Here is a 137,751-nt window from a genome sequence, read left to right as displayed (position 1 = left end):
GGGGTGTGGTGGCAGTGGAGATGGGGGCTAATCCTTCTTGGGTTTCATGACAAGTACCCCCAGATAGTGCCAGGATGAAAGAGGCATCAGGAAGTAGAATCTGGGGCACACAGGGTACATAGGATACAGTTGACCTCTCTCAGACACCTCCCCTCCCGACTTGGAGGCTCAATGGAAGCTTTCAAGGAGGTTCTCCCCCTTGGAGGATGCTTGTTGTCTGTGTGTGAACCACATCTGACCACCAGGGCGTGTAGGTTAGATTCTTTTTTTTTTTTTAACTTTTTGGGGGTTACTCCTGGCTCATGCATTCAGGTGCTCGAAGGACCATATGGGATGCTGGGAATCGAACCCGGGTCGGTTGGCCACGTGCAAGGCAAACGCCCGCGGTGCTATCGCTCCAGCCCCAATGGTGGGGTTAGACTCTTGCAGGAGGAGGGAGCCTGGCCCAGAGTTTGCTCCGTGGTGGAGCGGGGCTGCATGGGTGAGGAGATGAGGGCGTTGCTGACCTGGACCCCCACATCCCATAGCCAGCTGTCCATCTCGAGGCGTGTCCCCAGCACCCCTGTGGGCAGGATGTCCAAGAGACGAAGGCTTGTGGACCTGGCAAAACCCAAGACTAATTGGCAAGTTATAAAGAACAGGTAAGAGGCGGGGGAATGAGCACCCTGAGGACCACCTGCCAGCCTCCTCCACCAGGGTATACACTTGTGGTGGGGGGGGCAGTGCTGAGGGAGGTGGTGGCGTGGGGGTGGTTAGGGGGTGGAAGAGTTCCTGCAGGCACCCCAGGAGAAAGACCAGTGCAAAGCAGACAGCCCTTCCTCAGGGTGGTGTACAACTGTAAGGGGTACTCGTGGTACTCCCCGAAAATGAGGATGCTGCACTTCTGTGTCTATTGGTGAGTCCAGGGCACCGCTCCTTCCTGCGGGGTCGTGGAGGGGGGCTTCCCGTCCTGGAACCCCCTTCCCTGCTTTCCAAAACCAGGTGGGTGCGAGGCTCTTTCGCAGGGTCAGTCCTCCCCCCACCCCGCTTCCACAAGCTGGGGCTCGAGTTCCACCCACCCGGACCCCCAAGCGCCAGCCCTGCTGCAATGCTGCTTCCCGCCTTGCCACCTCCTACCGACCCCTCGCCCGCCCCTCCGTGCACCTCCCCCGACTTCCTCTAGCTACCCTGCCCGCCTCCTGTCTTCCTGTGTTTAGGGCTACCCTGAGTTGTGTTTCAGAGCGGGGCGTAGGGAGCCAGTGGCTGGCTGCCCTCACCTGAGCCACGCCTGGTGTGTTCCAGGCCCTCCGTGTACTGGACGGAGCAGTTTCTCAAAGACTCCACCCTGTCGGTCACTTTACCAGGTAGGCTAAGCCCGGCGCTGCACCTCTACGCGCCCCGCCTCGCCTCTTTTCCAATCTCGGCCCGCCTCCGCCCCGCCCCACTCACCTCCGTCCCGCCCCCGCCCCACTGCTCCTCCAATCCCTGCCCGCCTTTGCCCCGCCTCCGCCCATCTCCTCCAATCTCTGACCTCCTCTATACCCCGCCCCGCTTCTCCTCCGTCCCGCCTCCGTCCCAACTCTCGTCCAATCTTGGCCCGCCTCTGTCCCACCTGTAGCTCCTCCGCCCCGCCTTCATCCCGCCCCTTATCCAATCGCTGTCCGTCTTTTCTGCCCCGCCTCCCAATCGCCCCGCCCCGCCCCGCCTCTACTCGAATCTCCGCCTCCTTTGCCTCATTCCCCGCCCCCTCAGGCCCCGCCCCACCTCCGCCCCGGACTCGCCCCGCCCCACTCTGCTTTTCCACCCGTCCACCCGCGCCCCGCCGCCTCCTCCTCTACACCCCCGTCTCGCTTCTCCTCTACCTCCCCCGCATACAACTCGTCTCCACCCACCTCCACTTTATCCCACCTCCACCCTGCCCCGCCTCTACCTCTACCCTGCCTCAGTCCTATCTCTGCCCTACCGACACCCTACCCTGCCTCATTTCCCTTCTACCCATTGCTCCAATCTCAGCCGCGTTCTAACCTCCCAGCCTCTGGGAACACCTGCAGAGCCCCGGCATCCCCCCTCTCCCCCCCTTCCCCCATGTCCCAGGTATCTTTCCACCGTTTTCCCAGGGGTCTCTTGTCTGGACTCTCCCCCAGAAATGCTGGGGTGAAGTTTAGGCAAACTCCAAAAGAGGGTCTGGGGGGCCGGAGTGATAGCACAGCGGGTAGGGCGTTTGCCTTGCACGTGGCCGACCTGGGTTCGATCCCCGGCATCCCATATGGTTCCCCAAGCACCGCCAGAAGTAATTCCTGAGTGCAGAGCCAGGAATAACCCCTGAGCATCGCTGGGTGTGACCCAAAAAGCCAAAAAAAAAAAAAAGAGGATCTTGGTCCCAGTCCCAGCCTCAGTGGATGTGGGTGCAAAGCACAGTGGGTGGGGGGGCATTTGCTTTGCAACGCTGCCAACCTGGGTTCCATCTCCCTCACTTCATAATGGTCCCCTGAGCACTATCAGGAGTGATCCCTGATGAAGAGCCAGGAATAAGCCTGGGCACTACCGGATGTGGCCCCCAAACCAAACCAAAACAAACTCTTGTCCACAGACCCTCAGAATCAAGAAGGTGGGAACTGGGGGGCAGGAGAGGGGTGGTGGGGAGGTGAGTAAGAGGGGCTGTTTTCTCCTTTTGATAGCTGTGAGCCATCGAGTGGAGGAATTGTCTCGGCCGAAGAGGTTTTATTCAGACTATTACAGTAACTGCAGGTAAGGACATAGACTCAAAAGCTGGGTGAGGACCCCTTTCTCCACATAGGTACATGTGAACATACGCACACGCCTACACATGCAGGCAGCCATACACACACACTTACATGACAGGCATGCATGCACACACATGTGTTCGAGCTGAAATCACACAGACACTCGGCCACACACAGGCAAATGGCAGATACAGGTGGGAACACAGGCTCCCTCACAGATACACGTGCGTGCATACACACACACACACACACACACACACTCATATGGGCACACGTCCATATGCATACGCCGACCACATGTAACCAGACGCAGGCAAAGTGAGCATAGGCTGATGTGCACACCGGTACATGGGTACACGCGGGTATGGACGGGCTCACACGTGTGGGCTCACGCATGCGCACGTGCTGGCCTGCTCGCGCGAGTGCGTGTATCTCCAGCCCTCTGTGCGCTCCAATCTGGCCCGCAGAAAGTCCGCCATCTGGCCCGTGTCCAGGCCCGCCCTCCAATACCGCGCGTCCTGCCGCCTGCGGGAACTCGCCACCCCTCGAGTCCGGAACAACATCTGGAGCATAAACATGTGCCAGGTAGCTGTGCACCCCTTGGGAGTCGCGCAGAGTAGGCAGTCCCCCAAAAACTGGCTCCTGGGGCCAGCCAGAGCGGTAGCATAGCGGGTCAGGTGCTTCCCTTGCACGCACGAGATGGACCGAGGTTCGATCCCAGGCACCACATATGGTCCCTCGAGCCTTCCAGGAATAATCCCAGAGCTCAGAATAATCCCAGATCATCACCAGGTGTGGCCTGAAAAGTTGAAAAAAATAGGGTGGGGCTGGGGGTGGGTGGGTGGGTGGGGGAGTTGGCTTCCTACCTGCCCAGCCTGGTACCCCTCTCTCAGCCCTAAGCACTCCCATGGCAAAGATTGGGAAGTGCAGTCTGTCTGAAGGAACACCCCAACACTCATCCCACTGACACCCCAACTTCTCTCACCTGATGGGAGCAATGCTCACAGCCTGAAGGCTCACTCCCCAGCCTTTGTGGGAAGACAAAACAGCAAGGAAGACCTTTTCCCTCCTTTTTTTGTTTTTTTTTTTTTTTCAATTTTTGCGGATGGGGGAGGCACACTTGGCTATGTTCAGGGCTTACTCTAGGCTGGGCACCAGAGCGTATACACATCACAGATACACATACACAGACCCTAGGGGATGCTGGGGATCAAAGCTCGGAAAGCCGTGTGCAAAGCCAGCACCTTATCCGCTGTGCTCTCTCTCCTACACGACTCTGCTTTGTAACCAGGTGTCCAAGGTATCCAAGGCAGCCCAGATGGCCATCCCCAGTCCGAGGATCATTCGACTGTCAAAGCCCAGGACCCCAGCCACTTTGTTGGATGAGTGGAACCCCATGCCGAAACCCAAGCCCTATGTGTCGAACTACAACCGGCTCCTTCACCTGGCCAGTGAGTGGGTCCAGAGCCCAGCCCTGTAGGTCTTAGAGACCTTGACACACTGCATGGGACCTCTCGGTGGGCGGGGCCTCTCGATGTGGGCAGGGCCTCTCGGTGGGCGGGGCCGCTCGCGGTGGGCAGGGCCTCTCGGTGGGCGGGGCCGCTCGCGGTGGGCGGGGTGTAACGGGAGGGGCCTCGCTTGCCCTTCCTCTTCCGGTATGCTTCTTCCCCGAGGTGCAGCGTCGTGGCTGCCCTCAAACCAAACCCATCGTGGTGGGCTGCAGCCCCCCAAAGCAGGGAGCGTGGCGTGCGCGAACTCCTTGCTGGGAAACCGCTTGTAACGCTTGGCACGCTGGGGTGCAGGTGGCAAGCTGGGGTCCGTTCCCAACTTCACGCCTCATGCTGTCTGTACCCTCTCTTCCTCCTCCAGCACCCAAAGCTCTGCCCGACAAGTGTGTCCCTGACCGAGACCCTCGCTGGGTGATCCCTGACGTCACTAAGAAAGCTGTGGCCAGCCCCCGATTGCTCTCCCTGGCCCAACCCAAAGTGCGCAAGGATCTGAATACAAGCCGAGACCCCTACCAAGTGTCCCCAGCATCCCTATTGGCCCAAGCGACCCCGCGGCTCACGGAGCTCGCCACCCCCAAGAGTATCACCAGGAAAGTCTGAGTGGCTGGTCTGGCCACCTGTGAAGCCCATTTCCAGTAAACACCCAAGTGCACCCTAATTTCATGTGGAGCTCTGCAGGAGGGGGGGAGGGGAGGGGGGAGGGGTGACCCGGAGAGGGGCGAGGGCTGGAAGGCCAATGATAGAGGAGAAGGAGGAGGAGGAGAGGAGAAAGAGAATATTTCTGCAAAGTATCTCAGTTTTCTGTCTGGTTCTTTATTTCAGCATTGAGACCCCAACCGTGGCCATTCCTGCCACCCCTTCCCTAATCCTTTCTTTCTTTTTTTTTTTTTTGTTTTGCTTTTTGGGTCACACCCAGCGATGCACAGGGGTTACTCCTGGCTCTGCACTCAGAAATTACTCCTGGCGGTGCTCGGGGGACCCTATGGGATGCTGGGAATCGAACCCAGGTCGGCCACATGCAAGGCAAATGGCCTACCCGCTGTACTATAGCTCCAGCCCCCCTTCCCTAATCCTTTCACCCTGATTCTTTTCATAATTTTTATTTTGTTTTAGTTTGGGGGCCACGGCCCGCTGTGCTCAGGGCTAACTAGGCTCTGCTCTCAGGGATCACTCCTGGTGGGCTCAAGATTTTTTTTTTTTTTTAAGATAGGGAGTATCACTGTCACTGTCCTCCCATTGTTCATCGATTTGCTCCAACGGGCCCAGAAACGTCTCCATTGTGTTTTTTTTTTTAATTTTTATTAGTGAAACACCATGAGGTACAGTTGTAGAATTACAATTTTTTCTGCTTGGATTTCAATTATACAATGATCAATTACCCATCCCTCCACCGGTGCCCATTTTCTACCACCACAGATCCCAGTATCCCTCCCACCCCCCATTCCCCCCAACCCACCCTGCCTCTCTGGCAGGGCATTCCCTTTTGTTCTCTCTCTCCTTTTGGGTATTGTGGTTTGCAAAAGAGGCACTGAGTGGCAATCATGTTTGGTCTATAGTCTACTTTCAGCATGCTTCTCCCATCCTGGGAGGATCCTCCCAACATCCTTTATTTGGTGCTCCCTTTTCTATCTGAGCTCTCTTTACCCTTAGCATGTGTGGCTGGCCTCTGAGCCATGAAGCAAAACCTTCTGGTACTAATCTCGGCCACTCTTGGGTGTTAGTCTCCTATTTTGAGTAACGTCTCCATTGTGACACTTGTTAACTGTGTTTGGCAATATCGAGTACCTCATGCGTAGCTTGCCAGGCTTTGCCATGGGGGCAAGATACTCTCCGTAGCTTGCTGGGCTCTCCGAGAGGGGCGGAGGAATCGAACTTGGGTCGGGCAGGTCGGCTGCGTGCAAGGCAAATGTCTTACCCACGGTGCTATCACTCCAATCCTGGGACTAGCTATGGGATAAAATCAAGCCTCCTGCCTCCAAAAAAAATAAATAAAAAGCAACTGGATGGGGCTGGAGCGATAGCACAGCGGGTAGGGCGTTTGCCTTGCATGCGGCCGACCCAGGTTTGATTCCCAGCATCCCATATGGTCCCCCGGGCACCGCCAGGAGTCATTCCTGAGTGCAGAGCCAGGAGTAACCCCTGAGCATCGCCGGGTGTGACGCTATCGCTCCAACCCAGTGGTGGGCTCAAGGGATGCTCTGCGGTGTCAGAGGTCAAAACCAGGCGGGCCATGTGCAACTCTACCTGCTTTCCCTGTCACCACCACCGCCACCACACACAGAGGGACTGACACTGATGGCACCACACAATGCGGCTATGTGCGACTTTGGAGATGATTCCAAAGATTGAATTCGTGCCTGGCATCTGCCAGGGTCCCACATGTGCCCCTAAACACCATCTGCAGTAGCTCTGGGCTGTGTCAGCACCTCGACAGCAGTGACACTCCACCTGCCTCCCACAAGATGGAATCAACAGCTTTGTTGGCCTGAGGTGGTTGCCCAGTTTCTAGAGGTGCTGCCTTCTTTTTGTTGTTGTTTTTTTTGGGAGGGTCACACCCGGCAATGCTCAAGGCTTACTCCTGGCTCTGCACTCAGGAATTACTCCTGGTGGTGCTTGGAGGATCCTATGGGATGCCGGGGATCGAACCCAGGTCAGCTGTATGCAAGGCAAATGCCCTCCCCACTGTACTATCCCTTCTCTAGTTCCTAGAGGTTTTGCCTTCTGGGGAAGGTGGGGGACGCCCTTCCTCCACTTTCCCAGTCCCCAGTCCAGGATCCCCCACACCCAAATCTCTAGCCCAGATTGGGACCTGAGAGATAGAACAGCAGGGAAGGGACTTGCCTTGCACACAGCAGACCCGGGTTCCATTTCTGGCACTCCCTGGTTCCCTGAGCATTACTGGACATAGTGTTTTTTCCTTGGGGGCTGCATCCGGCAATGTTCAAGGCTTACTCCTGGCCTCTGTGCTCAGGAATTAAGGTCCCTTGTGAGATGCTGGCGATCAAACCCACATCACCCCACCCAAAAAAGAAGAAGAAGAAGAAGAAGAAGAAGAAGAAGAAGAAGAAGAAGAAGAAGAAGAAGAAGAAGAAGAAGAAGAAGAACAACAACAACAACAACAACAACAACAACAAAAAATAACAAAGAAAAGGAAAAAAATTTTTTTTCTAGGAAAGCCACTCCTCCAGGGTGTCCTGGGACTGAAGGTTCCCCCCCCCACCCCGCCCTGTCCCCCAGCAAAGGCTAAACCAGCTGTTAGAACCCCGGGAAAAGTCCACTATTTCCCAGGGCTCCTGTTTTCCCCTATTCCTAACACCCCTGAGAGGGAAAAGACACGAAATGAATCAATCACCATCAAGGGTGGGGGATGGGGGTGGGGGTGGCGCGGGGGGGGGGGGGAGGGGACGGGGGGAGGGAGCCCAGCACAGAAAAGGAAGTGGGGCAGAGGAAGTTGGCAGGCAGGAGAGGAACTAGTGAGTAGTAGCAGCAGTTAATAGCACAGTGGGGAGAGTGTGTGGGTTTGATCCCCAGCATCTCATAAGGGACCTTAATTCCTGAGCACAGAGCCAGGAGTAAGCCTTGAGCGTTGCCGGATGCAGCCCCCAAGGAAAAAACAAACAAGCAAAAAAAAAAAAACAGTCATTCTGGATTTATGAGGGGGGTTGGGGGGGAGAATGATAATACCGCGGGGAGGGAGTTTGCCTTGCAAGTGGCCGACCCAGGTTTGATTCTCCGCATCCCACATGGTCGGTCCCCCAGCACCGCCATGAGTAAATTTTGAGTACAGAACCAGGAGTAACCCCTGAGCATCGCTGGGTGTGATCCAAAACTAAACTAAACTAAACAAAGCTTTTATTTTTATTTATTTTTTTGCGTTTTGGGTCACACCTGGCAATGCACAGGGGTTACTCCTGGCTCTGCACTCAGGAGTTACTTCAGGCGGTGCTCAGGGGACCATATGGGATGCTGGGAATCGAACCCGGGTCGGCCACGTGCAAGGGAAACGCATTACCAGCTGTGCTATCGCTCCAGCCCCTAAACAAAGCTTTTAAACTAGCTTTATTGAGGCTGGAGCGATAGCATAGCGGGTAGGGTGTTTTTGCCTTGCACACGGATGACCCGGGTTCAATTCCCAGCATCTCATGGTCCCCTGAACACTTCCAGGAGCAATTCCTGAGTGCATGAGCCAGGAGCTGGGTGTGACCCAAAAAGCAAAAAATAAATAAATAAATAAAATAAAAAATAAACTAGCTTTGTTTAGTCTCTACTAGCTATGTTTAGTTTGTTTTGTTTTGTTTTGTTTTTTTGGGTCACACCCAGCGATGCTCAGGGCTGACTCCTGATTCTATGCTCAGGAATCACTCCTGGTGGTGCTTCCGGGAGTGGATGGAGTGTCAGGGATCGAACATGGGTCAGCTGCATGCAAGGCAAACAACCTCCCTACTGTACTTTCTCTCCAGCCTCAACTTGCCCTGTTTGAGGGTGGGATCTGTTTCATTATTCTTGCTTTTAAGTCTTGGGCTACACCCAGCGGATCTCTGGGCTTTCATCTGACTCTGCACTCAGGGATCACTCCTGATGCAAATCAGGCGGACCCTATGGGATTCCAGGGATTGAGTCAGGGGTCAGCGCATATAAGGCAGGTGCTATCCCTGCTCTGGCCTCCTCATGCTGACTTGAGGCTATTTCCTTTGTATTCATTGGGGTGGGGGATACTCAGGGGCTTCTCTTGGAGCAGTGCTCAGGGAGGCTCTGTGGACCAGGGCTGGAACCCCGGACTCTAGTCCCGTGTGCAGTCTCCCCTTCTCTCCTTGATTTTTTTTTTTTTTGGCTTTTGGGTCATACCTGGCGATGCTTATGGGTTACTCATGGCTCTGTACTCAGGAATTACTCCTGTGCACGGAGGGACCATATTGGATACTGGGGATCGAACTCAGGTCAGCCACTGCAAGACAAACGCCCTCCCCGCTGTACTATCATTCCAATGCCCCTTCCTTGATTCTTTTTGTTTTTCCTACACCCAGGTGATTGATGGGGTCCTGGCAGTACAGAGTGAAGAATTAAGACTCACACATGTGGGGCTGGAGAGATAGCACAGTGGGTAGGGCATTTGCCTTGCACGCGGCCGACCGGGTTCGATTCCCAGCATCCCATATGGTCCCCTGAGCACTGCCAGAAGTAACTCCTGAGTGCAGAACCAGGAGTAACCCCTGTGCATCGCCGGATGTGACCCAAAAAGAAAAAAAAAGACTCACATGTGATGCCCCCCTCACAAAAGGACTTTTATTTTTTCTTTTTGGGTCACACCCAGCAAGAATGCTTAGGGGCTACTCCTGGCTCTGCATTTAGGAATTATTCCTGGTGGTGTCTGGGGCACCCTATGGGATTCTGGGGATCAAACCTGGGTTGGCCGCATTCGTAAACGTCCTCCCCACTGTACTATCACTCCAGTCTCACACATGGACTCATCTGTTAACCATATCTACAGCCCTTACCACCATCTCCCTTTCGGTATGTGTGGGGTACACATACCCAGCTGTGCTCGGGATTACTCCTGGTCAGCTTGGGGGACCCTCTGCAATGCCAGGGATCGAACCCTAGGTTGGCTGCATGCAAGGCACGCTCTACTCATTGTACTATCTCTTGGTTCATCATCTCTCTCTCTTTCTCTCTGTCTGCTTTTTGGGGGACACACCCAGCAATACTCTGGGCTGACTCTGGGCTCTGCACTCAAGAATCATTGTTGGCAGGGCTGGAGCAATAGCATAGCAGGGCATTTGCCTTGCATGTGGCCAACCCAGGTTCGATTCCCAGCATCCCATATGGTCCCCTGAGCACTGCCAGGGGTGATTCCTGAGTGCAGAGCCAGGAGTAACTTCTGTGCATCGCTGGGTGTGACCCAAAAAGCAAAATAAATAAATTTTAAAAATTTTTTAAAAAAAGAATCATTGTTGGTGGTGCTTGGGGGGACCCTTTTGGATATGGGGGATCAGCCCAGGTCAGCCATGCACAAGACAAACGCCCGCCCTGCTGTCCTATCTCTCTGGCTGGAGGCCCGAACCATGTTATCTGAAGAGGAACAGTGAACAGAATGATAGAATTTTTGCACTGAAAATTTATTTAAAAGTATGCCTAATATAAATCAAAGAAGCTGGGGCCGCAGTGATAATCTGGGGGTGAAGGTGCTTGCCTTGCATGTGGTAGACCTCCCGTTTGATCCCCAGCACTGTACAGGATCCCCTGAGCCCTGACAGGAGTGGTCCCTGAGCATAGAGCCAGAAGTAAGTTCCTGAGTACTGTTGGGTGTGACCCCAAAAGAAACAGGGGGGAACAGAACAAAGGAAAGGAGAGGAGGGAAAAGGGGAAGGAAAAAGGGGGAACCAGAGGATAATACAGTGGATAAGACACTTGCCTTTCACACAGAAGATTCAGATTTGATCCCTGGGACCCCTCTGGTCCCCCAAGTCCCACCAGGAGTGACCCCTGAGTACAGAGAGCTAAGAGTCAGTCCTGAGCACCTCCTGGTGCTTCTCTCCTCCCAAAAGGAAGAAAGATGGGGGTGGTGGGAGGGATACTGGGATCATTGGTGGTGGAGAATGGGCACTGGTGGAGGGATGGGTGCTTGATCATTGTATGAGTGAAACATAAGCACGAAGGTTTGTAAGTCTGTAACTGTACCTCACGGTGATTCATTAAAAAATACAAAAATACGTTAAAAAAAAAAGTAGGAACTGGAGCAATAGCACAGTGAGTAGGGCGTTTGCCTTGCACACAGCCGACCTAGGTTCGATTCCCAGCATCCCATAGGGTCCCCCGAGCACCGCCAGGAGTAATTCCTGAGTGCATGAGCCAGGAGTAACTCCTGTGCATCGCCGGGTGTGACCCCCCCCCCCAAAAAAGTAAAGAAAACATGAGATACAGAGGAGTTGGCTCAAGGTTCAAGTACAAACTTTGCATGTAGGAGTCCCAGTTCGCTCCCTGATTCTGCAGCAGTGATCCCGGGCTCTGTCTTCTTCCCGGGCTTCTCTTCCATCTCAAATCAGTTTTATTTTATTGTTTTTTTTGGGGGGGGGGACCACACCCAATGATGCTCAAGGGTTACTACTGGCTCTTCACTCACAACTCCTGCTGGTGCTCAGGAGACCCTATGGGATGCCGGGGATCGAACTAGGATTGACCACGCACAGTTCAAGCACCTTCCACACTCTACTCTTGCTCCAGTCCTGAACCCTAATTCATGAGTTCATTTCTTACCGCGCGGTTGGCAGGTTCTGCTCAGCCACTGACCGCTCCTCTGAGGAGAGACACAGAGAAGGGACTGGAGAAATAAGTCAGTGGGTAGGACACTTGCTCAGTGCATGGCCAACCTGGATTTGATTCCACCAGGAGCACGGAGCCAGGAGGCAGCCCTGAGCACAGCTGGGTGTGGCCCATAAACAAAACCCAAAAAATGAAGAAGAGGAAACCCAGGGGTCTTAGCAGATCATTCTATTCTCCTCCCACCCCTCCAACCCCTTCCCCAGAGGATGACAATTTGATGATTCCTTCAAAGTTCATTTTGTTGTTTTGTGGTTTTACTCCTGGCTCTGGGCACAGGGTTCACTCCTGGCAGAGGGCTCAGGGGACCCAGTGGTGCCGGGGATTGAACCGGGTCAGCTACATGTAAGGCAGGTGCCCTCCCTACTGTGCTCTCTCTCCAGCCTGATTGCTGTCAAGTTCTGCCTGACTTGCATCTGGATGCCCCAGGCTCTATCGAGCCCTTTTCCTGTTTCTGGTCAGGTGTATTACTCACAGACACCCCTGCCCGCATCTCTTGGAGACCCCACCTATTCCAGGGCTGCCCGTGATCTCTTTGTGCAGGTGGGTCCTGGCAAGAATGCAAGAGAACAGGAGCTGGAGGGAGAATTCATCAGGGAAAGACACTTGTCTTGCCTCTTGCCCACTAAGTTCGAATCCCCAGCGCTGCACAAGGCATTCTGTAGCCCCGCCAGGAACGCTCCTGAGCACAGAGTCAGGAAGAGCACTTGAGCATTTGGTGAGAAGGGAGGAAGGAAGGAAGGAGAAAGAGAGGGAAGGAGGGAAGAAGAGAAGGAAGGGAGAGGAGGGAGGGAGGGAAGAAGAGAAGGAAGGGAGAGGAGGGAGGGAGGGAAGGAAGGCTAAAAGGGAGAGAGGAGGGGGCTGGAGCAATAGCACAGCGGGTAGGGCATTTGTCTTGCTCGAGGCCAACCTGGGTTCGATTCCCAGCATCCCATAGGGTCCCCTGAGCACCGCCAGGGGTAATTCCTGAGCGCAGAGCCAGGAGGAAGCCCTGTGCATGCTGGGTGTGACCCAAAAAGAAAAAAAAAAGAGGGAGAGAGGCAAGGGAGGGAGGGAGGGAAAGAAAGGGAGGGAAGTGAGAGGGAAGGAGGGGAAGAGGAGGAGGAGGAGGAAAGAGAGAGAGAGAGAGAGAGAGAGAGAGAGAAGAGAGAAAGTTCTAGCTCCCAAAGACCCTTACAGACCTGTCATAGGTTGTTTCTCCTCCTGTGGGCAGGTGAGGTCCCGAGAGTACGACATGCCCTTCTTTAGGTCAAGCATTCACCAAACTTGTCCATCTCAACTTCTCTGTCCCAGTGGGCACCTAGCTGAGGGGAGCACAGTGCTCTTGGAGAACAGTGCTCTTGGGGAACAGTACTTGTGCACTTCCTCAATCCCGTTCCTCCTGGTTTCAGTAAGAACCCACACCCCACACCATTTATGCGTGCAAATGAGGCATCATCCCATGAGCTCTCTCCTTCTTTTGAGGGTTTGTGGGGGGATTGAGCCACACCTGGCGATGCTCAGGGGTTTCTCCTGGCTCTGCACTCAGGAAGTATCCCTGGCAGTGCTCAGGGAACCATATGGGATGCCGGGAACCATATGGGATTGATTTTATTAGTAGTACTTTACTTTTGAAGTCACACCTGGCGATGATCAGGGTAGTTACTCTGGGCTCTGCACTCAGGTATTACTCTTGGCATTACTCAGGGGACCATGTGGGATGCCGGGGATTGAACCCAGGTCGGCCACGTGCAAGGCAAACGCCCTACCCGCTGTACTATCGCTCCAGTTCTCCATATGGGATTGAACCCGGGTTGACCAACTGCAAGGCAAGTGCCCTCCCCACTGTGCCACTGCTATGGTCCCTCTTTTCCCTCTTGAGTGCATCTTTTGGGGTTCACTTTTCTGACTTCCCTTCCATACCACCTTCCCCCTCCTTAAGTCATCCCAGCACTTGGCAGGAACTTGAGAGGTGCTCTGGCTCTTCCGGGCTCAATGTTCGGGGCTCTCACCTGGTGGTGCTGGGATTGGGGCGGGGCAGGGGATCACGCGGTGTCAGGATGGAGTCAAGGATGGACTGCAGCCCATTGAACTGCAACCTCTCCAGTCCTCAGCCAGGAATGGATTAGGGGACAAAATCCCTGTTAGCGTTATGTGGTTCACACCGCCTCCACTTTCACGCTAGCTCCAGTTCCAGCCCCCAGCATGGACTCAGAATGTGCTAAGGGTCCCAAAGTATTCAATAAGTGACTTTCAACGCATCCGTGGCTCCAATGGGACCCAGTTGGTGGAACCAAGGTTTTCAAAGCTCCAGGTCCCTTATTTATTTCTTTTTTTCCCCGCAACTTCTCCTATTGCCTTTTGGGACTCGGGATTGCTCTTTACTGGGGTAAAGGGTGAGGAAACTTCCAGACCCTGTCGCCCCGATGTCAAGCCCTGAGCACTCAAACCCTGAGCAGTCATCACTCTGGCCTCAGTTTCCACACTATCACACTCAGCCATGGGGTGGGGAGGGTATGAGAGCGGGGTCTCGGGAAGACGCCATTTGATTCTCGCGCCCCCAAGTCCTCCTCCCAGGGTCCCCGGCTCGCCCTCGCCCCCCGCCCCCCCCCCCCCCCCCGGTCCAACCCCCCGTGCGCGCGCCCGCGTCCCCGAGCGCGCGCGCCCCGCGTGGCCCCGCCCAACGGCCGCCGCCACGCCCCCTGCCACGCCCCCGCCGTCCCCGCGGACACGCCCTCTCCGGCGAGGGAGCCAATGAGCGCTCGGACCCGCATCCGGGGCTCCCGGCGCGGCGCCGCCTCCCGCGCACACACGGCCATGGCGGAGGTGAGTGAGCGCCGGGGGAGCCGTCCTCACACGCCCGCCTGCCCTGGCTCGGCTGCCCTGGGCCCTGGCACCGGCAGCCCGGCTCCGGGACTCCGGGACTGGGCCGGGTCGGACCCGACGGAGGCTCGGGGGCGAGGTGCTCGGTCCGCTGCCGCCCCCGGGCCGAACCCCCCTCCCGGCTGCCACATCGCGGGCTGCAGTGCGCATGTGCGGGCGCGCGGCGCGGGCGGGCCGGGGGCGCGCGGGAGGGGGCGGGGCGCGCGTCCCTGTCGCAAGCGGACCGGAACCCCGGGCCCCCAGCCTCCCGGGCCCCTCGACTCCGGAACCCCAGCGGTGTCCAGCCCGCAGCCCTTGACCTGTACCGCACCCCGCTTCCTCCGGCCCCTGACTGCAAACCCCGATGCCCGGGCCCCTTAACCCGCCCTCACCCCGCCCGGAGGACCCCAACCTCTCTGCCCCATGCAGTGCGGACCCCTTCCCCAGACTCCGAGCTCCGGACCCCGGTCCCTAACCGCCCAACCCCCAGATCTCCCACTGGTGATGTTCCCTCTTTCCCAGTTGACCCCCTGATCTGGGGAATAAACCCTCCGGACTGACCTTTCCAGACCGCACCCCGGCACCTTCATCCTGGCCACTTTGCAGCCTCGATCCCCAGGCCCAGACCCCCGGAACCCCGCTCTCAGCCCCCAGCCTCAGTTCGCAGTTAATTCTTGGGCCTGGTTCCGAACACCTCGACCCCCTTCCTCCTTGGGGCTAACTTTGGAGGATTGCGGGGTCTGGGGCTAACTTTGGAGGGTTGCGGGGTCTGGGGCTAACTTTGGAGGGTTGCGGGGTCTTGGGGCGGCGCCCTCTGGTCTGAAGGGAAAGAGGCCGCCTCGGGACCTTGAAGGCTGGGACCTCCTGACCCTCTGGATTTCGCCACCCCTCGAAAGAAGTCCCGGGGGTGGGGTGGGAGGGGGCGGCCTGCCTGGAGAGATGGCTCAGCGGGCAGGGGCGCGAGCACTGCGTGCAGGGAGCCCAGGTTGGATCCCCGGCTCCCTGTGCACCCAGCGTTATGAGCGACACCAACCTCCCCAAAAAGTTTTGAAATCAGGTGTATTTGGAATGAGTATTTCGTTCTTTCCTTTTGGTTTGGAGGGCCATACAGGGCATAACCACGGCCTTACTCCTGGCTTTGTGCTCAGGGATCACTTCTGGCGGGGCTTGGAGGACCCTGTAGGGTGCCCGGAATCGAACCCTAGTTGGCTGCGTGTGCGCCTTCATCTGTTCTCGCCGGCCCCTGCGTGCTTTATGGACCATTGGGATTGGGACAGAAACGGACCCGTCCCACGCAGACTCCAAATAGCTCCATGCCCGTCACAGGGGGCCGTTTTTCCCCCTTGTGTGGGCCTTGACCGGACGGGGCAGTGGTGCTGGAGGCCACTGAGGCCGTGCTCTGTAGAGCTTCCGGGGGGTCCTCCTATTGCTGGGGTCGAACCTGGGGCCTCGGGTCTTCCTGGAGCATCTTCCAGGCGCATATTGCGTCCCTGAGAGCGCGCTCGGGGATTTGGGGCCAGCCCTCTGGACTCGCCAGGCGCACAGCTTTGCACGGATGGGAGGCGAGCTGGGAATTGGGGGCCCGGGTCTTGGGTGGGGGTCGGTCCGAGTGCAGGGCGCAGGCGCTGCTCAGGGCTCCACCTCTTGGGAGCGCGGGTTGGAAGGTCTCGCGAGGTCGCACGCGCGAAGTCTCGCGCGGTCTGTGACGTCAGCGCTCTCCACTGTTGGTGGCCCAAGCGGTAGTCCAGCGCAGAGGGCACCTTCCTTGTAAGTAGCTGACCTGGGTTCGATCCCCCCGCACCCCCTAGGGTCCCCCGAGCCCACCAGGGGTGCAGCGTAACCCCAGGAAAGCGTGATGTGTGGGTGTCCCGGGGCCTGGGGCGACCCCACGCTTGGCCTCGGTGGTGGGCCCGTGCTCGGGCTCTATTTCCAGGGCCCCGGAGGCTGTATGGTCGCAGAGCTTTGCGGGGGGGCTCACCGCACACGTGACCCTACAGGGTGATCTCCGGTGACGGTGCCCCCGGCCAGCCATGGGCCCCCCTCAGAGCTCCCTACTGCTGGCCCCATCGCCTGGGCTTATTGTACCCCCTCTGCTGCTGGGAGGGGGGGGCTGGACTCCCCAACACAGCTCTCGACATTTAGAGCTTGGGTGGTCAGCAGAAGACATAGTTTGAGGGATTAAGGTGCCGGCCTTGCACGCAGCCCAATCCAGTTCCATTCCTGGCACCACCGAGTCCTGCCAGGAGTCCACCGAGTCCACCACCCCTGAGCACTTCCACGCGCTCACCCCTGAGCACTTTCCACCGAGTCCTGCCAGGAGTCCACCGAGTCCACCACCCCTGAGCACTTCCACGCGCGGGTCTGAGCACCCCTCCACCCCCCAGAAACAGAACTTGAGCCCTTGTTCTCTGGGAGGTCCCCCAGAACTCCGTCCCCAGTTCTCCCCGTCCAATGAAGACCCTGGGCTGCTGTCCCCCAGCCGTTGGTTCTAGTGTCTGGGCTCCCCAGACTGCCCAGGGCTGCGTCATTGAGTTGCCCATTTGCTGCCCGAATTTGCCTTTTCTTCTGGACTCCACATCCCTTGTGCTCACTGAGGGGCATGGGATGAGTCCTTCTGAGGCCCAGTTTATGCAGCAGTGTGGAAATCCTGAAACTTTTTTTTATTCCTGATCTTGCTTGAGAGCCCGGCAAGCTACCGAGAGTATCTTGCCCGCACGGCAAAGCCTGGCAAGTTCCCCCGTGGTGTATTCGATATGCCAAATGCAGTAACAAGTCTCACAATGTTACTGGGCCCGCTCGAGCAAATGGATGAACAACGGGAGGACAGTGATAGTGACAGATCTTTTTTGGAGGTGGGGCTGGGGTGGGGAGGCTTGTTAACTGCTGGGGCTTGGGCCAAGCGGTACCAGGGTTCGAACCCCAGGCCCTGTGCCCCTCTGCTCCAGTCCTGCCTGAATCCCTTCATTTGTTGTTATTATTTTTGGATTTGGTTTTGGGGCCGTGGACTTTGCACTCAGAAATTACTCCTGGCAGTTGCCCCGGGGGACCCTACAGGGTACCGGGAATCGAACCATGTGCAAGGCAGATGCTTTCCTTGCTGTACTAACGCTCAGCCCCCTCATTTGTTAAACTTTTTAAAATATCTTTTTAGTTTTTGTCTTGACTTCAGTAAAGGTTCATGTCTTGGGACGTCGACTGGTGGAAAGTGGAAGGGGCGGTAATTAGTCCATTGGTGGGAACTACCACCACCATCAATTCCAGGACATTCCATTTCCCCTCAAGGTGTTCCTTCCCCCTTCTCTGTGGCCCTGGCACTACAGACCTCCTTCCTGCCTGTGGATGGGGCGTGTTCTGGACCCTTGTATCCTCAGGATCCCACCCTGTGTGAGAGAGAGAATAGGAGGGGGTCAGCTTGCTCCCCCAGTGTCGTGTCGAAGGGGTCCCAGAATTGCGGGTGTCAGAGCCGCCCTCCCCTGTGGCTGCAGGGTGTACCGGGTGGGGGACAGGCATGTTTGTCTGCGCTGTGGGGCGTGCCCGTGCCGTGGCTCCCATTTGGCCCCCATGGCCCCAGCTGTACCATGTTGCTGTCGACATGGGTGTTGAGTTTTTTTTTTCCCCTTTTTGGGTTATACCCAGCGATGCTCAGGGGTTTCTCCTGGCTCTGCACTCAGGAGTTACTCCTGGCGGTGCTCGGGGGACCCTATGGGATGCTGGGAATCAAACCCGGGTCGGCCACGTGTAAGGCAAACACCTTACCCGCTCTGCTATCTCTCCAGCCCTGGGTGTCGAGTTTTTACCAGAGCGTCTGACCAGTTCTTGGTACGGGTGTCCTCGGGAAGTGGCAGCTTTTAGGGCGAATCAGTTGCACCTTTCTCCAGAGTGGCTGATTTGCCTTTGAAGGCTGAGTTCTGGGTGTGGGGGGAGGTTGCCCACTGCTGCCCTTCTTGGGGTGTTTGGGGTTGAACCCTGGGAAGGCCGAGACTCGTTAACTGTGCTGGGGCTCTTTTTTCTTTTTGAGTCATGCCCGGAGATGCAGAGGGGTTACTCCTGGCTTTTGCACTCAGAAATTACTCCTGGCAGTGCTTGGGGGACCATATGGGGATGCTGGGAATCGAACCCGTGCAAGGCAAACACCCTACCTGCTGTGCTGTTGCTCCAGCCCCAAGCCTAGATTATTTTACAGTGCGAGAGGGGGTTGTTCCTGAAATAGCTCTTCATAAAGGGGAGCTCCCACTTCCTCAAAGTCCTTCCAGAACATTCTATCACCCCCCCCCCCCCAAAAAAAAGGAAGCCCATCCCCTCTCTTTAGTTGTGGCAGTGCTTCCTATATCTTCAGGGGACTTTTTTTTTTTTTTTGCTTTTTGGATCACACCCAGCAATGCTCAGGGGTAACTCCTGACTCTGCACTCAGAAATTACTCCTGGCGGTGCTCGGGAGGCCTTATGGGATGGGAATCGAACTCGGGTCGGCCACGTGCAAGGCAAACGCCCTGCCCGCTGTGCTATCACTCCAGCCCCTCACCAGCCTCTCGTGGCCCACGGCCGCCACCTCACATCTGTCTCCTCTGTCCCTCCGCAGGCCTCCCCGCTGGAGAGGCAGAGTCCTTGCGTGGCCTCCTGCCTCTCGCACAGCCTGTGCCCGGGGCAGCCGGCACTGCAGACAGCAGCAGGTACGACCTTCCCTGTGGCCTCTCTACTGCCTCGCGAGCAGTTCCGGGGCTCTCTCAGGCCGGGGTGCAGGCCGCGGCCCTGCATTTCAGGAGCGGGGGGCCTGGCCCACGCCAGGGAGCTGCTCCAGGCCTGCTGTCCAGCCCTTCTGGTCTCTCCACCCACCCCCAACTTGATCGCTCGCAGCTCTTCCTGGCCCTCCCCTCCCCTCCCGTTGTGTACACACGTGCACCTAACATCCACACCTTTGCACGTATTCACGTGTGCGCCCACACACCCGGGGTCCCGTGTGTGGTGCTTGGTCCCCGGTGCCATTGACCAGCCCCGTGTCCCCGGCTTCTGCATGAGGGGTGAGGCTGGCACCGGGAACCCGGCAGACTGGCATCCTCCCCCCTGTCCCCCCGCCCGCAGTGGTGCCCATGGGCTCTGCCGACCACCGCTTCAGCCTCGCCGAGATCCTGTCACAGAGCTACGGCGTCCGGGAGGGGAGCAGCGAGGCGGCCCGGGGCCCTGAACAGCCCGAGGAGGAGCTGGACAAGCACTTCGGATCCCAGGTGCGGCCCCGGCCCGTCTGCCTGCGTCCCGGGTACTGGTTGCTGGGAGCTGGGCTCTGGCCGTCAGGCCTCAGTGCCTGGCCCCCTCTGCACCCCAACCAGCCTGACACACACCTGGGGCTTTAGAGGAGGCTGTGGCCCACACAGAGAAACATCTGGGCCTTTCCTTTTGTGCCTGTGAAAACCCGGCCTGCCTCCGTGGGGGTTCACGGCGCAAGGTCTGAAAGGGCAACATGGGCTGAAGCCGTGGGACTTTTTTCTCCTCCTCAGGAACAGGAGTCACCGACTTTGGTCCTATAGTGTGTGTGTTTGGGAGGGGGATGTTGGGGGGCGGGAGGGGGCGCGTCATTCCTGCTTCACAGGGCAGAGCCGACTGTACCCTCCTGGTACCCTGCAGCCTCCACCCCCCAGCAGCCCCTGACCTTGCCTTGTCCCTCCAGCAGTCCCCCCAGCCCTGCCATGTACCCCAGCAGCCCCCCGACCCCACCCTGCACCCCCAGAGGAGCGACATGCCTCTGCAGGAGCTACTCGCGCTCTACAGCTACGAGGCGTCGGATCCCACCTCTGACCGGGACAGCGAGGGCAGCGAGACCTCTTCACACCTCCCAGACATGACCCCGGACAAGGTGGGAGCGTCCGGACCACACACACACCTGTCCCTGGGGAGGGCTGGGTGGGAGTCCGGCAGCCAGAAGGTCCTTTGGTGACGGGTGGAGGAGATGCCCGCCATTTCCCTGCCAATAGCAGCCTTCCTGAGCCCCGCTGGGAACCCCGACCCCACCAGGGAGCCCCACGTCCAGTGTCCCTGTGATACCACCCTTGGTACCTGAGCCGGCGACCAATAAGCCTTTCCCGTCCCAGGAGCAGATGGCGAAGGATTTGCTGGCCGGGGAGGAGGAGCCCCAGCCTGCGGCCGCCCACCACGTTCCTGCCGTCACCTCCCGCGAGGCCCCAGACCTGTTCCCTGCCCAGAGTGGAGGTGGGGGTCTGGGGGGGACCTGGCTCCATCAAAGCCCCCCCCTGGGGTGGGGGCTGGGGATCGGGGAGGGCCAGGGAGCGGGGAGTGGGGCTGCCCAGCTGGTGTCAGAATGTGGCCCCCGTCGCCTTTTCCCCAAGGCCGCTTCCTGGCCGAGACTGGCGTGGAAAAGGAGCGCCCGTCCTCTGCCTCCTCCGACGCCGACGAGGACCCTCTGCCCGCCAACAAGTGTAAGAAGGTACACGCGCTCCCCAGGCTGGAGGCTGGAGTCCTCACGGCGGCAGGACTGGCTGGACATCACTGGCGCGTGCACACACATCCGGCACTGTCACACTCATCCTGGGGGCGGCCCCCTTCCGCCCAGGGGGACCCGGGGATTGGGCACTGTGCTTGGATCACAGGGCACTCCTGGCTGGCCCAGCCGCATGTGTGCACCTTAACACCCCATCACTCCTTCTGGCTCTGGGAACACCCTGGGCCAGCTGGCGGATTTCTGGGGGCCCGGTGTTAAGACATCCACACTCCACCTCTGTAGGAGATCATGGTGGGGCCCCAGTTCCAGGCTGACCTCAGCACCCTGCACCTGCAGCGCCAGGCCGAGAAAAGTAAGGGGGCCAGGGATGAGGGGGGCGGGGGTGTGTGGGGCTTAAGAGGGGGGAGTTGCCTGATGTCTGTGCCCCGCCCCTGGGAGTTCCTGCCTGCCCAGCCCCATCGCTTACCTTCTCTGGCCTTCGGTGCCCCCCACCCCACCCCAGTGGTCCCCATTCCTTCCCTTGAGTCCTGTCCATCTCCCATCCGGTCCGCCTCTGGCTGGAAGCAAGTGGTTGCTGGAGAGCCCCTCGTCACGTTCCTTCCTCCAGGAATGCTCTCTGGTCCTTTACACGCACGCACATACGATGCTGGCATTTTTCTCTCAACTTCTGGTGGCCCTGGCTGCACATGAGGGCTGGTGAAACTGCTACCCACCAGCCTGTTGCAGTCCCCCCGGGGGGAAGGGGTCGTCCCTGCATCAAACCCTGCATCCTGAGGACCCGGACCTTGGATCCTGCTAACTCCCCGGAGCCGCCACGACCCCCCTGCTCTCTTGTAGTCTATGAGAACGAAGACCAGCTGCTGTGGGACCCCAATGTCCTCCCCGAGAGGGAGGTGGAGGAGTTTCTATACCGCGCGGTGAAGCGGCGTTGGCATGAGATGGCAGGGTCGCAGGTCCCAGAGGGCGAGACGGTGAAGGACAGTGAGCAGGTGGGCTGGGGGTCCGGGTGCACGGAGGGAGCGGGAGGGATTGGTGTGGCGCCTTGGGAGGGGGGTTCAGGTGAAAACGATGTGCCCTCCCCTGACTCCGGACTGGGACTCGGGGTCCCGGGTGGGACGGTCACTGTGCCCGCCAGCAGGCGCTGTACGAGCTGGTCAAATGCCGCTTCAATGCCGAGGAGGCGCTGCGGAGGCTGCGCTTCAATGTCAAGGTGATCAGAGGTGAGTGGCCAGGCGCTCTGCCACGCCCCCTTTCCTGCGGACACGCCCCTTTCCAGTTGCCACGCCCTTCCCCAGTTGCCACGCCCACCCCAGCTCCTTTCCCACTCCTTCCGCCCATAATCTGCCCCGCCCCTTTCTCTACTTGCCCCGCCCCTGCCCATAATCTGCCCCGCCCCTTTCTCTACTTGCCCCGCCCCTTGCTCACTTGTTCCGCCCATAATCCTCTTTGCCCCGCCCCTTTCTCTGCTTGCCCCGCCCCTTGCCCACTCGCTCTGCCCGTATCCCCCATGCCCTCCCTCCCACTTCCGCTCCCCCCATCGCAGAGGGCATGTGTGCGTGGAGCGAGGAGGAGTGCAGGAACTTCGAACACGGCTTCCGCGTGCACGGCAAGAACTTCCACCTGATCCAGGCCAACAAGGTGAGGCCTGCGAGCTGGCCAGGAGGTGCTTTCTCTCTGGGGCCTGCCTGCTCAGGACACACCCCTCCCCCGCTCCCCAGCCGTTCTCTCCATCCTTTCCAGCCCCGGCCCCCTCAGTCAGACTTGGTTTTGGGGCAGGGGGTGCGCCCCATCTCGGAGATGCTGTTGGCTTCTTGGGTTTCTCCTGCTTTGCGGGTTCAGAGTAGATTCTGTGTCCCATATGATACGGGATAGCAGTCCCGGGGGCATTGGGGACACCTTTGCACTGGGCTGGGGTCTCTATCTGCGGGGTCTAGGACTCGGTATTGCTGGGGGGGTTTGGGTGAACTTAGGTGGATCCTGGGAAGGCCTGGTGGGTGTGTGGTGCTGTTGGCCCCAGGCCAACACACCTTGCCGTCCACCAGGTGCGCACGCGCTCGGTAGGCGAGTGTGTGGAGTACTACTACCTGTGGAAGAAGTCCGAGCGCTACGACTACTTCTCCCAGCAGACGCGGCTGGGCCGCCGGAAGTACGGCCCATCGGGGACCACGTGCGTGAACGCTCAGCACACCTGGGCGGGGATGGGAGGGGAGCTCCGTCCGGAACCAGGCAAGGGGTCCCCGCTGCTGCTCACGGAGTCTGCCCCCTCTAGGGACACAGACCAGGACCTGGACACCGCTGACCCAGAAGGCCCAGGCCGCCCCCGCTCTTCGCCGCCTCTGCCCCCGGGCACCGACAACCTTGGCGCCCAGGGAGAACCCCTGACACAGATGTGCTTGGGTGAGTGTGGTTTGCGCCCCACCCCGGAGGACGCTGAGGCGCCTTGGCAGTGGGGAGCTGTGGCGTTTGGGCACCTGGCGGGGTACCCCATGCACCCCATGCCTGGAAGTGGGATCCCCTATCGGGGCCCTGAAGCTGGGAGGGTGGGGCCTATGCCCACCATGGAGTGGAGGGGAGGTTGGGGGGGCGGGGCAGCTCAGTTCCAGCCATTCATGAGGTCAGGGCTTTGTCCCTCTGGGTCTGTGCTTTGGGACTCCTGGGAACTTAGGGTCCCAGGCCCCGTCCCTGTGGTTTAATGGCCGAGGAAGTTTCTGTGGCCAGCCCCGTGCTTCTTTGCCAGCCGTGGGTACTTGTATTTGCAGGGAAATTGGCTCCATTAGGTTGGTGGGGTTTTTTGTTTTGTTTTTTTTTTGCTTTTTGGGTCACACTCGGGATGCACAGGGGTTACTACTCCTGGCTCTGCACTCAGGAATCACCCCTGGCGATGCTTGGGGACCGTATGCGATGCTGGGAATCGCACCCGGGTCTGCCGCGTGCAAGGCAAAACGCCCTCCCCGCTATGCGATTGCTCCAGCTCCTCCATTAGGTTCTTCTGGGTTCGAAGGCACTGGACTCGGGGTTCACCAAGGTCCTGGTGTCAGGTCTGTCTCCTTCATCCCCTGCAGAGTCGCCCAGTCTCCATAGCGAGCTGCCGGCGGGCTCCAGTGGCCTGCCCGCCTTGGAGCCCGGGCCCTGCCTCTGCCCGCTGCCCGCCGCCCCTCCAGCTGAGCCTGCGCCCCAGCGCCCCCCAGAGGCCTTCTGCCCCCCGGAGGCGGCCGCGCCCGAGCCCAGCCCCAGCCCCAGCCTGGCCGTGGACCTGGCAGTGCCCGGGGCCCTCCCCGAGGACGTGTCCCTGCTCTCAGGCCGCGCTGACCTCAGCGGAGGAGCCGCCCCGGCTGTGGCGCCCGCGCAGGTGGCCTTGTCTGTCACCGACTTCGGACTCCTGGGCATCGGGGACGTGAATCCCTTCCTGGCCGCCCACTCTGCGTGCCCGGCGCCCGGCCTGCATTCGGAGCCCCTGTCACAGTGAGTGTGCGGCGGGGGTGGGGCTGGGGGGGGCGGGCTGGCCCCCAGGCAGGTGTGTCGGGGCCCTCCCTGAGTCCCGACCGTTCATCTGGCTCATTTTGTGTTTTCTTTGACTAGGTAATACATTCATATGGTTCCAAATCCAAACAGGTACAGCGGGGCGGCCAGGCTCCCCCTGCCCCCCTCCGCCCCCCAGGCACCAGGGACAGAGCTGCCGGGGGCTGGGCTGGGCCCGGCTGACCCCCTCTCTCTCTCTCTCTCTCTCTCTCTCTCTCTCTCTCTCTCTCTCTCTCTCTCCCCTTCTTGCTTTCTTGCTGTCTCTTGCTTTCTTTTTTTCCTCTTGTTTTCTCACTCTCCTTTCTCTTCTTTCTTATTCTCTTTATTCTTTGTCATGTTTTCTCTCTCTCTCTCTCGCTCTCTCTCTATCTCTCCCCCCTCCCTCCCTCTCGCTCGCTCGCTTTCTCCCCTGCAGCTGTAATGTGATGACCTGTTGAAGTCTGGCCGCAGGCGGGCATGTGGGGCCCAGACTGGACTTGGGGCCATCGCGGGGGTGGCCTGGGTCCTCCCGACCCTGCCGTCCAGGGCCTCGGGGGAGATGCCTTCTGCTTCCGAACACTTCAGAGACTCGGGGTGCCTGGCCTGCCCCCCCCCCCACACATAGATTGGCACCTTGGGTGCCCAGCACGCAGCCTCCCACGTGGGACCGCGCCGGCTCGTCCAACCCACAGAGGCGAGGAAGGGCCTCTCCGCGCCCCCACGGGGAGACGGATGGACAGACGGACAGGGCAGGACGCCCCCGGCCCTGCCCCCACCAGCAGCCTTCGCCCCGGAGGCCCTTGACACCCTGCTCGGCTCCGTCTCCCGCACCCCGGCAGGGCCCTGGGCAGCTGCTTCGCGTGCCAAACCGGGGGGCGCAGAGCCATATACCTCGACAGACGCCGGCCCAGCCCCCACCTCCGCCCTTCTCTCCACTTCAGGAATAGCCGCACTTTACTGCCCCCCTGGGGCCCCTCTTCTGCCTCGGGGGCTCAGGAGACAGGGGACCGACACCCCTCGGGTCCAGCCCGCCTCCACCCCGCGACCCCCATTCCGTTGAACAGAAGCGCCCCAGCCAGCCTCTGGGGCCTGGGTTCGCTGCCTCCTCCCGGCTGCCCTCCATTTATTTATGTTTCTGTTTACAAGTCCGAGTGGGGTCCTCCCGGGTGTGTGTGGGGGGTCGAGTAGCGCCCCCCCGCCTCCCCCCACCCCCCGCCCCGGGTGTCACCAGGAGGGGCCTGCAGAGCCGGCCGGGCCCCACCTGCGCCCCCAGCGCCCGGGCCCGCACTGTGGCCACTGCCTTCACCCCCTTTGCTGTTTTTATTTATTATTATTAAACTTGAGTTGAAGCCGCGGCGGCTGCCTCCCAAACGCTGCTGGGGCGGGTGGCCGGCCGACACCCCAGTTGTTGGCAGACCTGGAGCCGCCCCCTGCTGTGAGGGGCTCTTGGGTCCCCCCCAGGGGCCAGGAGGTGGGCGGAGTAAGGGAGTGTAGCAGCTCTGGCCTGGCTGGGGGGCGGGGGTGGGACACGGGGCAGGACTCCAGAGTGCTGACCCCAATCCTAATCCGACCCCAATCCTAGCCCTCCCCAGCTCTTAATCCGACCTGGACACTGGCAGGTCAGCAGGGAGAAGGGACCCCAGGCTCCCTGCTTCCTTTCTCCCCCCCAACCCCCAGCTGACCTCCGGGAGCACCTCTGGGAGTCTCCAGACTTAAAAGGGGCCCTCCTGAGCCCTGCCTGTTGTGGCCCCAAGACAAAAAAAAGCGGGGGGGAGCATTCTTTCCTCACTACTCCCAGCACCCCCAAACGTCAGCACACCCCTGGATCAACTGGCACTTAGGCGGAAGAGAGGGGGCAGAGGAAACAGGTTTTTGGATGCAATGGAAGGTCCTCCGGGCGCACCCCAGAGGGGAAACCTGGGTTAGTTTCCATGGAGACCTGGATGCCCCCGCCGCTCCTCCCAGTGTGCGGGATAGAGTGTCCAGGACTGCCGACCCTCCCCACGACACAGCTTCCTCAGACCCCAGCCAGCATGAGCGGGGAGGACGTGGGGACAGGCCTGGGGGTGCCCAGTCAACCCTGGAGGACAACACTGCTGCGAGTTTCCCGGGCAGGAAACTGAATCTCAAGGTTTCAACCCAGGGACTGGAGCTGTAGGACAGCGGGGAGGTCATTTGCCTTGCACGTGGCCAGCCCGGTTATAGCTCCTCAGCATCCCGGCAGTGTCCCAGGAGCCCTGCCAGGAGTGATCCCTGAGCGCAGAGCCAGGAGTCAGCCCTGCGCATCTCTGGGAGTGGCCCCAAAAGACAGAAGAAAAAAAAAGGTTCCAACCAGCCTGTAAGGTGGGGGTGCGTTGGGGCGGGGTGGGCTGGAGCCCCAGCTTGCAAGCAGGCTCTGCCCTTGACCCCTCCCAGGGAGCGTCCCCACGTTAGGGCTCCGGGCGGACGGCGTTGGGTGTGGAGGGGGCGCGCCCTTCCAGAAGCCGGGCCCGGTCCCGGGGTGCAGGCGTGGACCGCGCCAGCGATGCCTCCGGTGGTATCGGTGAATTCGGAGGCACCGGCGGAAATCAGACGCGCACGCAGGGTGCGGCCGGGGCTTGGGGATCGGCCTCCCCGAAGCGCCCCACACTCCCGGCCGGTGCGCCCCTTCCCCATCCCTCCCTGAGCCGTCCGGATCCCCGGGGCGCGCGCGCGCGGGGTCCCCCCACTCCCCCGGGACAGGCCCAAGCCTCCCCACCTGCAGGGGGGAGGGTTTGAGAGCTGACAGCCCCTCCCCGCCTCGGAGCCCGGCCCCCCCGCTGACCTCAGGCCGGGGGACCCCCCAGATCCCCGCTCGCGCGCTCCCCGGGGCGCCGGGCGGGGCGGGGGCAGAGTCCGCCCCCTCCCGGGGCGCCCCGCCCGCCGCCCGCCGCGCCCCGGCCCTCCCCACGGTCGGGCCATGTGACCCGCGGCCCAGCCGGGACGCGACGGGACGGGACGCGCGGGGGGTCGCGGGCGCGGCCCGGGGCGGGGGCGGCATGGAGCGGAGGTGGGTGTTCGTGCTGCTCGACGTGCTGTGCGTGCTGGTCGGTAAGAGTCGGGGGGCCCGGGGTGCGGGGGACCGTTCCCGAACCGGACACCCAGAGCTGGAGGGCGGCTGCGGGGCGCCGCTGCACCCCGAATCCCCGGAGCCCCCCCAGGAGGCGGAGGAGCGCCGAAGAGAGACCCTTAGGCGGGGCGCGGCGACTCGCAGCCGCCCCCTTCGCCGGCTGCCTCAGTTTCTCCCGCGCGTCCCGAGCTCTGGAACCCGGGCCCTGCCTGCCCGAGCGCGCACTGCCCCGCAACGCCCTGCGCGGCTGCTGCAGGAAGCGGCGACTTGGGGGCCACCGCGCCCCCCTTCCCGCCCCTCCCGCCCAGCGGGTGATTCACGCGCGGGCGGAGCCGGGCTGGGGCGCGTCGGGGATGGGGGGCGCGGCCGCGACCCCGCCGGGGAACCACCGGCCCCTCCACGCCGGGGTCAGCGTTCCCCGTGGGTGCTGGTGCGCGCGTGTGTGTGTGTGTGTACGTACAAGACACCCGCACCCCCGGACCGCCCCGAGCCGCTGGGACTCGAACCCTCGCGTGTCCGTCCGGGGCGCGTCTCTGACTGTCCCCCACGGGCCTGAGAGCGACGCAGGGAAACGCTGGGCCTCGGGCCGCCGTGAACTGGGGGCCTCGGGCGGCGCCCCAACCTGTCGGGCCGGTTTGCAGGCCAGGTTGGGGGAGGGGGCAGCCTCAGGGGGGCCCCCCCGCCCCTCCCTCAGGGTCCCGGGAACAAAGACCGAGTGTTTGCTCGGGGCCAAGTTGGACAATGGTCCCTGAATTCGACCCGCGGAGCCGGGGGGAAGGGGAGCGTGGGAGCGCCCCTGCCCCCCCAGCGGCTGGTTCCAGCACCTCTGCTGAGCCTGGGCTCCGACAGCCCCCCACCAGGCCTCGGGGGGTGGGGCACCCTGCTGGGGCTAGACCAGCTTAATGGGGGAGGAAGCCCCCAGGGGAGCGTCTGCCAGCCCCTCCCCCGCCCCCCCTCCCCAACTCCAGCACCCTATCCCGGTGAGCGCCAAGGTTCGTGGAAGCTTTAGTGCGACCCTGGGCCAGTCCTTGAGAATCGCCAATCATTAAACCAGCCAGGCTGCTCAGCATCCGGGGCGGGGGAGGGGTGAGGCTGGGCTCAGAGAGGTTCAGCCACTTTTCCAGGTCACACACAGCACAGTGCGGTTGTTGTTATGTATACCAGGCTGTGGATGCCAGGCGCTGATCTGGTGGTGGTCACCGAGAAGCTTTAGCTGGGGGGTTGGGGGGAGGGGGGAGGAGGAGGAGGAGGAGGAGGAGGAGGAGGGGGGCCCCATACCAGCTGGAGCCACTTCCGGAATTCCTGGGGGGCGGGGCGGTCTCCAGGGAGCCGGCTGGCCCTCTATCCTGGCTCTTTGGGGGATGTGTCCTGATCTCTGCCTGGACTTTCCCAGGTCCTGGAGGTGAGAATCCTCCAAACCCTCCTGCAGCCCTCCCCACCCTGCCCTGCCTAGTCCCGCTGCGGAGGGGCTACCCATCTCTTAAAGCTATACTCCCGCCTATCACCCATCATAGGGGACCCCCAGCCTCCGCTAGGCTGGCTAATGGGGTAGGGACAGTCACCTCCTAGTTGCCCCCTCCAGAGCCAGAATTAGGGCTGATGGGGGGGGGGGAGGAGGATGCGGTCTGCTCCTCCCCTCCCTGTTGTTGAGGTACCTGGATCGCCCCACCCTTTCACACTGTCCCTCACCCTTTTGGGGGCAAAGGGCACTGGCCCGGGTTGGTTTCTGCCCCTACCGGGGACCACACCTTTCAGCCTCTGGCGCCGGGCGTATGTGTCTTTGCACCCAGTTCCCAGGCAGGATCTGGGTGTCCTACCTGTTGATGCCCCTTTGTGTGTGTGTGGGCGGGGGGTGGGGGGGGACAGTCGGCAGAGCTGCAGAGCGCAGGCTCTTGGCAATCGGGGTGTCTCTGAATGGCCAATAAAACGACGGACAGCAGGTGCTGATCAAACGCCTTCTCCAAGGGGGCTCGGGGGGGGGGCTCTCACTGGGTGATCCGGATTCCATCCCCGAGGGGGCAGGGGTGAGGGGTGAGGGTGATAGGGGTTGGGCGGTGGGGTGTCAGCGGCAGTGCTGGGTGGGGAGGGGGGACTGGCATTCCGCAGCGAGGGAGCTGGTACCCTGGGAGTAAATTAGGAATGTTCTGCAGACAGGAAGTTGCTGCTTGGGGGGGGGGGTTCCTGGCGCGTTATCGAAGGGTGTTGAAGGTGCAGCGACCTCCCCTTGGCCAGAAGGTGGCGCTGTGGAGACCCCGGGGGTTACTTTCACCCCCCCACTCCCTCTCGCCCTCCAGCCGCGCTGCCTTTTGTCATCCTGACGGTGGTGAACACCCCATACAAGCGAGGGTTCTACTGCAGCGATGACTCCATCCGCTACCCCTACCGGCCAGACACCATCACCAACGGGGTCATGGCCGGGGTCACCATCACCGCCACCATTGTCCTTGTAAGGGGCGTGGGGGAGGTCCCGTCTTGCAGGGTGGGGACTGGTGGGAGACAGCCCTGCCCTGGGTGGTGTCTGTGGTTGACTATCCCTCCCTTCTGGGGGCCGGAGGGATAGAGTCCAGCGAGTAGGGCTTTTTGCCTTCTTGCACGTGGCTGACCCGGGTTCCGTCCTCGACGTCCCAGATGAGCCCCTGAGCCACCTCCAGGAGTAATTCCTGAGTGCAGTAACACCTGAGCATCGCCAGGTGCGACCCCCAAAAGAAAAACAAAATTCCTCCTTCAGAGTTCTCAAGGGCTGGAGTCGTATTGCAGCGGGGAGGGCATTTGCCTTGCATCTCTGGCATCCCATAAGCTCCCCTGAGCACTGCCAGGAGGGAGTCCTCCCTGAGCACCGCCAGGAGTCAGTCCTGAGTGCAGAGCCAGGAGTCCTCCCTAAGCACCGCCAGGGGTGGCCCCCAAACCAAACGCTGGGGAGTGAGAGCCTGGGGGGAGGCTTGGGTGTATCTCTGGACCCTACCCTGAGACTCGGACCCCTTGGCAGGTCTCCACCGGGGAGGCCTACCTGGTCTACACCCAACGCCTCTACTCCCACTCGGACTTCAACAACTACTTGGCTGCTGTCTACAAGGTCCTGGGGACCTTCCTGTTTGGGGCAGCGGTGAGCCAGTCCCTGACTGACCTGGCCAAGTATATGATCGGCCGCCTGCGCCCCAGCTTCCTGGCTGTGTGTGACCCCGACTGGAGCCGCATCAACTGCTCTGCATACGTGCAGGTGGAGACCGTGTGCAGGGGCAGCCCCGCCAACGTCACCGAGGCCAGGTGGGTGGGGCCAGCGGCCGGGGGCGGGGCCAGCGTCTGGAGGCGGGGCCAGGGCGCTGGGGCGGGGCCAGCGACACGTGGGGGACCCCCGGCGAGTGTTTTTGTTTGTTTTTTACACCACACCCAGCAGTACTGAGGGTTTACTCCTGGCTCTCTGCTGAGGGATCACTCCTGGTGGGGTTCGAGGGACCCTTGGGGTGCCAGGGATTCACCTGGATCGACCGCGTGCAAGGCAAGTGCCTTACCCATCTCTTTAGCCCCAGTTTTCACTGTTTTTATGGAGGGCTGAACTTTGGATAAAAATCACTTTCGGGCTTGATGCCCTGTGCGGAAACTTGACTTAACAAGAAAATGGAGGGGGAAAAAATAAGAAATTTAGTACAGCAGGGAGGATGCCTGCCTTGCACGTGGCAGATCCTAGGGTTAGATCCTAGGGTCTCCCAGCCCCCCCCCCCGGAGTGATCCCTGAGCACATAGCCAGGATGAAAAACCTGAGCACGGCCAGGTGTGAACCCCAAACCAAACATTGTAAACCACACTCACACAACACCCACTTGTCTGTGCTCGGGTCACCCACAGCTTGGCAGTCAACTGGGTGTCGGAACCCTCGATTGCTCCCCAAGATCTTGCCGTTAGAAGAACCCAAGTAAATGCACTGACACTGCCGATTTGAGGGGACCCCCCCTCTTAGACTCAGCACTTGTGTCTTCCTCCCCTACTTACCCCCCCCCCCCCAGGTTGTCATTCTACTCGGGACACTCGTCCTTCGGCATGTACTGCATGATGTTCTTGGCCGTGAGTCTGGGTGACCCGCTTACCCCACTCTTGGGACCCCTCCCGGCTTTGCATCTGGGCAGGGGGCGGTGGGTTGGCGCTGGGTTTATCTTCTGAGGGTCCCAGTCTGATCCCCTGCTCTCCCCCCCCGCCCCGTCCCAGCTCTACGTGCAGGCGCGGCTGTGCTGGAAGTGGGCGCGGCTACTGCGCCCCACTGTACAGTTCTTCCTGGTGGCCTTCGCGCTGTACGTGGGCTACACCCGCGTGTCTGACCACAAGCACCACTGGAGCGATGTTCTGGTCGGCCTCCTGCAGGGGGCGCTGGTGGCCTGCCTCACGGTGAGTTACCCTCCTCGGCTCCGGACCCACCCCCCTGAAGCCCCGCCTCCCTACCCTGCCTGGCCCAATCAGCTTTCCCACTTCCTTCTTGCCCCGCCCCCAGGTTAGGTATGTTTCAGATTTCTTCAAACCCCGGACCCCGCAACGCTGCCTGGAGGAGGAGGACCATGAGCGGAAGCCCCAGCTGTCGCTGTCGCTGACCCTGGGCGAGTCGGATGGCAACCACTTTGGGTACACGACTTCCTCCTCTTCCCCCTGAGGCCATCACCAGGCCCGCTGGGGCTGGAGCAAAGAGGCAGGTCCCCTGGCACCACGCCCTGATCCCCTTGTCCAGTTCTCCAAGCACAACCCCCTTTTGTAGGATTGGGGAGGGGACTCTGAGGGCAGGTGTCTGCTGTTTTGTAAACTATAAATGGATTTTTAGTAAAATAAGACTTTAGCGTCATACGGACATCCACACCTTTCAGTCCTGCCTCCGCTGACTGTGGTGCTCCAGGGTGAAAAGGTGCTCCCCGGGGGTCGGAGCGACAGAAGAGCCTGCATTCAGCCAAACCGGGTTCGACCCCCGGCATTCCATATGGTCCCCGAGCATTGGCCGGAGTGATTCCTGAGCTCAGAGCCTGGAGTGACCTCTGAGCTTTGCTGGGTATGGCCCAAGAGGGAAGGAAAGAAGGAAGGAAGGGAGGGAGGAAAATCCTAGCACTGGGGCTGGAGCGATAGCACAGTGGGTAGGGCGTTTGCCTTGCACGCAGCCAACATGGCCAGCATAGGTTCGATTCCCAGCATCCCATATGGTCCCCCAAGCACCGCCAGGAGTGATTCCTGAGTGCATGAGCCAGGAGGAACCCCTGAGCATTGCCAGGTGTGACCCAAAAATCAAAAAAAAAAAAAAAAAGAAAGAAAATCCTAGCACTTCCTTCTTTTTTTTTTTTTTAGCTTTTTGGGTCACACCCGGTGATGCTCAGGGGTTCCTCCTGGCTCATGCACTCAGAAATTACTCCTGGCGGTGCTCAGGGGACCATATGGGATGCTGGGAATCGAATCCGGGTGGGCCATGTTGGCTGCGTGCAAGGCAAACGCCCTACCCGCTGTGCTATCGCTCCAACCCCTGCACTTCCTTCTTAAGCCAGTAGGACCTCCTGTGCACCCGTGGAGGCCCCCAAACCCAAACATTGGCACAGCCTGGCTTTGGGGACCCTGGGTGGGGACATGGTGGTCTTGTGTCCCTCAACTGAGAGTTAGCAGCGGCTTTTCAGATGGGGGAGAAGGGGCTTAGTGGGGCAGATCCCCACCTGTACCCCGACCCCTGTGTCCTGATCATGCCCACCTGGAGTGTCAGTGCCGTCAGCGGGACATGGGACAGCAGGCATGGACCTGACCCCTGTCCCTTTCCTCGGACACGTCCCCACACCTCCTGGATGCCACCCTCAGAACTCCCCATCAGCACTTGTCTGTCTGGGGGTGCCCCCAAGTCCTGTAGGGATTGCAGAGCAGAAGCTGCCCGTCTGTGGGGTCCCAACATGAGGGTCTTCTCGGCCTGGAGTGATGATTCCTAACCACCAACAGTAGGAGTCTTCACCCTTCCCTAAGACTAGTCTTCGTCTCACCCTGCATATCTGGCCTTGCTCCTTCCCGAGTGTCAGTCCTCATCCTGCCAGAGTATCAGTCCTTACATTATTTTGCAAGTATCAGTCTTCACCCCTTCCCTGAGTATCAGTCCTGATCCCCTTCCCTGAGTACCAGTCTTACATCTTTCCCTGAGTATCAGTCCTCACTCCCCCTTCCCTGAGTATCAGTCCTCATCTCCTCCTGAGTATCATGTCCTTACATGTTTCCCTGAGTATCAATCCTCATCCCCTTCTGAGTACCAGTCCTTACATCTTTTCCTGAGTATCAGTCCTCATCCCCTCCTGAGTACCAGTCCTTATATGTTTCCCTGAGTATCAGTCCTCATCCCCTCCTGAGTACCAGTCCTTACATCTTTTCCTGAGTATCAGTCCTCATCCCCTCCTGAGTACCAGTCCTTACATGTTTCCCTGAGTATCAGTCCTCATCCCTTCCTGAGTACCAGTCCTTACATGTTTCCCTGAGTATCAGTCCTCATCCCCTCCTGAGTACCAGTCCTTACATCTTTTCCTGAGTATCAGTCCTCATCCCCTCCTGAGTACCAGTCCTTACATGTTTCCCTGAGTATCAGTCCTCATCCCTTCCTGAGTACCAGTCCTTACATGTTTCCCTGAGTATCAGTCCTCATCCCCTCCTGAGTACCAGTCCTTACATCTTTTCCTGAGTATCAGTCCTCATCCCCTCCTGAGTACCAGTCCTTACATGTTTCCCTGAGTATCAGTCCTCATCCCCTCCTGAGTACCAGTCCTTACATGTTTCCCTGAGTATCAGTCCTCATCCCCTCCTGAATACCAGTCCTTACATCTTTTCCTGAGTATCAGTCCTCATCCCCTCCTGAGTACCAGTCCTTACATGGTTCCCTGAGTATCAGTCCTCATCCCCTCCTGAGTACCAGTCCTTACATCTTTTCTTGAGTATCAGTCCTCACTCCCCCTTCCCTGAGTATCAGTCCTCATCCCCCTTCTCTGAGTATCAGTCCTCACATCTTTCCCCAAGCATCAGTCTTCACCCCCCAATACCGCGTATAAGTTTTTACCCTTCCCTGCGTATCAGCGCTGATTCCCTTTCCCAAGCTTCAGTCCTAGACCCTCTTCCCTGAATATCGGTACTCACATCCTTCCCCGAGTCCTCACCCCCTTGTGAAAGTATCAGTCCTCCTGTCTCCCTGAGTCTCAGGCCTCACTCCCCTTCCCTGAATATCAGCTCTCGTCCTTCCCTGAGTATCAGACCACTTCCCTTCCGAGTTTTATTCTCACCATTTGGAGTGTTAGTTCTCGCCTTCCCCAGTGTCAGGCACTGCATAGTCCCCTGAGGACCACCAGGTGTTACTCTTGAGCACAGAGCCAGGAGTAGTCCCTGAGCACTGTGGGGTGTGGCCCAGAAATCAGGGTGAGAACCATGTGAGAATCAGGGTTAGAGGTGAGGCTTGGGGTTAGGTGATGGTGAGGGTTTGGTTTAAGCTTCCTGGGGCCTTTGCTCTTCTCCCTCACGAGCTTTCGAGAGCGTTACAAGATTATCTGGAGAGCAAAGGAGTGATCAGGAGCGTGGCCAGGATGGGACGTGGAGGGGTCCTCTCTCAGAGCACAGAGGACCCTCTGTCCGAGCTTAGCAGCGGCCTCTGTGCGCGTTTCACATCAGCCCCGCGCTGCGAGGGTTCCTCCCTGGGCTTCCGTGAGTTAATGCTACTTTGATATTTTCCTGACTCATCGTTCGCTTCAAGAGCCTGAGTAGACAGTGGTGTTAGGAAAATTTCCTTTGAGTCACAATGGTAACTCCCGACCTGAGAAGCGGGAATAATAGGACAGCGGGAGAATAGACAGCCTGCTTTCCTTGCACGCGGCGGACCTGGGTTCGATCCTTGGCATCCCATAGGGTTTTCAGTGCACCACCAGGAGTGATTCCTGAGTACAGAGCCAGAAATAATCCCTGAACATCACTGGATATGACACACAGAAAAAAAAAAAAAAGAAAAGAAAAACCCTCTTAATACAGCAAGTAGTACAACAGGAAGGGTGCTTGCCTTGCATGTGGCTGACCTGGGTTCGATCCCTGGCATCCCATAGGGTCCTCAGTGCACCACCAGGAGTGATTCCTGAGTACAGAGCCAGAAATAATCCCTGAACACCACTGGGTATGACACAAAAAAACAAAACAAAAAAACAAAAAGAAAAAAAAACCCTCTTAATACAGCAAATAGTACAGCAGGTAGGGTGCTTGCCTTGCATGCGGCTGACCTGGGTTTGATCCGTGGCACTGCCGCGTCTTTTGAACACTGCCAGGACTAATTCCTGAGTGCAGAGCCAGGAGTAACCCCTGGGTACCACTGGGTGTGACCCAAAAATCAGAAGATAAAAAAAAAAAAAGAAAATGGACACAGAGAGCTAGGAGAGAAGGAAAGCACCTCCCTTGCATGCAACCAAGGCAGATTGGATACTCAGCACCCCACAGGGAGCACTACCAGGAATGATCCTCGAGTACAGAGCCAGAAATAAGCCCTGGACACAATCGGGTGTAATCCAACACCCCTTACCAAAACTCAAAGTTTTTCTCTAACTACCCTCGACTGGGACTTTGTGGATAAGTAAGAGTCTGTTAGAGAGTCTTGAATTCTTGTTTTTTGGTTTTGGTGCCACGCCCAGCGGTGCTCAGGGATTTCTCCTGGCTCTATACTTAAGATCACTCCTGGCAGGACTTGGGGGGACCCTATGGGGTGCTGGAGATCAAACTTGGGTCAGAATGTGACTCTGGGGGTTGGAGCAATAGCACAGTGGGTAGGGTGTTTGCCTTGCACGCGGCCGACCCGGGTTCGATTCCCAGCATCCCATATGGTCCCCTGAGCACCACAAGGAATAATTCCTGAGTGCAGAGCCAGGAATAACCCCTGTGCATTGCCGGGTGTGACCCAAAAAGCAAAAAAAAAAAAAAAAAAAAAAAAAAAAAAGAATGTGACTCTGGGATGCAGCCTGGCGTGTGAGAACTGGCTTTGGGCTTTGATCGCCGGCATTGCCCGCCTCCCCCCCCCCCCCAAAGGAAACCAGCTACAGGCCATTGATGAGGATTTTAAAATAGACATAAATGATGAAGCCGTTGAGTAATGCACAATTTGGCTTTTGATCTACTTGAAAGCAGCTTCAAGGGGGAGAAGCGTAATTTATGGATGGAGACAGGTAATGAAAGTGAACTTTTTAATGTGCAGAGACAAAGCCTGGGAAAGACGGATGAACAATGAACTTGGGTGGGAAGGTGACTCAGAGGGCTGTGCATGTGGGAGCGTGAGTTTGATCCAGAGCCCAGTGCTGCATGACCTCTCAAGTACCAGGAGATGAGGCTTGGGGACAGAGGAACAGCAAGGAGGGTGGTTGTCTGCCATGCAGCAGAGCTGGGTTCACAATATCTGGCATCCTGAGCTTGATCCCTGGTCCCCTGGGCTTGCCAGGAGTGATCCCTGAGCACTGCCTGGTGTCAGGTGTGCCACCCCCCCCAAAAAAAAAACCACCAGGAGAAATCCTTATCCCACTCCCCAATTCTGACCATCTGACCAGATTGGCGTAGACCTCAGTCGCACAACAGGAGATGATCAAAAACACAGAAGTAACAAAACCAGAAAGATGGCTCAATGGGTTACGCATGTAGAAGCCTCAAGTTCCATCCCCAGCACGACATGGTCTCTGGTCCCAGAGTGAGCACTGAGCTTGGAGTATGCCCTGAACACCAGGTGTGGCTGGAAAAAAAAAAGAAAAGCAAAACAGCAACAGCAAATGAAATAATGATCGTGGCTGAGTTCCGGGAAGTAGAAAATGAATGGCAGAGTTAAGCAATTTATATGAAGTTGAAAAAAATTTGAGCGTTTGTAGTATAGTGGGTAGGGCGTTTGCCTTGCTTGCCTGTGACCCAGGGTTGGTCCCTGGCACCCCTATGGTCCCTGATCTCAGCCAGGAGTGATTCCTGGGCACAGAGCCAGGAGTAAGCGCTGAGCACTGCTGGGTGCATTCCCCAAACAAAACAAGAAAAAAGCTTTCTGGGGACCAGAAAGAATAGTATGCTTGCCTTGCATGCGGTCAACCCAGGTTCAATCCTCGGCACCCCCTATGATCCCCTGAGCACTGCCACGAGTGTTCCCTGAGCACTGTCAGATGTAGCCCTAAAACAAAGCAAGGCAACAACAACAAAAAGTTTTTCTGGGAGCCAGAAAGTGCATGTGGCTGACCCGGATTCGATCCCTGGCACCACACAGGGTCCCCTGGGCCCCCACCAGCATCAAGCGGTAGCCAGGATCTTTCCCATTAGAGGGTCTCAGGGGGTCGAGACTCCTCTCCTACTCCCCACGCCTCTCGCCTCCCCAGTACTCGCCGGCGGGCGCATAGGTTTATGGGAAATGTAGTCTCTGAGCTGTCGTTCCTCCTGCAAGTCTCCCGGCTTCCTTCTGCGCACGTGCCGCCCCGCCCACACGACGAACCACGCCCCCGCCGTAAGCCCCGCCCACACCTCGCTGCCCCGCCCACTCCACGCGGGAGCGCCTCTGGCTTGGCTGCTCCCGCCGGCCGTGGAGCATCCCTGGGGCATTTCCATCCTGAAAATCCTTGGTGAAGGTTAGTCCCGCGCCTGGGCAGGAAGGGAACGGAGGCATGCAGACGGCGCACACTCCCTGAAGGGGAGCCCGGGACACAGGAGAGGGAGGTAGCCCAGACCCCGGTGGCCAAGTGGACCTGCCAAGGGTGAGTACCATCCTGGGCGCAGCTGCAGACGTCGGGGGTCTGCAGGAAGGCAGAAGAGGGGCTGATGTGGGCCATGCCTGCGCCATGCTGCAGGCTCAGATCGCTGAGCGCTGGGGCATAGAGGTACCCACTTTCAAAGCTGCACTGTGAGTGCCAGCGGAGGTGCTGGGAGAGGCCGGTAAACCGGACTGGCGGCTCCCCCAGCCGAAGCAGCTGGACGGTCTAAAATGGTCCCTGCAGGCAAGACCAGAGGCAGCGGGCGGCCGGGGGTGCATTAACCACGAGGGGATGATTTATTATACAGAACCGAAGCAGAAGGCAGAGAAATGGGGCAGATAGCCCCAGAGAGATTAGGGGCCATGGGGCTGGAGCAATAGTATGGCAGTAGGGTGCTTGCCTTTCACCCAGCTGGTCCAGGCTCAATTCCCGGCACCCCGTTCTGGTTCCTGGAGCACTACCAGGAACCAGAGAGCAGAGCCAGGAGTCAGTTCTGCAAAGTATGAGGCCCTGTGATGATGAACCTGGCCACTGTGTGAACTCTCTGGCCATTGTCTAATTAATCGACTGATTTTTTTTTTTGGGGGGGGAAGTTGGTTTTGGTTTAGGCTTTTAGGGCCACATCTGGCAGTGCTCTGGAACTCGTGCTCCAGGAAACTGACTTAACCTGATGCTAGGGATTTGAAGCCTTGGGCCCTGCATTGAACCACTGGTCTGGATAGGTCCTTGGAATGGTCTTTAGACTCCTGAGCATTCAGGGGTGCCCCGTCCCCCCAAGGAAAAGAAAACAGGGGCCAGAGAGATAGTCCAGCGGGGAGGATATTTACCTTCCACGTGGATAGGTTTGTTCCCTGGCATCCCATAGGGTCCCCACCAGGAGTGACCCCTGAGCACTGAGTCAGAAGCAAGCCTTGAGCACCAGTGGGTGTGGCCCCCAAACAAAACTGAGGGGGCCAGAGTGATAGAACAGTAGGCAGGACACTTGCCTTGCATGTGGCTGTGATTCCCAGTTTGAGCACAGAACTGGGCCCAAACCCAGCATATCTAATCAGCCCTAAACTAGCCAGCAGGGTCAGCTAGAGATGAGAGTTGAGGTCTTCGAATAGGACAACTATAAAGGTGGAGTATGCTTAGGGACCCCAGTGTGACCAAGACTTTTCTTTTCTTTCTTTTTGGGTCACACCCGGCGATGCACAGGGGTTATTCCTGGCTCATGCACTCAGGAATTACTCCTGGCGGTGCTTGGGGGACCATATGGGATGCTGGGAATCGAACCTGGGTCAGCCGTGTGCAAGGCAAACGCCCTACCCACTGTGTTATTGTTCCAGCCCCGACTTTTCTTTTTTCTTGTTAGTTTTTGAAGGTCACCCACTCCTGACTGTTCAGAGCTTACTCCTGGCCTGGTGCTTGGTCTACAACTTCAAAATTAATATCCAGCCACCTCAGCTCTGGGAACTTCAGAGAGAGGTTCCAGAAAAACATACCTGGTGATAACAAGCATATCCAAGAGTGGATGGTGCTGATGGGCTGGAAATTTAGTTTTCATTTTTATTTTTGGCCACATTTGGCAATGCTCAGGGTTTACTTCTGGGCTCTGCACTCAGGGATCGCTCCTGGCAGTGCTTGGGGGGGACCCTATAGCATTCCAGGGATTGAACCCCTATTGGGCACATGCAAGGCAAGCACTGTCCCTGCTATCCTGCAGGCCTATCTCAGCCCAGACACCTTTAACATGAACAGTGAGGTGGGGAAAGGAAAACTGAGGTGCATGTGTGAACTCTCACTTGGGATAAGACCTGGTACCATGAAAAACGCAAAGGAACTCCGAATCACTATTGGTGAAAACAGGCAAGGCACCAGCTACCGTATTTCACCCAGATAAGTCACCCACAGATTTTAGGACTCTTGGCATCCCTCCCTACAAAAATAAAAGAGATTTGGCTACTGCACAAAGCTTTTGCAAACAATTCATGATTTTTAATTTTATTCTGCTGGCTTCACTTTAAAAAAATCAGGCTGTTAAAAAAAAATCAGGCTGTGACAATTAATTAGGCAGCGGTAACAGCACCTTAGGGAAATACATCTTCTGTTCCATCCAGTGCAATTTCTGGGGCAGGATTAAGAAGTGGGGTTCATGGGGCTGGAGTGATAGCACAGCGGGTAGGGTGTTTGCCTTGCATGCGACCCACCCGGGTTCAATTCCCAGCATCCCATATGGTCCCCTGAGCACCGCCAGGGGTAATTCCTGAGCGCAGAACCAGGAGTAACCCTTGAGCATCGCCGGGTGTGACCCAAAAAGAAAAAAAAAAGTGGGGTTCAAGGTGAAGAAAACATCCATGACACCCCAACCTCTCCCTTCACAGCAAGAGACTCAAGAGTCCCCTCTGGCATGGGGGATGTGACATTATGAATAGCTGTCTTCCGGTTTGTAGCTGAACTCCAGGCTTCACAAGAAATTCGCTAAAAATTATTTTTTTGGGGGGAGGTGCCCCACACAGCAGTGCTTAGGGATCATTCCTAGTGTGGGCTCAGGGGACCTAATATGGTATTGGGGACTGAAAACAGGTTGGCCACCTGGAAGGCAAGTGCCTCATCCAGTTTGAAAGTTTTTTTTTTTTTTTTTTTTTTGCTTTTTGGGTCACACCCGGCAATGCTCAGGGGTTACTCCTGGGTCTGCGCTCAGGAGTTACTCCTGGCGGTGTCCAGGGGACCATATGGGATGCTGGGGATCGAACCCGGATCGGCCGTGTGCAAGGCAAACGCCCTACCCGCTGTGCTATCTCTCCAGCCCAAGCTTTTTGATTTGGGGGCAGCACCCAGGTATGCGCGGAGTAAGCCTGGTGGTGCAGGGGACCCACATTGCTGAGTGCAAAGCCAGTGTCCTCTCTGCTGTCCTCTCCTCCCAGACCCTCCAGGTTCTTTTCTGATGTCAGCAAGGCTGGTCAGAGGTTTTCATAAGGCCTTTGATTTGAGGCCACACCCAGTGCACAGGGCTTCCTCGGGGCTCTGCACTCAGGGATCACTCCTGGCGGTGCTTGGGGACCATAAGGAATGCTGGCGATCAAACTTGGGTGGGGTGTGTGCAAGACAACTGCCCTCCCAGCTGGACTATCTCTCTGGTCCTGCAAAAAAAGATTTGCATGCAAGCGCCTTCACGGCTTTATCACTGCCCAGGCCCTTCACGTGGCCTGTCATTTGTACATATTCTGTGTATAATAACATGCATCCATGCACACATCCTGACCAACCCCAGGGGATCTTCCAATAGTCAGTGTTGATCTGAGAGTACCAAATGTGGGAGGGACCTGGGACCCCTGCACCTCCAAAATTTTTTCGGAGGGTGTGTGTAAGAACCATATATATAGACTATTCCTGGCATTGTGCTCAGAAGTCAGTGACCCCGAACAGTGTTGGACTGAGGGATAAGGGGTGGATACCAGGCTAAGACTAGAACCCCTGGACTCTCCCAGACCCCAGGGAACAAAGTTCTTCAACAATGGCCTTTCTCCATGCCCTTGGTTTGAGTCACAAAAAGGGAAACTGAGGTGAATGCCACAACAGAAGTCCAGCGCCGGGGAGTTTCTGGAGATGAGTTTTTGGTCTGGCTGTGATCTAGAAGCTGCTACAAAAGCAAGAAAAGGCAGGTCCATGAGGCTGGAGAGAGCACAGCGGGAAGGGTGCTTGTCTTGCACAAGGCCGACCTGAGTTCAACCCCTGGTGCCCCATATGGGTCCCCCAAACCCTGCCAGGAGTGATCCCTGAGCACAGAGACAGGAGTACGCCCCGAGCACAGGTGTCACCCTCAAGTCAAGCCAAAGCCACCACCAATAAGAAAAGAAAGACAGGTTCACCAACACTCAGGTTTCCTTAGTACAAGTGTGGCATGTGGGAACCCCGGGCTTGATCCCCAACACCACAGGAAATTACCCACAAGCACAGCTGAGTGCCTGGTTCCCCACCACTCCCCCACTTAAAAAAAAAATTCAAAGACTCTGAAAAAACTCAGGGCTGGCCCACCAATACTTAAAATCAATTCATAGGGTCAGGGAGGTGGTCGCAGGGGCTGGAAGTACATTGCACACCAGGGGTTGAAGTCTGACCCCTGCAATGCCACCCCCTCCCTGGCACTGCTGGGAGCAACCCTGAGTTCTGGGCTGGTGACATCAGTAGGCAGGGCCTCCCCCTACCCCCAATAAAATACATTACCAGGGACCTGATGGACAGCATGGGTTGGCTTTGCACTCAGGAATCACTCCTGGCAGTGCTCAGGGGACCATATGGGATGCTGGGAATCGAACCTGGGTCGGCCACGTGCAAGGAAAAAGCCCTACCCGCTGTGCTCTCACTCCAGCCCATGTGATCTTTTTGGTCCCAGAACATTCCAGATCTTTCTCTGGGCAGAGGTCCAAGCTCAGGCAGCTAAACTTTTGTAAACATTAGTCACACACTTCAGGTCCACCCCCCCCCCCACACACACACAATCCCCTCCCAGGGATAGTACAAGGAGAAGGGTGTTTGTCTTGCACATGGCTGACCTGGGTTCGACTTCCGGCTCCACCAGGAGTAATTCCTGAAAGTGGAGCCAGGAGGAATGGTGGAGCACCACTGGGTGTGCCCACCCTCACCCCCCAGCAAAAACAGAACATGAATCATACAGGTCAAGGGCTTTTTTTTTTTTTTGGGTCACACCCAGCGATGCTCAGGGGTTCCTCCTGGCTTTGCACTCAGGAATTACTCCTGGTGGTGCTTGGGGGACCCTATGGGATGCTGGGGATCGAACCCTGGTCAGCCGTGTGCAAGGCAAACGCCCTCCCTGCTGTGCTATCGCTCCGGCCCCTCAAGGGCTTCTTTCTGGCCAAGTCTGGGTTTCCAGCAAGTCAGCGTGTGTGTGTGCGTGTGTGTGTGTGTGTGTGTTGCTTGCGGCCTGTATTGCGTCCCCGTGTGAGTCCGCGTGTGCGCGCAGCCCGCGTTGAGTCCCCGTGTGAACGACGCCCTCGGGGCCCCGCTAGCCGGTGTGCGAGCGGAGGTGCTTGATGAGGCAGGAGGAGGCCGTGAAGGCCTTGCCGCACTGGTGGCACCCGTAGGGCCGCTCGCCGGTGTGCGAGCGCTTGTGGATGGTGACGTAGGAGGAGCAGGCGAAGGTCTTGCCGCAGACGTTGCACTGGAAGGGCTTCTCGCCCGTGTGCGAGCGGAAGTGCGTGGTGAGCTGCGTGGAGGAGGCGAAGGCCTTGCCGCACTGGTCGCAGGCGTAGGGCTTCTCCCCGCTGTGGATCTTCAGGTGCGCCGTGAGGCCCGAGTAGTGCGTGAAGGCGTTCCCGCACTCGCGGCAGGCGTAGGGCTTCTCGCCCGTGTGGATGTTCAGGTGCTTGGTGAGCCCCGACGACTGGCTGAAGGCCTTGCCGCACTCGGGGCAGGCGTAGGGCTTCTCGCCCGTGTGGATCTTGCGGTGCTTGGTGAGCACCGACGGCTCGGTGAACGCTTTGCCGCACTCGGGGCAGGCGTGCGGTTTCTCGCCGGTGTGGATGCGCCGGTGGAAGCCCAGGCTGGCGGCCTTGGCGAAGCGTTTCCCGCACACGTCGCAGGCGAAGCGCTTGGCCCCGTGCGACTGCAGGTGCTTGGCCAGGCGGGTGGACGCCGTGAAGGCCTTGCCGCACGTCGGGCACGCGTAGGGCTTCTCGCCCGTGTGCGAGCGCTGGTGGATGGTGACGTAGGACGACGTGGTGAAGGTCTTGCCGCACACGTTGCACGGGAAGGGCTTCTCGCCCGTGTGCGTGCGGAAGTGCTTGGTGAGGTTGGACGACGCGTAGAAGGCGCGTCCGCACTTGTCGCACTGGTAGGGCTTGGTGCCCGTGTGGATCTTCGCGTGCAGCGCCAGCCCCGACGCCTTCGTGAACGCTTTGCCGCACTCGGGGCACACGTGGGGCTTCGCCTCGCCGGGCGGCAGGGCCTGGCGGGGGATCGGGTCGTTTCCCCGACCGGCTTGGGACTTCTGGGGGCCCGACGGGCTCAGGACGGTCAGGGAGCTGCCCTGGTTTTTGACGCTCGGGGGATCCGGGGGCTTGGGGCAGGCTTTCTCCTCGGACCCCGGTTTCTTCCTTGCAGCTGGAAGGTCGTTGTCTGGAGTATCCTCCGCGGTGAGCCCGGGGGGCTTCTGGGCGCGCTCCCGTGGGGGAAAGAAGGCGTGCTGGTCGTCAGCTTGGTCATGCTGCCGGGGGTCGTGGGTTCTGCCCATCCGGAAGGGCAGGCCTGGGGAAGAAGAACAGAGAGCCAGCTCAGAACCCACCCTCGGGGGCAGTCAACACTCGCTTGATGGCCCTTGGGGTGCGGAAGAGCGAACACAGGTGGGCTTCGTGCAAGGCAAGCGCCCTCCCTGCTATACTATGGTGGGCCAGAGAGCAGCCGACCTGGGTTCGGTCCCTGGCGTCCCCTGGGGTTCCCTGCAACCCCAGGAATAATCCCTGAGCGCAGAGCCAGGAGTAAGTCCTAAAATCTGAGTGTGGCCTCCAGACCAAACCAACCCACACAAAAGAAGTCAAGTAAAATGAAAACGGAAATGGGTCTTTTAGATTTACCCCTTATTTATTTATTTATTTATTTATTTTCTTTTTGGGTCACAACTGGCAATACTCAGAGGTTATTCCTGACTCTGCACTCAGGAATCAGTCCTGGTGGTGCTTGGGGGACCCTATGGGATGCCAGGAATTGAACCCGGCTCAACTGTGTGCAAGGGCCTCCGCAATGAATCTTTAAAATGCGTTTTTTATTTATTTATTTTTTTATTTTTGGGTCACACCCTGGCATTGCACAGGGGTTACTCTCCTGGCTCATGCACTCAGGATTACTCCTGGAAGTGCTTGGGGGACCATATGGGATGCTGGAAATAGAACCCGGGTCAGCCACGTGCAACGCAAAATGCCCTACCCTAACCGCGGTGCTATCGCTCCAGCCCCTTAAAACGCACTCTTGAAATCTGGAGGCACTTGACACGCGCTGCTCACAGGCTGTTCGTGTAAAGACAGTGGGTGGGAACAGCCACGGCTGTCTGCACCCTCAGGTCTGTAGCTGCTGGTCTGGTGCAGAATGTTGACCTGCACCCCCAGCACCCAGAACATACCCCTGGAACTTTCCAGATGACAAGAATGCCTCTTTCTGCCCTGGGCATAACCTACAGAGAGGAGTAGGCCAGAAAATGGAAACACAGCATTAAATAAAAACAAATATCAATGTGTGTGACATGCTGAAAGAATCTCGTTGAGTTTCTAGAAAGCCAGCAGGAAGGACAAAATAGTAGCAACAGAAAAAGGAACATAGAAAATTGCCATATAGGGCTACAGAAACAGGACAGCGAGGGGCCAGAGTGATAGTCTAGCGGGGAGGGTGTCTGCCTTGCATGCAGCTGATCTGGGTTCGATCCCAGCATCCCATATGGTCCCCTGAGCACCACTAGGATTAATTCCTTAATGCAGAGCCAGGAGTTACCCCAGAGCACTGCAGGGTGGCCACCCTACCCCCAATAAATCAAAAATAGGACAGCAAGTGAGGAAGGTGCTTGCCTTGAAGAGTCTACCTGGGTTCGATCCCAGGCACACTGCCAAGTATGCCCACCAGCACTCCCATATATAAAGCTAGGCTGGAGTGTGCATCCTCCCCCACAAAAAAGAAAACCAAACTTGCGGGGTGAGGGTGGGGGCGGGTGAGATAGTGCAGTGAGTAAGGTGCTTAGCACAGTGGGGAAAGTGCCTTGGACATAGCTGAACCAGACCAATCCCTGGCACTCCATATGGTCCCCGGAGCCCAGCAGGAGCACAGAGCTGGGAATGGGCCCTAACTATTGCTGGATGTGCCCCCACAAAAAAGCCCTCAAGGGGCTACAGCAATCATATAAATGGGGTGGGCTGGAGTGATAGCACAGCAGGTAGGGCATTTGCCTTGCACGCGGTTGACCCGGGTTCAATTTCCCAGCATCCCACAGTGTGCCCTGAGCACCTCCAGGAGTAACTCCTGAGTGCAGAGCCAGGAATAACCCCTGTGCATTGCCAGGGGTGACCCCAAAAGCAAAAAAAAAAAAAGAATATAGGGGGCTGGAGAGATAGCACAGCGGGGAGGGCGTTTGCCTTGAACGTGGCCAGCTCGGGTTCGATTCTCAGCATCCCATATGGTCCCCTGAGCACCGCCAGGAGTGACTCCTGAGTGCAGAGTCAGGAGTAACCCCTGTGCATCGCCAGGTGTGACCCAAAAAGCAAAAAAAAAGTTAAAAAAAATATAAATGGGTAAGGCATTTACCTTGCATGCGTCCACTGTAGGTTTCAATTCCTGGTATCCCACTGGTCCACTGAGCACTACCAAGAGTGATTCCTGAGTGCAGAACCAATAATAACCCTTGAGCATCACTAAATATGGCCCAATCCACGCCCCCCCCCAAAGATAACAAGCACAAAACCCCCAACAACAAAAAACCCAAATCCCCAAAACCCAAACTTTGTAACAATACAGAGAAGTTCATTTGCAGACAGATGAACAACAGACAATACTGCTTTGTTCTTTTTTGGGGTAGAGAAAGAAAGCATTTTATTTCAAGCTGAATAATACCTATATCTTTAGGAAACACACTGCCATTTGTTTATTACCTTATTTACTTTTGGGGTCACACCCAGCAATGCTCAGGGTTTATTCCTGGCTCTGCACTCAGTGAGTCAGACACCATATGGGATGTTGGGGATCGAATCCAGTCACCCTTGTGCAAGACAAATGCCCTCCCTGCTGAACTATCCCTCCAGCCCTTGCCATTTGTTGAAAAACCAATGAAATTGGACTTTCCATTGCCCTTCCTTTCAAACGGCTGATCAGGAAATAATTTGACTATGCACAGGAAGAAAATACGAAAAATGTGAAAAAGAACTGCACATGGTGGTTTTTTTTTTTTCTTTTTCTTTTTGGGTCACACCTGGCAATGCACAGGGGTTACTCCTGGCTCTGCACTCAGGAGTTACTCCTGGCGGTGCTCAGGGGACCTTATGGGATGCTGAGAATCGAACCCGGGTCGGCAGCGTGCAAGGCAAATGCCCTCCTCGCTGTGCTCTCTCTCTGCTCACTATTTTTTTTTTTTTGCTTTTCGGGTCACACCCAGCAAGGCACAGGGGTTACTTCTGGCTCTGCACTCAGGAATCACCCCTGGCGGTGCTCAGGGAACCATATGGGATGCTGGGAGTCGAACCCGGGTCGGCCGCGTGCAAGGCAAACGCCCTACCCGCTGTGCTATCACTCCAGCCCCTACACATGGTGTTTAGTATAATCTGCCAGGGTGGCAAGGGAAGGCCCCGACGGCTCTCCCCCTCACCACCCGGGTTCAGAGGGCCTTGGGCTGCTCGCCCAGCAGGGGCAGCCCGGGCCATGGGGCACACAGAGGAGGAAACGAGGGCCAAGCTGGTTGATTGATCAGTTGCCACTGATTCCATTCTCCCCACGCACCTGTTCCAGTCTCTCTGACCCCCCATTCCCGGCTCCTCCTGTCTCTCCCGTTCATCTCTCCGTGCTCCCTCTCGCAGCTTCGTCTCTCTCCAAGCACCTGCTCCTGGATTCTTCTATATTCTTCTCCGTCTGTCCCCCTTGCTAGGCTCAACTCGCTCCATCGTGCTGCCTGTTCTCTCTTGTCCCTCCAACTCTCTCCAGCACCGGGGGCAGACACTACACGCAGTCCAGTAGCAAAACCAACACAAGAAAGCCCTTCCTGGGGCTGGAGCTATAGCACAGCGGGTAGGGTGTTTGCCTTGCACGCAGCTGACCCAGGTTCGATTCCCGGCATCCCTTATGGTCCCCCAAGCACCGCCAGGAGTAATTCCTGAGTGCATGAGCCAGGAATAACCCCTGTGCATCGCTGGGTGTGACCCAAAAAGCAAAAGCAAAAAAAAAAGCCCTTCCTGGTGCTGGAGCAATAGCATAGTGGGTAGGGCCTTGCACGCGGTGGCTGACCCGGGTTCAATTCCCAGCATCTCATATGGTCCCCTGAGCACCGCCAGGAGTGATTCCTGAGTGCAGAGCCAGGAGTAACCCCTGTGCATCGCCTGGTGTGACCCCCCCCCAAAAAAAGAAAGCCCTTCCTGACTGCCATCAGGCTCAAGGGTGGAAACACCACCTAGGGTTGTTCCTCTTCTCCTTAGTCCAATAACTTAATTAACATCTTAATTCTACTTCTTAATATTAGTTATTTTGTATGGACACAGTCAGAGATACATTGAGGTTTGTAGGACGGCTCTGCTGGGAACCTCTTGCCACAGACTCAGATTACAGTGCTCAGGCCAGATTAATCTTTCCTAATCCGAGCAGGGTCCGAATCTCGTTATTGCTTTTTGGATCATGACAGCATTTGTCCATGTCCGAGCTCTTAACTTATAGTTAAGCATTATGGCACTTTGGTCAGGCCCATTTCAATGCTAGGGTAGCACATAGCTCACCGCTTGCCCTGGGTGCATCCAGTCCCTTGTCGGGACCCTGCTTTTGGGGTGCTACGAAGTAAGGGCAACTGAGGCTTAAGTCAAGAGAACAGATATCATTGAGAGTCAATTAAGTCCTATGTTACAAAAGCATACTTTTTTTTTTTTTGCTTTTTGGGTCACACCCAGCGATGCATAGGGGTTACTCCTGGCTCTGCACTCAGAAATCACTCTTGGGGTGCTCAGGGGACCATATGGGATGCTGGGAATCGAACCTGGGTCGGCTGCGTGCAAGGCAAACGCCCTACCTGCTGTGCTATCTCTCCAGACCCACAAAAGCATACTATTTATCGTCTTCCTGTGCCCATACAAAAAGGACATTGCAGGGCTGGAGTGATAGCACAGCGGGTAGGGCGTTTGCCTTGCACGCGGCCAACATGGCCGATACAGGTTCGATTCCCAGCATCCCATATGGTCCCCCGAGCACTGCCAGGAGTGACTCCTGACTGCATGAGCCTGGAATAACCCCTGAGCATCGCCTGGTGTGACCCAAAAAGAAAAAAACAAAAAAAACCCCAAAAAAGGGACATTGCTCTGAATTAACTATGCAAAGGACTTAAGGAGAAGAGTAAAACAATATTTACAAGTCAACTGAGCACAAAGAAAGATGTCACAAATAAACACAGAGGAATAGGAGCACTGTGATGGGAGCAACCCAATAAACCTAAGCTCCCTGCGGCAAGGCAGAAAAGACAAACCCATGTTATCCTACAATGCCCAAAGCAGGGTCAATGGTCACGGCTTGTCACTGCTGAGCACTGCTGGGTGAGAGGCACCAAAAAAAAGGGAGGAAGGAGAGAAGAAAATTGAAATGACTCTTCATGTCTCTAAAGCTCCTTCCTTTCAATATTTTCTGTTTTCCTTCCCAAATAAACTCCCCTTTTATTCCGTTCTGCAATGGACTGCAAATTTATAAAAACACAGACCAGGGGCTAGAGTGATCGTAGAGTGGGAAGGACATTCTCATACGGTCCCTGAGCACCAGCACTGTCAGGAGTAATTCCTGAGTGCAAAGCCGGGAGTAACCCGTGAGCACTGCTAGTATAACCCCCAAACCAAAAAACCCTCCACAAAAATCAACCAACCAACCCCAGGTGACCCTTCCTAAATCTCACCCCTAAATCTCAGTCCCTGGGGGCCGGAGCGATAGCACAGCAGGTAGGGTGTTTGCCTTGCACGCAGCCGACCCGGGTTCGATCCCTGGCATCCCATATGGTCCCCCAAGCACTGCCAGGAGAAATTCCTGAGTGCAAAGCCAGGAGTAACCCCTGAGCATTGCTGGGTGTGACCCAAAAAGCAAAAAACAAAAGAAAACAAAAAAACACAAAAAACCCAATAAATCTCAGTCCCTGCATCATACCTGCCCTTCACCCATTCCAACAGCCCAAGTATAATTAATTGCTCCGAAACCTTCCCAGGGGGCAAAATGATCCCAGCCTCTGAATCCTTCAAGGACAAGGGTTACACCCCTCCAGCAGGGGGACCCCACCTGCACCTAACCCTTCCTCCTCCCATTCAGCACCCAGTCTGCAGCGCTGACTTTCTGGGGGTCGGTATGAGCACCCCCACAAATCGAGAGCCAGGGATGCCTACAGGGGCCCAGGAGACCCCAATTCTGCCGGTACAGCCCCGTCAGACAGGAGTGGGGTCTGAGGACTGGGGCATAGGGACAGGGCAGTTGCCATGACACAGATGCACACGACATGCAAGGGCTGGACCCTCCAGAATCCTCCTCCAGATTCAGCCTGTCAGTCTGCGATGCTTAATCGCTGGGGGGGGGGGGGGGGGGGCGCAGGAAACCCCTCCCACTGCCCTCAGCCCGGTCCGGTCCTCCAACCGCTCCATTGGGGACAGAGTCCTGGGATTTTGGAGACAAAGAACTCCCCCGCGATCAGCATATTGCAGCGGGAACCCCGGCATGCACGGTGGCCCCAGCACCCTGGGGTGTGGCCGTGGAGGGTCCTGAGCGCCCGGGGTGCAGCCCTGACCATCCTGACGCTCGAAGCGCCGCACCACCAGGCTGCAAGGCCAGTGAGCCCCTGCGCTCCGATGCAAGGTCACCCCAGCACCCTGGAGTGTGGCCGTGGAGGGTCCTGAGCGCCCCGGCTGCAGCCCTGACGCTCGAAGCGCCGCACCGCCAACTGGCAAGGCCAGTGCGCCCCTGTGCACGGAGCAAAGCCCCGGGACACCCCAAGACCTAGGACCCGTGCCAAGACAAAGGCAATTCTAAAGCGAAGCGCTGAACCCTGTGCGAAACAGTCTGGAGCCTCCAAGCTAGCTCGGTTCCCGGGCGCCTCCGAACCCGCAGTCGCCCCCCCCCATTCGATGAGGCGCGCAAACTTAACAACAAAAAAATGCAAAAATTTCTCAGTGGAAACTTTTTCAGACGATCGGTCCCTCAAGCCTCCATCCAACCCCCCCCCCCCCCGGTACTCACCCAGACAACCGAGGATCGGAGATCAGACAGAGACGGGGTGTTGGTGTGTGGGGGGGTCTGGTCTCAGCCAGCGGGCAGGAGCAGCAGAAATTCCCGGGGCTCTGCAGAAACATCACACTCACTCGATCTTTTGCACCGAGCACGTGCACGAGGGCGCCCCCGACCCTCCTTTTTCCAGCCCCGGCCGCCCCCCACCACTCACACCGGGGACCCCGTGGGGGAATCAGGGCTCGGTAAGGAGGTCCCGAGACAACATGGACTTTTAAAACGCCCCCTTAACCTCCCGGGGACTCCCCCGCCCTCGCCCCTTACCGTTAGAGTCAGCGGCGACCGGGCAATGCAACCCACAAACCCACTGAAGACGTAGCGGACAAGAAGTCCCGGGAGCAGTGACGTCACTTCCACCGCCCACCGGCGCCTTAAAGGGCCAGAGCTACGGAGTCTAAGCCGGGAGTGGGCAGGGCGCAGGTGTGCTTGTTTCTAACCTGATTGGTCAGAAATAGGGGGCGTGGCCACAGGAGGGCGGGGCTAAAGGCAAGTTAATGGGGCTGCAATTTACATAAGGGTTTGGAGTGAAAACGTGCAGCTGGGAACTTTTTATTTGCTTTTTACCTGTTTAAACTGTTTTTTTGGGGGGCTGGAGCGATAGCACAGCGAGGAGGATGTTTCCCTTGCGCGGCCGACCCGGGTTCGATCCCTGGCATCCCATATGGTCCCCCGAGCTCTACCAGGAGTAATTTCTGAGTGCAAAGCCAGGAGGAACCCCTGTGCATAGCCGGATGTGACCCCAAAAAATAAAAGCAAACTGGGTGTTTTGTTTGTTTGCGGTGCTCAGGGGATACTCCTGCCCCTCACCCGGGAATCACTCCTGGCGATGCTCCGGGGACCACATGGGACGCTGGGGATCGAAGTGGCTCGGCTGTGCGCGAGTTAAGCGGCCTCTCCGCTGTACTAATCTGGCCCTTTTATTTTTAAAAAGGCTAGTTAGCATTAAAATATTTATATTTTTTGGCTGTTTGGTTCATACCCGGGAATGCTCAGGGGTTATTTCTGGCTCTGCACTCAGAAATTATTCTTGGCGGTGGTTAGGGGACCATATTGGGTGCTGAGGATCCAACCCAGGTTGGCAGCTGTACCCGCTGTACTATTGCTCTGGCCCCGCATTTTTAAAAAATTGATTGCTAGCACGAATATGTATTAGGCAAGAGTTACCTACTTTTGCCTGCCTCAATGCGGGGAAACTGAGAGCCCCTGAAAAAGGAAGCTCTCCAGAAGGGAATGCCCTGCCATAGAGGTGGGGCAGGGTGGGGATGGGATTGGGGGGGTGGGAGGGATTCTGGGATTGGTGGTGGTGGAGAATGGGCACTGGTGGAGGGATGGGTACTGAATCATTGTATAACTGAAACCCAAACACGAAAGTTTGTAAGTCTACAACTGTACCTCATGGTGTCTCACTAATAAAAAAAAAAAAAAGGAAGCTCTCAACTAGAATGCTTCACTGCTATTCCAGATAATTCTGGCCCACCGTCATCCTGCACTTCAGCACTTAACTTCAGAACTGGGACCAGCTCCTTTGCAAGGAGCTGACAGGGAATTCAACCCCTGCACTCTGTAGGGCCCCCTAAGCCCCAACTGGAGTGACCCCTGAGCACATCCTGCTGCAAGCCTTGCGCACTGCTGGGTGTGGCCCCAAAACAGAAGAAAGAGGGGCCAGAGCTATAGTACAGCAGGTAGAGGGCATTTGCCTTACACTCGGCTGATTGGGGTTCGATCCCCATGCACTGCCAGGAGTAATTCCTGAGCACAGAGTCAAGAGTAACCCCTGAGCATCACAGGGTGTGACCCAAAAAGCATCCCCCCCAAAAAAAAAAACAGAAGAAAGACAAAAAAGAATATGGCACAGGTCTTTAATAGTACAAAGTAGATATCTTAGTATTCTATACTGGAGAAAGATCCCACACCTGTAAGGAATGTGGGAATGCCTTCAAGTTGTTTGACCATGGTTCTAACTAAAGGAGTATTTTTTGAGGGTCTCAGAGCATACAGTAGGTATTTTTTTTTTCCAATTGAATCACCATGGGAGACACAGTTACAAAGTTGTTCATGATTGAGTTTCACTCCTGCAATGTTCCAACACTCATCCCTTCACCAACATCCCCAGTTTTCCCCCCGCCTGTCCCCCACCCCCACCCCCGTCTGCCCCAGTCTGTTCTATGTGGGCAGAGCAGGCTTTCTCTCTCTCCTTCTCTCATTTTCCTTTTAGGCACTGTGGTTTGCAATACTGTTACTGGAAGGGTATCCTGTATATCACTCTACCTCCTTTCAGAACTCAGTTCTTTTTTTTTTTTCTTTTTGGGTCATACCCGGCCATGCACAGGGGCTACTCCTGGCTCATACACTCAGGAATTACTTCTGGCGGTGCTTGGGGCACCATATGGGATGCTGGGAATCGAACCCAGGTCAGCTGCTTGCAAGGCAAACGCCCTACCCGCTGTGCTATTGCTCCAGGTCCAGCACTCAGTTCTTGTTGAGAGTGATCATTTCCAACTATCATTGGCATAGTGGTCCCTTCTCTGTCCTAACTGCAGTCCCCCTCCCACTAGGTGGCAAGCTTCCTACCATGGACCAGTCCTCCTGGCCCTTGTTTCTGCTGTCTTTGGGTATTATTCATATACTGTTTTTTCAAAATCCCACAAATGAGTACAATCAGTCTGTGTCTCTCTTCCTCTGACTCAGTTCCCTCAGTTTATTCTCCATGTCCACCCACGTATAAGCAGATTTCATGCCTTCATTTTCCCTAACAGCTGTGTAGTATTCCATTGTGTAGATGTTAATTACTTTATCCACTCACTGTTCTCGGGTACTTGGTTTGTTTTGATTCTGGGTATTGTGAACAGGGCTGCAATGAACACAGGAGTGTAGATGGGTTTTCTTTTCTATTTTCATTTTTTTTTCTTTTTGCTTTTTTGGGTCACACCCAGAGATGCTCAGGGGTTACTCCTCGCTCCACACTCAGGAATTAACTCCTGGTGGTGCTGGGGGAAGAACCATATGGGATACTGGGGATGGAACACAGATCAGCTGCGTACAAGGCAAGGTCGGCTGTGTGTAAGGCAAACGCCCTCCCTGCTGAGCTGTCACTCCAGCCCCATGCAGATGACTTTTCTGCACTGTTTTCAGGCCATTCAGGAGCAGTACTGCTGCGTCATATGAAAGCTCAATTTCTTGTCTTTTTTTGGTTGTTGTTGTTTTTGCTTTTTGGGTCGCACCCAGCGATGCACAGGGGTTACTCCTGGCTCTGCACTTAGGAATTACTCCTGGTGGTGCTCAGGGGACCAGATGGGATGCTAGGAATTAAACCCGGGTTGGCCGCGTGCAAGGCAAATGCCCTACCCATTGTGCTATCTCTCCTGTCCCAATTTCTTGATCTTTTGAGAAATGTCCATATTGTTTTCCAGAAAGGCTGGGCCAGGTCAAGTGATTTCTTAGCTTGTAGTTGATCGAGGTGAACTCTCTGGCACAATATGATTTCCCTAAGCATGGCCAAAACCCCTCAAAAATAAAATGCTTCTTAGGGTCTAGAGAAACAGTATGGGGGCTGGAGCCATAGCAGAGCGGGTAGGGCATTTGCCTTGCATGCAGCCGACCCAGGTTCGATTCCCAGCATCCCCTGAGCACTGCCAGGAGTGATTCCTGAGTGCAAAGCCAGAAGTAACCCTTGTGCATCGCCGGGTGTGACCCAAAAAGCAAATAAATAAATAAATAGAGAGATAAATAAATAAATAAATAAATAGAGAAACAGTATGGGGGTGGGATGACAGGGTTGTTGTTAAAGCACTAGGCATATTGGGGAGAGATAGTACAGTGGGGAGGGAACTTAACCTTGTATGAGACCTAATCAGGTTCATTCTTGGCACCCCATATGGTTCCCCCAGCCAAGCTAGAAGTGGTTGCTGAGCTCAGAGTGAGGAATAATTCCTGAGCACCACCGGGTGTGACCCACAAACCAAAACAAGCAAAACAAGACTAGATATTTTTTTTTTTAAATCTGGAATGCTCAATAGTGACCCTGAGGATGACAGGAACCCCAAAGCATCTACTGGACGACCCCAGTAGTGACCCTGAGGCCAACAGGGCCCCCCAAAGCATCACTGGGAGTGACCCCAGTGCAACTTGAGGATATAGGCATCCAGCACTGTGTTTTGGGGCTAAAAGTAGAGCATTTTGGTCAAGATTTTCATCATAAGGGGCCAGAGCAATACTACAGCAGGGAGAGCTTTTGCCTTGCACACGGTCAACCTGAGTTCAATCCTTCGTATCCCAAATGGTCCCCCGAGCACCAACAGGATTAATTCAGCTAGGGTGGGTGTGACACAAAAAGCCAAAACCAAACCAAAACAAACAAACAAAAAACCCAATGATTTCCATCCTAGGGAAGCAGTTGTGAATTTGCAGCTTCTCTTGCTTGAATCAACCCAGGTTTATGGAGAATGAGGAATGGGGCTGGAGTCCAGGAGGGAGGACGCTTGCCTTGCATGTGGTCAGGTGGGTTTGATCCCCAGCTTCGTATAGGGTCCCCAGAACACTCCCCGGAGTGATTCCCGAGTACAGAGCCAGGAGTAAGCACTGAGCATAGCCAGATATGATCCAATATTCACTATGTACATGAGATTTTTTTTTTAGGGGACTGGACCAACAGGACCAGTAGGAAGGGTGGACCTTGCACACAGCAGATCGAACTTTGATTCCCAGCATCCCAAAGGGTCCTGCAACTAGAATGGGTGTGACTCCAAGACAAAAGAAACGAAAGAATGATGCTTTTTATTCCAGTTTTCCCCAGTATTATAGGTAGAGTTCAATGTTGGGATATAAGGAGGATACCCCCATATCCACAGTCTTTGCAACATTTACCCTGAACTTCTATCCTTATGCTAAGAATTGGCTCGTAAAAACTTGTTTTTTTTTTTTTTTTTTGCTTTTTGGGTCACACCTGGCGATGCACAGGGGTTCCTCCTGGCTCTGCACTCAGGAGTTACTCCTGGCGGTGCTCAGGGGACCATATGGGATGCTGGGAATCGAACCCGGGTTGGCCACGTGCAAGGCAAACGCCCTACTCGCTGTGCTATCTCTCCAACCCCAGACTCCTAAAAACTTTTTGCCACTTTCATAATATTGAAAGGATGGTCCCTCTTGGATGGGGTTTTCCCAAGGGGACTTGGGGAACAGGAAAGTGAAGGTGTTTGATGCCCCATGCTTCTCCCCAGCTAACAGGTCTCTCTAAGGAAAGGTCTGAGGAGTATGGAAAATACCGTTTATTCCAAACTTTCATGGTGTGGGGCTGGCACAATAGTACAACAGGTTGGGCATTTGCCTTGCTCATAGCTGATCTGGATTCGATCCCCAGCATCCCATAGGGTCCTTCAAGCTCCCCCAGGAATAATTTCTGAGTGCAGACCCAGAAGTAAGCCCTGTGAGGTGTGACCGAAAAGGCAGAACAAAACAAAACAACCCCAAAGTTTCATGGTGGTCTTCCTGGCCAGTCAGGTCTGAAGAATTGGTGCGTGTTTTCCCATTTGTATTAAGTCTTTTCTAGCGTCGGGGGCAATAGGACAGCTGGGAGGGCGTTTTCCTTGCATGTGGCTGAACCATGTTCCATCCCTGGCACCCTACTGGATCCCCTTAGCAACATCAGGAGTGATTCTGAACTGCAGAGCCAGGAGTAACCCTTGAACATTACTGGGTGTAGCCAAAACACAAAAACCAACCAAACCAAAGCACAAAACACAACAAAGTCCCTTCTTCACTATACTATCTCCGCAATACTTTTCCACACCATAATTTATTTTTCAGTTTACAATTCTTAATTATTTGGGGGGCCATACCTGGCGATGCTCAGGATTTTACTCCTGGCTCTGCACTTAGGGATCACTCCTGGTGGTGCTCTGGGAACCTTATGGGATGCTGGGATGGAACCCAGGTCTGCCACATGCAAGGCAAGTGTGTTGCCTATTATACTACTGCTCTGGACCCTAATTTTTTATTGTAAAAGGTAAAGGTAAAGGCCCTCCCGTTGATCGTCGATTTGCTCGAGCGGGCCCAGTAACGTCTCCATTGGAGACTTTGTTGTTACTGTGTCTGGCATATCGAATACTCTCGGTAGCTTGCCGGGCTCTCCGAGAGGGGTGGAGGAATCAAACTCCGGTCGGCCATGTTGGCCGCTTGTAAGGCGAACGCCCTACCCGCTGTGCTATCGCTCCAATTTTTTATTGTATTATTATTTTTTGGCTTTCTGGGTCACACCCAGCAATGCATGGGTTACTCCTGGCACTGCATTCAGGAATTACTCCTGGAAGTACTTGGGATCCCTATGGGATGCCGGGATGAACCCAGAGCCGTGGCTGGCAAGGCCTTACCTCCTGTTTTGTCGCTCTGCCACTGGTCCCTAATTTTAATTTTTGATCTTAGACCTGGGCTGGAGCGACAGCACAGCGGTAGGGCATTTGCCTTGCGCGCAGCCAGCCTGGCCGAGCCAGGTTCGATTCCTCCGCCCCTCTCGGGGAGCCCGGCAAGCTACCAAGAGTATCTCGCCTGCATGGCAAAGCCTGGCAAGCTCCCCGTGATGTATTCGATATGCCAAACACAGTACCAGCAAGTCTCCAAAAAATGGAAACGTTACTGGACCCGCTCGAGCAAATTGATGAACAACGGGAGGACAGTGGCAGTGACAGTGATCTTAGACCACAGGTGGGCGGGGCCGAGTGACCATTGGTCCGCAGCCTGACCAAAGCTCTTCCCCCAGCTCGTGTCCCTTTGCCCTTTACACGCTGTCACCGGTGTGACAGCGCTTGTGGATGCGGACGTTGGAGGGGCTGTTGAAGGACTTCCCGCAGAGCTCACACGGGAACGCTTTCTTCCCCGTGTGCATCAGGACATGGGTGGCCAGCTGGGACAAGGTCGGGAAGGCCTTGGGGCACTGAGCGCACTGGTAGCGGTCCTGGCCCGTGTGGACGCGCAGGTGGTGACTGAGGCTGGAGGCGCGGATGAAGGCCTTGCCACAGTGCGGGCAGGGGTAGGGCCTCTCCCCGCTGTGGCTCCTCTGGTGGACGTGGAGGTAGCCCACCGACTTGAAGCTCCGCCCGCACTCCTGGCACACGTGGGCCCTCTGGCAAGTGTGAGTCCGCTGATGCTGGCAGAGGGTTGTGGACTGGGCGAAGGCGCGACCGCACTCGCCACACATGAAGGGCTTGGTGTGTGTCCCACGGTGGGCGGCAAGATTCTTGGCACACTTGAAGCCTTTCCCACACTCTGGGCATGTGTAGGGCCGCTCGGCCGTGTGGGTCCTCAGGTGGTGGGTGAGGTAGGAGGCCTGCACGAAGGTCTTCCCGCACTGCGGGCACGCATAGGGCTTCTCGCCCGTGTGGACCTTCAGGTGCTTCACCAGGCCGGAATACTCCGTGTACGCGTTCCCGCACTCCCGGCACACGAAGGGCTTCTCGGCCGTGTGCGTGTGGAAGTGCCGGATGAGCTTGTAGGCCGACTGGAAGGCCTTGTGGCACTTGTCGCAGGCGAAGGGCCGCTCCCCCGAGTGCATGCGCCGGTGGAGGACCAGCTGGGAGGACGACAGGAAGGCCTTCCCGCACTCGTGGCAGGAGTGGGGTTTCTCGCCCGTGTGGATGCGCACGTGGTTCTTCAGGCACGAGGAGCGGGGGAAGTCCTTGCCACACTCGGGACACACGAAGGGTTTCTCTCCCGAGTGGACCGTCCTGTGCCGGAGGAGGTCCGAGGACTGCATGAAGGCCTTGCCACACTCCCCGCACACGAAGCATCTCCCCCGCGGTGGGGCGGCCCCCACTTTAGGGAAGTCAGAATTATGATCCAGAACCTTCTCTTGGCCCTCATCAGCACAGACGTTTTCCCCAGCCCGAGTTCCAGGGGGTCCAGTCTGCTGTTTGGAGGAGGGAAAGATGGTGCCCCGCCACCTCTCGCCTGGTGCAGTGTCCACTTCTGAGCGAGTTCTCAGGCGAGATGCATGTCTCAAAGCCCCTGCACGCTCCTCCCCTGAGCGGAGACTCTTCCCATGCCGGGTCTGCCCCTGGACGCGGTTGGGACCCTCAGCACCAACCCCGCGTTCCTTCCAGTTGTTGGAGCTTCTGGTATTCTTGGTTTGACCAGGCCTGGGAGGAGCTGAGGGGCCTGGAAGAGACCCTCCCTGCTTGGCAGAAATCGTTTTCTCCCAGCCACCGGGTGTCTCTGCAGGTTGAGGAGGGGGTTCCAGAGACGCCGGGTAACTTTTTCTGGTGCCAGGTTTCTTTGATGTGGGGAAATTTGTGCCGGTCTGATCTTCAGCAGAGAGCCGGCCCGCTGGACTGCACCTGGCAGGAGGAAGGCAGGACCCTTCACTAGAATCTTCTCCCAGCTCATCAGCACATACGTTCCAGTACTCAGTGCCGCTTTCCTGTGGAATGAGAGAGAGCCTTGGGCTGGAGCGATAGGACAGCGGGGAGGGCCTTTACCTTGCACATGACCAACCTGGGTTCGATCCCCAGCATCCCATAGGGTCTCCCCAGCACTGTCAGGAGTAATTCCCGAGTGCAGAGCCAGGAGTAAGTCCTGAGCATTGCTGGGTGTGACCCAAGAAAAATCAAGCCTGATTTCAGACATTTCTGTGAAGAGATATATCCATCTTTGAACAGAAACAGTGATATATAGGGGTGTATGTGTGTGTGTGTGTGTGTGTGTGTGTGTGTGTGTGTGTGTGTGTGTGTGACTGCCCACCTGGTGATACTCAGGGCTTACCCCTGGCCCTGCACTCCAGCATCACTCCTGGCAGTGCCCAGGGGATTACTTGGGGATCGAACCCATATCAGCTGCATGAGAGGCAGGCAACTTACCTGCTGTACTGTCTCTCCAGTCCCAAGGAGCAGTGATTTTTCTTTTTTGCACAATGGCAAAGCCTGGCAAGCTACCCGTGATATATTCAATATGCCAAACACAGTAACAACAAGTCTCAAAATGGAGACGTTACTGGGCCCGTTCGAGCAAATCGATGAACAACGGGAGGACAGTGTCGTTGTTTTAGTTTGAGATAACTAAAATGAATCCTGACATGTAAGTTGAGGGAAAGAATTCTTTTCTTCAGGAAGCAGGGGTTGAGGAACACCACACCCAGTGATGCTCAGAGGTTCCTCCTGGCTCTGCATTTGGGAATTTACTTCTGGTGGTGCTCGTGGGATCATATGGGATGACTGAGATTGAACCAGACTCAGCTGCATGCAAGCAAATGCCTTCCCTGCCGTATTATCATTCCAGCCCCAGAAAGGATTCTTAGGCAAGAAAGACAGGCTGGGTGTGGAGCGAGAGCCCAGCAGGGAGGGTGCTTGCTCTCATGCAGTCAACCAAGGTGCGATCCCTGGCACCCCAGGGGCCCCATAGAGTCCCCTCAGCCTGCCTGTGTGATGTCTGAGCACTGAGTGAAGAGTAGTGCCAGGGTAGTGCCCTGAGGTGGTCCCCAAACAAAGCCAGGAGTCCCTAATTTGAAAGATCAGAGACCAAAATAACACTTTGGTACGTAGGCCAGCTGCCTTGCGCATGACTAATCCAGGTTCGATCTCCAGCATCCCACATGGCCCTGCCAAGTCTTGCTAGGAGTGATAGTAAAAGTTAAGTAAGTAAAGGCCCTCCCGTTGTCCATCGATTTGCTCGAGCGGGCCCAGTAACGTCTCCATGGGAGATTTTGTTGTTACTGTGTTTGGCATATCGAATACATCACGGGTGGCTTGCCAGGCTCTGCCGTGCGGGCGAGATAACCATACAATGAAAGAACAATAAAAATCTCAATTGGTTTTCTTTGCAATGCAGAAGAGAGGGAATGTCTGTTTTCAAATGGATCGAACTTACCACGACTGTTGTTTCTTTCTCAAAATCAAGTGAACAGAATGCCACGTTGTAGTTCTGTCTGGATTTCCATTCTAGAATTTTAAAACAATTATGTAAGAAACAACAGAACAAGAAGGAGTTGATCATTTGGTGAAAATGAGGGTTTTTTATGTATAGTTTTCTTTTTTTTGGCTTTTGGGTCACACCTGGTGGTGTTCCGGGGACCCTATGGTATGCCAGGGATTGAACCCGGGTGAGCTGCATGCAAGGCAAGTGCCTTCCCTGCAGGATTGTCTCTCCGGCCTTACCATCTGTAAAGCTTTTAATGGAATGATTTGTTGTCTTGTGTTAATAAAAAAATTGGTTGTTTGGAACTGGAGAGATATTGCAAGGTATTAAGGCACTTGTCCTTTTTCAAAAATTTAAAATGTTTTTTGCTTTTGGGGTCACACCCAGCGATGCTCAGGGGTTATTCCTGGTTTTGCACTCAGGAATTACTTCTGGTAGTGCTTGGGGATCACATGGGATGCTGGGAATTGAACCCAGCTCAGCCATGTGCAGGGCAAACGCCCTCCCTGCTGTACTATTGCTCTGGCCCTAAGGCACTTGTCTTACCCATAAAGGAGTTGGATATGATTTCTTTTCTTCTTTTTTTTTCTTCTGCTTTTTGGGTCACACCTGGTGATGCACAGGGGTTACTCCTGCCTCTGCACTTAAGAATTACTCCTGGCAGTGCTCACGGGACCATATGGGATGCTGGGAATCGAACCCCAGTTGGTCGCATGCAAGGCAAACGCCCTACCCGCTGTGCTATTGCTCTAGTCCCTGGATCACTGTCTAAATTTTTATTAGTGAGACACCATGAGGTACAGTTGTAGACTTACAAATTTTGTGCTTGGGTTTCAATTATACAAAGATCAAATACCCATCCCTCCACCAGTGCCCATTTCCCACCACCACGGATCCCAGCATCCCTCCCACCCCCCACCCCCCACCCCCATCCCACCCTGCCTCTGTGGCAGGGCATTCCCTTTTGTTCTCTCTCTCCTATTGGGTATTGTGGTTTGCAAAAGAGGCATTGAGTGGCAATCATGTTTGGTCTATAGTCTACTTTCAGCATGCTTCTCCCATCCTGGGAGGATCCTCCCAACACCCTTTATTTGGTGCTCCCTTCTCTATCTGAGCTGCCTTTTCCCCTAGCATGTGTAAGCCCCTGGATATGATTTCTTGATCAGTTAATGGTACTGAGCCTTGTCAGGAGTGATCCCTATGCACAAAACCAGGAGAAATCCTGAGTATCGTGGTGTGGCCCCCAAATAAACAAAACGTAGCCCTTGGGCTGGAGATAGTCAAACAGGGAGGGTGCTTGCTTTCCATGTGACCCAGCTCACCTGGGCTTGATCCCTGGCACCCTAGAGCGTCCCCAGAGCCCATCAGGAGAGATTCCTGAGTTCAGAGATAGGAATTAGTTCTGAGAACCATTAGTTTAAAAAAAAAGAAGAAGAAGAAGGAGGAGGAGGAGGAGGAGAAGGAGGAGGAGGAGGAAGAGGAGGAGGAGGAGGAAGAAGAGGAGGAAGAAGAGGAAGAAGAGGAGGAAGAAGAGGAAGAGGAAGAGGAAGAAGAAGAGGAAGAGGAAGAAGAGGAAGAAGAGGAAGAGGAAGAAAAGGGAAAAGAAGAGGAAGAAGAGGAAGAGAAGAGGAGGAAGAGGAGGAAGAGGAAGAAGAAGAAGAAGAAGAAGAAGAAGAAGAAGAAGAAGAAGAAGAACAACTACTACTACTACTACTACTACTAGTATGGCCCCAAAACAAAAGAGTTTTGACAGTTTTGTAAAGAGTTCAGTAGGTAGGGTGCTTGCCTTCCATGCCACCATCCGGGTTTGATCCTGGGCATCCACTAGGAGTGATCCTGGAGGTTGAGCCAGGAATAAGCCCTGAGCTATGCCCCTTACCCCCCTCAAAAAAAATCAGTGAAATCTGCAGTAATATATCAGTAAAGGATTTCATATAGAGCTGTCGAAATTATGAAGAAGCCCTATAAAGATTACCAGACTGTAGGAAAAAGGAAATGTGGGGTCAGGGTTCCCTCACAGAGAAAGCGAAGCAGTAACAGCCCAGGTGGGGAGCTGGTTTAGGGGCGGTGCTCAGACCTTGCCTGCGTGAAGTTCTGGGTTTGATCCTCAGCACCCTGCATAGTAGTAATAATTACCAGTACAGTCCAAAAGGTCAGGGAAACACTATGTATTTTCTGAAATCAACACAACAAACTTAAAAAAAAAAAAGACCTACAGGGGCTAGAGTGATAGTACAGTGGGTAGGGCGTTTGCCTTGCACATGGTCGACCTGGGTTCGATTCCCAGCATCCCATATGGTCTCCCGAGCACCATCAGGAGTAATTCTTGAGTGCAGAGCCAGGAGCTGGGTGTGCATTGCTGGGTGTGATAAAAAAAAAAACAACAACAACAAAAAACACAACCTACACAGAACACATACTTTTGGTCTTGGGGTCACATCTGGTGGTAGTCGTGGGATATTGCAGGGCACAATTGAGGGGGTGACTGGGGATGAGGATGGAGCCCACAAGACTTGGTCCAAACAGGATGAGTGGTAGGCAGCCCTCCCCCATAACTTCCCTTTTGATTTTGATTTTCCAGCAAAGGCCCCTCTCCCCTCCGTGGCCAGTTGTAACATCCAGTCACCTTGGTGGCTGCCAGGGGGTGACTGAACAGACAGAGCCCCAGCCAAGAAGGAATGACAAACCACAGCACCCTATTAAGCCTCTGTCCAAGTGTGTGCTGCATGGGCTGGACCAATAGTACAGCAGGTAGGATATTTACGTGGCCTCAACAGTACAATGTGGAGAGCCTGGGTTTGATCCTCAGCATCCCATATGGTCCCCCAAACACTACCAGGAGTAATTCCTGAGTACGCAGCCAGAAGTAACCTCTGTGGGGCTGGAGTGATGATAGCACAGCGGGTAGGGCGTTTGCCTTGCACGCAGCCGACCTGGGTTCGATCCCCGGCATCTCATTTGGCCCCCTGAGCACCACTAGGAGCAAGTCCTGTGTATTGCTGTGCTTGATGCCCATCCCAATTACATAGTTTTTTGTTGTTGTGGGTTTTTCAGGGGGTTGAGGGGACCACACCCAGGAATCCTCAGGGGTTACTCCTGACTCTGTGCTCAGGAATTGCTCTAGTGGTGCTCAGGGGACCCTGTGGAATGTCGGGGATGGAACTCATGTCAGCTGCATGCAAGGCAAACGCCCTCCCTGCTAGACTATCGCTCCGGCCCCTGTTCTTGTTCTGGGACATACCCTCTGTTACTCAAGGCTGACTCCTGGCTCTGCGCTGATGGGTCACACCTGGTGGGACTCGATGGACTAATGGAGTGCCAGGGATTGAATCCGGGTCAGCCACATACAAGGCAAACACCCTCCCTGCTCCACCATCGCTCCGGTCCTCAATTTAATATAATTCTAAACCAAGTGATCAGCCCATCAGTGAGGTTCTTAGAAACTCTCACTTTGATGTCCTCTTGGTTGTTTAATTTCTTTTTTTTTTTCCTTTTTGGGTCACACCTGGGGATGCACAGAGGTTACTCCTGGCTCTGCACTCAGGAGATACTCCTGGCGGTGCTCAGGGGACCATATGGGATGCTGGGAATCGAACTCAGGTCGGCCGCGTGCAAGGCAAACGCCCTACCCGCTGTGCTATCTCTCCAGCCCCGGTTGTTTAATTTTTTTGGGTCACACCTGGCTATGCTCAGGGACCACTCCTGGTGGGGCTTGAAGAATCCTATGGGGTGATGGAGTTCAGGATGGGTACTTGCTAGGCATGCACCAGCCCCGCTAGACTATCTCTCCAGACCAGAAACACACACCATGAAAGATTCCTGTCTTCAGTGTCCTCGAGGCTCCTTGTTCTAACCAGGAGATCACAGTGGGCTTCACGACAGAAGCATCTGCTCAGGAAAAAGTGGAGGAAGAAATATGTAAGTACCCCTGAAAAGCAATGACCTTCCAATGAATCAGCACTCAGAAAAATTAGTGAAAATAGGTATCAAGGAATGAGTGCTTCTTTGCGTCTCGTAGATTGTTATTTTCTTCTAAACCCTGAAAACAAGTTTAAACTTTTATCCTATTGGGCTGGAGCAATAGCACAGCGGGTAGGGCGTTTGCCTTGCATGCGGCCGACCTGGGTTCGATTCCCAGCACCCCATATGGTCCCCCAAGCACCGCCAGGAGTGATTCCTGAGTGTAGAGCCAGGAGTAACCCCTGAGCATCAGCTGGGTGTGACCCAAAAAGAAAAAAAAATAAACTTTTATCCTATTTACCAAGCATTGAAACTTGTATTCAGGGACCAGAGAGACAGCACATCGGGCCTGGCATTTGTTTTGCAAGCGGTCGACTGGGTTCGATTCCCAGTGATCCCTTTGGTTCCCCAAAGGCAACCAGAAGTGATCCCTGAGCACAGCCAGGTGTGGCCCAAAGCAATTATAATTAAGGGGAAGTCAAAGTGCATGTTACTAAGAAACTCATGGACTGATGGGATGATTATGCTATTTGGAACCTTGAGCACAGAGCCAGGAGTTAAGTCCTGAGCACCACTGGGTATGATCCCAAAACAAAACCCTTGTATTCAGCTTGGGATAGAGGAATAATCAAGGGGTTAAAGTGACTGACTTGTGGGCCGCAGTGATAGTTCAGTGGGTAGGGCATTTGCCATGCACGCAGCCGACCTGGGTTTGATCCCTGCATCCCATATGGTCCCCTGAGCACCACCAGGAGTAATTCCTGAGTGCAGAGCCAGGAGTAACCCCTGAGCATCACTAGGTGTGACTGAAAAACAAAAAAAATATAGGTGACTGACTTGTATTTGACTATACCGGGGTCCATGCTGGCACCCCACAGGGTCCACTCAGCCCTGCCATGAGTAATCCTTGAGCACAGAAACAGGAGTCAGTCCTGAGAACTGCCAGGTGTGGGACAAATACCAAAACCCCAAATAAAAAGAAATCACTGAGTAGTTGGAGAGACGCATTCATAGGCTTTGCTTTGAAGGAGGGGGAGCCCGGTGAGGGAAGATAGGATGTCTGTCCCCGTCACTGTCCCATCTTGGTCCCTGTTCCCACCTCGCCCCCCAGCAGGTGACCCTGGCCCTGCCCAGCCTTCCAGCCCTGGCTGCTCTCACCGATGGCCCGCAGGTGCTGGTAGGTCTCCAGCATCACGTCCCTGTAGAGCTTCCGCTGAGAGGCATCCAGACACGTCCACTCCTCCGGGGTGAAGCTCACGGCCACGTCGGGGAAGGTCACTGAGTCCTGAGCCAGAACATACAGGGGGTGGGAGTCAGGGCCTGACCCCACTCTGTTCCCTGGGTTGTGAGGATGGGACCCCCAGGGCCTTAGAGGGGATCAGGGCCTTTCCCCTCGGAAGGATCCAGCCTCTATGTCCTTCACCTGGGTGACAGGCCCCAGAAATCACCCGTAAGGGAACGAGGATGGCATGACATGATCTTTAAGAAGTGCCTGTCAGGGTGCCAGAGAGATGGTACATACAGCACATAGGGTGCTTGACATGTACACTACTGACCCCGGCTCAATCCCCAGCACCCCAGAAAGTCCCCTTGAGCACTGCCGGAAGTGATCCCTGAGCACAAGGCCAGGAGTCAGCCCCGAGCACTGCTGGGTGGGGCTCTAAAATAAAATAAAGCAAGTTGTGAGGACATTCAAAAGTCGCTTGTGGACTCCTGGGACAGTCTGTTTCACGGCTCAGTGTCCTTCTTACCTGTGGACGGCAGCCGACACTCCACACGGCCATCTTTGGAGTTGTGATTTCATACGACCAAGGAAAGGCCTCTGGGGAAGAAACCCTGGAGAGAAATTTTAAAAAGGCATAAAAAAGGGCTGGGGAAGATAGTATAGGGGGGAGGGTGCTTGCCTTGCACGGGGTGGTCCTGGGTTTGGATCCCCGACACCCAAAAGCCCCAAAATGGTCTTTCCCCTCAGAAGGATCCAGCTTCAATGTCCTTCACCCGGGTGACAGGCCCCAGAAATCACCCGTAAGGGAACTAGGATGGCATGACATGATCTTTAAAAAGTGCCTATCAGGAGTGTTTTTTTCTTTTTTTTTTTCTTTTTGAGTCACACCCGGCAATGCTCAGGGGTTACTTCTGGCTTTGCACTCAGGAATCACTCCTGGCGGTGCTTGGGGGACCATATGGGATGCTGGGAATCGAACCCGGGTCGGCCGCATGCAAGGCAAACGCCCTACCCGCTGTGCTATTGCTCCGGCCCCCTCGTTAACATTTTTTGACATTGAGATTCTCCTCCAACTTGAGGCTTGCTCTTCAAGCCCGAGTTCTGCCGTAATTTGGCTTGCTAGTCCCATGACTCTGTTTGCCCTTGCCCCATTCTGGAGAAGTCCATGTTCTCTCTAGAGCACACACACGAAAATACTTCCTCATGTGTCTGTTTCATTCAATAATAAAAAAAAAACTACTAAAAATAATAAAATCGGTTCAACTTGAAACTCATTAAACTTGCGGCCAGAGAGATAGTACAGTGGGTAGGGCATTTGCCTTGTATGGGACCGATCCGGGTTCGATCCCTGGCATCCTATAGGGTCCTTTGAGCACCGCCAGGAGTAAGTCCTGAGTGCAGAGACAGGAATAATTCTGGAGCATCACCAGGTGTGACCCAAAAAGCAAAAAAAAAAAAAAAAAAAAAAACCAAAAAACACCCAAAAAAAAAAAAACAAAAACAAAAAACCCTCATCATACTTAAGTTTGTTAAACTAACAACAAAAAGAAAAACCATAACTACAGAAAAAGTCGGGGCGCAGAGAGATAGTCCACTGGGCAGGGCACTTGTCTTGCACATGCACCATCAGGGTTTCACCCCTTTGCACCCATATGACCCGGGAATCTGGCTAGGAGTGATCCCTGAGCACAGAGCCAGGAGTCAACACTGAGTACCACTGGGTGCTGGGAAATAAAGCATATATACATATATCACTGTCACTGTCCTCCCGTTGTTCATCGATTTGCTCAAGCGGGCCCAGTAACGTCTCCATTGGAGACTTTGTTGTTACTGTGTTTGGCATATCGAATACGTCACGGGTAGCTTGCCAGGCTCTGCCGTGCGGACGAGATACTCTCGGTAGCTTGCCGGGCTCTCCGAGAGGGGTGGAGGAATCGAACTTGGGTACGCTATGTTGGCCGCTTGCAAGGCAAAAGCCCTACCGCTGTGCTATCGCTCCAGCCCATATATATATATATATATATATATATATATATATATATGTGGCCAGAGTGATCATAGGACAGGAGGGCTTCCCCTTGCATGCTGCTGACCCAGGCTCCATCTCCGTTATTCCATAGTGTCCCCTGAGCACAAAGCCAGGAGTAATCCCTGAGCATGGCAGGGTGTGGGCCAACACCCCCCAGCTCCCCCAGGTCCCCAACTTGGCGCTTCTCATCTAACTGATAACCCACCAAGAGAGAGGCGCAGCCTGGGTGCGGGCAAGAAGGTTCTGTGGGGGCTGGAGAGAGAGCACAGCGGGTAGGGCATTTGCCTTGCACGCGGCCGACCCAGGTTCGATTCCCAGAATCCCATATGGTCCCCTAAGCACTGCCAGGGGTAACTCCTGAGTGCAGAGCCGGGAGTAACCCCTGTGCATCGCTGGGTGTGACCCAAAAAGCAAAAAAAAAAAAAAAAGGTTCCACGGACACGGAGCAGGGGCGGAACCATCCCAACATCACCTCACAACACCTCAACATCTCCCCTCCCAGCAGAGTGGGGGCGTGGCCTTCGGGCACAGAGGTGGGCGTGCCCGGGGACACTGAGACTGTGCCTTCACTAGTGCATGAATGAGCAGCTGCAGTGCTCAACCCCCAAACTCCTCACAAGTTCCCCACCAGCTTTGGGACAATACCCTGCCACAGCCAGGGGTGCCCAACCCAGACCGGCCGCTCTGCAGCTGAGTTGTCTTGCGGGGTTGGGGGGCGTGTGGGGGGGCTGCATGAGCACCCCCACCAGCAAAGACCAGGGAAGCTCGCACACTCCACTCGGAGAGGTGTTTTCTGGGGGGGAGTGGGCCACACCCAGCGTACTCAGGGTTTACTCTTGGCTCAGTGCTCAGGGATCACTCCTAGCAGGCTGGTGGGGCGGGGAGGGGGACCCCAGGGGATGCAGGAGATTCAACCTGGGTTGGCCGCGTGCAACGCAAACACCCCCACCCCGCTGTCTTACCGCTCTGGCTCGTCTGCTGGAGAGAGTTCTGGGTCCTGGATAGTTTCTGGGGTTTTTGGAGACAAAGGATATCCCGGTGCAACAGAGCACACATGCCCAGCAGGAATCCGGGCCACCGCACGGTCCCCCCCCCCACCCCCAGCACCCCGGGCTATGGCCTGGAGGGTCCTGAGCGCCCCGCAAAGCGTGCACCGAGCGGCTGCAAGGCCGGCGAGCAAAGCCCCGGGGAGGGGGGGACCCTAAGACACGAAGAACCGTGCAAAAGACAAAGACAATCCCAGAGCGCTGAGTCTCAAGCTGCGGGTGCCGGAACCGGCTGGTCCCCGAGACTCACCCCAACACCCGTGGTTCGTGGGTTAGGGAGAGACGCAGGGTGAGCCCTGGCCCTGGACGCGCTCGTCCCCCTGCAGAAATAGCCCCCCCCCCCCCCCCGATTCCTCTAGAGACTCCGGTATCCCGACGACCACGTGGGTGAAAGGGCCCCGCAGCTCACAGTGTGGAGACCAAGGAGATTCGGGGGGCTCTCCAAGGCGGCCCCTCACCCGGCAGAGGCGAGCATCGCCCTTCGAAGTCCCCCTTTTCTTCCCACGGAGCCCCCTTCCCCGGCTGCCCAATCGCAGGCTCGAGGCGGGGCTGATCACGTGACTCCCCTCACCCCCCCCCCCCCCCCCCCCCCCCCCCCCCGGGTTAGAGTCTTGGAGAAGAAAAGTTCCGGGAATCGGTGACGTCATTTTAGCTCCTTAAAGGGCCCGAAAACAATGATCTCTCCTAGGAAGTTGCAGTTACGCCCCCCTCCCCCCCCATACCTCATACCTTGCATCCATACCTCACACCGTGCAGCTCGGTGGCCCGGGGCACAAACACGACATGTGGAAGGACGATATGACTGGAGGGGACAGAGGCTCTGGATTTACTAGGTGGTTGAAGGGAAAGGCTGCCTTAAAGGCTTTCCTGAAAGTGCTCTTAACCAAGTCTGGTCAAACCCACACAACCCTGATTTTTCTTTTGACAGGTCTTGAAAGATCCTACAGGTGATTAAGTGCTGATCCTGTGGATAACCATCGCTGGTTGGATGCCAGAAGGTCCCCGGCTTACTCTTTCTTTTTGGGGGGAGGGGGTGCTCAGGGCTTACTCCTGGCTTTGTGCTCAGGTGGCACTCCTGGCAGGGCTCAGGAGACCATATGGGGTACAGGAGAGCGAACCTGGGTCGTTGCATGCAAAGCAAACACTCTACCCACACAGGGCTCCTGAACATCTCTGGGCACGGCCCACACCTGCAGTAACTAGCTAAATTGAATTTGGACACCAAGCTGAATCTTTGCAGTTTTTTTGATTGTTTTGTTCTGGAGGGACCACACTTTGCAGTGATCAGGGGGAATTCCCTCTGGCTCTGCACCCAGGAATTATACTTGGCCTTGGTCTGGTTATAGCAGGTAAGGTGCTTGCTTTGCATGGGTCTGACCCGTGTTCGATTCCTGGCATACCATAAGATCCCCGTGAGCACCACCAGGAGTGATCACTGAGTCCAGAGGCAGAGTCAGCCTTAAGCACTACCAGGTGTCACAGGCCCCTAAACAAACTTAGGACTGCTTCCTAAGCCCAGGGCTAGCTCTTAGATTCCTACAGACTTCAGAATAGAGGGAGAAATGACTGGAATGTAAACACTGAACAAAGCAAGGCCAGAGCCACTGACAGGGGTTAAAGTGTTGTCTTTGCCTGCAGCTGGCACTGATCAGATCTAAGGTACTTCTTGTTCCCCGGAGAACCCTCCAGCACGGGGTTTGATCAGAAGCTCCCACCCCCATACAAATAAAGCAATAAAGCATTTTACTTTGTTAGAAGACGTTGGTAATTTTTTTCCTTTTTCTCATTTTTTTTTGGTGACACCCAGTTGAGCTCAAGGATCACTCTAGGGGGCTCGGGGGGCCCTCTGGGATGCTGGGGATCAAACCTGGTTGGTTGTGTGCAAGGCAAGTGTCCTCCCCTCTGTACTATTGCCCTGGTCCCCTCTTTCATGTTTTGAATGGAAATGGGAAATGGGACCTGTTCACAATTTTACTTAGGAATTTTGGCCACATCCAGCAGTATTCAGGATTTATTCCTGGCTCTCAGAAATCCATCCTGGGGGCTGGAGCGATAGCACAGAGGGTAGGGAGTTTGCCTTGCACGCGGTTGACCCAGGTTCGATTCCCAGCATCCCATATGGTCCCCTGAGCACTGCCAGGGGTAACTCCTGAGTGCAGAGCCAGGAGTAACCCCTGTGCATCGCCGGGTGTGACCCAAAAAGCAAAAAAAAAAAAAAAGAAAAGAAAAGAAATCCATCCTGGCAGGCCTCGGGGGACCCTCTGGGAAGCAGGAACCCAGGAGAGGTAGGTGAGTTACCCACTCTCCTATCTCTTTGCCCCTAAAAATATGGTTTATAAACTACAGAAATATGGGGCCCTGGATGGTAGTATAGTGGGTAGGATATTTTCCTTGTGCGTGGCCATCCCTGGTTCAATCCTCAGCACCCTATAGGGTTCCCTGAGCAGTGCCAAGAGCACAGAGCCAGGAGCATCGCTGGGTGTGTCCCCCAAACAAAAACAAAAAGTTACAGAGGTACTTTGCACATTGCTTGTGCAAAAGTAAGTGATGATTAGAATTTAGTTTCGCATGCGACTTAGAGGAAATAAATGTTTAATGGGATCAGTAATCAAATGAATGAAAATATTTCAAGGAAAGTTCATTAGTGCCTCACCTCCAACAAAAATCTAAGGGAGGGGGGCTGGAGCGATGGCACAGCGGGTAGGGCGTTTGCCTTGCACACAGCCAACATGGCCAACACAGGTTCGATTCCCAGCATCCCATATGGTCCCCTGAGCACCGCCAGGAGCAATTCCTGAGTGCATGAGCCAGGAGTAACCCCTGAGCATCGCAGGGTGTGACGCCCCCCCAAAAAAGGTAAAGGTAAAGGTAAAGGCCCTCCCGTTGATCATCGATTTGCTCGAGCGGGCCCAGTAACATCTCCATTGGAGACTTTGTTGTTACTGTGTCTGGCATATCGAATACTCTCGGTAGCTTGCCGGGCTCTCCGAGAGGGGTGGAGGAATCGAACTCGGGTTGGCCATGTTGGCCGCTTGTAAGGCGAACGCCCTACTGCTGTGCTATCGCTCCAGCCGCTCCAGCCCCCCAAAAAGAAAGCAAAAAAAAAATCTAAGGGAGGCCTTAGCGACAGTACTTAGGATGAGGTTTTTTTTTTTGCCTTACCCGCGACTGACCCGGGTTCAAACCCCAGCATCCCATAGCGTCCCAGGGACAAAGCTAGGAGTAAATCCTGAGCACTGCCAGGTGTGACCCAAAGAACAAAAAAATCTTAGGCTGAGAGCCCCTTCTCCTTCCAACATGAGCACCACCCGGTGGCAAGAGTCAGGATCCACTGGGTCTAAGCTACAGAGAGCCAAATCCACTAACTGCAAACTTCAGTTCCCCCAGAAATACTAGCAGTCGCTTAGATGCCTGGCCCTTTAACGGACTGAGAGAAAGCGGAAGTGACGTCACAGGTCCCAGGGCACGCCCCCCTCCCTTGGTCTGGTGAGGCTTCAGCGCCGCTGTAAGTTCCAATGATCGGCGGACTCTGGGCCGGTGAATGAAGAATAAGTGCTGGGGGGCGGTGGCACGCAAGCAGGGGCACTGAAGGCCACTTTTTGACTCGGGACTGCGAGGACCTGCCGGGGAGAGCCCTGACCCCCCGCGATCGCCCTTTGTGCTCGCCTGGCCGCTGCTCGCCGGGGGTCTGGGGGAGCTTTGCAGGCAGCGACTCGCGCTGCAAACGTGTGCAGGGGAAACTGGGATGTTTCTTGCGGAGAAAGAGCTTTTGCTGCCTCGCTCTCCACTTGCCACGACCCCCTTTCCTCCGTCTCTCTGTGCCCTGGTGATCCCCGGATACTGGGGTGAGTCTCGGGCGGGCGGGGGTGGGGTGGGGTGAAGGGCTAGTGGTTGCTAAGGAACCCGCTGCAGGAGTTTGCAAAAGTGCTTCGTTTGCCGGGCTTTGAGGGCACACGCGGTGGTGTACAGGGCTTTCTTCCTGGATTTTCATTCATTCAGGGGTCACTCCTGGCAGTGTTTGGGGGACCTTCTGCACTGCCTCATATGGAAATAGGGTCTCATTGTACTATATTTCCCCGGCCCCAGACAATACTTTTTTTTTTTTTTTTGCTTTTTGGGTCACACCCGGCAATGCACGGGGGTTACTCCTGGCTCTGCGCTCAGGAATCACCCCTGGCGGTGCTCAGGGGACCATATGGGATGCTGGGAATCGAACCCCGGTCAGCCGCGTGCAAGGCAAACGCCCTCCTCGCTGTGCTATTGCTCCAGCCCTCAGACAATACTTTTAACAATATTTTTATGCATACACTATTTTTAGCCGTAACCACCAGCCTCTGTGTGTGTGTGTGTGTGTGCATGTGTATGTGTGTGTGTGTGGTGGGGGGAGTATGTCATGATAGGAAGCTTTGACATTTTTTAAAAAATTTTTATTAGTGAAACACCATGAGGTATAGTTATAGACTTACAAATTTTTGTGCTTGCGTTTCAATTATACAGTGTTCGAGTACCCATCCTTCCATCAGTGCCCCATTTTCCATCACCACTGATCCCAGTATCCCTCCCAGCTCCCAGCACCCCCCATCCCACCCTGCCTCTCTGGCAGGGCATTCCCTTTTGTTCTCTGTCTTCTTTTGGGTGTTGTGGTTTGCAGAAGAAGCATTGAGTGGCAATCATGTTCGGTCTATAGTCTACTTTCAGCATGCATCTTCCATTCTGGGAGGATCCTCCCAACACCCATTTCTTGGTGCTCCCTTCTCTATCTGAGCTGCCTTTCCCCCAAGCATGTGCGGCTGGCCTCCAAGCCATGGAGTGAACCTACTTATCTCAGCTATTCTTGGGTGTTAGTCTCCTATTTTGTTACTTTATGTTCCCCAGATGAATGCAATCTTTCTATGTCTGTCCCTCTCTTTCTGACTCATTTCGCTTAGCATGATACTTTCCATGTAGTACGCTTTGACTTTTTTTCTTTTTTTTGCTTTTTGGGTCACACCCGGCAATGCACAGGGGTCACTCCTGGCTCTGTGCTCAGGAATTACCCCTGGTGGTGCTCAGGGGACTATATGGGATGCTAGGAATCGAACCCGGGTTGGCCGTGTGCAAGGCAAATGCCCTACCCGCTGTGCTATTGCTCCAGTCCCCGCTTTGACATTTTTATGGGACTGCAGAGTCGCTTGCCTTGGACGTGGCTGCTCTTGACTCCATCCACAGATCACACATACTTCCTGAACCCTTCTAGGAGTTATTCCTGAACCCAGCCTGCTCTGGCAAAAGCCCTCCCCATCCCTCCATTAATGTGTGTGTGTGTGTGTGTGTTTGTGTATGTGAAAGAGAAACCTGCTCTGATTTCAAAATCGGGTGCAAGGATTATGTGTGAAATACGAAGTATTTCTGTGCTTATTATCCTCATGCATTTCAGTGTTGCCCCGTTTCTATATTTTCTGACTTTCTTGATTGTTTCCAGAATGGAGGTTGGTTCCCCTTCTCTGGAAAGTTCAAGAAGTGGTGCGGGTACTGTCCGTCAGCGTGGACAGCTTTGCCTGTGGGTGGACAAGCAGCCCCCAGACCTGAGTGTAGGAATGTCATGGCTATTCCAAAAGGCTTTTTTTTTTTTTTTTGAAGTTTTTGGGTTATAAAAACAGCAATGCTCGTGAGTCACTCCTGGCTCTGCACTCAGGAATTACTCCTGGTGGTGCCTGGGAGACCTGTAGGATGCTAGGGATCAAACCCGGGTTGATTTGTACAAGGCAAGCACCGTTCCCTACCGTACTGTCTCTCCAACTCCCCAAAAAATTCTTTACGAGGGGCTGGAGCGATAGCACAGCGGGTAGGGAGTTTGCCTTGCACGTGGCCGACCTGAGTTCGATTCCCAGCATCCCATATGGTCCCCTGAGCACCGCCAGGAGTAATTTCTGAGTGCAGAGCCAGGAATAACCCTGTTCATTGCCGGGTGTGACCCAAAAAGAAAAAAAAAAAAGAAAAAAACTCTTTACGAAAACAGGCCAATGAGGCTGGACAGCGGACAGGTTGTATGCCTTGCATGCTACTAACTCAGGTCCAGTCCCTAGCACTCCATAGAGTGGGTCCTCTGAGTCCTGCCAGGAGTGATCCTGTGGGCAGAGCCAGGAATAAGGTCTGGTTACTGCCAGGTGTGGTCTCCCGGAGGGAAAAAAAAAAGTTGTTTTTTTTTCTCTCTTTGTAGAAAAATAATATATAGGTGTGAATTTTAGGGGTTTTTTTTCCGCTTTTTGGGTCACACCGGGCGATGCTCAGGGGTTCCTCCTGGCTCATGCACTCAGGAATCACCCCTGGCGGCACTCAGGGGACCATATGGGATGCTGGGAATCGAACCCGGGTTGGCCGCGTGTAAGGCAAACACCCTACCCGCTGTGCTATTGCTCCAGCCCCGATATAGGTGTGAATTTGAACTCAGACTATCTAACCCACCAACTGTTCTCCAGTTGCTTTAGGGACTTCGGAGTAGACAAGCTATATATAGTTCATGATTATTTGGCTTCCAGGACCTCCCCCCTCACCCCCGCATTGATCTTTGCTGGGTCCTGTACATTGCCCTCCTTTAGCCTTATGTCAGAGGGTCATTTCTGGGCCAGATTTGATTTTATCTTATTTGACTTTTTGGGTCAGACCTGGCGGTGCTCAGGGTTTACTTATAGCTCTGCACTCAGGAATTACTCCTGGTGGCATTCGGGGGACCCTATGGGATGCCAAGGATTGAACCCATGTCAGCCGCGTGCAAGGCAAACACACTCCCCACTGTACTGTCATTCTCGTCCTAGAGGGTCATTTCTGAACCCAATTTTATTATTTATTTATTTATTTATTTTGCTTTTTGGGTCACGCCGGCGATGCTCAAGTTACTCCTGGCAGTTTTGTTCCATGGCTTGGAGGCCAGCCACACATTCTAGGGGAAAAGGCAGCTCAGATAGAGAAGGGAGCACCAAATAAAGGGTGTTGGGAGGATCCTCCCAGGATGGGAGAAGCATGCTGAAAGTAGACTATAGACCGAACATGATTGCCACTCAATGCCTCTTTTGCAAACCACAACACCCAAAAGGAGAGAGAGAGAACAAAAGGGAATGCCCTGCCACAGAGGCAGGGTGGGACGGGGGGATGGGGGGTGGGAGGGATACTGGGACCAGTGGTGGTGGAAAATGGGCACTGGTGAAGGGATGGGTGTTTGATCATTGTATAATTGAAATCCAAGCACAAAAATTTGTAAGTCTACAACTGTACCTCATGGTGTTTCACTAATAAAAATTAAAAAAAAAAAAAGAGTCACTCCTGGCTCTGCACTCAGGAATTACTCCTGGAGGTATTCAGGGGACCCTATGGGATGCCGGGGATCGAACCTGGGTTGGCCACACCCTCCCCACTGTCCTATCCCTCCAGCACCTTCAAGGCCTTTTTCTCCACTAGGAACCTTGTAATGACTCAGTGGAACAGCCTCTGCCTCCCCTGCCTGAATCTCTGGACTTCATCCCCGCCCCACATAAAACAGAACAAAATCATGGCTCACGGAGATAACACAGCAGGTAAGATGCCACCCTGGAACACACGGAGTGTAACCAATTCGCCCCTACAGGAAACCTGGCCACATTCCATCATGCTGTTGAGAATTTTTTATTATATATACACATATGTGTATTTTTTTTCTTGAGGTTTTGGAGTTTTCTTTTGGTTTTGGGGCCACACGCGGAGGTGTTCAGGGATGACTCCTGGCTCTGTGCTCAGGGCATTATATGGGGTATTGGGGAATCCAACTGGGGTTGGCTGCCCTGGATTACTTATTAATAATACCGCTGGATTATTTCTCTGGCTCCTGTCTATATGTGTGTGTGTGTGTGTATTTAATATATATATTTGATGTTATAATTCTGAACAGGAAAAAAAATGTTGCTACTGAAAGACTTCTGAACAGTTCCTGGAAATGCCTTTGGCGTGAAATGTGTTGTGAAGTAGACTCCTCCCCTACAGTGCTCAGCAAGGTGCGTTTCTCAGGGGACACAGAGGGAGATATTGAGAGGCTCTGTTTGGCTTAATGTTTGGTGGTTTTTTTGGGGGGAGGGAGTTGACTTCTTTTGGGTTGTTACCTGGCAGTGCTTAAGGCTTACTCCTGGCTCTGCACTCAGGAATCACTCCTGATGGTGCTCAGAAAGCCCTATGTGATGCCGGGGTTTGAACCCAAGTTGGTCAAGTGCAAGGCAAACACCCTCTCTGCTGTATCATCACTTGGGCCCTTGGCTTAAGGTTTTGAAAAGGGTTTTTTTTTTTGAAGGAAGGTGGTATAGGGCACACCTGGCAATGCTCAGGGGTTGTTCCTGTCTCTGCACTCTGGAATTACTTATTTTTTTTTTAAATGTAAGAGTACTGCTATTTATTCAGCCACTGATTAGCTGATTGAATTGGGCATGAAATCCACCTTACTTTTTTTTTTCCCATAATTTTATTTATTTATTAATTTATTTTTCTTCTTATATTTATTTATTGAATCACTGTAGGAAAAGTTACTAAGCTTTCAGGTTTAAGTCTCAGTCATACAATGATCAAACATCTTTCCCTTCACCAGTACTCATTTTTCACCACCAAGAACCCCAGTATATCCCCCTCCCACCCCTCAAAATGCCTGTGAGGCAGATGATTTCTACTTAACTCTTTTCTACGTTGGTTACATTCATCATTTTGACAAAAGATGCACCATTGTTGTTTAGAATTTCCCTCCAACAATCAGAATTGCTGAAGAGGCATTGTGAAATACTTTGTTTTCTATAGTTGGTTATGAGAATCATATAATGTCACATGGCCACGATTTTGGATTTCTGCAAAGAGCCAGATAATTACGAGATTAGTTTCTGTGAGTCTGATGTTATTACTGTGCCGGAGAGCCTCTCGTGGGGGGCAACTTGTGACCTCGGTAGGGCATGAAGGACGAGTGGTACCGTCCCCCTTCCCACGAGACTGCAGTTGCCCCATCACCGCTGGCTCATACCTGGCTTTCCTATAAGCTCTGAGGCAGTAACCACCTTGCTGTGTGTGTGTGGGGAGGGGGGAGGCAGAAAGGAGCAACACCCTTTCCCTCCGGGGGAGGCATGGCACGGTAGTTTATTTTTATTTATTTAATTAATTAATTTTTTTTTTGCTTTTTGGGTCACACCTGGCGATGCACAGGGGTTACTCCTGGTTATGCACTCAGGAGTTATTCCTGGCGGTGCTCAGGGGACCATATGGGATACTGGGAATCGAACCCGGGTTGGCCGCATGCAAGGCAAACGCCCTACCCACTGTGCTATCTCTCCAGCCCCATGTCGCGGTAGGTTAACGCATGATCCATTCACTTTTCTGCCGCAAGCTGCCGGGCTCTGGACTAAGTCCTTTGGCCTCTGGAGCCATGGACATGCCAGAGAGCCGCTTGTGGGGACCACTCGTGACCTCGGTAGGGCGTGAAGGATGAGCCGGTACCATCCCCCTTGCACTCTGGAATTACTTTTAGCGGTGCTTGGGGGGAACCTATGGTGTGTCAGAGATCAAATAAAAGTTGTGTCTGGGGCTGGAGCGATAGCACAGCGGGTAGGGCGTTTGCCTTGCACGCGGCCGACCCGGGTTCGATTCCCAGCATCCCATATGGTCCCCTGAGCACCGCCAGGAGTAATTCCTGAGTGCATGAGCCAGGAGTAACCCCTCAGCATCGCCGGGTGTGACCCAAAAAGAAAAAAAAAATTGTGTCTGTGTGTGTGTATTAGCCACACCTGGCAGAGCTCAGGGCTTCCTCCTGGCTCTGTGCTCTCCTCCATTCCTTCTTCTTTTATGTATTCCCTCTTGAATGAAAATGGAATCGCTTCATCTCTGGTGAGCAGTGAGGTCTTCCCCTAGCACTGAGGGGCAGATAGTACTGTCAGTGCTTCAGGCCTTTGGCCTGTGTCTTTGTTTTGTTTTTTTTTGTGGAGGGGACACACCTGGCTCCTGGGCTTGGGAATCCAATGGGATACCGGGGTTTGAACCTGGGTTGGCCGCTTGCAAGGCAAGTGCCTTCCCCGCTAGACTATTTCTCCAGTGCCCCCTTGACCCGTTTCCTGTGACTGAGCTGTTAAAAATCCAGTCCCAGGGCTGGAGCGATAGCACAGTGGGTAGGGCACTTCCCTTGCATGTGGCTGACACGGGTTCGATTCCCAGCATCCCATATGGTCCCCTGAGCACAGCCGGGAGTAATTCCTGAGTGCAGAGCCAGGAGTAACCCCAGTGTATCGTCAAAAAGAAAAAAAAAATCCAGTTCCAGGAGCCTGAGAGATGATCCAATGGGGAGGGCACTGGCCTTACATGAGGCTGACCTGGGTTTGGTTCCTGCCATTCCATAGGGTCCCCTGGGCACTGTCAGGAGTGATCCCTGAGTACAGAGCCAGGAGTAACCCCTGAGCATGGCCAAATGTGACCCCAAAATAATAAAATAAAACTCAGTCCCAGGCACCGTCTTACCCTTTGGTGCCCAGTCTGGGCATTTTTCAGCTTGAAGGCAGGGACTTCTGGTCAGGCCAGTGTGTGTGTATGTGTGTGTGTGTGTGTGTGTGTGTGTGTGTGTGTGTGTGTGTGTTTTCAATTCATTTTAATGTCAAGTAACTTTATCTTTAGTTTTTGAAGGAATCTTTTTTTTTTTCTTTTTGGGTCACACCTGGTGATGCACAGGGGTTCCTCCTGGCTCTGCACTCAGGAATTACCCCTGGCGGTGCTCAGGGGACCATATGGGATGCTGGGAATCGAACCCGGGTTGACCCGGGTCGGCAGCGTGCAAGGCAAACGCCCTACCCGCTGTGCTATCACTCCAGCCCCTCCAGGTCTTCTTCTTAACAGGACTTTTTGCCCCTCATAGGAAATGAAAGCAGCTAAGAGAATGGTGAGACCCACAGTGACAGAAAATCCTGAGGTAAGAACAGGGTGTGGGATTCTGCAGTGACAAAGCCCTGTTCCTGGACATGCCCCTCATTTCAGTTAGGTCCCTCTTCAGAGTTTCTTTGTTTGGACAGGGCACACCTGTTGGTGCCCAGGTTTCACCTGACTGTGTTTGGGGATCTCACCTACCAGTTTTGGGGGACCTTATCCAATGCAGGACTTTTTTTTGGGAGGTGGCGCCTAACTGGTGATGCCAGGGCTGACTTCTGACTCTGCACTCAGGGATCACTCCTGGCAGTGCTTGGTGACCCTGTGGGGTGCCAGGGATCGAACCCAGGTCAGCCATGTACAAGGAAAGAGCCCTTCCCACTGTACTGTTTGCTCACGTTCCCTTCTAGTGATTTCTGGGGCCCATCAGCCAGGGTTCCTGTGGAGAGAAGGACATTGAGGCTGGTTCCTCCTGAGGGGAGAGGCCTTGAACCCTTCTAGGGCCTTGGGGGGTCCTTTCCTCACAGTCCCAGAAACAGGGTGGGCATGGGCCCTGAATACTGCCGTCCTGTGTGTCCTGACTCAGGACGCGCTGACCTTCCCCGACGTGGCTGTGAGCTTCACCCCAGAGGAGTGGACGTGTCTGGACACCTCCCAGAGGAAGCTCTACAGAGACGTGATGCTGGAGACCTACGAGCACTTGCGGGCTGTTGGTGAGAGCCACCGGGGCTGCCGCCGGACCTGGGATGAACCCACGTGGGCTCTAGGGGGCCCAGTCAGGGCTGCCTGTGAGCTTGGCAGACCAGGACAGGCACCTCTGTCTGTACTTGCCGACTGTCGTCCAGGATTTTGTGGGGAGGAGCACAGGCCTAACATGTAGGATTCCCAAGTTCGATTCCCAGCACTGCATGTTACCATGATTTCTGTTGGGAGTGACCCCAGATGCTCCACTGAGTCTCCTCAGAGCACCCATGGGTGTTATTTTCCCAAACACAACAAGTGTTATTTAGTCTTGTATTTACTTTCGGTTTTAGGGGTCACACCTGGCGGAGCTCAGGGCTGGCTCTTGGCTCTCTGCTCAGGGATCACTTCTGGCAGGGCTAAAGGGACCCCCTGGGATGCTGGGGTTGAACCCAAGTCATTCACGTGCAAGGCAAGCACCCGCCCCTCTAGCCCCCATCAGTGTGATTTTCTTTTCTTTTTTTTTTGTTTTTGTTTTGAGGTCACACTTGTAGTATTCTGGGCTTACTCTTTGGTTCTGTGCTCAGGGATCACTCCTGGTAGGCTCGGGACCCTGTGGGATACCAGGGATCGAACCCAGGTCAGCAAGGCTGGCACCCTCCCCGCTGTTCTATCTCCGGCCCCCCTCTATGTGATTTTAAACTTAAACAGTATTTGTCTGTCAATTGTACTGTGTTAGCAGGTTCTTCTCAATTTAAACCTTCTCTCATCTCTTGGCTGGAGCATGGAGACTTGAGGACCGGGGAGAGTGGAGGCGTTAAGGGTGAGTGTGGGACTGGGAGACACTTCAGAGGTCTGGAGCTCTGCAGGGTCCCCAGGGCTCTGCCGGGAGCAACCCAGAACAATTGAGCCTGGGTTCACTTTTGTGCATCTCTTGGCGTTGCCTGCAAACAGCGTACAGGTCAGTGGTTTTACAACAGTACTGGTTGATGCAGTGCTGAGGATCAAATCCTGGTCAGCGGGGATCGCATCCTGGGTGGCAGGGAATTCAATCTGGGTCAGCTGAGGATCAAATCTAGGTTGGCCAAGGATCAAATCCGGGTCAGCCATGTGCAAGGCAAGTGCTCTGGTTCTGATAGGTGATTTTGTTTAATTAATTTAATTTAATTTATTTAATTTAATTTATGCTGAGGTCTCTAAGCTTACTCAGATTGGGACTGGGCCTTCTCCACCCAGACCCCCATCTTCCAGTAGGTAGGCGTCACACCCACCAGCTGCTGCCGCCAGTGCCAGGTTGGTCCCATCAACAGCCAAGATGGAGAGACTATAAAACCCAGCTCCCGGAAGTGACATCTTATTATCTTATTTTTCCTTTGGAGAACCTGAGTCTGGCAAACTTCCCATGTCGTACTCAATATGCCAAATACCAGTAACAATGATGGGTCTCATTCTCCTAATCCTGAAAGAGCATTGAAATGGCTCTTTTAAAATCTCAGGGCTAGGAAGAAGGAGATGTTTCTGGCGCCTGCTTGAGGAAATCGACGAACAACAGGATGATCGTGATCTTGAATTTAATTTATTTATTAATTTTTAATTTTTAAAGCATTTAAATTTTTTTTTTATTTTAATGAATCATCATGAGATACATTTACAGACTTACAGACTTTTATGATTGCATTTCAATCAAACAATGTTCAAGTACCCACCCCACTGATGGGTGATTTTAGACCTATCACACTTATGATCATTATTATTATTATTATTTTGCTTTTGGGGTCACCCCCAGCAATGCTCAGGGTTTACTTCTGGCTCTGTACTCAGGAATTACTTCTGGTGTTGCGTGGGGGACCATATGGGATGCCAGGGATTGAATCAGAGTCGGCCGTGTGCAAGGCAAACGCCCTACCCTCTGTACTATTGCTCTGGGCTCTATGATCATTTTTTTCCCGTTTTTGGGTCACACCCGGTGATTCACAGGGGTTACTCCTGGCTTTGCACTCAGGAATTACTCCTGGTGGTGCTCGGGGGACCATATGGGATGCTGAGAATTGAACTCTGGTCAGCCTCATGCAAGGCAAATGCCCTACCTGCTATACTATCGTTCCAGCCCTCCTATGATCATTATTGATAAAGAATTGAGTACTATTATTATGGGTCTTTTTTTTTTTTGGTGGGTGCAGACAATACCTGGTGGAACTCAGGGGTTACTCCTGGATTTGCATTCAGGGATCATTTCTAGGTGGATCTTACAGACCATATGGGCTGCTGGGGATCAAACCTGGATTGGCCATGAGCAAGGCAAATGCCTCCCTGCTAAACTACCGCGCCTGCCCTCCTGTTTATATTTCTTTGAAAATAATAAAAATAGATATTGTGGGGGCTAGAGTGATAGTACAGCGGGTAGGGTGTTTGCTTGCACACAGCTGACCTGGGTTCGAGCCCCAGCATCCCATATGGTCTTCCAAGCACTGCCAGGGGTGATTTCTGAGTTCAGAGTGAGAAGTAACCCCTGAGCATTGCCGGGTGTGACCCAAAGAGCAAAAAAAAAAAAAAAAAAAAAATTGTGGATTTTTCATTTTTCCTTTCTCTTCCGGGCAATGCTTAGGAGTTACACGTGACTCTGCTCTCAGCAATCAAGGCTAAATCAAACCTGGCAAGTCCAAGGGACACTGTGGGATGCTAGAGATTGAATGTAGGTTGGCCACATGCAAGGCAAGCACCCTCCCCTCTGTAGTATCTCTGGTCTGTGGATCTTTTTTTTTTTTTTTTTTTTAGTTAATTCATCTACATTTCATCTGTTCATACTTGCAATACTTTTTTGTGTTTTCTTTTAGAATGGGAACCTCAACTTCAAGAATTGGCCTTTGGTCCATTTCAGTTTGGAAAGGCAGTATGCGGTCAGTTGGAAAAGGTAAGGTCATAGGTTTGGAAAGAGTCATTCCTGTTTCGGGGCTGGAGCAATAGCACAGTGGGTAGGGCGTTTTGCCTTGCACGTGGCCGACCCAGGTTCGATTCCCAGCATCCCACGTGGTCCCCCTGCCAGGAGCACTGCCAGGAGTGATTCCTGAGTACAAAGCCAGGAGTAACCCCTGAGCATTGCTGGGTGTGACCCAAAAAGCAAAAAAAAAAAAAAAGAGTCATTCCTGTTTCTTCACAATGACAATGTTGATATTTCCTTTAGCTAGACTATAGAGACCGAGAGAGATAATATATTCTCAAGACTGTGCCCTTACATGCGCCACCTCATTTCTGGTCCTTGGCACCACATATGATCCCCACCACGGAATCAGGAATGACCCCTCGGCACAGCTGGGTTCCCTCTGCCCCACCCCGTTCATCTCAGAATGGAATATTCCTTTAGCAAGGTTGGTTGGTTTGTGTGTTTTATCGCCACACCCGACAATACGCAGGGGCTACTCCTAGCTCTCCACTCAGGTATTACTCCTGGTGGTGCTCAGGGGACTATATGGGATGCTGGGGATCAAACCTGGGTTGGCGACATGCAAGGCAATAATCCTATATGCTTTCACGTGGCCGACCCAGGTTCGATTCCCAGCATCCCATATGGTCCCCTGAGCACCGCCATGGGTGATTCCTGAGTGCAGAGCCAGGAGTAACACCTGTGCATAACCGGCTGTGACCCAAAAAGCCAAAAAAAAAACGCCCCCCCAAAAAAGAATCCTATATGCTTTACTATCTCTCCGGCACCTGTAGCAAGGTATTTTTTTATATGGAGCTGGAAAGATCATACAGAGGGTTGAATGCTTGCCTTGCATGCAGTTGACCTAAATTTGATTCCTGGCATCCCATCACTCAGGAGTGATCCCTGAGTATAGGTACAGGAGTAACCCCTGAGTACTGCTGGATATGACCCCCCAAACAAGGTATTTTCTATATGAAAAAGACTTTTTCTCCTTGCATTTTATTCATCTGCATTTTGTTCTGTTCATGTTTGGAATGTATTTTGTGTCAGGAATCAAAACCAGGCTCTCAACCCGCTGCTACATCATTGAGCTATGTTCTGGCTCCAAAACTGGGGACACTTTATTTTTTTATTTATTTATTTGTTTAATTTTTATTAGTGAGACACCATGAGGTACAGTTGTAGACTTACAGATTTTTGTGCTTGGGTTTCAATTATACAATGATCAAATACCCATCCCTCCACCAGTGCCCATTTCCCACCACCACGGGTCCCAGTATCCCTCCCACCCCCCCATCCCTCCCATCCCACCCTGCCTCTGTGGCAGGGCATTCCCTTTTGTTCTCTGTCTCCTTTTGGGTGTTGTGGTTTGCAAAAGAGGCAATGGATGGCAGTCATGTTCGGTCTATAGTCTACTTTCAGCATGCTTCTCCCATCCTGGGAGGATCCTCCCAACACCCTTTATTTGGTGCTCCCTTCTCTATCTGAGCTCCCTTTTCCCCTAGCATATGTGGCTGGCCTCCAAGCCATGGAGTAAAATTCCTGGTACTAATCTCGGCCAAAAATTGGGGACACTTTAAATGAGCACATATATTGTGCTTCGGAATTCTCAGAGACTTATTTACAGATCCATGAAGGGGCATGGTTCTAAAGGGGGAAATTTTTTTTTTCCCTATTGGCCACACCGGGCAGTGCTCAGGAATTACTGCTGGTTGTGCTGGAGGAATTCTAGATGCCAGGGATCAAAACCAGGTTGGCCACGTGCCAGCAAGCACCCTAGTTGCTATACTATCACTCTGGCCCCTTAAAGATGACTCTTTTTTTTTTTTTATTAGTGAATCAACATGGGGTACGTTACAAACTTACAAACTTTCGTGTTTGCATTACAGTCATACGATGATCGTTTACCCATCCCCTCACCAGTGCCCATTCTCCCCCACCAATGTTCCTAGCATCCCTCCCACCCCCCACCCCATCCCCCTTTAGAGATAACTCTTAGCCTAGCTTCTGAGTCTTGACTTGCAAGGTAAATGCCCTATCCACTGTATTACATAACTTTGGCCCTGCTTCTGAGTCTTTAAAGCAGAGAGAGATGCACATCATTATGGTAGATGGAATTTATCACCCAGCATCAAAGCAGCCCACCAACTGGCCCCCTGGCGCCGTGTAATCCCATCAATGGCCAAGACTCAGAGACTCTAAAAACCAGTTCCCGGAAGAGAACAGTGCAGTCTCCTGCCCCTGCACCTGGCTCTCCTCACCGGGGCCCCTTGGAGGGGAGCGGGTTGAGCTTTCCTCCCCACCCTGACCAGGGCTCCGGCAACCGAAGACCTCCAGGACCAGCCACCATCATGCTGAGACTACTGTCTGCACACCTGAAGGTACTGGCAGAAGAACAAAGGCAAGCGGGACCCGGGGCTGAGATCTCCAAGCCTACTCGGATCGGAGCTGAGCATCCTCCATCCAGATCCTCCGAATTCCAGTAGGTGGGGGTCACACCCACCAACTGGCCCTCTGGCACCATGTAATCCCATCAATGGCCAAGACTCAGAGACTATAAAAACCAGCTCCTGGAACTGCGCGGCCGCACTTGCGGCCGCGCGACATCTTATTATAACATCTTATTATCTCATTCCTACTTTGGACAACCTGGCAGACTACCAAATGTAGCCTGCCCACACAGCAGAGTCTGGCAAACTCCCGGTGGCGGTGGCGTACCCAATATGCCAAATACCAGTAACAATGATGGGTCTCATTCTCCTATATAATATAAATGAATATAATCTCAGGGCTAGGATGAAGGAGACGTTACTGGGGCCTGCTCGAGGCAATCGACGAATAACAGGATGGTCGTGATTCGTGATTCGAGATCAAAGCAGCCCACGTCAGGAATTGGGCTGGCAATTGAAAAACTACTCTAGCCTTACCGTCCCGATAAAAATACTGAATGTCTGGAACAAACACCATGACCTCATAGCCCCTGTATGGCAAACCATAATGCACAAAAGGAAAAGGAGAGAAAGAACGAGAAGGAAAATCCCTCCCATAGAGGGGTGGGGTAGTGGGGGATGGTAGTAGGGAAACAGGGACATTGGTGGTGGGAAATATACAGTGGTGGAGGAATGGATGCTGGATCATTATATGACTGAAACGCAATTAAGAATAGCTTTGTCATGTTCTATCTCATTATCTCATTGTAACGTGGAGTTCATGCCCAGTGAAATCAGCTTAATGGTTGAATAAATAGCAGAACTCTTACATTAATTTTTTTTTTTTTTTTGCTTTTTGGGTCCCACCCGGCGATGCACAGGGGTTACTCCTGGCTCTGCAATCAGGAGTTACTCCTGGCGGTGCTCAGGGGACCCTATGGGATGCTGGGAATTGAACCCGGGTCGGCCGCGTGCAAGGCAAATGCCCTACCTGCTGTGCTATCTCTCCAGCCCCACATTAATAATTTTTAAAAAAAAATTTTAAAAATAAAAAGTTTAAAAAATTCAAAAAAAAGGGGCTGGAGAGATAGCACAGCGGGTAGGGCGTTTGCCTTGGACGCGGCCGACCCGGGTTCGATTCCCAGCATCCCATAGGGTCCCCTGAGCACCGCCAGGATTAACTCCTGAGTGCAGAGCCAGGAGTAACCCCTGTGCATCGCCAGGTGTGACCCAAAAAGAAAAAAAAATTCAAAAAAGGAATTGGGTTGGTATGATGTCAAGATTAGAATTCTCAGGGCTGGAGCAATAGTCCAGCAGGTAGGGCGCTTGCCTGGCACGTGGTGGCGCACGGTTCCATCCCATGAATCTGGTCCCCTGAGCACTGCCAGGAGTAGTCCCTGAGCACTGTTGTATGTACCCCTTCCCTCCAAAAATAAAAAAAGAGGGGCTGGAGCTATAACATGATGGGGTGGGTGTTTGCTTTGAGCGTGGCCGACCCAGGTTTTGATTCTGGGCATCCCCTAGTGTCCCCCAAATACGGCCAGGAATAATTCCTGAGTGCAGAGCCAGGAAGTAACCCCTGAGTACTGCCAGGTGTGTCCCCAAAACAAGCAAACAAAAGTTTAATTAAACAAAAACCAGAGAGGGGCTGGAGCGATAGCATAGCAGGTAGGGCATTTGCCTTACACGCAGCCAACACGGCCGACCCAGGTTCGATTCCCAGCATCCCATATTGTCCCCCGAGCACCGCCAGGAGTGATTCCTGAGTGCATGAGCCAGGAGGAACCCCTGAGCATCTCCAGGGGTGACCCAAAAAGAAAAAAAAAAGAGAAGGTAGAAGACAAACAGAAACAATAACAGGGACAGTGCCCAGGAGACAGAAGCCAGGGGGTCCTCCTGCCTCTTCCTTTTGTGCAGAGACATAACTTCTGGGTCATCTGCAGGGAGGATCCAAGTAAGAAGGTACTTGGGCTTGTCCCACCCATCTCTAATGCCCACCACTAGGGTCCCCCAGACAGAAGGGATGTGATAGGGTTTGCCAGTGTCTCTCTCTGGGACCCAGGTTGCAGCTGAGTTTTCCCCCCTAGTGATGGGGTTGAGGGTTTAGGGGTGCAAAGACTCTGAGAAAGAAGGGAGGAAAAGGAGGTGTTCTTACAGCTAGAGTGATAGTACAGCAGGGAGGGTGTTTGCCTGACATGCAGTAGATCGAGGTTCGATCCCTGGTATCCCATAATGGTCCCCTGAGCACCCCTAGGAATGATTCCTGAGTGCAGAGTCAGGAGTAACCCCTAAGCATTGCTGGGTGTGACCCTAAAAGCCAAAAAGGAAGAAAGAAAAAAATGGGAGTTCTGGTCATTTGCAATATGGCATCTGTGTCTGGGTGTTTTGGGGTTTCCTTGCCTGGTAAGATTCCCTCCCTATGCTAAGTGAAATGAGTCAGAGCAGGACTGACATAGACTGGCTGTGCTCATTTGTGGAATATAAAATAACAATATGAGGCTGACACCCAACGACAATTAGAGACAAGGGCCAGGATGATCACCCTGTGGTTTGGAAGTGCTGGGGGAGAAGGCAACTGGAGTAGGGACTACTAAGTCAGTGATGGTTGGAGGGATCGCTCAGAATGGGAGATGCGTGCTGAAAGTAGATCATGATCACGACCATCCTGTTACTCCTCGATTGCCTCGAGCCGGCCCCAGTAACGTCTCTTTCGTCCTAGCCCTGAGATTTTTAAAAAAGTGCCATATTCAAGGCTCTTTCAGAGTTAGGAGAATGAGACCCATCATTGTTAGTGGTATTTGGCATATTGGGTACACCACGGGGAGTTTGCCAGACTCTGCCGTGTGGGCAGGTTACATTCGGTAGCCTGCCAGTTTGTCCAAAGTAGGAATGAGATAATAAGATGTTGCATGGCCGCATTTGCGGCTGCGCGCTTCTGGGAGCTGGGTTTTATAGTCTCTGGGTCTTGGCCGTTGATAGGATTACATGGCACCAGGAGGCCAGTTGGTGGGTGTGACCCCTGCCTACTGGAATTTGGAGGATCTGGGTGGAGGATGCTCAGCCCCAATCCGGGTAGGCTTGGAGATCTCAGTCCCGGGACCCGCATGCCTTTGTTCCTCTGCCGGTACCTTCTTCACAGCTATACTCATTCTAATTACGGTCAATGCAGTAAACCAGTGTGATAGTCGGTGAATGGCTTGAGGTATGAGACTCCTTCCAACATGATTTTATCATGAAAGTATAACTGTGAATTATTATTCCGAGTAACACTCCTCTGTTCTTCTCTCAAACACTCTGCAGCAGAGACGGCTAACAATGCATGATCCTCTGAGCTCCAGTGGAAGCAAACATCAAGTCAGGACTAGCTGAAAGTAGACTAAGGACCAAATATGATGGCCTCTTGGCCTCTTAGTATCTGTATTGCAAACTATAATACCCATAAGTAGAGAAAGAGCAAGAAGGAAGCGCCTGCCACAGAGGCAGGGGGTGGGATGGTGTGGGGATGGCAGGAAGGATACTGGGGACATTTAGTGGTGGAAAATGCGCACTGGTGGAGGAATGGGTGTTCAATCATTGTATGACTGAAACTCAATCATGAAAGCTTTGTAACTTGTATCTCATGGCGATATTTTTATTTATTTATTTATTGGCATTTTGGGGTCACACCCGGCAATGCTCAGGGGTTACTCCTGACTTTACACTCAGGAATCACTCTTGGAAGTGCTTGGGGGACCATTTGGGACGCTGGGAATTGAACCCGGGTGGGCCGTGTGCAAGGCAAATGCCCTACCCACTGTGCTATTGCTCCAGCCCCACTCAGTGATACTTTACAAAAAAAGTAAATGGGAATTTTTTTTTTCTTTTTGGGTCACTCCTGGCGATGCACAGGGGTTACTTCTGGCTTTGCACTCAGGAATTACTCCTGGCGGTGCTCAGGGGACCATATGGGATGCTGGGAATCGAACCCAGGTCGGCTGTGTGCCAGGCAAACACCCTACCTGCTGTACTATTGCCCTAGACCAAAAAAAAATTTTTTTTAAAAAAAGATTCATTCCCTTGGGCTGGAGAGATAGCACAGTGGGTAGGGCATTTGCCTTGCACGCGGCCGACCCGGGTTCGATTCCCAGCATCCCATATGGTCCCCTGAGCACCGCCAAGAGTAACTCCTGAGTGCAGAGCCAGGAGGAACCCCTGTGCAACGCCAGGTATGACCCAAAAAGCAAAAAAATAAAAAAATAAAAATAGAAAAATAAAAAAGATTTATTTCCTAATTTTCAGGGTGTCATATGGTGTGCAGAGAACAAACAAAACCTTAAAAAGATTAGAAATCACCCCGTGTTCTTCTGCTATCTCTGTGTTGCAGGGGGTGGTACCAGTGTGTAGATAACCACAGTCATTCTCTGTTCTTCAGCAGGGAGGCAGGCAGCGTTGGTGGACCGTGCAGGACTGTGAACGGTGTGAGGAAGACGTCTTCCAGGAACATTCTGGACTTGGTGCCCCTGGGGATATTCAGACTGGAGAGATCTCGCCAGATGATAAGCCAAAAGAAAGCAGCTGTCTTTCACTGAAATTAGCTGTGGGGAAACCCGTCCAGCAATCTGGGGCCCTGCCACCCGCAAAACCGCCTCCCGGCAGGAACCCTCATGATGACAATACTCATGGCACCTTGGCCAATCACGGTCACAAGCGCGTGCAGGCAGGGGTGCGTCCCCTGCACTGTCAGGAAGGTGCCAGAGGCTTTCTGTGGACTAAGCACCCCGGGGGTCCCTCAAATGGAAAGCATCCCCATGAATGTCAGCAGTGCGGAAAAGCGTTCAGCCAGGCCTGGAGCCTGACGACGCACATGAGGATACACACGGGGGAGAGACCGTATGCGTGTAAAGAGTGCGGGAAGGCCTTCACGCAGTCCTCGGGCCTCAGCCAACACATGAAGATCCACACGGGGGAGAAGCCCTATACCTGCGACACGTGTGGCAAAGCCTACTCTTACCTCTCGGACCTGACGAAGCACTTTCGCATCCACACGGTGGAGAGGCCCTACGTGTGCGGGGCGTGCGGGAAGGCCTTCGCCCAGTTCTCGGGTCTCAGCCTCCACCGACGGATCCACACCGGGGAGAGGCCGTTCGTGTGCAAGGAGTGCGGGAAGGCGTTCACGCAGTCGTCCAACCTCACCACGCACATGCGCATCCACACGGGGGCCAAGCCCTACTCGTGTCGGGAGTGCGGGAAGGGCTTCACCCAGTCCTCGCATCTCATCATCCACATGAAGTACCACGCGGGCGAGAAACCGTTTCAGTGCGACAAGTGTCGGAAGGCCTTCATCCAGTCTTCGGGCCTGCGGAAACACATGCGCGTCCACACGGGCGAGAAGCCCTACGCGTGCAAGGAGTGCGGGAAGGCCTTCACGCAGTCTTCCGTCCTGACTCTCCATATGAAGATTCACACCGGGGAGAAACCCTACGCCTGTAAGAAATGCGGGAAGGCCTTCACGTATTCTTCGGTTCTCACGGTCCACATGAGGATCCACACGGGAGAGAAGCCCTACGCGTGTAAGGAGTGTGGGAAGGCCTTCACGCAATCTTCCGGCCTGACCGTCCATAAGAAAATTCACACTGGCAAGAAACCCTAGAAAGGGAACATTGTCCAGGGGTCCGCGAGCCATCGTACAAAGGGGTCGGCGCCTGCCTTGGTGACAGCTGGCCAACTTCCATCCCAGGCATCCCAGGTGATCTCCAAGCACCAACAAGAGTAATTCCTAAGTGCGGAGCCAGGAATGAGCCAGGTGTGTCCCCTTCCCCCCCACAAACCAAAAAAGAATAATAAATAAAATGTCCGAATGCCTGTTCTTCAATTCATTACTTTAGAATGAATTGACAGTGGCGATGACTTTGGAATGTTCCATGTGTATGAAGCCAAACGTTTTGAATACAAGGTGAGTCACATGGCGGAGGAATCCGATGGTTATTGGGGGCCGAAGACACTCTGTGGATGAATTCAGGCTTTGCATGGATGCTTGATCCCTGGAACCACATGGTACCCCAGTCAACTACCACATGCTACCCCAGGTGCTAACTACGTCCCCCACCTCCAGAAGATGGGATATGCATCACTCACTTCATGGTATGCTCCTACGTTTGTGACTCGAAGAGAAGAAAGGGGTGTCAGGTCCCTTCATTTCTGCGTCATGGAAAAAAACCATCCTCTAGAGAAGTTCTCAAAAGGAAAGTTGGAAAGATCCCAAGTGGAAGGCTTGGAAGGAGAACATTAGATCAAGGGTGTCCCCATAATCAGATCGGGAACTAGCAAGTTTGTTATGCCCCAGATGTGGATTCCAGACGTAGTGGGATATGAGGAAGCAATGAACATCCCTATTGTGTCCATGAAAAATTATCCTTCAGAGAGTCAGAAATCATGCAGGAGAGAGAACCCCCAGTTTGAGATAAGTGGGAAATGGTCATTCGGGTTGGCTGGGGACGAACCCCAGGGCACCAGCTGGGCACAATCCACACAGGGTTCAGGGTACTCTGGAGCCAGATTCAAAATTGGGATTCCTGCGTATTTAGCATGGACTTGCCTTCTGAACTCTCCTGTCCAGGGGCTGGGGCAATAGGACAGGGGGTAGGGTGTTTGTCTTGCACACAGATGACCCAGGGTTGGTCCCCGGCATCCCATAGTGTCCCCCCCTGCACCTCCAGGAGTAATTCCTGTGTGCAGAGCCAGTTGTAACCTCTGAGCATCATCAAGTGTGGTCCAAAAACAAACAAAAAAAGAATTGAGCTCTCTCCTGCCCAATGATATATATATATATTCACTGCAATTTTCTAGTGGGAGAAAACTAAGTCATATTTAGGCTGTAGAAGTAGTCCAATGGGCTAGAGAGTCTGAGTCTGATTCTAATTCAATCCTTGGTTCTGAGCATAGGACCTTGAGCACGGTCAGGAGTGATCCCTGAGCCAGGAGGAAGTGCTGAACACAAATGTTGTGGCCCCAACCCTCCCTTATCCCCAATGTATAGGCTTTTTTTTTTTCCTTTTTAGGTCACACCTGGCGATGCTCAAGGGTTACTCCTGGCTCTGCACTCAGAAATTACTCCTGGAGGTGCTCAGGGGACTACGTGGGATAACAGGGATCAAATCTGGCTTGGCCGTGTGCAAGGCAGATGACCTCCCCACTGTGCTATTGTTCCGGCCACGTTGATGTAAAGTTTCATCACAAATGTATACCCTTATTCCCACTTGGCACTTCTCTATTCATTATGTGACAATGTAAGAAACACATAACTTTTTCTTGGGAGGATAGGAAAATTAGTATTTGGGCCACATCCACAGATCCATGGGGGTTACTAATGGCTCTGTACTCAGGAATTACTCCTGGCAGTGCTCAGGGGGAACATATGGGATGCCAGGGATCGAACCCAGGTCAGCTGTGTGAAGGACAAACGTTCAACATCTTCCCCACTGTACTATTGCTGCCAAGAGTCAAATAACTTAAGTTCATGGGCGTTGGGTTCGTAAGGAAAATGTCCTGAGGAGTCAGATTTCCTAGTTAGTGTCCACTGGCAGGGAAGCTACTGGGGGTAAGAGTCTTTATTACGGTGTATGATTCGGAGATTGGGCTTTCCTTACTTTTGATGACAGCGGGATTACCAGTTGTCCATCCTATCATTTCCAGTCTTTCAGGGTTTCCTATTTACATGGTGTTATTTGGACTCAGGAAAACCTTGGGAGCCTGTATAAAGGAGGCTTCACCCCCTTTTCCTTCAATATTTTGCCACTTTTTCTGTCTCATATCTTCCGTGCCCTTTTTTTTTTAAATGTAGGAGTAAAAAGTAAAGGTAAGGTAAAGGCCCTCCCGTTGTTCGTCGATTTGCTCCAGCGGGCCCAGTAACGTCTCCATTGGAGACTTTGTTGTTACTGTGTTTGGCATATCGAATACGTCACGAGGAGCTTGCCAGGCTCTGCCGTGGGGGCGAGATACTCTCGGTAGCTTGCCGGGCTCTCCGAGAGGGACGGAGGAATCGAACTCGGGTCGGCCATGTTGGCTGCGTGCAAGGCAAATGCCCTACCGCTGTGCTATCGCTCCAACCCATTAAAATGTAGGAGTATTGCTATTTATTCAGCCACTGATTAGCTGATTGAATTGTGCATGTACTCCACCTATTTTTTTTCATTTTTTATAATTTTATTTATCGAATCACCGTGAGAGCAGTTACAAATCTTTTGGGTCTAAGTCTCGGTCATACAATGAAACACCCGTACCTTCACCAGTGCCCATTCTCCACCCCCAACAACCCAGTATACCCCATCCCACACCTTCCCCCTACCTGTGGGGCAGATGATTTCCACATTCTCTCTCTACTTTGATCACATTCAATATTTTGACACCAGACCCACCATTATTATTTGGGATTTTACCCCAACACTCAGATCTGCTGAAAAGGCAACAGTAGACAATTTGCTCTCTATTGCCAGTTATGAATAACATATGATGTTGCGTCTTCTGTGCCCTTTGAATTGTGACTCCTGAATGTGTTTGACTGTATCCTGCTTCTTGACTCCTGAAAGAGTCTCAGGATTCACTTCCCACATACAAAGGTACTTAATTTGTGGTTTGGTTTGGGCATCATTCCCAGCAATGGTCAGAAATTACTCCTGGCAGTTCACAGGGACCATATACGACGCGGGGGATCAAACTTGGTTCAGCCACGTGCAAGACAAACATTCTCCCCACTGTACTATTTTTCCAACTTCTTGATTTCTTCCCCTGCCTCCTTTTTGGGTTTTAGAACCACACCTGGTGATGGTGCTCAGGGCTCATTTTTTCTTTTTTTCTGGTTTTTTTTTTTTTTTTTTTTTTTTTTTTTTTGCTTTTTGGGTCACATCTGGCAGTGCTCAGGGCTTACTCCTGGCTCTGCACTCAGGAATCACTCCTGGCGGTGCTCGGGGGACCCTGTGGGATGCCGGGGATCGAACCCAGGTCGGCCGGGTGCAAGGCAAACACCATACTTATTCTACTATTGCTCTGACCCCTCAGGGCTTACTCTTGGCTCTACACTCAGGGATCACTCATGGTGGTGCTCAGGGGACCCTATGAGGTGCCTGGGATCAAACCCAGGTCAGCTGTGTGCAAAGCAGTTGCCCGATCTGCCGTACAATCCCTTGTCTTCACCACTCCTGAGTTTTTTTTCTAACCTGTGTTGAAAAAGACACCCGTGGATTTAGTTCCATGACCTGCTTTGTTCCCCCTTACCATGTTGGAATTCTGATTCATTTCCAACTTTTCCTTCGCTCTCTTCTGTCTCTGAGGAGCTGAACATAGTTATTTTGTTTTGGGGGCCACACCTGGTGATGCTCAGGGGTTACTCCTGGCAGTGCTTGGAGTGCTGTGAACCCAGGATGGCCACATGGAAGGCAAACACCCTCCTTGTTGTACCATAGCTTGGGGTCTGGTCCCACACCTGGAGTTTAGGGGACCACTCCTGTTGGTGCTCAGGGAAACTGTCAAAGGCTGATTCCAGGCCTCCTAGGAAAGCCCGGAGCTCAGTCCCCTGAATCATATCTCTTCCCATTTACATCCTAGGCTCTACACAGGGGTTCCTAAGCACAGAACCAGGAGTAATCCCCGAGCTCTGCCAGGTGTGACCCCCAAAGATGAAATGAAATAATCCTGGGATAGCAGGCAAGATCCTAGAATTCAAAAAAATGACAACGGGGTCAGCTGACCCAGGATCAATCTCCTGCACCTCATAGGATCATGTGAGCCCTATCAGGAGTGATCCCTGAGCACAGCCCACTGCCACCACTCATTGTGTCTGATCACAAATGAGCCAGTCCCGGGGGGAAAAAAAGGACAGTGCACCTTCCTAACCGGAGAAGGTAAAGCAGTGTGTGGGGTCTTTAAGCCAGCCCATTGGAAGCGGAAGTGACGTCATGGCTCCCAACTTGCGGGGGGCGGGACTATACTGCATCTGGGCACAGGTTTGGTTTTTTTGTTCTCAGTCTCCCATTTCTCTGCACGGGAGGAAGCAGGGAAGAAAGGGGACACTGAAGGGCTATTTGAGGGTTGCAGGTGGGGTTTCTCAGAGAGCAGGGAACCTCCAAGGTCTCCAGATGCTGAGTGTCGGGAAGGGGACAGCGAGGGACAGTTTCCTCCATGTGTTCGGGGTTCAAGTCTCCAAGGTGAGCTGGGTCATGTTCCTGCAGAGCAAAGATCTCTGCAGCGGCTGACAAGGGGCTGAGTGAGTCCCACGACTCTCCGGTCCTCTCTGACCTCCCATCCCCAGATGTTGGGATGAGGGTCCTGGAGTCATTGGACAGAGGCAAGGACGCTTGCCCTGCACAAGGCCAGCCTGGGTTCCTTCCCCGACACTGCAAGGGCCACCGAACTCAAAAAGGTGGCAGGGTACCGGTGGACAGAGCCCAAGTGTAGCATGAGTTAGACCTGAGTTAAATCCAGTTAAATCTTTCCTCTCTGCCATTGTTGCGTGTGACCCTGTAATCCTGAGCACCATCTAGTGTGGCTCCAACAAAATTCTAGTATTTCTTTCTTCTTTTTCTAATTTTTGCTTCTTTTGGGTCAGACCCAGCGATGCTCAAGGTTTACTCCTGGCTCTGCTTTCAGGAATTACTCCTGCTTGGGGGACCCTATGTAATGCTGAGGACTGAACCCAGGGTGGGCAGCTTGCAAAGCAAATGCCTTCCCCAGTATTTATTTTGTTGTGGGGTGGTACTCACAGTCCACATGTGACAGTGCTCCGGGGACCCTATGCATACTGGGTTTTGAACCAAGGTCCCTGCTACGTATTAGGGAAGCACTTTAAGCTTTGTATTTTCTCTCCAGCCTGCCAGTTTCACCTCTTGGTTTTATTAGGGAGAGCAGCCTCCAGCCGTCCCTAGGGGCCATTGGTTGTTGGGTTCTCAAAGCATTTACACCAGATCCTTTTTGGGTATTTTTTTGGGGGGCAACCACACCTGGTGGTGCTTAGGCATACTCCTAGCTTACTCCTGGCTCTGTGCTCGGGGATCACACCGGGTGGGTGTCCTATGGGGTGTTGAGTATCCAAACAGAGTCAACCCATGCAAGGCCAGTGCCCTACCTCTTATGTTGTCTCTCCGACTCCTCAACTTTATCTCTTAGGGACCAGAGTGATAGTGCAATGGGGAGGGCATTTGCCTTGCACCTGGTCGACTTATGTTCGATCTCCGGCATCCCATCTGGTCCCACAAGCACTTCTTGGAGTAATTCATGAGTGCAGAGCCAGGAGGAACCCCTGAGCATCACAGGATGTGATGCCAAAAGCCAATAAAAATAAAAAAAATACTGGGGCTGGAGCGATAGCACAGCAGGTAGGGCGTTTGCCTTGCACACAGCCAACCTGGGTTCGATCCCCGGCATCCCATATGGTCCCCCAAGCACTGCCAGCAGGAATTCCTGAGTTCAGAGCCAGGAATAATCCCTGAGCATCGCTGGGTGTGACCCAAAAAAGCAAAATAAAAAAAATACTATCCATTAAAGGTATGTGCTGATTGCTTTTCATCCTGTGACCACAGGTGTGTAAGTATTCCAGCCTTTTATTTTTATGGCCCCGCTTTATTTAAACACCGTGGTTTACAAAGTTCTTTATGATGGTTTGGGACTGGTATTCAATATTCCAACTCCACCCACCACTGTTACCTTCCATCCCCGCCCCCTCCCCCCGAAGACTGTCCCTGTAGCAGACTAGCAATAATTTATTTTCTATTGCATGTTACCACTAAATGGCTAGTGGAAGGATCAAAAAATATTTCCATACAAGAAAATTTGTGAAAATGGGCCGTAAAGAAAAATTGTCCCCATGGGGGACATGAAGTCCTTGTTCTGAGGGTTCACTTAGCCACTCTTGCGAGTTAAGCCTTCTGTGTGTGGGAATGTTTTTTTGTTCCTTGAGATTGGTTGGTTTCTATGTTGTCGTCTCACCCAGTCTGGCTGGGATGTCAGGGCTGTCGAGTTGAAGGTGTTACTTCAGAAAATCCAGAGTATTTAATTGCGTAGTCTGACCAGAGGCTTGGCTGTGGCCTTGACGAGTGGAAGTGTCTGCTCTCCACCCTTCTCCGAAATTGTCGCAGAGGTCTCGGCAGGGAATGGGCATCCAAGAAATTTTGGCGACTAGTTGATCTCTTTCAAGATTAATTTATGCAGACTGGAACGATAGTCCAATGAGTCGGGCATCTGACTTGCAAGCAGTCGTGGCTGACCCGGGTTTAATCCCTGGCATCCCATAGGTTCCCCTGAGCACCGCCATGAGTAATTCCTGAGTGCAGAGCCAGGAGGAATCCCTGGGCATTGCCAGGTGTAACCCAAAGAGAAAAAAAATTATTTATGAGTCTTTGGAACAAGGCCAGTAGATGAACTTTTGTGGCAGTGGTGGTGGGATGTGGAAGTTAACTTTTTGTTCTTTTTTTTTTTTTTTGCTTTTTGGCTCACACCCAGCAATGCTCAGGGGTTATTCCTGGCTCTGCACTCAGGAATTGTTCCTGGCGGTGCTTGGGGGACCATATGGAATGCCGGGGATTGAACCCAGGTTGGCCGCGTGCAAGGCAAATGCCCTACCCGCTGTGCTATCACTCCGGCCCCAACTTTTTGTTCTTAACTAGTATTTGGAACTTACAAATAATGGGCCAGGTGCTGGGAAGCGAGAGAAAGGGATGCTGTATTTAATTTAAAAAAAAAGCCAGGGGGCCAGAGAGATGGCACAGTAGGTAGCGCATTTACCTTGATGCCTGGCACCCCTTCTAGTCCCCTGAGCAAAGGCAGAAGTGATCCCCTGAGTGCAGACCCAGGAGTAACCCCTGAGCACCACCAGGCAAGGCCCCCCAGACCAAAATTTAAAAAATTAAAATGCTGGGCTGCCCCTTGTTCTGAGCTGTTGGTGGGTTCAGGTTGGAGATGCCAGTTAGGCAAGTTCAACCGAAATCACTGGCTGACTGAGGCTTCAGTGCGGTCTTGCTACCCTGGTGACGTTGAAAAGATTTCTCAAGGGCCAGAATGATAGCACAGCAGGAAAGGCACTTGCCTTGCATGCAGCTGATCTGGTCCCAGGCCCAGCATCACATAGGTTTCCCCAAGCCCGCCGGGAATAATCCCTGAGTACAGAGCCAGAAGAAAGTCCTGAGCACCACTGGGTGTGACCCCAAAAGGAAAAAAAAAAACGGTTTCTCTGTATGAGAATTCACATGTGTATGGTTAAGTTTGGAATTGGAGTAGAGGTCTTCCTACATCTGTTGTTTTTCATTCCTAGCATACAGGAAGGCTGAAGGTAGAGCTTCCCACACCCTTTCCAGATAGGGTCTTTCTCCAGTGTGACATTTTCCATGGACAGGAAGGCCTGGAGAATGAAGGGTTGGCTGTTTTTCCCCATTGAAAAGGATTCCATACAGGTGGGTCACTGCTGTGGAACCCATGCCCTAGAGTCAGAACAGAGGATGAGAGAGACCCAGTGCTTTGGCTGAGAGCCCCAAGGGTGGGGCTAGCTTCATGGATTTTTTTTTTTTTAGTTCTGTACCACTGTCCTCTTGGCTCCCATCACATGGGCCCTCTCTTTGCAAGTTCACATACACATGAAGCCCAAAGGCATGCTGGCATAGCTACAAGCGGCAAGTACCTCTCCCTTCTACGTGATGATGTGGGAACCTTCTCATACTCTTGCAGGATTGCTTCCGGCTTGCCTGCTTTTCAGCAATCCCTGTTGTCAAAACGAAAACTTTTTCTATGCAGGGGGACTGTCGTGACCTTGAGGATTTTTAGAAGGGGTTGATTTCACACCTAGTGTGCCATCTCTTGTGGATAATGAGGGTGTGAGGGTCCGGGAAAGCCTTCCCATTAGACAACTAGTGCTTCGTACTTTGTATGAACTCTCCTGTGCTCAGTCAGTCTTGAGGCCCTACTAAAGGTCTTCCCACATTCTGGACACATGTGGGGTTTCAGACCAGAGTGGATTTGCCGATGCCTGTTCAGGACTGAATGATGCGTGAAGGTTTTCCCACATTCCTGACATCCGTAAGGTTTCTCGCCCCTGTGAATTCGCATGTGTTCGGTAAGGTTTGAGGATCGGGTGAAGGCCTTCCCACATTCCTCACATGCGTATGGTTTCTCTCCACTGTGAACCATCATATGTCGAGTGAGGACCGTGGGGGCGATAAAGGCCTCGCCACACTCCTGACATGCATAAGGTTTCTCTCCAGTGTGAAGTCTCCTATGCTGAGTAAGGTAGGAGGACGTAGCAAAGGCCTTCCCGCACACCTCACACATGTTGGGGCTCTCTCCCGTGTGCATCCTCTGGTGTTCCAAGAAGTATAAGGGGGAAGTAAAGACCTTCCCACATTCCTGACAGACATTGAGTTTCTCTCGAGTATGAATGCTCCTATGTCTTGAGAGGTAAAAGGACCTTGTGAAGGCCTTCCCGCAGTCCTGACATGTGAAAGGTTTCTCGCCGGTGTGAACTCTCCTATGTTGGGTAAGGTTGGAGGACGCCGAGAAGACTTTCCCACACTCCTGACAGACATAAGGGTTCTCTTCGGTGTGAAGTCGTTTGTGCTGGGCAAGGTATGAGTAGGAGGCAAAGGCCTTCCCACATGCCTCACAGATATAGGGGCTCTCTCCCGTGTGGTTTCTCCTGTGTTTAGACAGGGATGACGATGAGATAAAGGCCTTCCCACAGTCTTGACATATGTAGGGTTTCTCACCGGTGTGAATCCTGATGTGGTGAGTAAGGGAAGAGGGCTTAGTGAAGGCCTTCCCGCATTCCTGACACACATAAGGTTTCTCTCCTGTGTGCATTCTCCTGTGTGCAGTCAGGGCTGATGCATGCGTGAAGGCTTTCCCACATTCCTGACAGGCATAGGGTCTCAGGCCCGTGTGAACTGTCCTATGGATAGAAAGGTGTGAGGAGCGAGTGAAGGTCTTCCCACATTCCTCACAGACATAAGGCCTCTCCCCTGTGTGAATCCGCTTATGTTTGGAAAGGGAGGATTTCTCCCGAAAGGCTTTCCCGCATTCCTGACATCCATATGGTCTTTCCCCGGTGTGAATTCGCCTGTGTCTGGAAAGGGATGAAGGAAAAACAAAGACCTTCCCACAGTCCTGACATACAAAAGGGTTCTGTCCGGGACGCAACTGCCCAAGTTTAGAAAGAGGGGATGCCAAAGCAAATTCCTGATAGGCAACAGGATACTCGCCTAAGTGAAGTCTCATGTGCTCAGTGAGGTTGGAGGAGCGAGTGAAGGCCTTCCCGCACTCCTGACACGCGTACGGTTTCTCTCCAGTATGAATTCTCCTATGCATAAGAAGTTTGGAGGAGTACACAAAGGCCTTCCCACAATCTTTACATATATAAGGTTTCTCTCCAGTATGCATTTTCCTATGTATTATAAGTTTTGAGGAATAAGTGAAGGCCTCCCCACATTCCTTGCATATAAAAGGTTTCTCTCCAGTATGAATTCTCCTATGGATAATGAGATGTGAGGAGTAAGCGAAGGCCTTCCCACATTGCTTACACACATAAGGTTTCTCTCCAGAATGGATTTTCCTATGTATGGTAAGGCTTGAAGGTCGAGTAAAGGCCTTCCCACATTCCTCACATGCATACGGTTTCTCTCCAGTATGAATTCTCCTATGGATAATAAGGTTGGAAGACCGATCAAAGGCCTTCCCACAGTCTTTACATACATAAGGCTTCTCTCCAGCGTTTATGTTCATATGGTCAAGCCTCAAAGTTTGACTTGCTGTTTGACCCAAAGTTTGTTCTCGCTGCTGACATTCCTGGGGGTTCTGTCCACTGTGGGTTTCTAAGGGAACATCATGGTGCTGAGAACACGGGAAGGCTCCCTCACATTCCTCACACTGGGACGGGGTCAGTCCATGGTGACTTTGCTTGTGGGCTTGTTGGCATGAGGGACTCACTATAAACAGTGCTCCTCTCCCACAGTCCAGGGGCCACCTGAATAGGGGAAGTTGTGTTTGTGGACTGAGGGCAGTAGACTCTGAGGAGTTTTCCTCAGGGGAGGGCTTTTGCAGAGTGAGGTCGCTCTCTTCATTCTGATCACCTTCAGAGGACATCCCGCCTGTCTCAGCATTGCCATGGGTCTGAGGGCACGATGGCTCACTCAAGATTTTGTCACACTGCGCAGGATCAGAGACATTCCACCAGGGCTGGCTGCTTCCCTATAGAACAGCAGAGAAGGAGTCCAATTATTGCTCTATGCCTTGATAGTCTTCATGGCCGAAACACAATGAGCCCTGCTTGTGTGATTTCTAACATTTGCACCTCACAAATGCAGTTCCTGATATGTCTATGGTGCTTCCATGGAATGACCTAATGTTTCTGCAAGATGGATGTGCAAATTTCATAGTGCTTTTTCCCCTTCAACTCAATGAACAGGTAAATAGATTCCTCTGCAGAATTGGAAGCACTGGTTTTGATCAAAAATGTAAAATGTGTCAAAATTTGGGGCAGAGGTACAGCTCAGGGGTACAGACTGTGTTTACAGGTGTGAAGATAAGGTTAGATTCCCAACAGCTGAAAGATCTTCAGTATAGCGATTGTTTAGAATAACTGATTGTATGTGTATCCCTTTCAAAGATCAATGAGTTTTTTATTGTTTTGTTTTTGGCGGGGGGAGCGTTGAGGGGCATATTTGGTTATACACTGGTCTTGCTCCAGGTTCTATACTCAGGGATTATTACTGGTGGGATGCAGGGAACCCTGTGGAGTTCTGTGGGTGGAAACTGAGTTCTGTGGTGGGCTGCACGCAAGGTATGTACCCTACCCATTGTACTATTGCTCCAGCTCTCAGACGGGCTATTTAAACAGCAAAAACTAGTGCTTAAATTCTGTCGAGGGAAAAATCACAGCATTTCCATGGTATGAAAATATGTCTTGGGGCTAGAGTGATAGCACAGTAGGTAGGGCGTTTGCCTTGCAAGCAGTCAACCAGGGTTCGATTCCCAGCATCCCATATGGTTCCCCTGAGCACCGCCAGGAGTGATTGCTGAGTGCAGAGCCAGGAGTAATCTCTGTGCATCGCCAGGTGTGACCCAAAACGCAAAAAAAAAAAAGTTGTCTTTAGGTTTGTTTGTTTTTGGTTTTGTGGGGTCACGTTCCAAAATGCTCAGGGATTACTCGTGGTTCTGCACTCAGGATTCCTTCTGGCGGTGCTTGGGGGACCATATAGAATGCCAGGGATCAAACTAGAGTCAGCTGTGCACAAGGCAAACATCCTCCCTGCTGTACTATCTCTCCAGCCCTAAGTTGTTTTTTTTTTAATTTTTATTAATGAAACACCATTAGTTGTAGACTTACAAAATGTTTGTGGTTGGGTTTCAGTTATACAATGATCGAGTACCCATCCCTCCACCAGTGCCCGTTCTCCACCACCACTAATCCCAGTATCCCTCCCACCCCCCACCCCCCATCCCACCCTCCCTCTGTGGCAGGGCACTTCCTTGTTCTCTCTCTCCTTTTCAACCGCAAGTTTTTTTTTTTTAAATGTACTTTAATAGGCCTGTGAAGTTAAGGGGCTACTTGTCAAGCACTGGGTTCTCAGGTTCCTGGCTCAGTGCCAAGAGACCACTTAGGTGGTAACAAGGATGGGACCTGACCCTACACATGCAAATCATATCTTGGTCCACCGAGCAATAATTCTGCCATAGTAATTTTTATTTTTCTGTTTAAAAAAATCTGGGCAGCACCCAGTGTCGTTCAGGCTTTGCACTTCGGGAACATTCCTGGCGGGGCTCAGGGGAACCTTTGTTTTTTGTTTGTTTGTTTGTTTGTTTTTTTGCTTTTTGGGTCACACCCGGCCATGCACAGGAGTTACTCCTGGTTCATGCATTCAGGAATTACTCTTGGCGGTGCTCGGGGGACCCTATGGGATGCTGGGAATCGAACCTAGGTCTTCTGCGTGCAAGGCAAATGCCCTACCCGCTGTGCTATTGCTCCAGCCCCTCAGGGGAACCTTTGGGATAGACCTGGGCCAGCTCCCTACAAGGCAAGTGCCTCATGTCTGGGCAGACAGGTATTGTAATTTTTTTTTTTTTTTGCTTTTTGGGACACTCTGGTGGTGTACAGGTGTTACTCCTGGCTCATGCACTCAGGAATTACACATGGTGGTGCTCAGAGGACCATATAGGATGCTGGGAATCGAACCTGAGGGGTTACTCCTGGCTCATGCACGCAGGAACTACTCCTGGCAGTGCTCAGAGGACCATATGGGATGCTGGGAATCGAACCCGGGTCTGCCGCGTGCAAATCAAACGCCCTACTCGCTGTGCTATCACTCCAGCCCCAGGTATTGTTGACTTTTTTGAATCTTACCTTCTCACACCTATTTGGCGAGCCAGTTCCCAAATCAAATGGCTGCAATGACAAGTTCTGAAGCTCTGATTCGTGTTCTAAAAATCAAACACAATACACAAGGTAAGAATTATGGAATGGAAGAGAGTAGAAGGTGGCAAAAACTGGTGGGATGAATTCTGTATTGCTTTCACAATTTTTTGTTTCGTTCTGTTTTGCTTGGGGGGTCACACTCAGTGATACTCAGGGTACTTACTCCTGGCACTGCACTCAGGGATCACTCCTGACGGTGCTCAGGAGACCCTATGAGATACCAGGGATCAAACTTAGATTGGCTGCATGCTGACAAGTGTCCTCCCCGCTATACGACTGCCCTGTACTGTTTTCATATTTTAAAAAGGTTTACAGAGGCTGGAGTGATAAATTTCAGGAGCCTGAGGCCCCCCACACCCCCACACTGCTCAGGGCCTGAGCCAGGGAAGGTCCTCAGACACTCACCTGCACACACACCTCTCCTTCCCAGCTTCAGGGCTCTTTCTTCCAACCAGGAGATCACTGCAGGCTTCACCCCAGAATGCCCTGCTCACAGAGACGGAAGCACGGATTAGTGACAAGGAAAACACAACAAGCCTCCCCTGTGTGTCCTGAAGAAAACTGACCAAATTTACTGAAAAGAGATGAACAAAATCTGCACTTTGTATGTGCCCCATATATGTTATCTGCTAGAGAAGACTCAAGTTGAAATTAAGAATCAAATTGCAGGCTTGAGCAATAGTACAGCAGGGATGGTTCAATCCCTGGCTTCCCATATGGTTCCCGTATTACACTAAGGAGTGATTCCTGAGCACAGAGCCAGGAGTAAATACTGGTCCCACCGGCAATGGCATCTCTCCCCACCACCAAATTTCCTCGAAAGTATCAAAACAGAGTGCAAGAGAGTCCAAAGTTTGGGGCATGTGGTGCAGGAACCTCAGGTTTGATCCTTGGTGCCGCTCCACGGTCCCACTAGCACCATGGAAGTGACGCCAATCCCCAAAGTCCAACAGTTCTGATAACGCTTGCCCCCAAGGTAAGAAATAAAAACAACTTAAGTGAACTACAAGTCAATGGACTGATTGAAGCCAAGGAAGGCAGGCTCTGGCCCACCAGCATCACGTCCATTATTGAGAATCTGTCTGGGAGAAGGATGCGGTATGACAGCCTCCTCTTTTCTGTGGGTTTTTTTTTTTTTGCTTTTTTGGGTCACACCTGGCGATGCACAGGGGTTACTCCTGGATCTGTACTCAGGAATTACTCCTGGCGGTGCTCAGGGATGCTGGGAATCGAACCTGGGTTGGCCGCGTGCAAGGCAAACGCCTTACCCGCTGTGCTATCGCTCCAGCCCCTTTTCTGTGGGTTTGGGGGTCATACCCAGCAGTGCTCAGGGCTTCTTCCTGGCTCTGTGCTCAGGGAGCACTCGTGGAGGGATACAGGACAATATGGGGTTCTGGGGATGGAACCCAGGTTGGGTTCATTCCACTGCAGTTACTTCTCTGGTCCCTAGAGCCACACTTTATTTATTTATTTATTTATTTATTTGGGCTGGAGTGATAGCACAGCGGTAGGGCGTTTGCCTTACAAGCAGCCAACATGGCCGACCCCAGTTCGATTCCTCCACCCCTCTCGGAGAGCCTGGCAAGCTACTGAGAGTATTGGATATGCCAGACACAGTAACAACAAAGTCTCCAATGGAGACGTTACTGGGCCCGCTCGAGCAAATCGACGATCAACGGGAGGGCCTTTACCTTATTTATTTATTTATTTATTTTCTTTTTGGGTCACACCCAGCGATGCACAGGAGTTACTCCTGGCTCTGCCCTCAGGAATTACTCCTGGCGGTATTAGGAGGACCACATGGGATGCTGGGAATCGAACCCAGGTTGGCTGCGTGCAAAGCAAACACCCTACTTGCTGTGCTATTGCTCCAGCCCCTCTAGAGCCACACCTTTTTTTTCTGCTTTTTGGGTCACACCCGGCGATGTTCAGGGGTTACTCCTGGCTTTGCACTCAGGAATGACTCCCGGCGGTGCTCAGGGGACCATATGGGATGCTGGGAATCGAACCTGGGTTGGCCGCGTGCAAGGCAAACACCCTACCCGCTGTGCTATCACTCTAGTCCCTAGAGCCACACTTTAAATGTAGATACCACAGGGATGCAGAGAGAGGGTGCTGGTCCCTCCTAATCCCCCAGCAGAGTGTCCCAGCCCAGCCCCACCCACCCCAACACACCCAGAGCCCATGCAGGTCTGACCCAGCATGGGCGGTGGCCCCAATGTTTCTCACCGATGGCCTGCAGGTGCTGGTAGGTCTCCAGCATCACGTCCCTGTAGAGCTTCCTCTGAGAGGCATCCAGGCACGTCCATTCTTCTGGGGTAAAGTTCACGGCCACGTCAGGGAAGGTCACCATGTCCTGAGCCGACACACACAGGGGGTGGGAGTCAGGGCCTGTCCTCACCCCTTTCCCTGGGTTTTGAGGATGGGATCCCCAGGGCCCAAGATGGTCTTAGGGCCTCTCCTCTTGGGGGGAACCAGCCTCAATGTCCCCTTTTCTCCACCTGCTTTCCTGGCTGACAGGCCCCAGCAATCACTCTAAAGAAGCCAGATCAGCTACAATGATGTGGGCACATTGTACTAGAAGTTTCTTGCTCAGAATCAATCCCAGGCCAATCCCGGTTCCCCTGAGTCCCGTCAGCCTCCTGGTGCTAACACCAAGAGCAGAGTCAGTAGGAGTCAAAAAGCAACTCCAGGGGCCGGATCGATAGCACAGCGGGTAGGGCGTTTGCCTTGCACGCAACCGACCTGGGTTCGATCCCCGGCATCCCATATGGTCCCCCAAGCACCTCCAGGAGTAATTCCTGAGTGCAGAGCCCTGAGCATTTCTGGGTGTGATCCAAAAAGCAAAAAAAAAAAAAAGCAACTCCAGGGGCCAGGAGTGGGGAGGGCTTTGCCTTACACACGGCCCACCGGGATTCAGTCCCTGGAACCCCATGGGCTTCCAACACACACTGCCAGGGGTGATTTCTGCGTGCAGAGTCAGGTGTAACCCAGGAGCATCGCTGGGTGTGGCCCAAAAAGGAAGAAGAAAGGCAACTCTAGGTGTGAACCCAAACCCTAAACATACCCCCATTGCCTGCAAGCCCTCACAGCACCTCTCTGCCCAGGGCTCTAGGGATGAGAAGGGGCCACTCAATGTCCAGTGAGCGACTCAGAACCGGACGTGATCGACTCAGCATTCATGGCCCCTGTGCACCCAAATCACTCCGGAAGCAGGACAAACGACTCGGCTCCCAACAGCTATGCTGACCCAAAAGACCCTTCACTCTCATTTTCCCAAGAGAGCCACAAGGTGATGTCACTGCAGCCACAGCAGCTTTGGAAGTGAAGCTATTTTACTGAGGCAGGTTGTAGGGAGGCAGAAAGAAGGGAAAAGGAGAAAGGCATGTCCTTGGGGCCCAAAGCAATATAGCAAAGTAGGGCAAAGGCCCCATATAGGGTCCTCTGAACCCCCAGGAGTTCACGGCCTCCTGTGCTCAGGGAGCACTCCTGGAGGGATACAGGACAATATGGGGTTCTGGGGATGGAACCCAGGTTGGGTTCATTCCACTGCAGTTATCTCTCTGGTCCCTAGAGCCACACTTTATTTATTTATTTATGTATTTATTTATTTTCTTTTTGGGTCACACCTGGCAATGCACAGGGGTTACTCCCGGCTCTGCCCTCAGGAATTACTCCTGGCCGTGCTCGGGGGACCACATGGGATGCTGGGAATGCAGAGAAAGAAATAGGTCCTGAAGATCACTGGGCATGGCATCAAATAAAACACAAAATAAACAGAAGGCCAAAAGGTAATACAGCGGGTCAGGAGCTAGCCTTGCACTTAGTCAACCCGGGTTCCTTCCTGTGCACCCCAGCTTGAACCCCACCAGCAGCGATTCTTGCTTGAGGTAAGAACCAGGAATAAACCTTCAGCATCACCTGGCGCCCATAAATCAAACCAAACCGAACACGTACACATAAGAGCGACCTAACACAGCAGAGAGACGGGCCGGAGTGACAGCACAGCGGGTAGGGCATTTGCCTTGCATGCGGCCAACCTGGGTTCAATCCCCGGCATCCCATATGGTCCCCTGAGCACCGCTAGGAGTAATTCCCGAGAGCAGAGCCAGGAGTAACCCCTGAGCATTGTTGGGTGTGACCCAAAAAGCAAAAAATAAATAAATAAAACAGCAGAGAGAGTCCCGAAGTGATAGCACAGCGGGCAGAGTGTTTGCCATGCACATGGCTAGCCCTGGTTAGGTCCCTGATTGCCTCATTTCATATGGCCCCCCCAAGCACCATCAGGAGTAATTCCTGAGTGCAGAGCCAAGAGTAACCCCTGTACACTGCCATGTGTGGCCTAAAAACGGTCACGGTCATGGTCATGGTCCTCCCGTTGTTCATCGATTTGCTCGAGTGGGCCCAGTAACGTCTCCATCGTGAGACATGTTACTGTGTTTGGCATATCGAATACGTCACGGGGAGCTTGCCAGGCTTTGCCATGCGGGCGAGATACTCTCGGTAGCTTGCCGGGCTCTCCGAGAGGGGTGGAGGAATCGAACTCAGGTCGGCCATGTGGGCCTTGTGCAAGGCAAACGCCCTACCCCTGTGCTATCGCTCCAGCCCTAAAACCAAAACAAACTAATAAGAAACTGCAGAGAGTCAGGCTCTCTGACCACGAGCCACATGTCAGGGCTCCTTCCTGAAATAACAGTCAGCCCTGGAAGCCTGTGTGCTCCTGTCACTGCATCATGTCATCTTGTCACTCTCTTACCTGGGGACAGTGTGCCAGACGATGTGTCACCATCTTCTTCAGCCTGTTACTCCCAAGCTTCAGCAGGAGGTTCCTTGCAAAGACCTGGAGGAGAAGTGAGAGCTGTGAGCACCAGAGAGGAGCACAACCCATCTGGCCCTGACCGGAAGTTCCTGCATTGGAGCCAGAAATGCCCTGACTGGCTGTATCCCTGGGCACAGGCTCACAGACCCACCCAGGAGAGACACTGTCGGATGCTCTTTCCTCTCCAGGGGATGCAGAAGCAGGTTGGGATCTGGGCTGCCTGTCAGGACAAGAGCACTGGCCTCTGTCTATTAGGGGGTTGTGTGTGTGTGTGGGTGGGCTGCAACCCAGAGCCCCAGGACTCCTCCCTGGGCCCCTCAGGAAGGTTCCCTCACGGTCCCAGGGGCTAACTCTGAGGTCAGGAACTCCCAAGCATCAGCGCCCCCTGAAAGTTGGTAGCAGGGCTGCTCCCAATGACTACAGCCCCAAAAGCAGCTCTGTCACTGGGGTGGACACAGGGACACAACGAGGATAAACCCTCGGTCTCAGCTCTTGGTGGGTGGATGGGAGCATAGCTCACCCCCCTCCGCAAAAAAAAAAAAAAATTGGGCAAAGCAGAACTGAATGCCAACAATATAGGTGGAAAATCCTGCCTTGAAATGAAACCACAGCTTACAGTAGAGGGATTTTTTTTTTTTGTTCGGTTGTTTGGTTTTATGGGCCACAGTTGGCAATGTCAGGGATTACTTCTGGCTCTGGAGTCAGGAATCTTTTTTTTTTTTTTTTGCTTTTTTGGTCACACCCGGTGATGCACAGGGGTTACTCCTGGTTCTGCACTCAGGAGTTACTCCTGGCGGTGCTCAGGGGACCATATGAGATGCTGGGAATCGAACCCGAGTTGGCTGCGTGCAAGGCAAATGCCCTCCCCGCTGTGCTATCTATCGTCATATGGGATGCCAAATATCAAAATCAGGTTGGCTGCATGCAAGGTATGTGCCTCTCTGCTATAATACTCTCTGGCCCAAGCAAAAGAGGATTTTTCTATGAATGGCACCGGGTTATACCAGTATATGCTCATGGCTTAGTTTCTGGTTTCTGATTGGATGGAGGCCACACCCAGCACCGATCAGGATCTCCACATCAATTTTTCATGGACTCTATAATTTTGCTCCTTTGGGCACTTAATTTTGTTTGCAAAAAAGGAGGGAAAAACTATGTTCTGCCCAAACGATCCTTTCTTGAGGCCTCACACAGAGATGCTCAGGGCTTACTCCTGGCTCTGCACTCAGGAATTACTCATGAAGGTGCTCAGGGGAACTTCTGAAATGCCGGGGATCAAACCCAGGCTTTGGGGGCTGGAGCAATAGCACAGCGGGTAGGGCGTTTGCCTTGCAAGCGGCCTACCCGGGTTCGATTCCCAGCATCCCATATGGTCTCCTGAGCACCGCCAAGGGTAATTCCTGAGCACAGAGCCAGGAGTAACCCCTGTGCATCGCCGGGTGTGACCCAAAAAAAAGAAAAAATATCAAACCCAGGCCTTTACTTAGAGTTTCTTTTTCTCCTGGCAGCCTCTCATTGAAAGTATTCCAGAATATTCACATCTAAGAATTTTTTTTTCCTTCTGACTTTTGGGCCATACCTGGTGATACTCAGGGGTCCATATGGGATGCTAGGGATCGAACCTGGGTTGGTCAAGTACAAGACAAACATCCTCCTTCATCTAAGAATATCTTCTAAAGGTATGAACAGAGAGGGTCTGAGAGAGAGAGAGAGCTCACCGGGCTGGAGAAGTGGGGGCCCTTCCCTAGTACCCACTGTCCACTGGTCCCCTAAGCGGAGGGGTAGCAGCCCTCAAGCACCACCAGGAGAGACCCAAATCCCAACTCCCCCCAGTCACCGTCACCGTCCTCCGTTGTTCATTGATTTGCTCGAGCGGGCCCAGTAACATCTCTATCGTGAGGCTTGTTGTTACTGTGTTTGGCATATCGAATACGTCACGGGTAGCTTGCCATGCTCTGCCGTGCGGGCGAGATACTCTTGGTAGCTTGCCGGGCTCTCCGAGAGGGGTGGAGGAATCGAACTCGGGTCGGCCATGTTGGCCGCTTGTAAGGCAATCGCCCTACCGCTGTGCTATCGCTCCAACTCCCCCCAAAGTATTAATATAGACCCAGGGAGAGGAGCTCAGACAGCTGAGTGCATGCTTGGAGCAGGAGAAGGCAAGAGACCTGAGCATCTCCAGGATAGATGGAAAAAAAACACCCCCTCCCCCCCCAAAAAAACCCAAAGGTCAGGGAATCCTGATCAGTAGGACAGCAGGTAGTGAGGTGTTTACCTTGCATGTGACCAACCCCAATTTGATCCCTGGCATTCTATATGGTCCCCTGAGCTTATAAGTGTGATCCCTGAGGCGCTGGAGTGATAGCACAGCAGGTAGGGCATTTGCCTTGCATGCGGCCGACCCAGGTTCGATTCCAGCATCCCATATGGTTCCCCCGAGCATCAGCAGGGGTAATTCCTAAGTGCAGGAGCCAGGAGTAACCCCTGTGTATTGCCGAGTGTGACCCAAAAAGAAAAAAAAAAGTGATCCCTGAGCAAAACCAGGAATAAGCCAGGGGTGAGGCTCCCTGTGGTGGTGGAGGGAGGAGGAGGAGGTGGAAAAGGAGTAGGGGGAGGGGAAAGAGGGGAAAGAGAGGAGGGGAGGAGGAGGGCGGAAGAAGAGGAGGAGAAGGAGGAAGAGAAGGAGAAGAAATGCTGATGAGCAATGCAAAATGGAGGAGGAAGAATGGTTTTGTGCAAAGAAAAATTTTACTGCAGCTGGTCCTTCCAAGGACCAACATTTTTCCAACCCCCCTTTTCTGCAGTACTCACCCCCGCAGTCTGGGTTTGAGAGGTCGGGGAGGGATGGATAGTGGGTGGTGCCAGCAACTTGACAGGCAGAGCAGAAATTTTTTTTTTCTGGTTAAAAATAAAAAAGTCTCATTTAGTACCAGCGGCTGGAGCGATAGCACAGCGGGTAGGGCGTTCGCCTTACACGTGGCCAACATGGCCGACCCGAGTTCGATTCCTCCGCCCCTCTCGGAGAGCCCGGCAAGCTACCGAGAGTATTCGATATGCCAGACACAGTAACAACAAAGTCTCCAATGGAGACGTTACTGGGCCCGCTCGAGCAAATCGACGATCAACGGGAGGGCCTTTACCTTTACCTTTTACCTTAGTACCAGGAATTTTGCTCCATGACTTGAAGGCCAGCCACACGTGCTAGGGGAAAAGGAAGCTCAGATAGAGAAGAGAGCACCAAATAAAGGGTGTTGTGAGGACCCTCCCAGGGTGGGAGAAGCATGCTCAAAGTAGTCTATAGACCAAACATGATTGCCACTCAATGCCTCTCTTGCAAAACACAGTACCCAAAAGAGAGAGAGAGAACAAGGGGGAATGCCCTGCCACAGAGGCAGGGTGGGACGGGGGTGGGGGGGGTTGGGGGGTTGGAGGGATGTTGGGACCCGTGGTGGTGGAGGATGGGCACTGGTGGAGGGATGGGTACTTGATCATTGTATAACTGAAACCCAAGCACAAAAATTTATAAGTCTCTAACTGTACCTCATGGTGTTTCACTAATAAAAAAATTTTTTTAAAAAATTAAATATTTCTATTTTGGAAAAAAAAATAAAAAAAATAAAAAAAGTCTCTTGGGGCTGGAGCAATAGCACAGCAGGTGGGGTGTTTGCCTTGCACTAGACCTACCCGACCCGGGTTCGATTCCCAGCATCCCATATGGTCCCCTGAGCCCCGTCAGGGGTAATTCCTGAGTGCAGAACCAGGAGTAAACCCTGTGCATCCCCGGGTGTGACCCAAAAAAGCAAAAAAAAAAAAAAAGTCTCAAAGAGTGGCTGGAGGAGGGGAAGTACAGCGTTTAAGGGCATTTGTCCTGCAAGCGGCTGACCTGGGTTCAAGCCCAGACACCATACTGGACTCATGACAGGTTCTGATCCTGGAGTGTGGAGCTGGAGTAAAATCCCTGACGTGTGCGTGTGTGTGCATGCTGCATGTGTCTGCGTCTGCGTGTGTATGTGTGTGTGTGTGTGTGTGTGTGTGTGTGCATGCTGCATGTGTCTGCGTCTGCGTGTGTATGTGTGTGTGTGTGTGTGTGTGTGTGTGTGTGTGTGATCCCGCTAGGTGTAAAAACCCTGAGCATCTCTTGAAGTGTCACCAGGATCACGACCCCCCAACCCCCGTGCGCCTCGCCCCCTCTTGGCACCCAATGAAAAGGATCGGACAATATCGATCACTTCCCATCAGGTCGATCACTTCGAGGTGATCGCCCTGGGTCCCAAAGCGAATCTGGAGGGAGCTTCTACACCCGCGGGGGCTGGTCACGGGCACCAGTACCGGGACATGCACAGTCCAGTGAAGAGATGATCGGGCCGACCCAGCCGCCTGCAGATGTCCCCGCGAGCCCCAGTGACGAGGGAAACGGATCCCGGAGCGGCCGGAGGCGTGAAAGGCACCCGGGGGGGCTCCGAGGGTCCCCCCTCCAGCGGGGCGGACCCTGCTAGGCCCGGAGGTCGCAATCGCCGCTTCCCCGACGGGGGTCCGCGGGGAAACAGAGGCCACCGTGGGGCTCTGAGCCCAGGCCTGGGCGAGATCGAGCCCCCCACGGCGCCCGCCGAGACCCAGGAATTCTTCGCGCTCGGGGGGTGCCTGTCACTCCCCCGTAGCTCCTTCTCGGGGCGCCCCCGCCCCTCCCCACGCGCAGATCGAGGAGTTTCAGGCGCTCGGAGCAGCCACTGGGCGGTGCGAGGGGGAAACTCGGCTTTCTGGGGCCACCCCCGCTCCCCCCCGGGCACCCAGCGGTCCGCTACTCACCTGGGCACCCGCGGCGGCGGCTCCGCGGCGTTACCGCCCCCCTGCGCGGAGCGCCCGAGGGTAAAAGACCCGGATCGCGTGACGTCACTCCCCGCTGCCAAAGCCTTAAAGGGCCAGGCTCCGTACTTCCCAAGCCAGGGAGGTGAATTTTTCCCTCTTCCCTCCCTCCCTCCCCGCGAACAGCTGGGGGTCACCCAGCCAGTGAGAGATGAAGAGTTGGGGGAACCGAATGGTTTGATAGGTCGAGCAGAAATTCTCTCTCTTTTTTTCCTGGGAGGGGAAAAAAAAATCAGAAAGGTTTCTTTACAAACTGCAGCAGGAACACGCCCCTGGCCGGCCCGCCCCCTCCTCGCAGTCAATGAAAATAACTGCCTGTGATAATAAGGTCTGTTTCCCTAGCAGGCCAGGGTGCCTGGTCCCTTCAAGTGAAGTTGGAGGTTCTACAATGCATCTGGGACTTAGGATCTACAATGCATCTACAATGCATCTGGGACTTGATACTTGTGTAGTAACTTAGAAGGGAAGATCAGGATGACTCTGTCCCCCAGTACCCCAGAGTTGTCCCACCAAGGTTGACGCGAATTCCTTCTGTAGTTTCCTAACCCACTCCAGGAGTGGCCTCTGAGCTTAGAGCAAGGAATAAGCCCTGAACACCTCGGTGTGCCTTCTCCCAGTCCCACAGTTTAGCCAGAGAAGTAGCTTTCAGACTATTTTCAATGATAAAGCATAAGGTAACTCCAGGTCCCTTCCCCCAATTCAAGATTTGAATGCATTGCTGGATTTAGCTAGGGGTAATAGAAACCCAGGACACTCCCTTGCAAAGGAAAAGTTCAAGCACTTTGAAGTTGTCGCCCAGATCTATACATTTGAAAGTTTTTCAAACTTACAAAAATATCTTGACACAGAAAGCACGAAAGCTTGAATATATTTTAGGGTGGTGCCAAATGTCAGCTTAAAGGGCAGATGAGGGTCCAGAGCAGAGAGGGCGCTTGCTTTGCACGCGTGTTTGAAGCCAGGCATTCCATATAGTTTCCCTGCACACGTGTTTGAAGCCAGGGATTGCATATAGTTTCCCTGCACTGCCAGGAGTGATTCTGGAATGCAGAGTAAGAAGCCCCTGAACATTGCCAGGTGATGCTCTAAAACAAAACAAAGCAAAAAAATTAGAGGAGAGCATTGATCAATACTTGATCATTGATCAATACATTGATCAATACTTGATCATTGATCAATACATTGATCAATACTTGATCATTGATCAATACATTGATCAATGTCATTAAAGGTGGCATTGATCAAATACTTCAAGAAAAGCCCTACGTGCATCCGCGCGTTCCAAGGAGCCACCCTGAGTCGCCCCGCCCTGCCTGCCCCGCCTTCCAGTGACCCCGCCCACAGCCATGCCCACGAGTGCCTGTCAGCGCCAACCCCACTCTAAGGCGCGCACATCCTCCTCGAAGTCTGGCCCTTTAAGGCGCAGGGAAAAGCGGAAATGACGTCATCATCCAGGGCCTTTTGTCTGCCTCGCCTTCCGTAAAGAAGCGAGTGACGTCAAGGAGCGGCCTTAAGAGTTTGTGGGTGAGGAACCAGATAAGGGGGCCCTCGGAGAGAAGGGGGTCATTGAAGGGCGATTTTGTCCCAGGACGGCGAGGGGCCTCTTGCGACAGCTCGGAAACTCCACGCTGTCCACACTGCGAGCCGCGGGGCGCTTCATCCACGTGTTCGGGGGGGAAAAGCCGCCCCGGGACCGCGGGGGACGTCCAAGAAGAAGCGTCTGTTGCGGCGCCCGCCCAGGGCCCGGGACCCACCCTGCGTCTCTCTCCGATCGCCGGTCCCCGGATGTGGGGGTGAGTCTGGGGGGGAGGCGGGCCCGGGCCCGTGCACGGGGCTGGCATCAGAATCGCCTTTGTCTTTGCAGTTCCCGATGGCTTAGGGGCCCCCGTGGGCTTTGCTCGGAGTTGGGGGGCTCGCGGCCGCCCGGCCTTGCAGCCGGACGGTGCGGGGCTCCTGACGCCTGGGCTGCTGCACCCGGGGCGCTCAGGACCCTCCAGGCCACACCCCTGTGTGTGTGTGATGGTGCAGGGACCGTGCAGTGCCGGAGTTCTTGCCGGGCCTGAGTGCTATGTGGGACACCCCCGATCTTTGTCTCCCCCAACCCAGAAACTTACCGGCGCCCACAGCTCTTTTCCAGCTGAGCTGCTTGGGAGAAGCGGCTGGCGGGGGCTGGGGCGTGGGGGTTGGGGGCGGGCAAGGAGGGAGGTTTGCGACTGCGTACAGCACAGACTGACTCGCTGTATTTCCTAAGGAGGCAGAATTGGGGGGTTCCTGTCTCCCGCGTGGGATGTGCGTGCATCGGTGTGATCACAGCTGCAGTGTCCACGGCCCTGGGCTCCAGGCACTGTCCTGTCCCACTGACCTATGTGTGGAGCATTGGGGTCACATGAGTCCTAGCGGGACAGGCGAAGGGCATGCGTGCGGCCCCTTGTCTCCGCTATTGGGGGGTGATTATGCTGTCCCACGAAAAGGCAGCTCTGCAAACCCAGTGCTGAATACTGGGTGAGTGTCCGGGTGTGGACCCCAGGCTGGGCTGAGTGAAGCTTTTTTCATTGAAAGTGGAGGAGCTGGTCCTGGAGGAGTCCAAGCTGGTGGTGTTTTGTTTTCTGGGTAGTTCTCTGAGCAGTCCTAGGTTGGGCTACTTGCAGGGGTGAGGGGTTAGGTGTGATGTAGAGGGGAGGGTGACCTTGGTGTCCTGAGTTTACAGGCTTCATGAGAAAAAACTTCGATGCAGGTTTAGGGAAAAGAACCAATTGGAAGAGGGAAGTCTCTGGTTCCATAAGGGGAAATAAAACTTAGTTTTCGCTGAACACATTTGAAGTCGGACAAGTGTCTGACTGTTGACACTGCAATTGAAAGAGCCATTTCTGATCACTTGGACAGTTTGCCCTGCCCAAGAATTGGGTTCAAGTAAAGGAACTAGAGTCAGGAGCAACTTCTGCCCAGACTGGAGTCAGAGTTGGTTTGCAGGGCATGGGCTCTGCAGAGCAAGGGAAGGCCTAAAGCTCTGTCTCAGTGCTCCTGAGCACCATGGATGGAGCCTTAAATGGAACAGTGGAAGTAGTCACTGCAGTACTTGCTTTATTTTGGCAGAAATTTGAGAGGAAATAAAATGTTGGTTGGGTGGAGGACCCACAGCTGGAAGTGCTCAGGGATCACTTTTGGCTCTGTGCTCAGGGAATCACTCCTTGGCAGGGCTTGGGGCACTGTGTGTAGTGATGGTCACTCAAGTGCAAAAGATGCACCCTGTCCACTGTACTGTGATGCATGAGCATGGCCGGGTGTGACCCATAAAGCAAAATATATATTAATAAATATATATAAATATATATTAATAAATATATATATTATATATAAAAGGTAACGGTAAAGGCCCTCCCGTTGATTGTCGATTTGCTCGAGCGGGCCCAGTAACGTCTCCATTGGAGACTTTGTTGTTACTGTGTCTGGCATATCGAATACTCTCGGTAGCTTGCCGGGCTCTCCGAGAGGGGCGGAGGAATCGAACTCGGGTCGGCCATGTTGGCCGCTTGTAAGGCGAACGCCCAACCCGCTGTGCTATCGCTCCAGCCCCAATAATAGAACACTCTTCATGTGTAGCTCTCAGAATCAAATGATCACATATATATTTTTTGCTTTTGGGTCAAAATATATATATTAATATATAGCAAAATATATATTAATAAATATGTATATAAATATATATTAATAAATATATATTATATAAAAGATATATATTAATAAATATATATTATATAAAAGATATATATTAATAAATATATATTATATAAAAGATATATATTAATAAATATATATTATATAAAAGATATATATTAATAAATATATATTATATATAAAATATATATATATATATTTTGCTTTTTGGGTCACACCCGGCGATGCTCATGCGTCAGAGGTTACTCCTGGCTCATGCACCCAGGAATTACTCCTGGCGGTGCTTGGAGGACCATATGGCATGTCGGGAATTGAACCCGGGTCGGCTGCATGCACGGCAAATGCCCTACCCTCTGTACTATAGCTCCAGCCCCCACTCTGTACTATCGTAATGATAATAATAGAACACTCTTTTTTTTTTTTTTTTGCTTTTTGGGTCACACCCGGCAATGCACAGGGGTTACTCCTGTCTCATGCACTCAGGAATTACCCCTGGCGATGCCTAGGGGACCATATGGGATGCTGGGAATCGAACCCGGGTCGGCCGCGTGCAAGGCAAACGCCCTACCTGCTCTGCTATCGCTTCAGCCCCAATAATAGAACACTCTTCATGTGTAGCTCCCAGAATCAAAAGATCACAAATGGTAGATCCCAGAATCGAGTGAGCAGGTCCTTGTGGGGTAAAAGACACAGCGGGCAGTCAGTAAGTGCAGGTGGGTGGTAACATTGTTTTCCTGTGCAGAGTTAGAGAAATTTCCAAGGATTTGAACTTTAAGCAGTCACTCGGATGTGTTGGTCACACAGCAGGACCTCGATGAGTCCAGGTCTAGTGGAATGGAGGTGGGGCTGTGCTTTGTGATCACCGGGGCCTGAAATGACCCAGGCCCATGTCCCATCCACAAGAGGGCAGCCTAGGGTTTGTCCATCTGTGAGCTGACTTTGGGAGCTGTGGTGTAAGGGGCAGTGCTGGTGTCAGCCTGCATGAGGCACTGATGTGTGGGAGCTCCTGGCCTCAGAGTCAGCCCCTGGCCAGGGGACCTGGACCAGAGGGAAGCTGTGGGCCCCAGGAAGAAATTCCACGGTTCAGGGCTGGAATTTCCTCCCCTCTAGAGAGAGAACAGGACTCCTGGTCAGGGCAAGAACTTCTTTTTTTTCTTTCTTTTGCTTTTTGGGTTACACCCGGCTATGCACAGGGATTACTCCTGGCTCATGCACTCAGGAATTACTCCTGGCGATGCTCGGGGGACCATATGGGCTGCTAGGAATCGAACCTAGGTCAGCTGCGTGCAAGGCAAATGCCCTACCCACTGTGCTATTGCTCCAGCTCCAGGGCAGGGACTTCTGATCAGGGCAGTGGGGTCATGTCATAGTGCCCAGTGTGTCTTACATATTTTCTTCCAGGTCATTTTCATAAACAACCTCTCTACCTGTCCTGGGAGATAACGAAGAAAAGGAAATGATGAGCCCTGGGCTGCCCAGTTGTCCTCAGGTAAGCAGGAAATGTTGCCTCGGGTTAGAAGGAAGTGTGGCCTAGGGTAATAGGAAGTGTGGCCTTTGGAAATGACCCACTGCATTATCCAGATGAGCACTTGTTTTTGAGTATTCGCTATTTAGGTGGTTTATTGATTTATTTATTCTGACTTGGGGGTCACACCTCATGGTGCTCAGGACCAGGCTCTGCTCAGGAGTGACCCCTAGAGGTGCTTGGGGAGCCATTTGGGGTGCTGGACATTGAATCTGACACATTCAAGACAAGTGTCTTAGAGTGTCTCAAATTTACTTAGCTATGGGGGAAATATGATTAAAAGCTCTCAGGATAGTTCTGAGATTATTTCCTGGGCTCCTGGCTGCCTTCGAGTGATTTTTGGGGTCTGTCAGCCAGGAGAGTACTTGGAGGGGAGGTCCTGAAGGCTGTTTCCTCCCAAAGGGAGAGGGGAAAGACCCTGAGCCCCACTAGGGCCCTGGGGTCGGGGCTCCCAGCATCATGCCCCATGGAAAATGGTGGGATGGCCTCACTCCCGCTCCCTTGTGTGTGTGTCGGCTCAGGACGCAGTGACCTTCCCCGACGTGGCCGTGAGCTTCACCCCAGAGGAGTGGACGTGCCTGGATGCCTCACAGAGGAAGCTCTACAGGGACGTGATGCTGGAGACCTACCAGCACCTGCGGGCCATCGGTGAGAGCAGCTAGGGCTGCTGTCTGGGCGAGGATGGACCCATATGGGTTCCTGGGATGGAGACCAGGGTTGCCTGCTAGGAAGCTGGAGTGATGGGACAGGCGCACCGCTCCGCACACTTGTGTTTTCATCCCGTGTGTCTTGTGGAAAAGTCATCTCTGGCTCACCCTTCACCGCCTCACTTCACAGATGCATGATCTCAGAATGTATCTGGTCCATTTCCTGAATCTGGGACTTTGGGGCTTGGGCCTTTGGATGTTTCCAGAACAATGCCTGTGTTTTTGGACATAAGCTTGAACAACCAAAAAAGAACTGGCATCTCTCTCTCTTCTCTCTCTTTCTCTCTCTCTCTCCTTTCCTCTTTACTCTCTCCTCTCTCTCTCTTTCTCTCTTATTTTACAAGTTTGAGGACAGAGAAAAAGGTGTGGGGGGGGAGGGAGAGAAAGAGAGAGAGAGAGAGAGAGAGAGAGAGAGAGAGAGAGAGAGTGTCCAAGAGTGAACACGGGCTTCAACAGAGGCTCTTGGGTGGACATTTTTGCCCATTCTAGGCACCACGTTCTCTGCCTGCTGGAAATTGCTGGAAATCTTGTTATTGTCATTGGGAAAAGCCTTGAACTTTTTTTTTTTCCTGCTTTTTAGGTCACACCCAGCGATGCACAGGGGTTATTCCTGGCTCTGCACTCAGGAATTACTCCTGGCGGTGCTCGGGGGACCACATGGGATACCAGGAATTGAACTCAGGTCGGCCGTGTGCAAGGCAGACACCCTACCCACTGTACTAGTGCTCCAGCTCCAAGCCTTGAACTCTTGATGATCCTTTTATCCTGGAGTACGCAGGGAAACCTACAGGGTGCTGGGGACCAGCTGGAGGTTGGCCATGTGCAGGGCAAGCGCCTTTCCCGCTGTGCTGTCGCTCCGATTCCTTTTTTTTTTTTTTTTATAAACACCTATTCCTTTTTTTTTTTTTTGCTTTTATTTGGGTCAGGATTCAGGAATCACTCCTGGCAGTGCTCGGGGGACCATATGGGATGCTGGGAATCGAACCTGTGTTGGCCATGTTGGCTGCGTGCAAGGCAAACGCCCTACCCGCTGTGCTATCGCTCCAGCCCCTCCGATTCCTTTTCGTGTTTTGGTTTTCTTTGGCCACAGTTGGTGGTGCTCAAGGCTTTTTCTTAACTCTGTGCTCTGGGATCACTCCTGCCAGGGCTTGGGAGGACGCTGTGGGGTGCCAGTGATCGAATGTAGGTCAGCTGAGTGCAAGGCTGGTGCCCTCCCCACCGAGCTCTGACCCCGGCCTGGTCCTCTAAAATATTTTATCACAGCCTTTAAATTGTTCAGTAGTTGCCCCTGCTCTGAGGTGGACCATTCTTCTCTGAGTAGGGCCTCAGTTTCCCCATCTCTGTGGCGCTCAGAGCTTTTGTATTGGTCAAATGTTTCATTTTCTGTTGGGAACAAGACTGCAGAAATGTGACTTTAAATTAAACTCTTTTTTGGGCTGGAGTGATAGCACAGCGGGTAGGGCGTTCGCCTTACAAGCGGCCAACATGGCCGACCCGAGTTCGATTCCTCCGCCCCTCTCGGAGAGCCCGGCAAGCTACCGAGAGTATTCGATATGCCAGACACAGTAACAACAAAGTCTCCAATGGAGACGTTACTGGGCCCGCTCGAGCAAATCGACGATCAACGGGAGGCCCTTTACCTTTACCTTTTACCTTGGGGTGGGGATGGGGAGTGTTTGGGCCATACCTGGCAGTGCTCAGGGTTTACTCCTGACTATGAGCTCAGGGATTACTCCTAGCGGGTCTGGGGCACCCTGTGTAGGGTGTGAATCGAACCCAGGCTGGCAGAGTTTTAATGCAGGCCCCCTCTCTGCTGTACTGTGACTTTGGCTTAAAAATTAATCTTTGGGGGGAGGGGGCAGAGTGATAGAACAACATGTAGGGCATTTTGCCATTCATTTGATATACCCGGGTTCAACCCCTGGCACCTGAGTATTGCCAGGAGTGAGCCCAGAGGCAGTCAGCCCTGGTCACAGCTGGGTGTGGTCCCAAAAGAGAACAAAGAGGAACTGGAGAGATAGTACCTCAGGTAAGATACTTGCCTTGTGTGGATCCGACCCTTGTTTGAGCCCACAAACCCAGAAGGTCCCCCCAACTGGCCATGCATGCTCCCTGAGCACAGAGCCAGGAGTTAAAGTCCTGAGCACTGCTGGTGTGGCCCAAAAGTGAAAGATAGAAAAAAAGGAACTCAGGCATGATTTTGGGGAAATTTGTGTGTGTGTGTGTGTGTGTGTGTGTGTGTGTGTGTGTGTGTGTGTGTTGGCAGGGTGGGGTTCACACATTCAAGTCCTGACAAGTCCTGACTTAATCCTGGCTCTGTACTCAGGGACCCCTATGGGGTGCTAGGAATTGAACCCAGGCCAGCGGCCTGCAAGATCAACGCCCTATTTTTTTTTTAATTTTTATTTTATTTATTTATTTATTTTTGGTTTATACCCATTTGTGTCTCCTTCCATGCGAATAGGGAATTTCGGGGAGCAGCCTGCTGTGATCCCTGAGATGGAGCCAGGGGATTGGAAGACAGAGAACAGAGGCCTCTGTCCAGGTGAGTGTGGACCAGGACATCAGGGGGACGCGATGATTCTTTGTCTCCCTTCAGAACCAGGAAATCCACAACATCGTCACTGAACTGTCAAACTAGCTTATCTGTCAGCCAGCAATACTCAGGGGTTGCTCCTAGCTCTGCACTCAGAAATCACTCCCGGCAGTCCCTGGGGGATCCTACGGGGAGCCAGGGAGCAAACCTGGGTTGGCCACTGTACTCTCTCTCGAACCTCTTACCTTTCTTCTATGAACTGAGATCACTTTGACCTTTCCGTTTTTCTGCTTTTTGTTCCACACCCACCGGTGCTCTGGCTGGCCTCTGGCTCTGCGCCCAGGGGACCACATGTGGTGTTGGGGATCAGACCCGGGTCTGCAGTGTATAAAACGTGTGCCCTCCCGCTGTGCTACCTAACTGGCCCGGGTCTCTTTATTTCTTGGGTTTAGTTTTCTATTCTTCGGTCACTCCTGGCTGTGCTCTGGGACTAGCTAGGCCTATCGGTGCTCGGAGGACCAGGACCCTTGTCCAGACTCCAGTCCAGGGCCTCGGGCCTGCATCGTCTCTGAGTCACCCCTGTGCCACGTACGCAAACCCCCCCACCCAGCCCAGTTTCCTAAATGTCATATGGTAGGAGCTCTTTGTTCTTCAAAGTTTACTTGATTGTAGCTCACTGTTATTTTGGTTTTACTCCTTGCTGTGTGCTTAAGGATCACTTTTTTTTTCTTTTTTTTCAAGGCTCACTCTTGACAGGGTTCAGGGCCCCCTATGGGGTGGTGGGGATTGAATCCGGTTCACTGTGTGCAAGGCAAACGCCCTCCCTGCTGTCCTATTGCTCTGGCTTCCAGCTGGTATTTCTTTGTTTTTTCCTTCTTGGGTCACACCCGGCATTGCATGGGGGTTATTCTTGGCTCATGCACTCAGGAATTACTCCTGGCGGTGCTTGGGGGACCATATGGGATGCTGGGAATCGAACCCAGGTCGTCTGCGTGCAAGGCAAACGCCCTACCCTCTGTGCTATCGCTCCAGCCCCCCTGGTATTTCTTTGAATAGGATCTCTCTTCTCTTCTTTCTCATTTCTCTTTATAATCACATTTTAAATTTTATTTATTTTTTGGCTTGGGGGCCACACTGGGCTCACTCCCTGCTTCCCTGCTCTGCTTTTGGGGGTCCCTCCTGGCAGGATTCAGGGGACCCTGTGGAATGTTGGGGATCAAACCTGAATCAGTTGTGTGCAAGGCAGGGTTGTACTATTGCTCCAGCCCTTCTAGTTTATTTTATGATGGGTGCTTTTAGTTTAGGCTTTTTTTTTTTTTTTGGTATGTTTTGATTTTTGGGCCTCGCCTGGCTGTACTCAGGACTGACTCCTGGCTCTGCACTTAGGGCTCACTTCTGGTGGGGCTTTGGGTAACCTCTAGGGTGCCAGGCATCAAACCTGGGTTGCCACGTGCCAGCCGCATGCCCTCCCCACTGCACTATGTCCTCAGTCCTGCAGGTCGTGCTTACAGGGGATCTTTTTCTATTTTTTCTTTCTTTTTAAATTTTATTTATTTTATTGAAACACCATGAGATATAGTTATAAAGCTTTCATGATTGAGTTTCAATCATAAAATGGTCGAATACCCATCCTTCCACCAGTGTAAACTTTCCACCACCCGTGTCCCCAGTATCCAGGGGATCTTTTTCTGATTTAGAATTTGTTTGGGGGCCGGAGCAACAGTACAGCCTGTAGGACTTGTACATGGCTGACCCAGGTTTAATTCCCTGCATCCCCCAAGCACCTCCAGGAGTAATTCCTAAGTGCAGAGCCAGGAGTAACCCATCAGCATCCCTGGGTGTGACCCAAAAAGGAAAAAAAAAAGAATTTGGGGGGTACAAGAGGGTGATGGACTATTCTGGGCCCCTTGTAATAGTGCTCTTGGGCTGCTTCTGGCTTCCTGGGACATACAGAGAACTGTGTGCGCTCTCAGAAGTTTAACTTTGGGCTCCTGCATGCAAAGCCCTGTGCTCCAGCCATAAGCTCGTCAATTATTCCCTGACCCACGGTGTTTCTTGTTGTGGGTTTTTTCTTTTTGGGTCACTCCGGCAATGCTCAGGGGTTACTTCTGGCTCTGGACTCAGGAATCACTCCTGGAGTGGTACTCGGGGAACCATATGGTATGCCCAGATTCGAATCCAGGTTGGTTGTATGCAAGGCAAATGCCCTCCCCGTTGGACTATGGCTCCAGCCCACACCCACGGTGGTTTTTTTTTTTTTTTTGCTTTTTGGGTCACACCTGGCGATGCACAGGGGTTACTTCTGGCTTTGCACTCAGGAGTTACTCCTGGTGGTGCTCAGGGGACCATATGGGATGCTGGGAATCGAACTCAGGTCGGCCATATGCAAGGCAAACACCTTACCCGCTATGCTATCTCTCCAGCCCCCCACGGTGGTATTTTTTTGTTTTGTTTTGTTTTATTTTCATAAAAGTAGTTCACAATAGGGTCTGGAGTGATAGCACAGCGGGTAGGGCGTTTGCCTTGCACGCGGCCAACCCGGGTTCGATTCCCAGCATCCCATATGGTCCCCTGAGCACCGCCAGGAGTAATTCCTGAGTGCAGAGCCAGGAGGAACCCCTGTGCATTGCCAGGTGTGACCCAAAAAGCAAAAAAAAAAAAAAGTAGTTCACAATAGTTCATTACAGATAATATTCAAACACCAATCCCACCACCAAGCACCTTCCCACCACAATAAGAGGTAAGTGTGTGAGGGGTAATTGTATTTTATTCTGGAACCATTTAAGCCCAAATGTAAGAGAATACAAGCAAGTATGTTAGAAACCAAACAAATGTGTGAGACTTTTGATAGGTAATCGAGGTAGAGCATAAGAGGTTGGAAATTCTGCGGCACTCTCTTCTGGGAGCTTTTGTTTATAGTCTCTGAGTTTGGCCATTGAGAAGATCACATGGCACTGGGGGTTGGTTTGTGGGTGTGACTGCCAAGCTACTGGAAAACTTGGGAGCTGGGAGGAGGAGAAGGAGGCCCAGTCTTGATCCGAACGGGCTTGGAGATCTCAGTCACAGGTTCCCGCCTAATTAGGTTTACTGGCCGTTCAGCTCTCTGCTCACCCACGGTGTTTTATCCTAGACCGAGATCCGGAACAGAAGCACACGGATGTGACCTTTCAGCAGTTGGAATTGGATGGTGTGACGAACCATAGGCTAGAAACGGTAAGGCCCCGAGGCATGTGTATGTGACTGCTGCTGACAGTCCCCCCTGAAAACCTCAGCAGAGTTTGATGGTGTTGGTAAGGCCACAGAAAGGGCAACTGCTGAGGAAAACAGTCCCTCGATCTTAAGGTGGACAAGGTCCTGGTCGGGTGGCCTGATGGTGGGCGACCACGTGTCAAGCCATGTGGCTGGGGCCATTTTCTTTATCTTGATTTAGTATGTTTACTTTTGTTTTGGGGCCACAGCCAGCAGTGCTAAGGGCTGACTCCCAGCTCTGTGCTCTGAGGTCACTCCTGACTGGGCCCTGGGGACCCTAGATGGTGTCGGGGATCGAACCCCAGTCGGCCACATGCAAGGCAAATCCCTCCCTGCTATACTATCATTCTGGCCCCTGGAAGCTATTTGTAATTCCACTTGAACCTTGGGCTTCAGAATTCTCTGTGAGAATGAGTTTCATACACACACTCACACACACACACACACACACACACACATTTTTTTATTAAAAAAAAAAATATATATATAGGTGAATATGCTGTCCGAGCCTGTGTGCTGCTTGCACCCATGTGGCTGAGCACACGTGTCACCTGCATCTCCCCCCCTTGAGATGTGGACTTTCATGCTTTCGTGTCTAATGCTGGGATGTGTGTAGGGGCTCTCTCCGCCCTTGGAGAAGCCTGTGTTCTCTCTTGAGTATGTTACTCTCTCCCTCTCTCTCCCTCCATACCTAAAAATCCTCCAAATAAAATCTATTTACTTAAAAAATATATATATATACTTATATAAATATATATATATATATATATATATATATATATATATATGCCCTTCTCTCCTGTACATTGAATGGAAGGTCAGATACTCGACAGAGTTCCGGGGTTTTTGCAAAGTCTCATCATCGACTTGCAGGAACTCTTCAGGGCTGGACTGGAGTGACGGTGCAGCTGCTAAGGACTTGCTATGCAAAAGTTCAATGCCCAGCATCCCCAAGTGTCCCCTGAGCCCTGCCAGGAGGGATCCCTGAGTGCACAGCCAGGAGTCATCCCTGAGTACTGCAGGGCCTGGCCCCCAAGACAAAAAAAAAAAAAAGGAATTCCAGGGATGGAGCGATAGTGCAGCAGATAGAGTGTCTCCTTTGTGTGTAGCTGACCCAGGTTCGATCCCATGCGCCCCCCCTCCACACACCCCCAGCACCTCCAGGAGTGATTCCTGAGCTCAGAGCTAGGAATCCCTGAGTATCACTGGCTGTGCCCCCCCAATCAAACAAAAAACTCAAAAGAAGGGGCCGGAGCAATAGGGCAGCAGGTATGGCGTTTGCCTTGCATGTGGTCGACCTGGGTTCCATGCGACCCCACCCAGAGCATACAGGGTGTAGCCCAAAAAGGTAAAAAAAAGAAAAAAAAAAGCTCTCTCTGCTCTTGGAGAAGCCAGCGTTCTCTCTTGAACGCATTTCTCTCTCTCTCTCACGCCCAGTTCTCTTCCCTTCCACACCACACCTTCAAAAAGCCCTCCAAACAAAATCTGTTTTTTTTTTTTTTGCTTTTTTTGGGTCACACCCAGCAATGCTCACGAGTTACTCCTGGCTCACGCACTCAGGAATTACTCTTGGTCGGTGCTTGGGGGACCATATGGGATGCCGGGGATCGAACCTGGGTCGGCCGCGTGCAAGGCAAACGCCCTACCCGCTGTACTATCACTCCGGTCCCAACAAAATCTGTTTTACTTCAAAAAGAAAAACCTAAGTTTCAGGAGCGATAGTATACAGCGGGGTTAGGCATTTCCCTGGTGGGTGGCCCACCCTGGTTCAATCCCCGCATCCCATAGGGTTTCCCGACCCCTGCCAGGAGTAATTCCTGCGTGCAGAGCCAGGAGTGACCCCCTGATCCTCTCCCAGGGCAGGGATCCTCCGAGTGAAGTGGCGGGGAGCACGCTGGGACCCTGGGCTACTACTGGCCGTGAGGGTGAGCCTCCCCCTGCCTTGAGCAGCGTCTGCACGCCTCTCTGTTCTTCCCCAGGGAAGTCGCCGCCCGGGGTGCGAGGCCCAGCCGCCTGAAAAAGACGCGAGGGACCGTGGTGCGTCCCTTCCCCTCCTTGGCAAGCCTCCCGCCGGAGGGATCCCGCGGGATCAGCGGCTGCAAGATGCGGGCTCCTCGCGGCTGTCGCCCGGCTGCCCGGAGGCGGCGGCGGTGGCTGCTGCGGGGCGGACCCCAGCACCGCCGCCGGCGCCTCCCTCCCTGCCCCCGTTCCCCTGCGACAGCTGCGGCAAGTGGTTCTGGAACCCGACCTCCCTGCACGCGCACCGGCAGCTGCACGCGGCCCTCAAGCCCCACGAGTGCCCGGAGTGCGGCCGGGCCTTCAAGACGGCGCGGCAGCTGCGGGTGCACGCCAAGACGCACACGGGCGAGAAGCCCTACACGTGCCAGGCGTGCGGCAAGGCCTTCACGCAGTCGTCCAGCCTGCGGCAGCACCTGCGCATCCACACGGGCGAGAAGCCCTACGCCTGCAAGGAGTGCGGCAAGGCCTTCACGCAGTCGTCCAGCCTGCGGCAGCACATGCGCATCCACACGGGCGAGAAGCCCTACGCGTGCCCCGAGTGCGGCAAGGCCTTCACGCAGTCCTCGGACCTCACCATCCACCGGCGCACGCACACGGGCGAGAAGCCCTACGTGTGCGACGAGTGCGGCAAGGCGTTCGCGCAGTCGTCCAACCGCAGCCTGCACATGCGGATGCACGCGCGGGAGAAGCTGTGCGCCTGCAAGGAGCTGGCGGCCGTCGGGGGGCCGCCGCATCCGCCGCCGCCCCCGCCGCCCCCGCCCCCCGAAGACCTCCCGCACCCGCTGAGCCCCCCGGCCGAGAAGCCCTACCCGTGCGGCCAGTGCGAGCGCGCCTTCGCCTCGGCCTCCGGGCTCACCAAGCACCTGCGCACGCACACGGGCGAGAAGCCGTTCCGCTGCGACGTGTGCGCCAAGGCCTTCAGCAGCCCGTCCTACGTGACCATCCACAAGCGCTCGCACACGGGCGAGAAGCCCTTCGCCTGCCAGGTGTGCGGCAAGGCCTTCGCCGCCGCGCCCCTGCTCACCATCCACCTGCGCTCGCACACGGGCGAGAAGCCGTTCCGCTGCAACATCTGCGGCAAGACCTACCGCAACTCGTCCTACGTGACCATCCACAAGCGCTTCCACACGGGCGAGAAGCCCTACGCGTGCAAGGAGTGCGGCAAGGCCTTCACGCAGTCCTCGGACCTCAGCAGCCACGCCAAGATCCACACGGGCGAGAAGCCCTACTCCTGCCCCGAGTGCGGCAAGGCCTTCACCAAGCGCTCGGGCCTCACCGAGCACCTGAAGATCCACACGGGCGAGAAGCCCTACCAGTGCGAGCAGTGCCGCAAGGCCTTCCCGTCCGCCTCGCGCCTCAAGAAGCACGCGCGCTCCCACGGCGGGGAGAAGCCCTACGCCTGCAAGGAGTGCGGCAAGGTCTTCACGCAGTGCGTCGAGCTGGCCGAGTACGTGGCCATCTGCCCCGTGTAAAGAGGGACGCGGCGGGCTGGGGCCAGGGCACGGCGGGGAGGGCGTTTGCCTGGCACGCGGCCCACCCGGGTTCGAATCCCAGCATCCCACGGGGTCCCCCGAGCACCGCCGGGGGTAGTTCCTGAGCGCAGAGCCAGGAGTGAGCCCTGTGCATCGCCGGTGTGACCCAAAAGGCCAAAAAAAAAAGAAAAAAGACGCGGGCGCGACTGGCCTTTTACTGCCCGTCTTTCATAATCACGGTGGGTCCTGCCTGGGGTGGGGAACCCCCGCCCCCCGGTTCCCCGCTCCAGCCCGCCGAGCGATTTTGCCTTTATTTAAAAACAGAAAAGGAAAAAAACAACCTCAGAGGCACCGCAGAAAGCGTTTCAGGGGTTAGTTCAGGCGCTTACTCGGCCCGGGCCGACCCGGGTTTGAATCCCCAGCAACAAAAAGGGGCCCTCAGGAGCTGCCAGGGGTCACTCCTCTGTTTGGGTGACAGGGAGTGAAACCAGGTGGACGGCTGGAGAGACAGGAGTGCAGGTCAGGTGCTTGCCCTGCACGTGGCCCACCCCGGTTGCGTCCCTGGCCCCTGCCAGGAGAGATCCCTGAGCTCATGGCCTCAGCACTATGGAGGGGGCCAGGAACAGCAAGTGTGGTAGGATAAATACAACAGTATTAATTGGCAGGGAAAGGTTCTAGGTAACCTTTTAAAAAGAAAACAGGTAGCGGCCAGAGCGATAGCAAGGCGGGAAGGGTGCTTGCCTTGCAGCCGGCAGACCCAGGTTCAATACCCAGCACTACATAAGGTCCCCTGAGCACCATCAGGAGTGATCCTTGAGCCAGACCTAGGAGGTAAGCCCTGAGCCCCACTGGGTATGGCAAAAAAATAAAAATAAAAAACAAGTACTCATGATCAAGGGCAACCCTAGCGGAGAGAACTTTCTGGACAAATCAAGTGAGTTCTTGACCAGAGCAAATTGTGAACAGAGGGAACCCCCATGCTAAGTTCTCATCCCTGTAATAAACTGTTTGCTGTATGATCCTGAAGTCATGGTCTCTTACTGACCCTCACAGAAGATCACTTGAGCATCTCACGGGGGTTAGAATCTGACTCCGCAGTCAGCTTCTGACTGGCACGTTGCAAACCTGGATCCCTGCCTTGGTACCAGACAAATCAATAAAATGCCAGGAAAGCCCAAGGGCTTGGGTGCATGTTTCGCTTGTGGGAATTCCAAATCTTATAGATCCCTGGAACCAGATGGTCCACCAACATCACCAGGACTGGACCCTCAAGCTGCTGGGTAGGGATGATTAAAAAAAGTAAATGGAGGGGCCGGAGCAATAAGACAGCGGGCAGGGCTTTTGCCTTGCATGCAGTAGGCCCGGGTTTGATCCCCAGCATCCCATAGCTCCCTCCCTGCCCCCCAGGACACCAGGAATAATTTCCTGAATGCAGAGTCAGGACTAACCCCTCACTTCTGGGTGTGACCCCAAAACAAGCCCCCCCCCCCAAAACAAGCCGGAAGTTATAGCTGTGATCCTGGGTTTCTCAACAACCGGAAGGAGGTTGTGGGTCTCAAGGCAGTGGCCGCATCCAGACCTCACCAGCAGGATCCAGCAGGCGTTTTCCTGGTCTCTGGACTTGGATTCGGATGTTAACCCAGTTTCACAAGAGAGCCCCCAACTTCCTACATCACACCTGCCCCATCACACCATTATCATCCAACCTGGAGCATCTTAGAAAATTCCCCCAAAGGCAAAACCCCACCAGCCTCTTAAACCTCCAGGACAAGCTCCTTGACCTGGAATAATAAGCCAGCACAGGGGTCCCCATTTTGCCCCTCATCCTGTATTCAGTCTGGGGCATCGCCTTCCTGGGGGGTAGCATAAGGACCCCTGCCAGCTAAGACCAGGAGCTGGCTGACGTAGAGTGCCCTGGGCCCATTTGTTTCTGCACATCGCCCAGAAGGACAAGAGCAGGGCCCAGTGTGGTGAACAAGGTAGCTATGATCACACCAATGGGCTGGAGCGATAGTACAGTGGGTAGGGCGTTTGCCTTGTACGCGGCCAACTCGGTTGGCCCAGGTTCGATTCCTCCACCCCTCTCGGAGAGCCCGGCAAGCCACTGAGAGTATCTAGCCCGCACAGCAAAGCCTGGCAAGCTCCCTGTGACGTATTTGATATGCCAAACACAGTAACAAGTCTCACAATGGAGATGTTACTGGGCCCGCTTGAGCAAATCGATGAACAACGGGAGGACAGTGCTACAGTGCTACAGATCACACCAATACCCGCACAGCCCATGTGGGAGACAGGAACCCCCAACTCCTGCCTCCTTAGGAGAGTCAGCCCAACTGTGCTGTGTGGCCACCCTGGGGCGCAGCTGCAAACCTCTCCCCCTGCACCCCACCAGCCCCTTCTCAAGATTGGCTCCTTTGGGGAGAGAGTTCTGTGCCCTTGTAAGTTTCTCAAGTTTGGGTGACAAATAACAGGGGTGTACAACATATAGCACAGGCCCAGCAAGAACCCCGGCACAGCACGGTCACGGTCCCCCCCAGCACTATAGGGTGTGGCTAGATTCTCAGCACCCCGGATGCAAGGTCAATGAGCACTGTCCGCAAGCCCCCATGCTCTAAGCAAAGCCAGTGGGGCTCCCAAGACATCAGGACAGAAACAGTCCTACAATGAGCCCCTTGCAGCAGGCTCTGGAACCACACTTAGCACATAGCTCACCACCACACCTAGGGATCAATCGAAGGTTAAGAGATGCAGGGTGAGTCCCTGCCACTGGACAGGCAGGCTCTGAAAAAAAAACAAAAAAAAACATTGCTTCTGAATGTCACAAGGGGGCTTTTGGAGACCTTCATGTTCAGTAAAATCTTTCAAGGTCTTGCTCCCTGTCCTTGAAGGCTGAGGGTTCCCTGATTGGTGTGTTTCAGGCTGAAAGTCCTGGGAACCTGGTGGGTCACTTTCACTTTCTGCCTTAAAGGGCCAGACTAGAACAGATTTACCCTGGAGGGCACAGACAGATTTCTCTATTGGTTAGAACAATTGGGTATAGCTACAATGGGCAGGGTCCTAAACTAATTTTTTTTTTTTTTTTTTTTTTTTTTTTTTGCTTTTCGGGTCACACCCGGCGATGCTCAGGGGTTACTCCTGGCTCTACACTCAGGAATTACTCCTGGCTGTGCTCGGGGGACCATATGGGATGCTGGGAATTGAACCTGTGTTGGCCATGTTGGCTGCGTGCAAGGCAAACGCCCTACCTGCTGTGGTATCGCTCCAGCCCCTTAACTAATTTCTTAACCAAAGTTAATCGATAATTGTAGTGTTTAGTTTGGAAAGCAACATCAATAAGAAAAGAAGTGGAAACTGAGGGCCAGATAGCAAAGCAGGTAGGTAGGATAGGATGCTTGCCTTGCATGTGACCAAGCAGGGTTCGATCCCCAGCACCCGGCATCCCATAGGATCCTCCAAGCACCACCAGGAGAAATTCCTGAGTGCAGAGCCAGGAGTAGCCCCTGAGCATCGCCGGGTGCGACCCTAAAAGCCAAAATAATAACACCCTATATTGGGGTCACACTCAGTGTATCACACCTGGTGGTGCTTGAGGGACCCTACCTAGTTCAAGGGAACAGATCTGAGTCAACTGTGCAAAGCCAGCGTTTGACCCCGCTATCTCACCTCTCAGGCTTTGGGGGTTCGCCTCTTTTTTTTTTTTGCTTTATGGGTCACACCCGGCGATGCTCAGGGGTTACTCCTGGCTCATGCACTCAGGAATTGCTCCTGGCGGTGCTCAGGTGACCATATGAGGTGCTGGGAATCGAACCTGTGTCCGTCATGTTGGCTGCCTGCAAGGCAAACGCCCTACCCGCTGTGCTATTGCTCCAGCCCCTCGCCTCTCTTTTTTTTTCTTATTTGGGTCAGGGGTTATTCCTGGCTTGGCATTCAGGAATTAATTACTCCAGGTGGAGCTCAGGGGACCATATGGCATTCCGGGGGTCCAACTCAATCAAACGCAAGGCAAGTCCCCTCCCCGTTGTACTATGGCTCAGTCCCCCGGATTCGCTTTTTGAAGGAACCGCTGCACAGAGAGAGCTTTGGAGATCCGGCACTGCGGCCTGGCCCTTTAAGACACAGGTGGAAATGGAAGTGACTGGGCCTTTTGGTCTGAGGTTGGGGGAGCAAGTTCTGAGCCTGCAGATAGAGGTAGTCCAGGTGCATGGGGGTGTCACGAGTGATGATTTTTGTCTCAGGACCAAGAAGGCCCCCGCATAAATCCCTGAACCTCCCCAATCTCTATTTTGAAACGTTGGGGTGCTGCTGGAAGTGGACCTTGATGAGAAAACTCCTTTCTCTGCCTGCTGCTCCTGGGGTGCAAATGTTTCCAGAATGACCCGTGCGTGGCCTTTTCCCAGAGGAAAAAGAATGTCAGCTCTGAATCAGGTGGGTGAGTCTCCATCCTTACTGCCAGTCTATCTCTCTGACCCCCAATCTCAGGATGTTGGGTTGTGTCCCGGGAAGACCAGCAGCAGGCTAAAATTGGTTTCATTTTGTTTTTCGTGGCTTTTAGGGTCGCACTTGGCGATGCTTAGGGGTTTCTCCTGGCTCTGGACTCAGGAATCGCTCCTGGCAGTGTTCGGGGACTATATGGGATGCCAAGAGATGGAACCCCGGTCGGCCTCTACAGACCCCAAATTAGTTCACTTTAGGGCTGGCCTGTGTGCATTGGTTGTTAGTAGTCTCTCAGGATTGTTATTGTGGTGGTGGATTTCGGTGCATGCTTGGGGGTGCTCATGGTCATGTGCCCACCATGACGTACACCCATAAAAAGGGGATCCAAAAGGCTGTTTTCAGGTCTGCACGTGGACTGACAACTCTCTTTTGCTGGAGTCTCATCCCACATCCGTGTCTTCTGCCGAACCTCCTAGGCCTGATTCCGCCCAACCCCCCACCCCGCAGTGACTCCCAAATGGGAAATTGCAGGAGAAATACAGTGGGTTTGGACACAGGGTCACAATCACGCACGGAGTCTGTCATTACCCACGATGTTGAGTCATGGGATGTGTGGGGTTTTTTTTTTTTTTTGCTTTTTGGGTCACACCCAGTGATGCTCAGGGGTTACTCCTGGCTCTGCACTCAGGAATGACTCCTGGCGGTGCCCAGGGGACCATATGGGATGCTGGGAATCGAACCTGGGACAGACGCGTACAAGGCAAATGCCCTACCCGCTGTGCTATCACTCCAGCCCCAGGATGTTTTTTTGTTTTTGTTTTTTTTTTTGCCCTCGTTTCCTTTGTTTTATTTGGGGGCCATGCCTAGCAGTGCACAGGGCTTACTACAGGTTCTGCACTCAGGGATCACTCCCGAGGGACCTTATGGGATCCTGGAGGTCAGCGGTATGCAAAACAAACCAGCCGTACTCTGGCTCTGGCCCCTCACCTCCTTTTTCATGACTACATGAGGCATCTGGGTTGACCAAGCAGTGGAAAAAGACAAAACCAAACCAAAACCGAGGCCACCAGACTTGCTCCCCCAATGAATACTCTTAGCAGTTAGACAAGTCATTTGTAGCATTTGGGTTTCCTCTCTGCAGAATCAGATAGGAGAGTTTGGGTGCTGGAGAGATAGTACAATGGGTAAGGCACCTCCTTATATGCTTGTGACCTGGTTTTGGTCCCCAGGCCCCACCAGAACACAAAGTCAGGAGCAAGCCCCGAGCACCAACCGGTGTGGCTTAAAAATAAAAAATAAATAAATTTTGAAAAATAACTGAAATGGGGGGAGGAAGCAGGAAAAAACTGAAGGATTTATGAGAACTGGTATTTCAATTGCAAACCCCTAAATTGACCTCTGAGGTTATTTGTTTTTTTTTTTTTTTTGCTTTTTGGGTTACACCCAGTGATGCACAGGGGTTCCCCCTGGCTCATGCACTCAGGAATTACTCCTGGCGGTGCTAGGGGGACCATATGGGATGCTGGGAATCAAACCTGGGTTGGCTGCGTGCAAGGCATATGCCCTACCTGCTGTGCTATTGATCCAGCCCCTGAGTCCTTTTCTTGGGTGAGGGGCACACCTGATGACTCTTTGCAGGGCCAAGGGGGCTGTTTGGGGGTACTGGGGATGGAACCCCGGTCGGCCACGTTTTCCCACCCGCTGTCCAGCACTACAGCCCCATCCTTCAAGTTCTTGGTGGTGCATTTCCAGAGCCGAGACTTTTGTGGGGCTTCACCGAAAATCTTCTGATACCATCCTGAGAAACACACGATTTATGTCAAATCTGTGAAAATGCAACTTCTGTACCTTTTTCCTAAATTTATTTTAGTATGCTTATATATTGGATTCGACCTAGCTTTGCGCGGGATGTCAATTATTTGTGTGTGTCTGTCTTTTTTTGGACCTGGGTTACTTTTGTGTTTGCATCACACTGACATTTTGATTGGGGGTGCTGGGAATCCATAAATGAAACCTGTGGTCAGCTCATCAAGCTTTCCTCCTAGCCCCTACACTGACACTTTTGTTTATTTTTGGCTTTTTGGGGTCACTCCTGGCGATGCTCAGGGGTTACTCCTAGCTCTGCACTCAGGAATTGCTCCTGACAGTGCTCAGGTGATGAGATGGGATGCTGGGAATTGAGCCCAGGTTGGTCGCATGCAAGGTAAACACCCGCTGTGTTATTGTATCAGGGATTGAACCCGGGTCAGCCACATGCAAGGCAAACACCCTTCCCACTGTACTACTGCTCCAGATCTTTGATTTCTTTTTTCTTTTTGGCTTTTTGGGTCACACCTGGCGATGCACAAGGGTTACTCCTGGCTCTGCACTCAGGAATTACTCTTGGCGGTGCTCAGGGGACCATATGGGATGCTGGGAATCGAACTCAGGTTGGTCGCGTGCAAGACAAACACCCTAACCACTGTGTTATCACCCCAGCCCCATGCTGATTTCTTGAAGAAGTACTCCTTGTATACTAAAATAGGTACACACGTACTTCTTTTAGGAAGTCACACTTTTTGTTGTTGCGTTGGGGTCACACTCAGCAATATTCAGGACTGACTCCTGGGTCTGCACTCAGGGATCATTCTTGGCAGGGCTCGGGGGACCCAATGGGGTTCCGGGCATTGAACCTGGGTCAACTGCATGCATGCCAAGCACCATCCCTGCTGTCCTATCTCTCCTGTCCCATACACAGCAGTTTTTTTTTCCCCCCTCAAGGAAATTCATGCAGTATAAAAGATCTGGATTCCTGGACGGGAGAATTAGCTTAGAGGGCTGGGACATGTGGCGTGCATGCAGGACCAAGTTCGAATCCCAGAAGTGACATCCAGGCAGAGGACTGACAGTAGCCCCGGATTGCAGCACGGTGTGGCCCTCAAACCAGAAAATGAGACTGAGGTGAAAAAAGATACAGATTTATTTATTTATTTGTTTGTTTTTGGGCTTCAATTGGTTGTTGCTCAGGGCTTACTCCTGGCTCTGCATTGAGTAATTACTCCTTGCGATGCTTGGGGACCCTATGGGATGCTGGGGATTGAACTTGGGTTGGTCCCGTGCAAAGCAAAAGCCCTCCCCTCTGTATTATTGCTCCAACCCCAAGATCCAGATTTTTCACACATGGATCAAGCAGGAGAGTGTGCATTAGGTTTTAAAATGCGGTGAAGAAGTCCTGAGTGTAAACCATTTATGTAATGAAGAAGTCAATTTATTTATTTCAGATTTGGGGGGCCATACCTGGTGGTGTGCAGGGTTTCCTCCTGGTGGGTGACCCTGTGGGGTGCCGGTGGTGGAATGTGGGTCCACTGTGTGAAGGCACGTGCCCTCTGCGTTGGACTCTGGCTCTGGTCCTCATTCGGTTCTTGTGAAGCCAGACTGTGGCCACTTCTGTTTAGACCATTTCTCCCTTTATGCTAGAAGGAAGCCACAAGGGGCTGGAGCAATAGCACAGCGGGTAGGGTGTTTGTCTTGCACGCAGCCAACCTGGGTTTGATTCCCAGTATCCCATATGATCCCTCAAGCACCGCCAGGAGTAATTCCTGAGTGCATCGCCGAGTGACCCCCAAAATTACAAAAAAAAAAAAAAGGAGCTGCTTATGTTGCCACTTTGGACAGTATTGAAAGCTCTAGATTTCAGTAATAGGGGGTCAGGCAGTGCTGGGGAACCCCACCCCCGGTGCAACATATTTACAGTAGACTACGATTTGTAGTCTACTCCCTGGCCCTCAGAATGGAGAGTTGCATCACGGGCTGGAGTTTGATAAACTCACGCCTCACATGGTTTCCCTGATGCTTTGGGTTTTATATTA

At 53.6% G+C, this 137,751-nt stretch overlaps 9 protein-coding genes and 1 long non-coding RNA gene across 19 annotated transcripts in view; 6 read left to right on the top strand and 4 right to left on the bottom strand.

Moving 5' to 3' along the window:
• Positions 1–4,889, top strand: part of SPMAP2 (sperm microtubule associated protein 2) — a 6,150-nt gene extending 1,261 nt beyond the window's left edge. Inside the window, exons 2-7 of the mRNA XM_056112976.1 lie at positions 528–641; positions 1,282–1,343; positions 2,658–2,727; positions 3,191–3,308; positions 4,015–4,174; positions 4,593–4,889. Of these exons, the coding sequence (XP_055968951.1) occupies positions 528–641; positions 1,282–1,343; positions 2,658–2,727; positions 3,191–3,308; positions 4,015–4,174; positions 4,593–4,831 (763 nt within the window). The 3' untranslated portion in view covers positions 4,832–4,889. The remainder of the gene's footprint in view (positions 1–527; positions 642–1,281; positions 1,344–2,657; positions 2,728–3,190; positions 3,309–4,014; positions 4,175–4,592) is intronic.
• Positions 4,890–14,294: 9,405 nt separating this feature from the next.
• MIER2 (MIER family member 2) lies at positions 14,295–25,500 on the top strand. 9 transcript variants are annotated; one of them, XM_056112849.1, is made up of 15 exons: positions 14,295–14,353; positions 18,968–19,058; positions 19,468–19,610; positions 20,081–20,236; positions 20,472–20,589; positions 20,727–20,824; positions 21,122–21,191; positions 21,677–21,828; positions 21,975–22,059; positions 22,383–22,477; positions 22,882–23,006; positions 23,109–23,236; positions 23,902–24,301; positions 24,419–24,451; positions 24,774–24,947. In XM_056112849.1, the coding sequence occupies exons 1-14, from the start codon at positions 14,345–14,347 to the stop codon at positions 24,420–24,422; spliced, it is 1,674 nt and encodes a 557-aa protein (XP_055968824.1). In that variant the 5' UTR covers positions 14,295–14,344; the 3' UTR covers positions 24,423–24,451; positions 24,774–24,947. The 9 variants fall into 9 exon arrangements, with proteins under 9 accessions (XP_055968824.1, XP_055968822.1, XP_055968821.1 ...); XM_056112847.1 differs by lacking the exons at positions 24,419–24,451; positions 24,774–24,947 and adding an exon at positions 24,963–25,500 and having other exon boundaries at positions 20,111–20,236; positions 21,978–22,059; XM_056112846.1 differs by lacking the exons at positions 24,419–24,451; positions 24,774–24,947 and adding an exon at positions 24,963–25,500 and having other exon boundaries at positions 20,111–20,236.
• Positions 25,501–27,278: 1,778 nt separating this feature from the next.
• Positions 27,279–32,160, top strand: PLPP2 (phospholipid phosphatase 2). 2 transcript variants are annotated; one of them, XM_056112871.1, is made up of 6 exons: positions 27,279–27,365; positions 29,720–29,871; positions 30,412–30,689; positions 31,427–31,484; positions 31,626–31,802; positions 31,906–32,160. In XM_056112871.1, the coding sequence occupies exons 2-6, from the start codon at positions 29,836–29,838 to the stop codon at positions 32,059–32,061; spliced, it is 705 nt and encodes a 234-aa protein (XP_055968846.1). In that variant the 5' UTR covers positions 27,279–27,365; positions 29,720–29,835; the 3' UTR covers positions 32,062–32,160. The 2 variants fall into 2 exon arrangements, with proteins under 2 accessions (XP_055968846.1, XP_055968845.1); XM_056112870.1 differs by having other exon boundaries at positions 27,289–27,406; positions 31,906–32,158.
• Positions 32,161–43,142: 10,982 nt separating this feature from the next.
• LOC130022118 (zinc finger protein OZF-like) lies at positions 43,143–51,151 on the bottom strand. The gene is made up of 3 exons (XM_056112863.1): positions 51,068–51,151; positions 46,424–46,495; positions 43,143–44,386 (listed from the first exon to the last, which is right to left on the bottom strand). The coding sequence occupies exons 2-3, from the start codon at positions 46,428–46,430 to the stop codon at positions 43,146–43,148; spliced, it is 1,248 nt and encodes a 415-aa protein (XP_055968838.1). The 5' UTR covers positions 46,431–46,495; positions 51,068–51,151; the 3' UTR covers positions 43,143–43,145.
• A 6,733-nt stretch (positions 51,152–57,884) lies between these two features.
• LOC130022121 (zinc finger protein 497-like) lies at positions 57,885–58,923 on the bottom strand. The gene has a single exon (XM_056112866.1). It carries the CDS (start codon positions 58,857–58,859, stop codon positions 57,885–57,887), a length of 975 nt encoding a protein of 324 aa, XP_055968841.1. The 5' UTR covers positions 58,860–58,923.
• A 5,864-nt stretch (positions 58,924–64,787) lies between these two features.
• Positions 64,788–69,238, bottom strand: LOC130022221 (zinc finger protein 426-like). Its single transcript, XM_056112975.1, has 4 exons — positions 69,189–69,238; positions 66,724–66,808; positions 66,131–66,257; positions 64,788–64,900 (listed from the first exon to the last, which is right to left on the bottom strand). Exons 2-4 carry the CDS (start codon positions 66,754–66,756, stop codon positions 64,788–64,790), a joined length of 273 nt encoding a protein of 90 aa, XP_055968950.1. The 5' UTR covers positions 66,757–66,808; positions 69,189–69,238.
• Positions 69,239–81,471: 12,233 nt separating this feature from the next.
• Positions 81,472–90,769, top strand: LOC130022138 (uncharacterized). The gene is made up of 3 exons (XR_008792263.1): positions 81,472–81,660; positions 83,672–83,748; positions 90,601–90,769. It is a non-coding gene; the product is annotated as an uncharacterized LOC130022138 (long non-coding RNA).
• A 66-nt stretch (positions 90,770–90,835) lies between these two features.
• Positions 90,836–91,836, top strand: LOC130022220 (zinc finger protein 675-like). Its single transcript, XM_056112974.1, has 2 exons — positions 90,836–90,850; positions 90,970–91,836. Exons 1-2 carry the CDS (start codon positions 90,836–90,838, stop codon positions 91,816–91,818), a joined length of 864 nt encoding a protein of 287 aa, XP_055968949.1. The 3' UTR covers positions 91,819–91,836.
• An 8,210-nt stretch (positions 91,837–100,046) lies between these two features.
• LOC130022219 (zinc finger protein 345-like) lies at positions 100,047–112,322 on the bottom strand. The gene is made up of 6 exons (XM_056112973.1): positions 112,238–112,322; positions 109,367–109,450; positions 106,840–106,966; positions 105,016–105,096; positions 104,539–104,615; positions 100,047–102,386 (listed from the first exon to the last, which is right to left on the bottom strand). The coding sequence occupies exons 2-6, from the start codon at positions 109,397–109,399 to the stop codon at positions 100,047–100,049; spliced, it is 2,658 nt and encodes an 885-aa protein (XP_055968948.1). The 5' UTR covers positions 109,400–109,450; positions 112,238–112,322.
• Positions 112,323–115,776: 3,454 nt separating this feature from the next.
• On the top strand, positions 115,777–129,469 carry LOC130022218 (endothelial zinc finger protein induced by tumor necrosis factor alpha-like). The gene is made up of 6 exons (XM_056112972.1): positions 115,777–116,079; positions 119,363–119,450; positions 120,008–120,134; positions 122,658–122,738; positions 125,860–125,942; positions 127,958–129,469. Exons 2-6 carry the CDS (start codon positions 119,418–119,420, stop codon positions 129,467–129,469), a joined length of 1,836 nt encoding a protein of 611 aa, XP_055968947.1. The 5' UTR covers positions 115,777–116,079; positions 119,363–119,417.
• The last annotated feature ends 8,282 nt before the right edge of the window (positions 129,470–137,751 follow it).

The sequence above is a fragment of the Sorex fumeus genome, unplaced genomic scaffold (genome assembly GCF_029834395.1).
Source record: "Sorex fumeus unplaced genomic scaffold, SorFum_2.1 ptg000019l, whole genome shotgun sequence".
NCBI lineage: Eukaryota > Metazoa > Chordata > Mammalia > Eulipotyphla > Soricidae > Sorex > Sorex fumeus.
The sequence above is the reverse complement of the archived record's forward strand: the minus strand, read 5'-3'. Positions and strand labels throughout refer to the sequence as shown.

Coding starts and splice junctions, on each gene's coding strand:
- LOC130022219 (XM_056112973.1), bottom strand. CDS start 109,399: ATGGTGACACATCGTCTGGCACACTGTCCCCAG. Junction 106,967..109,366: donor GTCTGGCACACTGTCCCCAG/GTAAGAGAGTGA, acceptor GTGTCGGCTCAG/GACATGGTGACCTTCCCTGA. Junction 105,097..106,839: donor CCAGCACCTGCAGGCCATCG/GTGAGAAACATT, acceptor CTCTGTGAGCAG/GGCATTCTGGGGTGAAGCCT.
- LOC130022221 (XM_056112975.1), bottom strand. CDS start 66,756: ATGGCCGTGTGGAGTGTCGGCTGCCGTCCACAG. Junction 66,258..66,723: donor GTGTCGGCTGCCGTCCACAG/GTAAGAAGGACA, acceptor GTTCTGGCTCAG/GACTCAGTGACCTTCCCCGA. Junction 64,901..66,130: donor CCAGCACCTGCGGGCCATCG/GTGAGAGCAGCC, acceptor TTTCCTGAGCAG/ATGCTTCTGTCGTGAAGCCC.
- LOC130022218 (XM_056112972.1), top strand. CDS start 119,418: ATGATGAGCCCTGGGCTGCCCAGTTGTCCTCAG. Junction 119,451..120,007: donor GGCTGCCCAGTTGTCCTCAG/GTAAGCAGGAAA, acceptor GTGTCGGCTCAG/GACGCAGTGACCTTCCCCGA. Junction 122,739..125,859: donor GAACAGAGGCCTCTGTCCAG/GTGAGTGTGGAC, acceptor GTTTTATCCTAG/ACCGAGATCCGGAACAGAAG.
- PLPP2 (XM_056112870.1), top strand. CDS start 27,355: ATGGAGCGGAGGTGGGTGTTCGTGCTGCTCGACGTGCTGTGCGTGCTG. Junction 29,872..30,411: donor TCACCGCCACCATTGTCCTT/GTAAGGGGCGTG, acceptor ACCCCTTGGCAG/GTCTCCACCGGGGAGGCCTA. Junction 31,803..31,905: donor CGCTGGTGGCCTGCCTCACG/GTGAGTTACCCT, acceptor CCCCGCCCCCAG/GTTAGGTATGTTTCAGATTT.
- MIER2 (XM_056112842.1), top strand. Junction 21,829..21,974: donor CGGTGAAGGACAGTGAGCAG/GTGGGCTGGGGG, acceptor TGTGCCCGCCAG/CAGGCGCTGTACGAGCTGGT. Junction 24,302..24,962: donor CATTCGGAGCCCCTGTCACA/GTGAGTGTGCGG, acceptor CCCCACACATAG/ATTGGCACCTTGGGTGCCCA.
- LOC130022121 (XM_056112866.1), bottom strand. CDS start 58,859: ATGCAGTCCTCGGACCTCCTCCGGCACAGGACGGTCCACTCGGGAGAG.